The 144,179-nt window shown below is 38.6% G+C and overlaps 1 protein-coding gene across 1 annotated transcript; it reads left to right on the top strand.

The window, feature by feature from the left end:
• The first annotated feature begins 68,137 nt into the window (after positions 1 to 68,137).
• Positions 68,138 to 69,254, top strand: LOC101287868 (melanoma-associated antigen B16-like). The gene is made up of 2 exons (XM_004285511.2): positions 68,138 to 68,712; positions 68,774 to 69,254. Exons 1-2 carry the CDS (start codon positions 68,138 to 68,140, stop codon positions 69,252 to 69,254), a joined length of 1,056 nt encoding a protein of 351 aa, XP_004285559.1.
• Positions 69,255 to 144,179: the final 74,925 nt, after the last annotated feature.

Here is a 144,179-nt window from a genome sequence, read left to right on the forward strand (position 1 = left end):
TTTTGCCATTCGATTTACTTTAAAATTTTCAATTACAACAAATGTGTTCATGGTAATTCAAACAACAAAGTTGTATATATTACAAATTAATTTATCTCTCTCTTTGATTCTTTGTCATTCATGTATCAAAGATAGTATTCATAATTTACCCTATTTTCTAGTATAATTGTCCTACGATAAGCATACATGTATAATTTTTGGGGGTTTTTTAATTAAAATTATGATATTATATCCTATTTTGTAGTAATATGCAGGTTATTTTCTTTGCTTAATAATGAAATGAATAACATCCCTACCCAAAATTTCTAGGTCTAATTCATTCTTTTAAATAGTGACCACCAAAAGTTTACGATGTTTTTTGCCTCATCAAATCATCAAGAACATTTTGGAGGAGGCCCCTGTTAATTACTGTGAAATAATAACTCTTTGTTTTTGCCTCCTTGCTTATTTGGGAGATTAAGTCATTGAGGGGGCCTTATTTAATTTCCCTCTCCTGTTCATGTCCTCTGACCACTTTTTTGTTGCTGATTTATAGGTATTCTCTATATATTTTGGATTATATTTTGTGCTGTATATGTTTTGCACATACCTCTTTCCATCTGTTATATGTCTTTAACATTGTAGGCTTTTGGTCATATAGATGTTGTACATTTTGATGCAGTTGAATTTACGAAAGCTACTTTTATGGCCTTTGCTTCTTCATTCTTCTAAAAGGTTTTGATGTTAATATAGTTACATTTATGAATCTTTATGAATTGTATTTCATGTTTAATAAAGATATCCCTTCTCAATCCTAAAGTCATGAAGTGATTTCACTTTTTTATAATAGTTTTTATTTTTTTCACATTTAGTTCTTTAATCTGTATGAATTTTATGGAAAGCCAGTTGTCCTAGCGGATTGATTGAATAATCCATTCATCTCCCTTAATATATTTTCTGATACATATAAAGTTCCCAGACATACTTGGGACTCTTTCTGAACATCTTATTGTGTTTCATTGATTTATTTGTTTCTCTTTGCCAATGATACCTGTTTTGATTAATATTTGATATTTAGTAAGGTAATGTCTGCCTCCTTGTTCTCCTTCTTTAGCATTGCCTTCTCTCCTTTAGAGAGTCGTCTACTTTCCATATTAATTTTTGAGTCAATTTTATTGTTCCACAAAAGTAACCTACTGGGATTTTTATTGGAGTCATATTGAATTTATAGATTAATGTTAAGGAGAATTGGCACTTTAAAAGGTCGTGTCCTTTCTTTGTTTTCTAATCCTGCTAAATACTTCTATTTGATGTAGCTTTGTTTTTACTCTGGAATTTAGGGAAAGATGGAGTAGAGAGACAAATATTTCTCTTGAAACTAGACTTCTAAAATTATAGAACCCACTGTCCTTCAGTCACATAGTTTTTTGTCACAGGATAACGTATTCTATAAAAACACTGTGTTATTGTTTGTGGGTGTAAGTTTGACTCATGAACAACTATATTTCAATTATGTTCTATACTGCCGATTCCAAATATGATTGGCCTCAGTGAAGTCTGATAGCACATAGGCAGCTCGAAAATTCTAAAGATGTACCTATGACTTATGTCTTTCCAGACCATTTCTTAGAATCCTGCCATTTAAACAGAGAGATCTAGTACCTGAGATTTCACAATTCTTTATTTTGGGGCAAAGTACTATAGTTCCAGGATCTCCTTTTTATATGGGAAATACACTTCCAGGGTAATTAATCATTGATGCTTTTTCAAAATCATTGTATATAACAGTTAGATAGGATTGTTGCCTAGGATACCAGGCATTGAAGAAAAGAGACAAAATGGGAGAAGCCTTATTTAGGGAAGAGGAAGAGAGATTATGTTGTTTCAACTTAGAAAAGACTGTCTTGGATGGAGTAAATGTGGGATGCGGGGAGGAGGGGATGCCCCGCTTGGAGGAACAGAACTACACAGGATTCATTGTCCTGGTGAGGGGCGGGTGCGTGACTGATGTGCACAGAGTGATTTGGAAAGGAAAGATCGAATAGCGGCAAAAGCAAGCCGCACCCCTTTCCTTATCTGTATATTAACCGTTTCCTCGTCTGCTACAGGAGGTGACGCTCTGGGCAGCCAGGGGATGTCTAACACATCTGTGGCAGGCACAGTGACTGCCAAATGTGGGAGAAGTGGATGTGGGAGAAGTCACTTGCAAGCTTGGGTGGAAAGAAGGTGGAAAACATGTGCTCAGTACACTCCTTTCACTCAGAATTTTAGAAAGATACCTTTCTGCATCTATTAAAAGCTGACATGCCATTTACTTAGTATGGAACCTCTGGAAGTATTTATAATTACGAATGGGGCATTTAGGTAGATGGAGCACCAACTCCATAACATGAGTTTGAGTGTGACACTGGCCTTAACTCTTCTACTCTTGGAAACATCTGGTGGGAATTTTAATCTCCACAGATCATCAGAATTGATCTCTAACGTTGGCACAAAATCCATTTCTGACTTAGGTGAGCGTGGAGAAAATAGAGCAGTTATTTTGTCCTTTCAGTAGTGACTGAACTTGATCCCCCTGATGTGGCACTCACCGTGGCGCTTGCTGGACTCCCCCGAGGAGACTCAGTGGCTCAGAGAAGGAGGAACTCCATGCCTGGGCAGCGGTTCCTCAGGTCTGTCAGCAGGCAGTGCGACCTGCTCCCGCAACTGCATCTGCGACAGGGCATCGTGTGACATGCTGCCATTTCAGTCCCTGCCTTCCTGCTGGGGGTTAACCCTTCATAAACGTTTAATGATATTGCAGAAGCGTGTTTATATAAACTATGGTAGAGTTATTGTAAAAGACACATCCATTTAAAACTTAGTTTAAAATTATTTCTAAAAGAGACAAGTGGAGGACACAGCTCCACTAGGAAGATTTAATTTAATCTCTTCTTATGGGCAACAGTGAAGAAACTGTGTTCCCCTGGCTCACAGGTTCCTCTCAGTTTTCACTGACAGCCTAGAGCTGGGAGAGGTTAAGAGCCACGGGGAATGCTGGTAGAATGAAGAAGATGCCTGTGGTCCCACCGCCCGCGCGGGTCTCCCTCTGCTTTGTTTCTGCTCCTCTCCAGGCAGCGGCCCCGGAACACCTGTCTCTCCTCCCTTCTCAACCCCACACAGGTTCCTGACCCTTTGTTGTCATCCTCGCTTCTTAGGAAAGGAGACCAGCTGGCTGCTGCGGGTCTGACTGTAAGACCTGCACTAGGAAAGCAGGAGACACGCCAAGGATGAGGCGGGAGCGGCTGCACGGCCGCCAACCCTGGGGCGCAAGTTTCCCAGGTTCTCTGTCCTTACCGTGAATTAGCTTGTCACGTGCTGTGCCTCAGGTGCTTGGCGTGTCCTAGACATCACATCATTTGAAATTTTCGTCTTCCACGGTACTTTCACATGGTTTTAGAGACGTGAGTTAACTCAGATGAGCTGAACGTTATGCAAAGGGGAGAACAGTGTCACAAACAAGGACACTGGTTTTCCTGCCCAGGCATCACGCTGAGCACAGCTCGTGCATTAGACGATTTCACCTCACACAGTCCTGCCAGGAGGAGATTTATGACGACCATGCCCGAAGGACACGTGTACAGACTGAAGGTCACAGATGTCATGAAACTTACCCAAGGTCACACAGCTGGAGAGTTTGGGGCCAGACTCTGAATCCAAGGGGTATGACTCCAGATGCTGCTTCTAACCTCCCATGTGCAATGACCAGGTGCATTCTTCTTACAGACTGTCCCAGAACCTGTCACAGGTTTCTAATACAGGGGGAACTGAAGTAGATAGGAAGTGAATTCATCCTGTCAACAGACATTTATTTTGCTTACTCTGTTCCAGGTGCTGCTCTGGGCACAGCAGTTACAGCCACGAACAAGACAGAAGTCTTGGAGATGATATTCTTGTGGATGGATGAAAAGTGGTGAGTCCCCCAGTTCACCTGGTTTATTTGCTGGTACGTTAGTGAATTGCTTTTATAAATCAATGAGTGATGTGAATACTGCAAATTCAAGCTGTAAGAATCAGTGCTTTAATCATTAATTTTCATCGTCGTTGTGACCAGAACCGCATCTTATTCCTGTGAGTGTCCCCCTCACTGAGCATAGGACCTTGACATCTGCCTCTGGTGGCTCCTCAAAAATTGTTTGTTGAATAAGAGATTGTTATGGACATAAAAATTTATGTACATTACTTTCCATTTTTTAAAGAAAACATGGCAATTTGTTCTTGTGAGTAATGTAAACCAAGTCTGATTCTTAATAACTGGCTGTTGGTTTTTTGAGTAATTTTACAGCCAGTCTTGATTAGGAATGTGGAATTTGAAAAAAGTGCAATATTTAAACAAATGGTGGATTAACAGAAGTGTCTGAATGCTTTTCCTTAACTAAAAAATACTCTAGATTTATTTTTTTCAGTGACAAAAATAATAGCAGCCTTCATGCCCTGCTTTTCTGTTTGTTTGTTTGTTTTACCATTTGTAAGTAGGGGCTTTGTAGTCCGGAATCTCATTCTGCATGTCTCTGGAACACTTATTGACAGTTATTACTCTTCTCTTTATTGAGCACTGAACACTCCCTTCCACCACAGGGAAATAAATTTTCCATTGTTTATTTCAATTTTATATTTTAGATGTTTTAAAAGGTAATTGTACTTTTATCTGTTGTCATCGAATTTAAAAAAAGATGGAGTCAAACACTTGACAAATTGCCTGCCAGCCAGTGTCAGTGGGGGACATGATGTCAGGACACGTGCCCGAGAAAGCAGGCCTGCCTGCATTCAGATCAGTGGTGGGCAGTAAAGTAGACACAAGAACACAGCCTCCGTTTTTAGGGATGTAGACTTTTAGAGCTGGAAGAACCCCGGAGACAGGTATTCCCCTAATTCCACAGAGTAATTATCAAGATGATTAACCACTAAGGAGTGTGGTTTTCCTTGCCTTCTTATAAATATGGAGCTTGGAGTGAAGGCAGGACTAGAATCCAGACAGCCTGAAGCTTGTCGGTTGTTCTTTCAGTTGATTAATTCATTCTTTTACTTTATGCACTAAGCTGAGCTGGGTGTAAGCAGCTATGAAGTGATGAGGACGGAGCAACTAATGACCTGGGACAGTCAGGGGGGTGGGTCTGGAGAGGAGAGGGCACTGGAGCACAGTGCACAGTAGACAAGATCCTAACAACCAGACCCAGCAAGCTCTGTATTTTGTTCTGATTCCTTACCAGAAAACAAACAAACAAAAAACACAATTTATTTTTACTCAGAACTAAATGAATGTTACAGTAATCACCAGGAATCAATGTGATCAGGAGTATGCAGAAAAAAAAAAGCCTGCAGTCATAGGATCACAGCTGCAGAGTTTCTTGGAACCCTTGGAACATAATGCCCAGAAAAATAAAATATCTTTTATTAATAAAACTCAGAGAAATTTAACAAAAACATTTCTTCCTTTCAGGAAATCTTGCATTTCTGTCAAAGCACAGAACCTAAAATGATAATGGCATGAGGCTCAGATACAAGGGCCTAAAACCCACAATAGCAAATTAGAAGCCATTCCTGGCTCCTCCCAGGACTTTCTGTCATCTCTAAGGTCACGTCTACATTGAGTTCATCCCTCCAACATTCGATGCAATTCCAGTAGAATTCACCAGATGGGTTTGGGTCCTATCAGGCTACTACAGTTCTCAAAGACAATGTGTTAGCTATTGATAATCATTTAGCTTAACTAGATTCCCCCTCCTCCTTTAAGCTTATAATGTATTACACGTTATTTCAAATGCCACTGATTTACTATTTAAAAGCATATAATTGTTTCCAGCCATCTTCTGGGCAAAGAAATTTTTGTCTTTTCTAAAATTTAATATCATTAGAGAATTATAAAACTAGACCAAGGTGCCTAAATAAATACATATTTAAACTACTGTTTATACCTGGCCTCTTAGCAAACAACTGAAAATTTATTTTTAAATGCCATTTAACTAATATAAATTTATCTCTGTTTAATAACATAGGCCCTGCTGTAATTTAAACTACAGACCTCCCTTTCCTCATGTTGAAACGATTAGTAGAAAAAGAAAATCTCATAGAGAAATACACCAGAATGCAGTGATATCGGGAATCATTTAGGCCCTAACCTTCAGATCTTAACCTTCAGATCACAAGCACTGATGAAGTGGAGCCTGTGAAAGGCATGGGGGAGGCTCTGGGATGAACACGGAGAAATCACTCCCCTCTTCCAAGCCCATGTTCCCATGTCCATCCCTATGATAATCTCCTTTATGCCAAATTCCTCCTAAAAATCAGTCACTTTTTATTTGATTCCTGATTGGAGCATTTATTTTTCCTCAGCAGAATCCACGGTACAAATGAACTATTATTGTTTTAAGCCATTGAGGTTTTGAGATTGTTTTTTCCTGGAGCACAAGCTAGCCTAGATGAATCCAGTCACTTTCCAGGTGCAAAAGATGTATTAATGAAACTAGCGTTCAAGATAAGGGAGGCTGTATTGGAAATCTAATTGAGACCATGGATTTCTTGAGTTGATTCCTTCCTATTTTGTCACTTATTCATTTCCCTGTCTTAAAGTATAATAGATTTTAATTATCATACACATTAATTTGGCCAACCTTTAATAAGATGTGGAAAGATTCTGATCTTCCCTCTCTAGGTCACTGCCTTGGATACAAACAGACTGCACATCTCTGTGATGACACCCATAGTGTCATTTCTCCAACAGATTCTCAATAGTCTATGAGAACCTAATCACTGGGCTCATTCCAGGCATCCATGTCACAAAATTTCTTGACAAAACTGACAATGATCGGCAGACTTGTTTGCAGCTGGAAATAGGGGCCAGAACTAGAAGCTCCGGAGTTTAATGATTCTGCTTGATACTGGCCTTTGTGAGTAGAAAGAGGTGACAGATGCACTCACCTACTTTAAAAGGAAAGGACTCCTGCCCTACTACTTTTCCCATCTGAAATTCTTTGTCCAACTGAAAGTATACTCATCAGGAGTGGAAAGTTGTTATCTTTAAGGAAATATCAGAGCCCTTGTTCCAATTGCTTTCTGGCAACCCAGCACAGCAAGGTGCATGGGTTTGTAGGTAGGACTACCTTACCCCAAAGCCCTAAAGTGGATTCATGCTCAGCAGTCACATCTATATTTTGTTTGTCAATATCTGGTCTAAGTTGGTTTCTGATCCTGTGTGATTAGTATTAGTTGTGGATATTATCTTCTCAGTGGTTACATTATCACTTTTTCTCTAAGTTTATACTGGTATCCCCAGATAGAGCAGCTGCCTGCCCAGTAGTTTAGCTTTAGTGATTCTTTATGCTGTATAACTCCTTATGCTGTATAATGGGGTAATTGTAGTTAAGTATGTTAGAAGATGCATGGAACATAGTCTGTTCAAAAAACATGTGCTGTTTTTTCTGCCTGGGGTACTGAGGAAACATTTGTCTCAGTATGATTAAGTCATTACATTTCCCTTAAATCAATCCCTCCTTTTACATTCCCTGACTTGGTTAGTGAAGCTTTATTCCCTTCCAGTTAAAGGCTGGATTATAAACTATAGCCAAGTTTGAATTATTTTGCTCCCTTGCATACACAGCACAAAGACCCCTTCGTTGAAACTCTATAGTCTCTTTCAGGATCATTCTTCTTTCACCATTCCTATTGTCACTTTCTTCAAGTCTTCATTTATGGCAGTTAATGGATCCCTTTTCTATTTTTATATTGTCCTTGTACTGACCACATTGTATTTTAAAGGTCAGTCTCCCCTGCTGGACTGTGAGATTTTAAAGACTAATGTGCCTCAGTGTCTCTAGATCCCAGGACAGGATCTGTGAACTAATAAGTTCTCCATAAATGGCTGTTGAATGAAGAGTTTCTGAGTTCATCTGCAGCCACTAGTCTCCCCTCCTAGGCATCTTCACAAACCATGATGTTAAACTCTTAAAGTAGACCTCCATTCATAAAACTCTACTGGTCAAAAATGTTCACTGGCACTAGATTTATTAAGAAATAAGATGCAGGCTCCACAGCCTAATATTCAAAAGCCTTCTCAATCTGCATGAATTCCCAAATCTTTCCTAAATCATTGTTTGAGAAAACTTAACAACAGAGTTCAGACGCACTCCTTGCTTTATTGCTTATTTCAATGTCTCACCTGTGCTTTGCTCATGATATTTCCTCTACCTCAAATAGTTTCCCCTTTTTCTTCATCTTCATGTTCCAACTTTTTTTCTATTATTTTTTTTTTTTTTTTTTTTTGCGGTACGCGGGCCTCTCACCGCCGTGGCCTCTCCCGCCGCAGAGCACAGGCTCCGGACGCGCAGGCTCAGCGGCCACGGCCCACGCGCCCAGCCGCCTCGCGGCATGTGGGATCCTCCCGGACCAGGGCACGAACCCGAGTCCCCTGCATCGGCAGGCGGACTCTCAACCACTGCGCCACCAGGGAAGCCCTCTATTATTTTTTTAATTGAAGTATAGTTGATTTACAATGTTAGTTTCTGGTGTACATCAAAATGATTCAGTTATACATATATATTCTTTTTTCATATTCTTTTCCATTATGGTTTATTACAGGATATTGAATATAGTTCCCTGTGCTATACAGTAGGACCTTGTTGTTTATCTGTTTTATACGTTAGTAGTCTGTATCTGCTAATCCGAACTCCTAATTTATGCCTCCCTCACCCCCTTTCCCCTTTGGTAATGTTTGTTTTCTATGTCTGTGAGTCTATTTTCTGTTTTGTAAATAAGTTCATTTGTATCATATTTTAAATTCTACATATAACTGATATTATATGGTATTTCTCTTTGTCTGGCTTACTTCACTTAGTATGACAATCTCTAGGTCCATCCATGTCACTGCAGATGGCATTATTTCATTCTTTTTTATGGCTGAGTGTATTCCGTTGTGTGTACATACCACATCTTTATCCATTCATCTATCAATGGACATTTAGGTTGCTTCCATATCTTGGCTATTATGAATACTGCTGCTATGAACATTGGGGTGCATGTATCTTTTCGAATTATAAAATTTCTCTGGATATATGCCCAGGAGTGGGATTGCTGGATCATATGGTAACTCTCTTTTTAGTTTTTTAAGAGACCTCCATACTGTTTTCCATAGTGGCTGCACCAATTTACATTCGCATCAGCAGTGTAGGAGGGTTCTCTTTTCTCCACACCCTCTCCAGCATTTATTATTTGTAGACTTTCTGATGACTGTCATTCCGACCCGTGTGAGGTGATACCTCATTGTAGTTTTGATTTGCACTTCTCTAGTAATTAGCGATGTTGAGCATCTTTTCATGTGCCTATTGTCCATCTGTATGTCTTCTTTGGAGAAATGTCTATTTAGGTCTTCTGCCCATTTTTTGATTGGGTTGTTTGTTTTTTTGTTATTGAATTGTACAAGCTGTTTGTAAATTTTGGAGACTAATCCCTTGTCGGTCACATTGTTTGCAAATATTTTCTCCCATTCTGTAGGTTGCCTTTTCATTTTGTTTATGGTTCCCTTTGCTGTGAAAAAGCTTGTAAGTTTGATTAGGTCCCATTCATTTATTTTTGCTTTTATTTCTATTTCCTTGGGAGAGAGACCTAAGAAAACATTGCTATGATTTATATCAGAGAATGTTTTGCCTATGTTCTCTTCTAAGAATTTTATGGTGTCATGTCTTATATTTAAGTCTTTAAGCCATTTTGAGCTTATTTTTGTGTATTATGTGAGAGTGTGTTGTAACTTCATTGATTTATGTGCGGCTGTCCAGCTTTCCAAACACCACTTGCTAAAGAGACTGTCTTTTCTCCATTGTTTATTCTTGCCTGTTTTGTTGAAGATTAATTGACCATAGGTGTGTGGGTTTATTTCTGGGCTCTCTGTTCTGTTCCATTGATCCATATGTCTGCTTCTGTGCCAATACCACATTGTTTTATTACTGTAGCTTTGTAGTATTGTCTGAAGTCTGAGTGTTTTATGCCTCCAGCTTTGTTCTTATTTCTCAGGATTGCTTTGGCAATTCTGGGTCTTTTATGGTTCCATATAAATTTTAGGATTATTATGTTCCATCTTTATGTATTCTACAACATAGTAATTGTACTCCTCCGGTCCTCAGTCATTCAGCAGGCCTTTAGGGCATTCCTAGCATGTCCCAGACATTGTGTGTAGCAGAGGACATACAGAAATGGAAGATGCGATTGTGCCCTAAAGGAACTCAATTCTGGGGAATGGACAGATGTGCAAACTCTTAAAATGCAGTGAAATGTGTGCACATGGTACTCTGGGAGCTCAAGGGATATGTACCTACCCCAGGTGAGGGAGAACAGTGTTGGGAAATGCACCATGGGGAGGCTGTAATATCTGGGTTGAGTTTCAAAACTTAGATATAAGTTAGCTACAAAAATGCATATAGTAGGAATATTATAAATGGAAAGAGCAAGAGGTGGCAAGATTCAGGGATTCTAGTATGGGTGGCACAATTGAAGCAGTCCCCGTAATTCTCACAGTTTGCCTGCCTTGAAACCATAGAATTGTGTCTATACCTCTCATGTACATACTAATTGTTGCCCTATATTATAGTTTTAACATGATAATCTGATCTTCATTATTAGACAAGAAAATGAGAACTATGCCTGATTTGTCTTCTTATCCTTAACATATCTTAAAAAATATGTTCTATTTACATAGTACATGATTGATACACGTTTGTTGACTATATGAATAATTTTAGTTTGCACAGTCCTGAATTTTCACTTCAGTAATACTGAGCATTTGGACTCTGAGTATTTGGTTCATTACTTTGAAAGAGGGGTTAGTACTATCTTACTTGTATTGTATCTACAAGAGAAATGCTGGGAAACTATTTAAATTTAAGGAAAAATCATTAAGGCTCTGATAATCATCATGACATATTCTTCTGACGTTATGATATTATATTCAATGTTATTGGTGTATGCTAGCAAAGCAAGTGCAAATTCCCTATCTGATAATGCAACCATTGCTCGGGCCACCTGTAATATTTGTGAGGCTTGTAACAAGAGAACCAATAAAGGCCCACATGTCATAAATCTGTGTATTTAAAATTTATAAATAACACTAAAAAACTAAGTAAAATATGCTCTAGGCTCCTACCTTGATAAGGTACCTTCCTAATCACCAGGAAGTGCAGGTTCACATTCCAAACTCTCAGACACTGTGGAGGTTGGGACTTAAAGATAGAAGCACAGGAGAAAAATATCATATCCCTCAGGAGAAGCTAGTGGTCCTCTCCCCTACTCTTCCTCGCCCCTTGCATCCTCCCACACTAGGAAGCCCTGGTACTCATGTGGACAACCCCATATACAGGTTAAAACTTTCTTATGGGTGGGGGGGATGAAATAGATGAAGGAGACCGAGAGGTACAAACTACAGTTATAAAATAAATAAATCATGGGGATGTAATGTACAGCATAGGGAATATAGTCACTAATATTGTAAGAATTTTGTGTGATGACAGGTGGTAAGTAATAGTGGTAACTATTTCAAAATGTATGTAAATACTGAATCACTATGATGTGTACCTGAAACTAATATGATACTGTATGTCAATTATACTTCAATAATAAAAAAAGTTTATTCATACCTCCCCATTAACATCTGCCACTTAGTTACCCCTCGGGCCCAGGGCTGCACGCACCTGAGGCAGGTCTGCTCTCAGCATGCTGGACCCAGGAAGAAGCCCACACAGCCCTGGAAGGGGACTCAGGGCCATTAGAGAAGGGAATCCCTGGGACATGAGTACCCAGAGAGTGGGCTAGAAGTGGATTGCTAGTGGTCCAACCAGGAGCCCGGTCAGAGGCTTGGAAGGGGCCTGTGTGGTCTGGGCCTTAAAGCAGTATTTCTGCTTCCTAACATCTCCCTCAACACACTCTGTCACTCCCATGAAGATACAGTCACCATCATAGGCATTTAATAGCTTCAGATATATTTTAAGGGAAATTAATGTTTCTTCCTCCAAGAAAGATATAGTTAATGAAGAAAATATAATGAACATGTATAAAGGATCTCAGATTCTTCAAATATACAGCAGAATATTTTGTGAGTAGCTCAGGGGTACAAGTAATCAATATAGTGACTGTAATCATGTGTGAAACAGATTTTATCTTAATGGATTAACCATGAAATAATGAAACAAAAGACTCTGGATAAATTGTTAAAGAAAACAATGAGAGTATCTATGAAAAATTAAAACCAAAAAAATCTGGTTGTAGAAAAGTCATACCAGGATAGCTGATAACTAGAATCAGTCTGTCAAGAACATCTACAGTTTCCTGATGCATGTGAGAGCAAGGGGGTCTCCATCTGATAAGGTAAAATCCTTTGACAGAAAGACTTATTCTAACTTTTTTAATTTAGTTCAAAAATAACTATAAAATGGAATTTGGGAGACTTCCACTAAAATTATCAATAGAGCTGTGAGTTTGATATAAGCCTATACTAATTTCTGATGGCAGAAAACTGGTCATCTTTCTCAATGACAACTATGAAACTATGATCTAGGTTTAAAATACAAATGAATTTAATGAGAATTCTTTTTTAGGAATAATATTGCTTTGGAAAAGTTAAGATTTGATGTCTGTAGATGTCAACTGGCAACAGTGGAAAAACCACTAGATTCAGAACTTGACTCCAGTTGGAATGGCAGCAGTCAGTTATATGACTTTGAGTGAGATATTCAAACCAATTATTCAAACCAATTAACTGTTCTGAAAAAACAGTTTCCCAACATACAATAGGGACAGTGGTATCTAATATAATTGTTGTGAAGATTAAATTGGGCCACATGTGAAAGTGCTTTGTAAATGGCATTGTGTTGTTCAATTGTTATATACTAATATTAATATTATGTGCCCTAACTCTCTCACTGTGATTTCTGATATATTCATACCTAAAGAATGTATCCCCTACTAGCTGATTTACTTCTTTTCAGCTCAGTAGCAGTTAATTCCTCAAATATGAATCACTGCAGTGCTCTGATTTGGTCATTAAGATGACTAATCTGAATCAAGGTGTCATCTTGCTAGTTCTTGCTTTCATCTTAACAAGCAATTAGGATCAGTTATGTAGTCATCTATTTGATTGTTTGACAACTGAGACTTTCTGTAACTAAGTGACTATACTACCCAAAGCAATCTACAGATTCAATGCAATCCCTATCAAACTACCAATGGCATTCTTCACGGAACTAGAACAGAAAATTTCACAATTTGTATGGAAACACAGAAGACCCCGAATAGCCAAAGCAATCTTGAGAACGAAAAACGGAGCTGGAGGAATCAGGCTCCCTGACTTCAGACTGTACTACAAAGCTACAGTAATCAAGACAGTATGGTACTGGCACAAAAACAGAAATATAGATCAATGGAACAGGATAGAAAGCCCAGAGATAAACCCATATACATATGGTCACCTTATCTTTGATAAAGGAGGCAAGAATATACAATGGAGAAAAGACAGTCTCTTCAATACATGGTGCTGAGAAAACTGGACAGCTACATGTAAAAGAATGACATTAGAACACTCCCTAACACCATACACAAAAATAAACTCAAAATGGATTAAAGACCTAAATGTGAGACTGGACACTATAAAAGTCTTAGAGGAAAACAGGCAGAACGCTCTATGACATAAATCACAGCAAGATCCTTTTTGACCCACCTCCCAGAGTAATGGAGATAAAAACAAAAATAAACAAATGGGACCTAATGAAACTCAAAAGCTTTTGCATAACAAAGGAAACCATAAACAAAATGAAAAGACAACCCACAGATTGGGAGAAAATATTTGCAAATGATGTGACCAATAAGGGATTAGTCTCCAAAATTTACAAACAGCTCATGTGGCTTAATATTATCAAAACAAACAACCCAGTCAAAAAATGGGCAGAAGACCCAAATAGTCATTTCTCCAAAGAAGAAATACAGAGGGCCAAGAGGCACATGAAAAGATGTTCAACATCGCTAATTATTAGAGAAATGCAAATCAAAACTACAATGAGATATCACCTCACACCAGTCAAAATGGCTATCATCAAAAAATCCATAAACAATAAATGCTGGAGAGGGTGTGGAGAAAAGGGAACCCTCCTACACTGTTGGTGGGAATGTAAATTGGTGCAACCACTTGTGGAGAACAGTATGGAGGTTCCTTAAAAAGCTAAAAATAAAGCTACCATATGATCCTGCAATCCCACTCCTGGGCGTATATCCAGAGAAAAACATGGTCTGAAAGGATACATGCACCCCAGTGTTCATTGCAGCACTGTTTACAATAGCCAAGACATGGCAGCACCCTAAATGTCCATCAACAGAGGAGTGGATATAGGAGATGTGGTACATATATACAATGGAATATTACTCAGCCATTAAAAAGAATGAAATAATGCCATTTGCAGCAACATGGATGGACCCAGAGATTGTCATACTGATGAAGTAAGTCAGACAGAAAGGGAAATATCATATATTGCTTATATGAGGAATCTAAAAAGAAATGATACAAATGAACTTATTTACAAAACAGACTCACAGACTTAGGGAACAAACTTATAATTACCAGGGGGGAAGGATGGGGAGAAGGGATAGTTAGGGAGTTTGGGATTGACATGTACACACTGCTATATTTAAAATACATAACCAACAAGGACCTACTGTATAGCACAGGGAGTTCTGCTCAGTATTATGTAACAACCTAAATGGGAAAAGAATTTGAAAAAGAATAGATACATGTACATGTTTAACTGAATCACTTTGCTGTACACCTGAAACTACCACAACATTGTTAATCAACTATACTCCAACATAAAATAAAAAGTTAAAAAAATCGCAATTTTATTTTTGTACTTAAAAATAGTTTATTTATGTCATCAAATACCCAGATAGTGTTAAAAATTGCAACCAATTTGTACATCATAATTTTTTAATATTGTATTTAATAAAGATATAAATATACCTGTATATTATAATGATTGATATGCATTTCATGCTCATTTAATCTATATATTTCATCTTTTCCCCTACCATTCAATAATAAAATAGTTGAGTACTTACTAAGTGCTGAGTTCTGTGGAAAATGAATCCTTCTAATGTGGCTTCTGTGGCTTCTAATCATTACAAAGGCACTGCAAGTTGGGCATTGATTTCCTCATTTTCTCTTGCCCATTACTGTGTTTCAGACATAGGAGCGTCTGACTACAAATTTGTATTCTTTCCATGATACCATGAACCCTCTGATTTCACCTCACAGGCACACAAATGTACCAACACCCGCACCTTTACCGATCAATGCCGTTGCCATGCAATTTTCTCTCATACTCATACCTTTCATCATACAAAGGAGGAAGCTAATGTGTTTCTTAAGATAAACTAATTTCTGTCAAGAACTTTAATGAGAACTTTGGTATGGAGTGGTACCTACCAAGCACCATTATGGATTAATTAATAACAAGTCAGTTCAAACTCACCTCATTTCATAATTTTGACAGGGTTCATTCTTCACTAGCACAGTGGATGAGGATAAGAGCACCGAAAGGTAGTGTATGAACCTTATTAAGAGATTCTATTAAACCTTTCACAATATTCTTTGGTAGTGGTAGAGAGTCAGGGGTTATATGTTAGTAAAATTATTTAAATTCAAAGAGCCAAGACCAATTAAAACAAAAATGATTGAGAGACTAATACTGAATGTAAATACAGTGCTAAATATTCAGCCAGATTTGAGAAACTGAAATAGCGAAAGATAGGGAATGTCGATGTTTGAACAAAGAGAGTTCGGATAATAAGAGACCCAGACCAAAATATCTCATCCATTGTGGTGTGGCTGCTGCCTGTCTTCTAATTGTATTCTCTACATGTACCATTCTTAAGGACTCCTTACTGGTAATACAGTAGATTAATTGTTCATAGCTTCCTTAGCCTGATGGGGGAGCCACTTTGAGGTAGAGATTTGTTCAAAGGACAAGGGACTGCCATTTTGTATAAGAGATAAAATAATAACTTGAGATATCAACATATCATATAACAGCATAAAATATAATATGTAAGTAATAACTTATGGAGGCTGTATGGTATAGTGGTAATGGATCAGGATTGTGATTATATTACCTGGGTATATGTCCCAGCTCTGCCACTTACTAGCTGTGTAACTTTAGGAGAAGTACTTAACCTCTCTGCTGCCTTAATATGCTAATCTATGCAATACTAGTGCCTAATTCACACAGTGGTAGGGAGGCTCCAGTGAGTTAATATAGGTAAAATTGTTTAACATAATGCTAGTACACAGTAAGCACTGCTTATGCGTAGGTAGTGTTTACTATCTATGAGAAATGGAATATATGGATATTTCTGTTGGGAGATATTCTCCATGGGTCTTTGATGTTTCTCTATACATCTTGCAAGCAGAGGCACTTGTTCAGAACTATCTTTTCTAAGATGTTTTCAGAGTGAACAACCTTAGGAGATAGAGAAAATGTGTCTTGAAATAATATGTGAACCTTAAACTTTAAATTGAAGTGGAATTATTATTATTTATTTTTTAGCCATGCCACACGGCTTGCAGGATCTCAGTTTCCCGACCAGGGATCAAACCTGGGCCACGGCAGTGAAATCCCGGAATCCTAACCACTAGGCCACCAGGGAACTCCTGGAACTATTATTTTTATATGTTGATATTCTATCAGTTAGTTGAGGTATACAGGTGTATTTATCACTCTAAGAATAAAATACTGCAACAAAATTATACAAATAGTTATATAATAGCTAAGTAATAAGGAAAATTATTTGAAAGTTAATGCAAATATTCTCAATGTACATTAAGTAGACAATTTACAAAGGACATTATAACCCTTTTAAGACATCAAATATATATAACAATTTAAATATATAACAATTTATAATAATAAAACACAGTAATGGTGACTAGATTATAAAGTAATCCTTTTAGGTTTTTTTTCTTATTATACTAGCACTCATACCATAAAATCAAATTTAAGAACTGTATTTAGCACTGTTATTTCATTTCATTAGGCCATGAATCATTCAAGAGAAAAGGTCCTATTTGTGACATCTTCAAATCTTGAGAGGATGACTTAATCACAGCATGTTAACTTTACTACCACAAAATTACATTAGGATGAATAAATCTAAAGTCATATGCAATAGTATTCATGAAATTTATTAAATCCAGAAATAAAAATGAACATAGACTTAAAGAGAAGGTGTGGGGCTTCCCTGGTGGCGCAGTGGTTGGGAGTCCGCCTGCCGATGCAGGGGACGCGGGTTTGTGCCCTGGTCCGGGAGGATCCCACATGCCGTGGAGCGGCTGGGCCCGTGGGCCATGGCCGCTGGGCCTTGCACGTCCGGAGCCTGTGCTCCGCAATGGGAGGGGCCGCAGCAGAGCAATATATGAGAGATCTAATTTCTCTGCATCCTCACCATCATTTGATAGTCAATGTTTTCTATTTTAGCTGTTCTGATACGTGTGTAGTGGTATCTCATCCTGGTCTTTATTTTCATTTCTCTAACAGCTTACGAGTTGAACACCTTTTCACATGTTTGTCATCTATAAAATCTCTTCGCTGCCATGTCTCTTAATGTCTTTTGGCCATTTTTAATTGAATGTTTTAAAATGTTGACTTTTGAGAGTCCTTTTTATATTCTAGATATGAGTCCTTTTGTCAGATACATGGTTTGCAAATATTTTCTCCAAGCCTGTTGTTTTCCTTTTCCTGCTCTTACTGGGGTTCTTCACACAGCAAAAGTTGTTAATTTTGATGAAGTCCAATTTTTTGATTTCCATTATGGATTGTGACTTTGATATCATGTCTAAAAATTCTTCACCAATTATTAGGTACTGGAGATTTCCTTCTATGTTATCATCTAAATGTTTTATAATTTCACATTTTACATTTAGTCTGTGATAAATTTTGAGTTAATTTTTGAGATGAGGTGTAAGATGCAGGTCTACCTTCTTTTTTGGGGGGGCTGTGGATATCCAGTTGTTCCAGCACCATTTGTTGAAAAGACTATCCTTCCTTCTTTGAATTGCTTTTGCACCTTTGTAAAAACTCAGTTGTCTGTACTTGTTCAGATCTGTTTCTGCATTCCCTACTGTATCATTGGTCTATGTGTCTAAACATCAATACCACACAGTCTTAATTACTGTAGCTATGAAATAAGTCTTGAAACTTGGTAGATGGCTTCCTCCCATTTTATATTATTTTTTCAAAATTGTTTTAGCTATTCTAGATTCTTTGCCTTTTCATACAAATTCTAGAATTAACTCATCTATACTTACAGAATATCTTGCTGGTATTTTGATAGGAATTGTGTTAAGCTTGAATATCAATTTGGAGAGAATTGTCATTGTTACTATGTTGAGTCTTCCAATCTTCCTTGATTTCCTCCACCAAGATTTTATAGTTTTTAAGAGTATAAGTCTTGTAACATGTTTTGATATATTTACAGCTGAGTATTTAATTTTTGAATGGTTGTTAAGGTATTATATTTAAAAATTTTTTCCATATGTTCATTGCTAACATATAAAAATACAATTAATTTTTGTATGTCAACCTTTTATGCTGTGGTCTTGCCAAATCCACTTCTTAGTTCCAGGAGATTTTTTTGTAGATTTCTTAGATTTTCTATGTAGATCATCATATCATCTTCAAATAGGGACAGTTTAATTTATTCGTTTTTGATCTATTTAACTTTATTTCTTTTCCTTGCTTTATTGTACTAGCTAGAACTTCCAGTAGCATGTTGAATAGCAGTGGTGTGGGTGAAATCCTTGCCTTATTCCCAGTCTTGGCAGAAAGCATTCAGCCTTTCACAGTTAAGTGTGATTTTAGCTGTAATTTTCTAATATATGATCTTTATGAACTTAAGGAACTTTCTCTCTATTACTAGTTTTCTGAGAGTTTTTATCATAAATGGGTATTGAATTTTGTGAAATGATTTTTCTGCATCAGTTGATGATTGTATGATTTTCTTCTTAGGCCTGTTAATGTGGTATGTTACAATGATTGATTTTCAAACATCAAACCAGCCTGGCATCATTGAAATAAACCCAACTTGGTCATGTTGTATAATTATTTTTATATATTGTTGAATTTTATTTGCTAATAATTTGTTACTGATTTTTTAATCTAATATCATGAGGCATATTCATCAATGGTTTACTTTTTTGTACTGTTTTTGTCTGGCTTGGGTATCAGGGTAATACTGGCTTCATAAAATGGATTGGAAATGTCTCTTCTCTCCTATTTTCCAGAAAAGACTGTATAGAATTGGTATTATATCTTCTTAAACGTTTTGTAGAATTCTCCAGTCATGCCATCTAGGGGATTTCTTTTTCAGGAGATTTTTAATTACAAATTATATTTCCTTAATAGTTATAGAACTATTCAAGTTATTTATTTCTTATGGTGAGTTTAGCTAGTTTATACTTTTTGAGGAACTGGTTCATATCATCTAAATTGTAAATTTATAAGTATGTATAGAGTTATTTGTTTTTTTTGTTTGGTTGGTTTTTGGGTTTTTTTTTTTTGCGGTATGTGGGCCTCTCACTGTTGCAGCCTCTCCCGTTGCGGAGCACAGGCTCCGGACGCACAGGCTCAGCGGCCATGGCTCACGGGCCCAGCCGCTCCGTGGCATGTGGGATCTTCCTGGACCGGGGCACGAACCCGTGTGCCTTGCATCAGCAGGCAGACTCTCAACCACTGCACCACCAGGGAAGCCCTAGAGTTATGTGTAATATTACGTTATATCCTTTAATGTCTGCAAGGTCTGTAGTGATATCCCCTGTTACATTCCTGATATTAGTAATTTGAATTTTCTCTGTTTTTAAAAATCAATATTGGGCTTCCCTGGTGGCGCAGTGGTTGAGAATCTGCCTGCCAATGCAGGGGACACGGGTTCGAGCCCTGGTCTGGGAAGATCCCACATGCCACGGAGCAACTGGGCCCGTGAGCCACAATTACTGAGCCTGCGCGTCTGGAGCCTATGCTCCGCAACAAGAGAGGCCACGATAGTGAGAAGCCCGCGCACCGCGATGAAGAGTGGCCCCCGCTTGCCACAACTAGAGAAAGCCCTCGCACGGAAATGAAGACCCAACACAGCCATAAATAAATAAATAAAGCAAACTGTCCACAAGTAAAAATAAATAAACACTATTATAAAAAAAAAAAAAAACTTTAAAAAAAAATCAATATTGCTTAAAGTTTGGCAATTTTATTGAACATTTCAAAGATCAACTCTTTGTGTCATTGGTATTTATTATTTTTCTGTTTTCAATTTCATTGATTTCTGCTTTTATTTTTACCACTGCCTTCTTTCTGCTTGGACTGGGTTTAGTTTGCTCTTCATTTTCTATGTTCTTGAGGCAAAAGCTTAGATTATTCCATTGTATGTGTATACCACATATTCTTTATCCAGTCATCTGTCAATGAACATTTGAGTTGTTTCTGTATCTTGGCTGTTGTGAATAATGCTGCAGTGAACATGGGGATGCAGATATCTCTTTGAGATCCTGATTTCACTTCTTTTGCATGTATACTCAGAAGTGGGATTGCTGAATGATGTGCTAGTTCAATTTTTAATTTTTTAAGGAACCCTCCATAGTGTTTTTCATAGTGTCTGCATTATTCTAAATTCCTACCAATAGTGTATAAGGGTTTCAGTTTCTCCACATCCTCATCAATACTTGTTATATTTTGTGTGTTTGTTTTTTAATACCATTCTGAAAGGTGTAACATGATATCTCATTGTGGTTTTAGTTTGCATTTCCTTGATGATTAGTGATGTTGAGCACCTTTTCATATACCTGTTGGCCATGTGTATGCATTCTTTGGAGAAATATCTATTCAAGACCTTTGCTTATTTTAAAAATTGAGTTGTTGTTGTTGCTATTGAGATGTAGGATATTCTTATATATATTATATATTCTATATCCAAAATATATTTTGGATATTAACCCTTGATGATATAGATGATTTGCAAATGTATTCTCTCATTCCATAGGTTGCCTTTTTACTCTGTTGATTGTTTTGCAGTGCAGAAGCTTTTTTGATGTCATCCCACTTTTTTATATTTTTGGTTTTATTGCCTGTGCTTTTGGTGTCAACTCCAAGAAATCATTTTCAAGCCCAATGTCAATAAGCTTTACCCCTGTTTTCTTCAAGGAGTTGTATGGTTTAAGGTCATATGTTTAAGTTTTTCATCCATTTTGAGTTGGTTTTTGTGTATTGTGTAAGATAATTGATCAACTTAGTTCTTTTGCATGTGAATATCTAGCTTTTCCAACACCATTTGTTGAAGACTCATTTTCCCATTATGTGTTCTTAGCATACTTGTTGAAGGTCAACTGACTGTATATGCATGGGTTTATTTCTGGGCTCTCTATTCTGTCCCATTGGGCTATATGTCTGTTTTTATGCCAGTACCATATTGGTTTTGGTTTCAGTTTTATTGAGATATAATTGATATATAACATTGTATTAGTTTAAGGTATACAAAACAATGATTTGATATATGTGCAGGCATACCTTGATTTATTGTGTTTCACTTATTGCTCTTTGAAGATACGTTTTTTACACATTGAAGGTTTGTGGCAACTCTGTGTTGAGCAAGTCTATTGGTGCCATTTTTCTAACAGCATTTGCTCACTTTATGTCTCTGTGTCACATTTTGATAATTCTTGCAATATTTCAAAGTTTTTCATTATTACTGATTTTGTTATGGTGATTTGTGATCAGGGATCTTTGATGTTACTATTGTAATTGTTTTGGGGCACCATGCAATGCACCCATATGAAACAGTGAACTTAGTCAATAAATGTTGTATATGTTCTGATTGCTCCACAGACCAACCATTCCCCCATCTCTCTCCCTTTCCTTGGGCCTCCCTATTCCCTGAGACACAGTAGTATTGAAATTAGGCCAATTAATAACCCTATAGTGGCCTCTAAGTGTTCAAGTAAAAGGAAGAGTTGCATGTCTCTCACTTTAAATTGAAAGCTAGAAATGATTAAGCTTAGTGAGGAAGGCATGTTGAAAGCTGAGGTAGCCTGAAAGCTAAGCCTCTTGCACCAAACAGCCAAGTTGTGAATGCAAAGGAAAAAAGTTCTTTTTTTTTTTTTTGGCCGCACAGCATGTGGGATCTCAGTTCCCTGACCAGGGATCGAACCCACGCCCCCTGCAATGGAAGCACGGAGTCTTAACCACTGGACCACTGGGGAAGTCCCAGAAAAGTTCTTGAAGGAAATTAAAAGTGCTATTCCAGTGAACACATGAATGATAAAGTGAAACAGCTTTAGTGATCTAGATAGACAATCAAACCAGCCACAGCATTCCCTTCAACCAAAGTCTAATCCAGAGCAAGGCCCTAACTCTCTTCAATTCTATGAAGGCTGAGAAAGGTGAGGAGCTTCAGAAGAAAACTGTGAAACTAACAGAGGTTGGTTCATGAGGTTTAAGGAAAGAAGCCATCTCTTGCAAGGTGAAGCAGCAAGTGCTGATGTAGAAGATGCAGCAAATTAGTCAGGAGATCTAGCCAAGATGATTACTGAAGGTGGCTACATTAAACAACAGATTTTCAGTGTAGACCAAAAACAACCTTCTAGTGGAAGAAGATGCCATCTAGGACTTTCATAGCTAGAGAGGAGAAGTCAATGCCTGGCTTCAAAGCTTCAAAGGACAGACTGACTCTCTTGTTAGGGGCTAATGCAATTGGTGACTTTAAGTTGAAGCCAATGCTCATCTACCATTCCAAAACTCCTAGGTCCCTTAAGAATTATGCTAGATCTACTCTGCATGTGCTCTATAAATGAAACAAGAAAGCCTGGATGGCAGCATATCTGTTTACAACATGGTTTATTGAATATTTGAAGCCCACTCTTGAGACCTACTGCTCAGAAAAAAAGATTCTATTCAAAATATTACTGCTCATTGACAATGCACCTGGTCACTCAAGAGCTCTGGTGGAGATGTACAACGAATGAGATTCATATTTTCATGCCGCTTAACATCCATTCTGCAGCCCATGGGTCAATGAGTAATTTCGACTTTCAAGTCTTATTATTTAATAAATATATTTTGCAAGGCTATAGCTGCCATCGATAGTGATTCCTCTGACAGATCTGGGCAAAGTAAATTGAAAAGCTTTTGCAAAAGATTCACCATTTTAGATGCCATTAAGAACATTCGTAATTCACAGGAAGAGGTCAAAATATTAACATTAACAAGAGTTTGGAAGAAGTTGATTACAGCCGTCATGGATGACTTTGAGAGGCTCAAGACTTCAGTAAAGGAAGTAACTGCAGACACGGTAGAAGTAGCAAGAGAACTAGAATTAGAGATGGAGCCTAAAGATGTCACTGAATTTCTGAAATCTTGTGATAAAACTTTAACAGATGAGGAGTTGCTTCTTATGAATGAGCAAGGAAAGTGGTTTCTTTAGATGGAATCTACTCCTGGTGAAGGTGCTGTGAAGACTGTTGAAATGACAAGAAAGGATTTATAATATTACATAAACTTAGTTGATAAAGCAACAACAGGGTTTAAGAGAAATAACTCCAATTTTGAAAGAAGTTCTGCTGTAGGTAAAATGCTATCAAGCAGCATTGCATACTACAGAGAAATCATTAACAAAAGGAAGAGTCAATCAATGTGGCAAATTTCATTGTTGTCTTATTTTAAGAAATCGCCACTGCCACCCCAACCTTCAGCAACCACCACCCTGATTATTCAGCAGCCATCAACACTGAGGCAAGACTCTCCACCAGCAAAAAGATTTCAACTTGCTGAAGGCTCAGGTGATGGTTTGCATATTTCAGCAAAAATGTATTTTTTAAGGCATGCACACTGTTTTTCAGACATAATGCTATTGCACACTTAATAGACTACAGTATGTGTAAGCATAACTTTTATATGTGCTGGGAAACCAAAAAAGTCATGTGACTCACTTTATTGCAGTATTCGCTTCATTGCAGTGGTCTGGAACCAAACCTGCAATATCTCTGAAGTATGCCTGTATATATTGTGAGATGATTACCACAGTAAGTTTAGTTAACATCTTGCTGACATCACTCTTCTCATTTTAACACTTAAATCAGTAGATCAAGAAAAACGGATTCTCTTCCCTACCGTAGGAACAAATGCTGACCCTTTCCTGAATAAGAGGTAATTCCTCTTAACCTGGCTGCCTTTGAGTTGGGATATCAGTTTTTCCTCCTGCCTTTGAACTCAAACTCAAACATCAGCTCTTCCTGGGTCTTGAGCTTGCTGGCTTTCTGACTGAAACTATACCATCAGCTCTCCTGGTTCTCAGGCCTTTGAATTTGGACTGGAACTATACCACTGGCTCTCCTGGGTCCTCAGCTTACTGACTGCAGGTCTTGGGATTTGTCAGCCTATGTAATCACATGAGCCAATTCCTTATAATAAATCTCTCTGTGTATGTATGTGTATATATATGACTCCCTTCTAAAACTCTCTGTATATACTTTGAGCCAATCATTAGTTTCAGCAAAGAATATAGATATTTTTGATAAGTGACTGGAATTTTACTTTCATATTAATTTATTTGAACTCTATTTTTTAACTTAATCTTTTCAGCCTTGAAGAAGTTATTTCTAAAATTATAACCATGTGAGGTGAGTGACCTTAGGAAAAACTGGAATAAAGACAAAGGCACTGGAGCAAAAACAGTGATGGAAAACATGGTGTATAGTGGGGAGGGTCAAACTATTCCTTGTCTATTAGTCCATGTGTAATATTTAGGCCATTATTGTAATATAAATTGACAACTACCGAATAGATTGAGGTAGTGGAATAACATGTCTCAATATGAACTTCAAAATTTTCACCCTGGAAAAATTACTGGAAGAGGGGTTGAATGGAAGAAAAGTGCCGAGGGAGAGATTAATAATATGCATTCAATATTTTAATAAATAGTTTAATTTCAGAGAAAAATATAAATGATTGAATTATGCTCCTGTTGATGCTTTTTGTTATACACATCTGGGGAAATCTTAGTTTATTGATTCATACATCTATAACCTGAGGCATAATTTCCACTTAGCTCCTTGATGTGCAGACATAATGTGTGGAAGCAAATAAGACATTTCTGAAGTGCTGACCTCACAAATCCAGACCTACACAGTGATGGAAAATATCACACAGAGTGTTAATAAATGTACAAAAGATCCAAATCAAATATCACTCAGAGAAGATGAAAAGATGCATGCTTTATCCTATTATATTTACAGAGAGCATAGGGAAGGAAGTTCTCTCAAAAATTCCCTTTAGTATATTTTCCAGGGGATCTCAGATTAAGGAAGCGAATAAAACAGGAATAAAATTATAGCTTTAAGAACTCCCAGACTAAATAGCTCTTTCTGAAAAGACTAGTGGTTTCTTTTGGGTACAGTTAAGTGCGAAAGCTATAATTTCCCATTTACTTTCCTTTGTCACTGTATATGTAGGGTATTTACCCCAATTTGATGCCATTTGCTCTTTGTCAGAGGAAGTTGTCCCGCAGATTCATATTAACCACATTTCTTCTCCTAAAGCATGTTATAAAAACTATCTCTGTCACTCTTCTTTTGACATCGACCATTTCCTCATATGAACTCAGTCATCAAATGATTGAAGGCCTGTGTAATTCAGCTCTAATGGATTGTGTTTTAAACTGCTCTAGTTTAAAATACCATAGGCCACGTATCTTAAAGTGCACACATTTCATATAGAAAAGATCAAATTCCACTGTCATTATTGCTGGAATAGCTAGCTGTGTGACAGCTTTTGATTTATAGGTGGTTTTGGGGGGAGGGGGTGCTTAATTTGAGCAAAGACGCATAAGTCATAGGTGAGCTGGAGGGCCTGGATGCGAGTTATTGGAAGTTGGGTAGTTTGAACAGCAGCGTAAGTTACACACCTTTTTGTTCTTGGACCAGATCAGTCTTTATCTACTCCACATCAATTTCTGTTAATACAATTTAAAAAAAATAAACCTATTGCTTAAAGATTGCAGCTTTTCACAGAGATATGACTATACCTTGACTATAATCATAATTGGAAGTAGATTTATTTTAATGCATAGTGTATTGTCTATTTTTCCCCAAAGGGCCAGATCATCTTATTCCAGTAATAGATACCACCTGAATAAACAAGTAAAACACTCTCTACCACCATTTTATTCCTTGTCCAAAATGCTGAATATGTACATTCTATGCATTCAGCAATTTTTGCGTGTTTTGTTCACTGTGTTCCCAGTATCTTGAACAGTAACTGGCATATGGTAATAATTCACTACATAAATGCAAGAATAAATAAATGAGTTAGTGAAGTGTCTGAATACGCATGCTAGATTCTACCCCTAGATCTGATTCATTTTGCTCTAAATAAGGGTCTGAGCATGTGTTTCTCTCCCCCACCCCATCTTTCGTTCTCCTTCCCTCCCAATAGTTTATTAAACTATTTAAAATGTCTTTAAAGAGACCTATATATCAGACTGTAGGTGTTTAAAACTTTTTCTCAAGAAAACTTTTTTTAACTATGAAAAACGTATCCAGTGGACACACATCTCCCAGCTTTGTATGTTCATTAGTTGCCTACCTAACCTGAAACTTCTAAAAAAAAAATAGCATCCATATTAGTTCTGAATATAAGATGAGGGATGATGTGCAGTGTCCCTCAATACACTGAACATTTCTAATTAAGATAAATTCTACCCAGAGCTGTAATTATGAAAAAATGCTATGGTGGAAACATCCTTTTATTTCAGTAATTAGTTTGTCATGAGTATATCTTGCTTAATAGCTGGATCTAACCTGCAAACGTTTAATTTATACTTTTCTCTAATTAGTACGTCAAATAGTAAATAGTTTGTATAATCATCAGAGACTTCTCACAAAATTAATATTGAACTCCACCTTCTCTTCCTGCCTCGTCACTGAAGCCACCTTAGCCAGCAACACTGCAGGTGCCCAGGCCCTAGGACCCAGGACAGCAACCATGCACACACCCACAGCCAGTCCTGGCCCTTGAGGCCATGCACATGCACATCACCAGCCGGCTGCCTGTAGCTGTACACATGTACACAGCTGGCCCCCGATGCCATGCATGCACCCACATATAGCTCCAGTAGCCATGAACATGAAGAGTGTCAGCTCCAGTCCTCAAATCTGCAAGTGCACCTACAATCAGCCCTGGCCTCTGCTGCTGGCCTCCACTCTTGCCAACATGTGTACTTGCAGCTAGCCTCTAAAGCCAGATGCATGCATACCATTTGCTCTGGCCCCCAACACTGCCTGCCCCAGTCTCCGCTGCTGGACCTGGACGTGCCACTGAGGATTCCAGCAGCCCTTGTAGCTACCACGGACCCCATAAAGTTCTTGCTTCCAAGGACTACAGAGTTACTAACATCGTGAACCCCAGAAAACTGAGCTGATGATACACCATACACCCCCTGGACCCAGAGACATCATATGCCCCCACACACATCATCCTGGCCACTAGACCTGGTACCATAGTATGCTCCAGTGTACCCTCCACCAGGTGACAGCCTTTACTTACCAAAGCCAGTCCATAAAGCCTAGAAGAGCTGACTGCTTCTTCAAATGCAAACACACTTACACAAGGCTACAGAATTGATGAAGAATCAGGGAAACATGACATGACCAAAGAACACAATAAATTTCTATTAACCAACAGCTAAGAAATGGAGATCTATAAACTTCTGACATTAAAAATAAAAATAATTAAAATAATTGTTCTAAAAACACCTCAGTGACCTATAAAAGAAAACAGATTCAAAATTTAACAAAATCAGGAGGACAATACAAGCACAAAATGAGAAGTTCAACAAAGAGGTAGATAACATTAAAAAGAACCAAGGAAAATTTTGGAGCTGAAGAATACAATGACTGCAATAAAAAATGCAATAGAGAGTTTCAGTAGCAAACTTGATCAGGCAGAAGGAAGAATCAGTGAACTTGAAGATGTCATTTGAAATTATCCAGTCAGAGGAGAAAAAAGAGAAAAGAATGAAAAGGAATGCAGAAAGCCTACAGGAGTCATGAGACATCATCAGGAGAGCTAATATTTGCATTTTGAGAGTTCTGGAAGGAGAAGAGAGAGAGAAAGGGGCAGAAAGATTATTTAAAGAAATAATGGCTGAAAATTTCCCATATCTGAGGAGAGATATGTACATCTAGGTACATGACTCAAAGGTTCCCAATCAGATTCAATCCAAAGAAGACTTCACTGAGACAAATTATAGTCAAACTGTCAAAAATCAAAGACAGAGCTTTGAAAGCAGCAAGGGAAAGAAGTTCATCATATAGAAGGAAATCCCCACAAGGCTACAAGCAGATTTCTCAGCAGAAACTGCAAGCCAGGAAAGAGTGTGATGATGCTATATTCAAAGTGCTGAAACAGAAAGACTGCCAACCAAGAATACTTTACCTGGCAAAGTTGTTCTTCAAAATGAAGGTAAGATAAACACTTTCTCTGATGAACAAAAGCTAAAGAACTTCTTTGCCACTAGGCCTGCCTTACAAGAAATGCTGAAAGTTCTTCGAGCTGGAATGAAAGAATGCTAATTAGTAACATGAAAACATATGAAAGTATAAAACTCACTGGTAAAGGTAAATATATATTCAAATTCAAAATACTCTAATATTATATTACGTATAAGTCACTTATAATCCTAGTATAAAGGTTAAAAAACAAAAGTATTAAGAGTAAGTATAGCTACAATAATTTGCAAATGAATACACAATATAAAAAGATGTGGATTGTGACATCAAAACATAAAATGTGTGGGGAGGAGTAAAAGTGTAGAGCTTTTCTGTATGTAATCAAAGTCAAGTCGTTATCAGTTTAAAATAGACTCTTAACTATAAGAGGTTTTATGTAAACCTCATGGTAACCACAAAACAAAACCTATAGAAGACAGAGAGAAATAATTAAAGCTTACTACTAAACAAATTTATCAAACCACAAAGAAGACAGCAAGAGGAGAAGAAAGGAACAAAGGATCTACAAAACAGACAGAAAACAGTTAACAAGATGTCAATAAAACATCCTCATCTAGTAATAGTTCCTTTAAATGGAAATGGATTAAATTCTCCAATCAAAAGAGATAGAGTGGTTGAATACATTAAAAAAAAAAAACAAGACTCAACTATATTTTGCCTACAACACTCTCAACAAAGATAGATTATCCAGACATAAAACTAATAAGAGAACGCTGGACTTGAACTACGCTTTAGAACAAATGGACCTAACAGACATGTAAAAAACATGCATCCAACAGCAGCAGAATACACATTCTTCTCAAGCACACACAAAAAATTATTGAGGATAATCATATGTTAGGGTACAAAACAAGTTTTAACAAATTTAGGAAGATTTAAATCATATCAAACATCTTTTCTGATAACATTGGTATGAAACCAGAAATCAATAACAGGAAGAATATGGGAAAATCACAAATATATGGAGATTAAACAATACACTCCTGAAAAACTAATGAGTCAAAGAATAAATCAATAGAGAAATCAAATGGAAACACAATATACCAAAACTTATGGAATGCAGCAAAAGCTGTTCTAAGAGGAAAGATTATAGCAATGAATGCATGCGTTAAGAAATTAGAAAGATCTGGGCTTCCCTGGTGGCGCAGTGGTTGAGAGTCCACCTGCCGATGCAGGGGACACGGGTTCGTGCCCCGGTCCGGGAAGATCCCACATGCCGCGGAGCGGCTGGGCCCGTGAGCCATGGCCGCTGGGCCTGCGCATCCGGAGCCTGTGCTCCGCAACGGGAGAGGCCACAACAGTGAGAGGCCCGCATACCGCAAAAAAAAAAAAAAAAAAAAAAAAGAAATTAGAAAGATCTCAAATAAAAACCTAATGTTACACCTCAAGGAACTAGAAAAAGAACTAAGCCCAAGCTTAGCACAAAGGAGATACTCAATATAAGAGCAGAAATAAATGAAATAGAAACTAGAAAGACAATAGAGAAGATCAATGAAACTAAGAGTTGGTTTTTTTCAAAAGATAAGCAAAATTGACAAACTTTTAGCTAGACTAAAAGTCTAGCTAGTCTATCTGGATAAACTTTTTTTTAAGAAGACATACAAATAGCCTACAAGTACACGAAAAGGTGCTCACATCACTTATCATCCCGGAAATGCAAGTCAAAACCACAATGAGATATCACTTCACACCTGTACAAGTGCTGTTATGGATATGGAGAAAAAGGAACCATTTTTCATTGTTGGTGGGAATATAAATTTGTATAGCCACGATGGAAAACAGTATGTACGTTCCTCAAAAAACTAAATATGGAACTACCATATGATCCAGCAATCCTACTCTAGGTATATATCTGAAGGAAATGAAATTACTCTCTCGAAGAGATGTCTGCATCCCCATGTTCATTGCAGCATTATTCACAATAGCCAAGACACAGAAACAACCTAAGTTTCTGTGGATGAATAAATGGATAATGTTATACACATACTGTTAGTGCAGGCCTGTTACTTATATTCCTACGAGAGTACCTGAAAAATTTTGCTTTACTTTGCTAGAGTGAAAAATGTCCTGACCAATTGTTTGAATATCTTCTTCAAGTAGGGATTTAACAAGAAGCAAAGTACATCTTTGCCAAAAATTTCAACAAATAAATACTAGATAGGGATGTTTGTAAAGTCTGTGTTGTATGTTTGCATCTTCCCCTGCCCTACTATAGTTTCCATTTCATGCATCCATAACTCTCTATCTTCTGGGAGAAGAAAATCGATAGAAAGTAATAGGTTAGGCATATGTGTAGTGCTTAAAATCTTATAATAATTACACATATTATGCAGACAATAGGGCTATGGAAATTTTGCATAAAGTTAGGTCAGGCTTCCAAATTTTTTATGCTCTCATTTCTTAAAACTCTTTTCCTAATCAATGAGAGTATGCCTGCAGAGCCAACATTGGTTGCTCACAACTCATTAGCCAAAAAAGTATGTGTTTCCCCTACAGCTGTAGGAAATCCTTACCTTGTTTCGTGACTATTGAAGCAATGCACTCCATTGTCTGGTGAACTTGGGTATCTGTTGCAAAGTTCTTAAGCTTATTCTGGTCAATTGCTGGGGGAAAAAATGTGTTACTGAGGCATTTTGGCCTGGAACTGGAGACATAACCCCAGGCAGAAACATGTTTGAAATATTGTTTTCTTTGTTCAGAAAAAAAATTAAATGCCAGTTCTAGAAACAAACTAAACTAAACCAGAAGAAAATTAAACAATGCTGCTCAGAAAGCAACTTGCAGTGTTTTGTGCCAGTGATCATTTGATTTGGCATTGTTTTCTGATTCCAACAGGGTCAGTCCTTTTGTGCTGCAGCTATCAAAGGCCACAGAAAACCCTTTATTTTCTTGTTTTTTAAGTGTAGCCTACTGACAGCTGTGACATGGAGCAGGGATATTTAAGCCACAATTTTGCACGGAGGTTTGGTTCCCTGCTCAGTTTCTTCCTACCTTCATGCAGTGACTGGTTTACTACAGTTTCCTTTTATTATTTTAAAAATCTCATGCTTTCTTTTGTTTATTAGCAACAGATCCCAATTTATATTGTGTACCCCGCAGGCCAGCAGTGCAGTGCAAACCCGGTACAAAGGCCTGTAACTCATTCCACCTGTTACAGTGCTCATGTCCTGCATGGCCCTGTCTAGAGTCCTTTAGCAAAAACACAACTCATCTACACTGTCCACTAACACAAGTCGGCGAGCCTCTTCTCTCTGCTGCTGTATTAGCCCCAAGGGCAGGTGAATTCTAATTAAATTGAAGACTCCTTCCCAGCATAAGCCTCTGAATCCTCAAGTCAATAAACCTGGGGCATGAAATAGATATTGTTGACCAAAAATCTGACCTGGAATACGTGGCAAATATATTGATCCCAAGTACTTGAGTAAGCAATTCTCACTGGTGTGTGGCTGTAAGACAGAATAAGTGTTAATTGTGAATTGTTTGCTAAAGTTTTCTGTTGAAACAATAACATTGGAATTGGGGGGGCAGTGTCAGCTTACTATGCTATTCATTGATCTGCATAATGAATAACTATCAAATATAGGTAGTTTAAATGGCTTTTGGGTAGTTTAGTTCAATAGTTTGCTGAGTCGGCTTTCTTGAGGGATAGTACAGTGTTCTTATTTCATCTTGAAATTATTCTTCTGGCTGTTTATGTTGATTAAATCAGGTATTACCTTTCCCTATTGCTATCTCTTGCCCAATCCTAGATATACTTGAACTATTTCTCATCCCCTTGGCTCAAAGTGAACCACTGTTACATTTCAGGTGCAAATACTTCTATATGATTAGCATTTTGAATTGGACTTTGAATGGCTCTACCCTCTGCCCCTATATGAAGAGCTGCAAGGCAGTGACAAACAAATTGTCTCTGAACATCAAGAGTCCTGAACACAGAATGCAGTCTGTGCAATTCTCAGTAAATGCAGAGTTAGAAAGCCCAAACTGCTTGACCTTAGAGCACATTCTGTGGCCTTGTGGCTCCAGCTAAATAGACAGTACCTATTTCTAAAGCACAACCTAACAGTACCACCTCGAGTTACCTTTTCAGTCACTCAAGCATTGGACACTGATGTGTGGGCCAAATTCTGTTCTACTTTAGTAGGTGTCAGCACTAAAGAGACATTTGACACCCTTCCCCAGACCCCTGCAATCACAGCAGAGAATTTGGTTGTTGTCTCCATATTTAAGTAGAAAACCCATGGAGACCTACAAATCAGGGGTAGAAAAATGCATCGAGAGTGGAGCCTTCCTTCCTGCATTTTTACCTGAGTCAGGACACTGGAAGTGATTCAGGCAAAGAGCACACAGAGACAAAAACTTCAGGCAGGCTAATCCTCATTCAGAATATTCCCTGGATTTCATAGTTTCATTGTTTACTATCAGTCCAGTGCTATGGCTTAACTCAAACCTTATTCTATTTAAAAACATGAAGTTTTAACAATTATGAATCAAACTAAGAGTCATTAACTTAAAATGGACCCAAAGAGATTGATAAGTAAACTATATAAAAATGGATTTATGGCCTCAAGTTCTTATGGTTGTAGCTCTTTAGGGATTTCTCTTCAATTCAGTTAGTAGCACCAAAGCCCTTTTTTGAGTACAAGCCAGACGCCATCCTTGTCACTTCCTTACTAGTTGACAAGTTCCCTTTAACCATAATGTCTGTACCTGTGACATTTCCCAATGATTTCCCATTAAAGCTGCCTGGTGCCTGACACCTGTGTGTTTGCTTTGAGATTTAACTATTGGGTGTCTTTAGAACTGTGCTGCATTTGCTCTCAGCCTGGTTGATGGCCCACGTATAATGCAAAGCGAGGTCCCTGGCTGTCTACAAACCATGAACATAAAGGTGGAGGAGGTGACTTGAAGCAGCTAAGAAGAGAGAGATGAAGTAGCTTTCAGGAAAAGAAAAGCTGGGATCCTGCTTCCCAGAAGTCCTGTGGCAATTAATGCTGGCCCTGAGTTTCTGGAAGCCAATTTACAGCATATAATCAAGTGTGATTTCTCCCGATTACCTCAGAAGTAATTAGGGAGTACCTCCCCACCCAAGACCTCTACCTAATTATAGAAGTATTTGGTAAGGAGGTATTTCCATATGTTCAAGTCATATTACGTCACGAGGACATTAGAGCTGATGAAAACTGACATTTACTATAAAGTAAAAATGCATTGCATTGGGCTTCCCTGGTGGCGCAGTGGTTGGGAGTCCGCCTGCCGATGCAGGGGACGCGGGTTCGTGCCCCGGTCCGGGAGGATCCCGCGTGCTGAGGAGTGGCTGGGCCCGTGAGCCACGGCCGCTGGGCCTGCGCATCCGGAGCCTGTGCTCCGCAGCGGGAGAGGCCACAACAGTGAGAGGCCCGCGTACCGCAAAAAAAAAACCAAAAAACAAAAAACATTGCATTGAAACCAGGAGTCATGAGAAACCCAGAACTGCGAGTTTGGGAACTATTTTAATTGATGAGACACAGCGGCTGTGCCTCATGAAGCAAATGAGAGCATGAAGCAGGAGGAAAGTAAATATGCAGAGGTCAGACCATCACCGCGGAGGCAGAGCTGCAGACACCACGTTTGGTGCAGGTCCCCTGACTGCCGTCTCCAGCTTTTCTCTTCTGTCTTCCCTCAGGATTTATGAAGTAGGATTTAGGGGAGAAGCTTCTATCATTTGCTCTCTCTCACTCTTGCTTTTTGCTCCGTTTTACCTTTGCTGTGCCATTTCTATTTATTAGAGAATTACCACCAAGTGCTCCTAGTGACAATGATTTTTGGACAGCAGAGAGGCCCAGAGAAAGAAGCCGTTTTGCAGTTGATTCCCGGGAACATACCATCATTTCACGTAACTGTGTTTGCCTTCCAATAACTACAAAGAGTAGCTGTTACAATTACAGCAATAACTGCTGCTCACTATATGCCAAGCATTGTCCTGCGTCCTTCACATGAATTCATTCATCTGATCCTTACAGAAGTCCTCTGAAGTAGGTGCTCTTTTTATCTCCATATTAACGGTTAGGAAACAGGGCCTAAGAGTGATGGAATAACTTGTTCTAAATCAGCCAGTTTGTAAATTGAATTCAAGATTCAAACGTGGCCGACCTGACTCTAGAGTCTAAGCTCTAAGCACCTGCAGTTTTGCTGCTCTTTCCTCAGAGTTCGAGTGTTCACATTCACACACACACACACACACACACACCACAGAGGAGAGGGTTCTAAAGGGGTCATGGAGAGCTTTCAATGATACCCAAGTACATTTTTCAGTTACTCCCACCATATGTCAGAAAGAAATCCCACTTTATATCAATGGCCTAGGTTTCCTGAAATTCATTTTTCACTGTTTGACAGAAAGAAAAAAGGGTAAATAGATGGTTACTACATGTATTTGACATTTGTTCCTTTTTTCCAGCTTTATTGAGGTATAACTGATATATAACATTGTGTAAGTTTAAGGCACAAAAATGTGATGATTTGATACACATTTATATTGCAAAATAATTACCACGATAAGATTAGTTAACACATCCATCAACTCACATAATTTCCATTTTTGCTGTTATTGTGACAGCAATTAAGACCTACACTCTTATCAACCTTCAACTATGCAATACAGTATCTTTTTTTTTTTTTTTTTTTGCGTTACGCAGGTCTCTCACTGCTGCAGCCTCTCCCGTTGCCAAGCACAGGCTCCGGACGTGCAGGCTTAGTGGCCATGGCTCACGGGCCCAGCCGCTCCGCAGCACGTGGGATCTTCCTGGACCGGGGCACGAACCCGTGTGCCCTGCATCGGCAGGCCGACTCTCAACCACTGCGCCACCAGGGAAGCCCCCAGTATTATTAACTATAGTCACCATGCTGTACATTACATTCCCAGGATTTGTTCATTTTATAACTGTAAATTTGTACCCTTTGATATCACTTCCCACACACCCCAGCCACCAACCAAGCTACTCTCTGTTACTGTGAGTTTGACTTTTTAAAATTCCACGTATAAGTGGGTCATACACTATTTTTCATTCTCTGATTTATCTCACTTAGAATAATGCCTTCAGGGTTCATCCATGTTGTCATAAATGGCAGAATTTCCTTCTTTTTTATGATTGAATAATATTCCATTTTATATTTATATACATACAGCTGACCCTTGAACAGCATGGGTTTGAACTGTGCAGGTCCACTTATACTCGGAGTGTTTTCACTATATACATACTATAAGACTATACAATCCATGGTTGGTTGAATCTGCAGAAGTAGAATCGAGTATATGGAGGGCCATCTATAAACTTATACTTGGATTATCAACGGTGCGAGGGGTCAGCACCCCTAACCCTGTGTTGTTCAAGAATCACCCCCCTCTATATATACATGTATAGATAGATAGATATAGATATAGTGTATATACACACAATTTATAGTATATATCAAATTTTCTTTATCCATTTATCTGTTGGTGGACACTGATAGTTTTTATGTCTTGGCTATTGTGAATAATGCAAGAACATGGGGTTACAGATATCCTTTCAAGATAGTGATCTTACTTCTTTCAGGTATATGTCCAGAAGTGGGATTGCTGGATCATATGCTAGTGCTATCTTTAATATTTCAAAGAACCTTCATACTGTTTCCATATTTGTTATACCAACTTATATTCCTACCAACAGTGCACAAGGGTTCCCTTTTCTCCACATCTTCACCAACACTTATCTCTTGTTTTTTTTATAATAGCCATTCTAACAGGTATAAGGTGATATCTCACTGTGGTTTTGATTTGAATTTCTCTGATGATTAGCAATATTGAGCACCTTTTCATGTACCTACTGGCCATCTGAATGTTTTCTTAGGAAAAATGTCTAGTGAGCCTCTCTGCCCATTTTTTAAATCAGATTATTATTATTTTCTTTGCTATTAATTGTATAAGCTCCTTAAATATTTTGGACATTAACCCATTATTGGATATATGATTTGCACATATTTTCTCCCATTCTATAGGTTACCTTTTCATTTTGTTGATATTTTCTTTTGCTGTGCAAAAGCTTTTCAGTTTGATATAGCCCCACTTGCTAATTTTTGCTTTTGTTACTTGTGCTTTTGGTGTCAAATCCAAAAAATCATTGCCAAGTCCAATGTTAAAGAGCTTTTCCCTTATGCTTTCTTCAGGAACTTTATGTTTTAAGTTTAAGTTCTTAATTCAATTCAATTTTTGTGAGTGGTGTAAGATAGAGGTCCAATTTCATTCATTTGCATGTGAATATCTCATTTTCTCAGCACCATTTATTGAATATACTGTCTTTTCCTCAGTGAGCATTCTTGGTTCCCTTGTCAAATATTAGTTGATCATATGTACGTCAGTTTATTTCTGTGCTCTTGATTCTGGTCCATTAGTCTATGAGTCTGTTTTTATGTCAGTACCATTTTGCTTTGATTACTATAGATTTGTAATATGGTTTGAAATTGGGATGTATGATTCCTCCAGCTTTGTTATTTCTAAAGAAACCTTTGGCTATTTGGGGTCTTTTGTGGATCCACAGCAATTTGGGGATTGCTTTTTCTATTTCTGTGAAAAATGCCATTGGAATTTTGATAGGGATTGCATTGAATCTGTAGATGGCTTAGAATAGAATGGATACTAATCCAATCCATGAACCTGGGATGTATTTCCGTTTATTTGTGTCTTCTTCAACTTCTTTCATTAGTATTTTATAGTTTTCAGTATATGTGTGTGTGTGTGTGTGTGTGTGTATACACATATACATTTTTTTATCTCCTTGGTTAAATTTACTTCTAAGTATTTTATTGTTTGATGCTATTGTGAATGGGATGATTTCTTTGTTTCTTTTCAGATATTTCATTGTTAGTGTATAGAAATGCAACAGAGTTTTGTATGTTGATTTTGGATCCTGAGATAAACTATATTTGTTTATTAATTCTAACAGTTTTTTCATGGAGTCTTTAGGATTTCCTATGTGTAAGATCATGTCATCTGTAAACAGACAATTTTACTTCTTTATTTCCACTTTACATGCTTTGTATTATTATTATTTTTTTACATAATTGTTCTGGCTAGGACTTCCAGTACTATGTTGAATAGGAATGATGATAGTGGGCACACGTATCTTTTTCCTGATCTTAGAGGAAAGACTTTCAGTCTTTCACTGTTGAGTATAATTTGGCTGTAGGTTTGTCACACATGGGTGGCCTTTATTGTGTTGTGGTATGTTCCTTCTATATCCAAGTTGTTGGGGATTTTTTTTTTATCATGAAAGGATGTTATATTTTTTTCAAATGCTTTTTCTACCTGTTGAGATGATCATATGATTTTATCTTTCATTCTGTTAATGTGGTATGCCACATTTATTGCTCTGTGTGCTTTGAACCATCCAGGCATCCCAGGGATAAATCCTACATTATCATGGTGTATGATCCTTTTATATTCTGTTGAATTCAGTTTGCCAATATTTTGTTGAGAATTTTTACATCTATATTTATTAAGGATATTTGCCAGTAGTTTTCTTGTACTGCCTTTATCTGACTTTGGTATCAAGGTAAAGCTGGCCTTGTAAAATGTGTTTGGGATTGTTCCATCCTCTTTTTTTTTTCTGAAGAGTTTGAGAAGAATTGGCATTAATTCTTCTTTAAAAATTTGGTAGGATTCACTCATGAAGCCATCTGGTTCTTGGATTTTCTTTGTTGGGAGGTTGTTTACTACTGATTCAGTCTCTTTACTCATTATTGATCTGTTCATATTTTCTATTTCTTAATCATTCAGCCTTGATAGGTTGTACATTTCTACAAATGTATCCATTTCTTCTGAGTTATCAAATTTATTGGCATGTAATTGTTCATGGAAATCTTTTATGATCCTTTGTATTTCTGTGATATCAGTTGTAATGTCTACTCTTTTATTTCTAATTTTATTTATTTTGAGTCCTCTTTTTTTCTTGGTAAGTCTAGCTAAAATGTTGTCATTTTGTTTATCTTTTTAAAAACCCAAATTTTAGTTTCGTTGAAATTTTCTGTTTTTTTCTTATTTCATATTTCATTTATTTCTGTTCTTATTATTATCTCCTTCCCTCTGCTAACTTTGAGCTTACTTTGTTATTCTTTTTCTGGTTCCTTCAGGTATAAACTTAGGTTGTTAATTCAATTTGTTTTTTTTTAATGTATCTATAAGCTTATCACTATAACTTCTTTCCTAGAACTGCTTTTGCTGTAGCCTATAAGTCTAGGTGTTTTGTATTTCTGTTTTCATTTGTTTCAAAATATTTTTTTATTTCCCTTTTGATTTCTTCTTTGACCCATTGGTTGTTCAGGGGTATGTTTTTTAATTCCCACATATCTGTGAAATTTTCCAGTTTTCTTCCAGTTATTGGTTTCTAGTTTCATACCATTATGGTCAGAAAAGATACTTGGTATGATTTCAATCTTTTATTTTATTTTATTATTTTTTAAAATTTATTTATTTTTGGCTGCGTTGGGTCTTCGTTGCTGTGTGAGGGCTTTCTCTAGTTGCGGCAAGCGGGGTCTACTCTTCGCTGAGGTGAGTGGGCTTCCCATTGTGGTGGCTTCTCTTCTTGCAGAGCACGGGCTCGAGGTGCCTGTGCAGGTTTCAGTACTTGTGGCACATGGGCTCAGTAGTTGTGGCTCATGGGCTCTAGAGTGCAGGATCAGTAGTTGTGGTGCACGGGCTTAGTTGCTCCACGGCATGTGGGATCTTCCTGGACCAGGGCCCGAACCCATGTCCCGTGCATTGGCAGGCAGATTCTTAATCACTGTGCCACCAGGGAAACCCTGATTTCAGTCTTTTAAAAGATTAAATTAAATTTCTTAAGACTTGTTTTGTGGCCTAAAATATGATCTACTCTAGTGACTGTTGCAATGACTGTTCCATGTACACTTGAGAAGAATATGTATTCTGCTGCTGTTAGATGGAAGTTTCTATGTACGTCTGTTATGTCCCTTTGGTCTAAAATATAGTTCAAGTCTGATGTTTCCTTATTGTTTTTCTATCTAGATGATCTATCCTTTGTTGAAAGTGGAGTACTGAAGTACCCTATTATTTTATTGTTGTCTATTTCTCCATTCAGATCTGTTGTATTTGCTTCATATATTTAGGAGCTCCGATGTTGGGTACACATATATTTACAATTGTTATATCCTCTTCATATGTCTCCTTTATCATTAGATCATGACCTTTATCTCCTGTTGTTTTTGACTTAAATTCTGTTTCTTCTGATATAAGTATAGCTATCCTTGTTCTATTTTGGTTTCCACATGTGTGGAATATCTTTTTCCATGCCTTCACTTTTAGCTTATGTGTGTCTTAAGGCTAAAGTGAGTCTCTGTAGGCAGCATATAGTTGGGTCTTGTTTTTTTATCCATTCAGGCATTCTATGTTTTTTGATTGAAGAATTTAATCTGTTTACATATAAAATACTCATTGATAAGTAAGGATGTTCTAATGGAATTTTATTAATCTTTTTTCTGTCTGTCTCGTAGATCCTTTGTTCTTTTCATTCTCTTTTGCTGTCTTCTTTTGTGAATTGATGATTTTACATAGTGGTATGCATGCTTTGATTCTCTTTTCTTGTAGCTCTCTGAACACCTTTAAAACAATTATTTTTTGTTCTCTGTCAGGCAATTTGTGGATCTCCATTTCTCTGTGGTCAATTTACTGGAAGTTTTTGTATTCCTTTGGTGGTGTCATATTTCCCTGATTCTTTATGATCCCTGTAGGCTTACATAGGTGTCTGTGCATTTGAAGAAGCAGTGAACTCTTCTAGACTTTATAGACTGACTTCTATAAGGAAAGACCTTCCCCTGCGTGTTGGGCATGCTGGAGGATTCTGTGGCCCTGAATCCAGTGGTATGGAGCTCCAAGTGCGGGAGCCTGTGGCAGCTCCAGGCCCTGGAAGACGTGTTGTATTGTCCTTGAGGCTTCTTGGCTCCATGTTACTGACAACTGCATGATCCTTAGAGCTGCAGGAGACTTGCAGTGGCTGAAAATGCTGTTGGGGTCCTCAGTGATACCTCCAGGTCCAGTGGCTAGGGACGAGGGCAAGTGGTCCTTGTGGCTAGAGCCAGTGGTATGTATTGGCTTGGCCAAAAAGTTCGTTCGGTTTTTCTATAACATCTTACAGAAAAACCTGAATGATCTTTTTGGCCCACCCAATATATGTTAGCCACACGGGCTGGCTGCTGGTACCTGTGTAGTAGCAGGGGCCAGATGTAGACACATGAGTGGCAAGCACCAAGGGCCAATGCCAACCAAGGGCACATGAGCAGCTTCAGGGGCCCTGGCTATTGGCATGCATTCCTGTGGCTACAGAGGTTAGGCACGGGTGTGTAGCAGTGCAGGCCAGTGACAGGAGTAAGGGCCAGATATGGGCCCACAAGCAGCTATGCAGGCCTTGGCTGCTGGAGTGTACAGGTGCAGCTATAGGGGCAGCCACAGGTGCACACACAGTGGTGGTGATTGGCCACCGGGGCTTAAGCACCTGTACAGCCACAGAGGCCGGGGCTGTCTGCTGATGTGTATCTGGGGCTCTTGCAGGGCACTACGGAGGGAACAGGGGAAGAACACAGGTGGTAGGCATCTTTGAATGTGAAGATATGTGGAGAGAAAAATCTCAGTGGTGACTTCTGCAGGGGGTCTGCAGCAACTTTGCTGGCCATTGGTTTCCTCAGTGATGAAAGCTGGAGGAGTCTGCAGTACCCCCAGGGGCTTCTGAGGTCCTCTGCAGAGCAGGGAACTATGGTCCCTCCTGCTGTGTGGCTGGTGGTCCTATACTTCTTCTTCCTTGTTCCTAGCCACATCTAGATGTCTCAGCTTGTTTGTCTCTAGTTGGAGTGAAACCAAAGTGGGTTCTTCATGCAGTGCCCTGAAAGGCTGGGGAAGTTGGTTGTTCACTCCACTGTCCTTTTCCCAGTGAGAGGAACTCTCAGGCTGGGAAGTTCCATCTTGGCAATGAAAAATACCATCCTGGTGGATGGGATGATGCAGGCAAAATGAAACTACAGTTGACCCTTGAACAACACAGGTTTGAACTGCATGAGCTCACTTATACATGGATTTTTTTTTTCAATAGTAAATACTACAGTACTACATGATCCATCTGCAGTTGTTGAATCTGCAGATATGGTGGAACTGCAGATACGAGGAACCATGGATATGGAGGGCTAACTATAAACTGAAGCCTTGCTCCTTCCGGGAAGAAAGTCCTCCAGCTGGGAGCCGGGGTGAGAGGGAGCCCTGCAGCAGTCTGGAGTGGAATCTGTACCTCACTGAACTCAGAGGGTCTAGGAAAGGAGAAGACTTGGTTCAAATATTTCAATCTTACCTTTCTTATGGGAACGATTAGTGATTTTCTTGAATAGATGTTTCTTCATTTGCTGTTTGCCCTTAGAACCATTTCACCATTTGGGTATTTTTTAAATTATAGTTGTCACCAGTTTCATTGGGGAGTGAATCTGTGGAAGTGCCTCATGCTGGAAGTCAATCTTATCCCACTCTTTCGTAAACTTTTATAACACTATGTTCTTTTCCATCATTGCACTTATGACACTATTTACTGTTGTTTGAGTGGTAAACAACATTTGATGAATGTTGTTGTGGAAACAAGACAACAGTTTTAATTTTTAAGAAAGAATTGTGGTTTGGTAAAAACTGCATACAATTTAGTGATTACCACCCATTAGTTGGGTTACCTTCATACCTTGGTTTCTTAATGCATCAAAATTTCAGATTGTCTTTTATACGTGATACAACCCAAGACACTCTCCAAGAATTGCCTGTTGGTCAGAGGGGAGGAGGAACCTGTGGATAGTCAGGGAGAAGGGAGGAGAGTTGTGCTACTTTTCAGGAAAGGGTAAGATAGATCATTGAATCTTATAGTCAATCTTACAGGTGGTCCTTGGCTATAAAAGCCATTGTGGGAGTGTGCTTTCAGCTCTTGGGGAGAATCTTGTGGAAAATAAGACTGTGTACTCATGATATAAAATTAGGTATGATTTACAAGGAATTGCATTGCAACACGGGAGTGGGGGAGGTGCTCAGAAGCCAGTGTCTGGGTGGCCACAACACACCAAATTTTTAATGTATCCAATTATAGTAAATTACTGTAAAACCGAAGAGCCCATCTGTCCTGTACATTTGGGCTGCTGTAACATAACATCACAGACTGGGTGGCTTATAAGCAACAGACATTTATTTCTCAGAGTTCTGGTGGCTGGGAAGTCTAGGATCATGGTGCTGGCAGATTTGGTGTTTGGTGAGGGCATCCTGCTTCAGAGATGGTGCCTTTTCACTATGTCCTCATGTGGTGCAAGGGGCAAGGGATCTCCCCGGGCCTCTTTTATAAGGCCACTGATCCCATCCGTGAGGGCTCTGCCCTCGTGACCTAATCACCTCCTAAAGGCCCTACCTCCTAATACCATCACCTTGGGCTGAGGAATATTCAGACCATAGCACCATCCAAGAATTGCCTTGTGGTCAGCAGTGAAGTGCAGGAATCAGGTCCTCAGGTAGCACAGGGAATCCCTCAGGGAGACCCAGTAGGGCAGTGATACATCAGCAGGTCGAAGCTGGTAGCGTACTGAACAGAGTGACAGCATCTGCTCAGTACAACCCTGAGTATCTTGGTTTCCATTGAGGCGTGCTTTTTTTCCATAGCTCCTGGCAGAAAGCACAGTCTTTCAGAGAAGGGGCTATTTTCTTCAGCAGTGTTTGTTAAGAAGCCTGGCTGTGCCTCTCCTGGACAGCCCCTGTGGCCACTTCTCAGGGATGCTGTGGCTTAGGGATTCTGAGACAGAGGAATTGTTAACATTCAAATAATCATGGATTCCAAGACGGGACTAAACTAATGCGAGCCAGTTAACAAAGTACCCCAGGAGATAGGGATGGGGGCTCATGGTCTCAGAAATTGAAGGGGGTTCCTGAGGGATGTTATTAGAGATATTTAACAACTATGGCACAAGTACTGACCAATCAGTAGAGCTGGAGAAGGTACTTATGGCCCCGGCCTTGTGAGGCACTGACTCAGCTTTCACTGGATCTCGGGCCAGGCGCAAGGGTGGCCGGGACAACAGAGGACGGAGAACACGTAGGCCACCCAGAACAGTCTCGGTTTATTAACCAGTATGGGCCAGGACAAGGCGCACTAGCCGTACTGCATCGGGAGTTCCCCAGGCTGCCGCAAAACTCCAGCTCATCAGCAACTCACGCAGCGTCTCTGAGTATATTAACAGAAAACATTTTCTGCTCTCAGGCTGGGTGAGCAGACTGCTGGCTTCGCTGTGAGGGCGAAAGGCTCCCAGCAGGAAGAGATTTTAAGAAGCAAAAGGGTCCCCCTGGGGAGACTTTAAGAAGCAAAAGGGTCTCCTCTGGGTGATGAAGTAGACAAAAGTAGCTCCTCAGAGTGAAAAGGTGCTCTCTCTAGGGGAATGAACTGGAAGAGCTCCCATCCCGCTGCATGAACAACGCTTCCCCCTGTGAGGAGAGGACTCAGAAAGCAGTGCCCCCTCTGGCAGATTCAGCCAGGGGATGGGGGTGCATCTGGAGAGGAGAATCCAGGCTAGATTTCAGCACCCGCACCCACCCCCATGACTGAGCACTCTGTGCAGTGCACGAACTGCACAACTGTTCCAGGTGGCCCTGCCGAACCCGGCTGACAGTCCTTATGGTTAACCCACTCCATCCCCCAAACTTATTCTCCTTTCCTCCTTGAGCGCCACCCCCAGGTAAATATGTTTAAAAGTTTAGAGTTTCCAGGCTTCCCTGGTGGCGCAGTGGTTGAGAGTCCGCCTGCCGATGCAGGGGACACGGGTTCGTGCCCCGGTCCGGGAAGATCCCACATGCCGCGGAGCGGCTGGGCCCGTGAGCCATGGCCGCTGAGCCTGCGCGTCCGGAGCCTGTGCTCCGCAGCGGGAGAGGCCACAACAGTGAGAGGCCTGTGTACCACACAAAAAAAAAAAAAAAAAGTTTAGAGTTTCCAGTTGCCCCAATTGATTTGGCTTGTCTTTTTTCAAATTATTTTAACTTTGGCACATTTAATGTAGCACAGCCGTGTGGTGAGAGAGACAGCTGGCCAAAGAGAGGGCTCCATGGTGAACACCGTGCTTCTTCCCAATGTCAGGTCCACAACCTTGAACTCAAGGCAGCCCCTCCATTCCCAGAGCAGAAGAAGCAGCCAGGAATGGTGAACCTTTCTGCATGTCATTCTGCTAATGTCCTGCAGCTCAGCCTGCAGGGATCGCCTCCAGGTGTAAGAGGATAATTCAGTGTTCACAGCCCGTTGATTTCCTGGCCACAGCTGCAGAAATGTCAATAAGGTGCCGACCGTAGCAGGGGTTGCTGTGTGATCCATTCTCTTTTCTGCTGAAACTCAGTTTGTCAGGGCTGCCAGATAGTCCAGGACGATGTTTTGTCACTATGGCCTGGGCTGGGTTTGGGTCATCGACTTGGTTCCCACATTAGTTACCTAATGTTCTAGAGTGTAACCACTGTGCATATTTATATCAGGGTCTGTATCTTGGACAATTACAATGTTTGGAGATTTCAGGCCTCTGCTTTCAGAGTGTTCAATGATATATATTACAAGATACATGACAGGCTCTGAGCAGGACGGCAGGAGAACTGGTTTTCCAGGAACTACCTCAGTGGTGTCTGTCAGGTCCCATCACACGCTGGGAAGCAGATCGTCCATTGCGGATGAAATGCTTTATGACACTGTGACTGCAAATCACATCACACCATCTCGAAGGCATACGTGCAGTTCCCCAGGGGGCCCCGTAGAGCAGTGCTACAGCCCTTACTGACTCGGGAGGGGACTGCACTGCCTGCATCAGTGTCATCCCGGCTCCCCCCCAGGAGTCCAGGGGCAGGACCCGGGCCAGTCAGAGCGGGTAGGTAGGCGCCTCCCAGGGACTCCAACGAGTGCATGGGGCGGGGCTCCTGCTGGCTGCCTGTTTCCATATCCAGCCCAGTCTCCCCGTTGTACTAATGTTGAGGGGCTCCTATTTGCCTCAGAAGTGTCCCCTGTTAGACCCCAGCAGCCATGCTTCAGGGCTCCTCCTCTTTGCGCTGTCACACCCCCTCCCAAGTTACACATGGCCCCGGGGGTCCGCGCTGCTCCTATTCGCCTCGTTCACACCTTCAGTGGTTGCGCAGCTTCTACCTCCCGGGACAGGTCCACCATGGCCCTGAGGGGTCGCCCTCATCCTCTGGGACCTGGTCGCACCGGGTCTGGACCCATCACTGCTGTGAGTCTGGCTGTGCTCATCCTCGGCCCGGTCTCCCCTCTGGCCAAGCACAGTGACTGGGGGAGGCTCTTCCGCTTCGCTCTGCTCGCACTCCCTGTTCACTCACACAGGTGCACTGAGGACGAGCGGCTGCCCCTCCTGGCAACTCTCCTTTCCCTTTGCGTCAGATTAATCTCTAACCTGTTCACAGCCCGACCAGTTACGGAGTGCGGCGACTCTCCTCCTTGCGCTTTCACACGCCCCGTCTGTGCGCTCCAAGGTGACGCCGCCGCGAGGACGGCCCTTTGCTGCTCAGCAACCGCCTGCACTTCCCCCGCTGCACCGACCATGCCTTCCTCTACCCGGTTCACATCACCCGCCCAGGGACCACGCTGCAGGCTGCTGCGCACACACGTGTTCCGCCCCGCTCGCATCCTGTGCAGCGTAACCACCGTGCTGGTGCTGCGGGGTTCCTCCTCGTGGCCCCGTTCACATAACCCCGCCACATTACATGGCTTGCCCTGTTCACGGAGCCTGTCACCTTCCGCCTCGGCACGAAGGGTGTGAGGATTCTCCTGTTTCGTCTGTTCACGTCCCCATGGAGGAAGGGAGGAACTCCCCCTCTTTGCCCTTCTCACCTCCCATGTCAGTCCCATCTGTGCACAGACAGACCAGGGATCACCCTCTTTCCCCATTCGCTTTTCTAGTCCAGTTGTCCCAGTGCACCGAGCGTGTGGGGCTCTTTCTATTTGCCTTGTTCACATCCATGCCCACGGACATCATGGTACTCATGGGTGGTATCTCATCCTCTTTTGTTGTGTTCACATCCTCTGTCCACTGATGCTATTACAGTTATGCTGCAGGGCTACTATTCTTTGCACAGATCACATCCTCTGGTTGGTTACACCAGTGATATGAGCACATGGATGGGACAGGGCTCCATCTCTTTGTCCCATCTGAATGCTCAGTGACATCACCACACTGATGGTGCAGGAGTGCATCACATCCTCTATTCACATCCCCTGTCCAGTTACCCCACTGCACTGAGGATGGGGGCTCTGCCTCTTTGACAGATTTGTATGCTCTCTCTCCTTCCCCCAGGACTGACTGTTGAGGACTCCTCTTCGTGACATCCACAAACCAACCCAGGGCCATCAGAGCACCGAGGACACAGGGATGTGCCTCGTTACCACTTTTCCATCCTCTGCCCAGTTGCTCTACTGCGCTGATGCGTGGACACGTCCTCTTTGTCCGTTAGCATCCTCTGACTGGTGGTGCCCCGGACTGATTGCTCGAGCCTCCTAATCTTGGCCCTACTCTCAAAACCAGCCCAGAGCCCTCACTGCACGGAAGGTGCTGGGTTGCACCGCGGTGACACTTAGGCCTCCTCTGCCGGGTTTCTCTGCCACAGGGATGAGGCAGGGCCCCTCCTCTCACTGCGTTCACACGCCCTGTCCACCTACACCCCTGCACTGACAGTGTGGGGCTACTCCTCCATGCGCTGTTCACATCCCTTCCCCCCACACACCAGTCCACTTTGCTTGGGAGATGCTCCTTCGCCCGTGTTTCACTTCATCCACCCGGTCCTTCAGCTGTGCTGACGATGCTGTACTCCCCCTCTTTGTCCATTCACACCGCTGCACTGATGGTGTGGGGTCCTCTTTCCCTCTCCACATTCCCAGCCTGGGAGCACCGGTTCATCGACATCGTAAGTTCCTCTTCTTCCTCCTCTTCTCCTCCTCTGCCCTGTTACACAACGGCGCTACGCATCGGGATGCGGTCTTTGCCGCACTCACATTCCGCACCCAGATACCTCACTGCACGATGGATAGGACTGCCCTTTTGGTCTTTTCTCTTCTGTCCAGTTGCTCCACTGCACAGGCATTTTGGTGCTCCTTTTCTTTGTCCCGTTCACATCCTTTGTCCCCTTACCTCCTTGCTGATGGAGTATGGCTCGTGCTATAATCTGTGATCTCATCCTCTGGCCAGTTCCACCACCGCATGAATGTGTGGGGTTCCTCCCTTCCCCGTCCACATGCCCTGGCTGCTTATACCACTGCCACGACAAGCAGGGCTCTTCATCCTTGTTCTCTTCACATCACCTACCCAGCTACACCAGTGCACTGGTGAATGAGAGTTTTGCCCACATTTTGCTCTTCTTTCCTCCCTTCATGTCCTTTGTCCAGTCACACTAGGGCACTGATGGTGCAGGGCTCCTCTTTTCATGTCATTTAATTGCCTGTCTAGTTGTACCACGTCACCACTGATGTGGGACTCCTCATGTTTGCCCTGTTCACAGTGGGAAGGTAGGGCTGGGATGGTTGAAGTTTAAAAAACTTATACTTTTATATCTGTTATAACGTAAAAAACACTGTAGTATTGGTATAATTATAATATAATCTGGGAGAAAGTTCTTCCCTGGTAGAAATCCACCTTAGTGATAAATTCCACTATTTGTCTAGCAGTGTTTCTCCATGCAAGGGCAGAAATGTTATAGAATCTACATCGGGGCAGCAGCAGATTTTTATCCTTCTTGATAAAGATCATAGGTTTTTTTTTCAATTAAAATACTTTCTTTTTTTCACAATATTTAGTTTTGTTCATATTTTACTCTCCTTCATTTCCAACTAATTTCTTTCCAAATTGTACTTTTTTATAAGAATTATTTCTTCATCTCCTCTTTGGGCATCTCAGACATACATATCACAAATTCCTTGTCAGGCTCTTCCATCAATTATTTTCACTGGAAATTGTATCATATTCTGAGTTTTTTATTTATATTTAGCATTTTATTGTATAACTTCGAATTTTGCTTTTCAGACGTATTTTTGAATGGGTTTTTTTTTGTTAGTTTGTCTTGTTTTTTTTCTTGTTTTCTATCTTGTTGTTTTCTTCCTCTTGCTCTGTGGTAGGCAGAATTTCTATGAATGGCCCTTATAGTGAGTGGGCTTTATGGTGACTCCAAAATATATATGCTCATATCCTAATTCCTGAAACCTGTGAATGTTATTTTATGTGGCAAAAGGTACGATTAAGTTAAGGATATTGAAAAGAGGAGCTTATCCTGGATTATCTGCATGAGTCCTAAATACATTCACGTGCAATCTTATTTGTAAGGAAAAGGCAGATGGATTTTGGCAATAGAGAAGGCAGTGTAAAGCTGAGGAGACAGAGAGGTACCCAGAATGCCAAGGAATCCCAATAGCCTCCAAAAGCTAGAAGAGGCACGGAATAGATTTTCTCTTTGAGCTTCCAGAGAGAGTGCCCTGCTGACACCTTGACTTTAGACTTCTGGCCTCCAGAACTGGGAGACAGTAAATTTTTATTGTTTTAAACCACTCAGCTTGTGGGGATTTGTTATAGCAGCTACAGGAAACTAATACAGCTCCAGAATTTCCGACCATATATCCTGGAACCTGTGCATGTGATGAGATAGCACTTCTGTGTTTGTGTTATGTTATTTGGCACAGTTGACCTCTAAAAGGGAGATTTTCCAGGTCGGCCTAATCTAATCACCTGAGCCCTGTCTCTAGCGGGTGGCTGAAGAGAAAGGCAAGAGAATAACTCAGAGCGATTTGAAGCATGAGAAGGATCTGACACACTATTCCTAGATGTAACAAGGGAAGGTGCCATGAGTCAAGTAATGCAGGTGGCTTCTGGAATCTGAAGATAACCCCCAGCTAACAAATAGGTATTGTTTTACACTGCTAAGTTTATGATAATTTGTTAGGCAACAGTAGAAAGTAAACATGCCCCCTCTCTGTGTAGCTTCTTGTTCTATTTAGAGATTTTACAGTTGCTTCTGCCTGGTCCACAGAGCCCTAGGGAACGCTTCCTTCTACCACCCTTTCCAGAACAAGATTGGACATGATCATCTTCGGTTTCCAGCCCCTCTGTAATCTTGGTATTGCAAACCCATCTCTCAGTCAGGTGGAAACTTCATGCAGTTCATCAGCACAGCAATAACTCCCCAATAGTGCTTTTGGTCTCCTTTTACAAGTGGAGGGAACACTCCTCAGCCTCTGAATTCAAGCATGGGATTTGAAAAATACTCCCATTCCCCAAAATACTTGTGTGATTTACCACCTAGAAACTGAATTGTTCTGCTCTTCCCTTTATGGTCCTTTTTTTTTTTTTTCCCCCTGCCCCCATGGGATTTCCTTCTAGTTGTGGGTGAGGTTTGCAAGGAGACAAAGGGTAAATAAACAGGTAAATAGATAATGATGCATATGATTAAAATAAAATAGGGCTATGTGCTGGAGCAAGCCTGGGGGCTTCTCAGAGGAGGTGACATTTGGAGCTAAGATGGAAATGTTGAAAAAAGGCCAACCAGGCAGAAGGTGAGGGGAAAAGCATACCTGGCACTCGTGGGAGAGGAGAGCACATGTGTAAAGGCCCTGAGGCGAGAACTGGTTTGATATATTTGAGTCACAGGTCTGTGTTTCAGAAGCCAACGTGGAAAATAGTGTGAGATGGGTGTGGTCTTCCTTTTATGGTCCTTGCTGATTTTTATCTTTTTGCTTTTGGCCTGACTATACCACTGTTTTCTATTTTAAGCATTATCATTTACTATCTCCTTGGAGTGGAGACATAATGTCAAAGTGTGAACTCACTGTACCATCTTGATGAGAAATCAAGGACTTTTATAAAGGATAAGAAACTCATGTATACCCTCATGGTCAGGTCCAGAGTGTATTATCTGTTTCTTGAAGAATTAAACACAGAATTTGGGCTTGAAACGGGGTCTCCCTAAGGCTATATATAATAGCATATAACATATATAAAATTTTGGGAACATGCCGACAGAGGTATGTATATATGTGTGTGTTTACACATATGTATATCATTTGAAATGACTGCAATAATAGTATGAACTCGAATGGAGTGGTCCTGATCTGTGAATAACTCATGGTATCCAAGGCAAGTACAGTAGTCCTTGTAAACGTTCTGGAAAAGGAGTGTCTTGCTGTGGGTATTGCTAGTAGGTATCCTATACAAACATCTTTAGAATGAAGAGGAACAAAATATTTTCAAGAGAGAAGTTCATTTATATTCCAGCTATTATCAGTTCATTTCCCAAGACATCTTAATAACGACATTCATCACCATGATAACAATTTCATTTAATATATGCCCTTGAGTTTTCTGTGTTGCAGCATATAATAATGATAACTAAGGGGCCCTGTTCACTAAGAAATAACAGAAACCAAAACATGGCACAAAATCAAATAGAATTGATGATAGTTTCTCCATAGAGAAATGAAGTTTAAAAGCTTTTTTGTTTGTTTAATATCATATTTAAGTTGTATTTCTATCTATTTACTATTTTTTAACATTGGTAAAAGAAGACTATGTACAGATCAGGGAGACTGAGGATCTAGGGATGACTGAATGGTCTCTTGATGGGAGGAAATTTGTAGGGAGCTCTTTGGCATCCTATTAGCTCAATGCCATGGCTGATGAAATTCATGGTTAAAACAGTAGGTAAAGCCAGGACTTCTGAGACCAGTCAGGATGCCTCTTACTGTGAGCAAAGTCTGGGCCTTGGAGGCATGGGTTCTGTACCCACTTACCTCTTATCCAAGTGCCCTGATGTAGAGCACAGCCTTCACACTGACAGGCAGCATCCCTGCCAAAAAGAAGAGGGTAAAATCAGTCACACACATATCTGGAGGAAAAGCATTTCAGATAAAAGGAACAGTCAGTGCCAAATCTCTGATGCAGGAACTCACCTGGGGTGTCTGAAGAGGACACCAAAGTAAGCAGAGAGGAGATAGTGGGAAATTGAGAAATGAGGTTATAAAGGGACCAGATTATATAGGGCCTTGTTAAACATTTTAAATGTTTGAGCTTTTACTCTCAGAGAAATGTGGAAGCATTGGCAGATTTTATGCAGAGAAGTGACATGCTCCAATGGACTTTAAGAGGATCATTCTGGCTGCTGTGTTAAGACCAGACTGTAGGGCAGCAAGAGTGGAATCAGTGGGGAAACTGGGGGAGGCTACCATAGTAATCTGGGAGAGCAACAACAGTGACTGAATGGTAATTGTGTTGGAAGTATGTTTGTGACATAAATTGTGGTGATGGTTTCACAAGTGTATATTTATTTACCCAAATTCATTAACTTGTGTACATTAAATATGCACAACTTTTGTATGTCAGTTATACCTCAATGAAGTGTTTTTTTAAAAAAGAATTAATCAGATTCTGCATATATTTTGAAAGTAGAACTACTGGATTTCCTGACAAATTGGGAATAGGTGTAAGAGAAAGAGAGGATTGGAGAATAACATCAAGGAATTTGGTCTGAGCAACTGGAAGGATAGAGTTGGCATTAACTGAGACTGGAAAGAGCAGGTGTATAGGAAAGATTAGGAGTTCAATTTCAGACATGTCATTTTAAAAATGTCTGTTATATATCCACACAGGAATCATCAAGTAGGCAGTTGAACATTGTGAGTCTGAAGTTCAGGGGAAATGCCCATACTGGAGATATGATTAGGGATTCATTATAATTAGATGGTGTTCAGAACTCCAACTTGAAATTATATCAGCAAGAGGAGGAATGAAGAAATGAGAAGAGGTGTGAGGACTGACCCTTAGGGTACTACAATGTTAAAAAGGTAAGGGAGAAGAGGAGCAAGCAGCAAGGGGGATTGAGAAGTGATGGCCTGGGAGAATGAAAACCTAAGGACTGTGATGTCCCAAAAGCAAATGCAGAAGGTATTTTCATGAGACGGAAGAGATCAGCTGTAATCAAAATATGCTGACATTTCAAATAAGATTAAGACTAACTGGGACTTTTCCTGGTGGCGCAGTGGTTGGGAATCTGCCTGCCAGTGCAGGGGACACAGGTTCGAGCCCTGGTCCAGGAGGATCCCACATGCCGCGGAGCAACTAAGCCCGTGCGCCACAACTACCGAGCCTGTGCTCTAGGGCCCGTGAGCCACAACTACTGAGCCTGTGAGCCACAACTACTGAGGCCCATGCTCCTAGAGCCTGTGTTCTGCAACAAGAGAGGCCACCGCAATGAGAAGCCTGCACACCACAGTGAAGAGTGGCCCCCACTCGCCGCAACTAGAGAAAGCCCGCACACAGCGTCAAAGACCTAACACAGCCAAAAATAAATACATAAATTTTAAAATAAATAAATAAAACTAAACTTACAAAAAAAAAAGACTAACTGTTAGCCGTTGGATATAGCAATATGGCAAGCAATAGTGACTGGTGGGGTTGTTTTGATTTGTTAGTTTGTCGATTGGTTCATTTACATAGACTAGAAAAATCATGCATGAATGACAATGAGACAGTGGGTGTTTGGGCTTAGCTGCAACTACTCATGTTTGGAAGTTGGCTGTGTTTTTAGAAAATCCTGACATTCAACAATGTACTCTGAAGGTGACAATGTATTCAGTAGTCCCATAAATGGTCTGCATTTTCTTTTCTTTCTTTTTTTTTTTTTTTTTTTTTTGCAGTACACGGGCCTCTCACTGCTGTGGCTTCTCCTGTTGCGGAGCACAGGCTCCGGACGCACAGGCCCAGTGGCCATGGCGCAAGGGCCCAGCCGCTCTGCGGCATGTGGGAGGAATCTTCCCTGACGGGGGCACGAACCCGTGTCCCCTGCATCGGCAGGCGGACTCTCAACCACTGCGCCACCAGGGAAGCCCCTGTTTGCATTTTCTATCTCATGTGTTAAATAAAATGCATGAAAGTAAACTCAGCCATGACAAATTAAGCATTATATTGGGCTGGCCAAAAAGTTCGTTCGGGTTTTTCATACCATCTTATGGAAAACCCGAACAAACTTTTTTGGCCAGCCCAATATTACTAGAAGACTGACAAAAGAGCCACTTAAGAGTATTTTAATTTAAATTTTGTTGAAGTCTTTCCTTTTTTGCCTTTATCAGTAAAAAGTTGGAAGCAACCCAAATTCATGAACAGATGAATGAATACACAGAATGTGTTGTGTGTGTATATGTATACAGTCAAGTATTATTCGGTCATAAAAAGAATGAAGTTCTGACACATGCTACAGCATGGATGAACCTTGAAAACGTTAAGCTAAGTGAAATAATCCAGACACAAAATGACAAATATTGAACGATTTTACTTACATGAAATATCCAGAATAGGCAAATTCAAAGAGACAGAAAGTAGATTAGAGGTTACAAGGGCTGGGGAGAAGGGGGAGTAGGCAGTTATTGCTTAATGGTTACAGAGTTTCTGTTTGGGGTGATGAAATAGATTTGGAAATAGATAGTTACAGCAGTGGTAGTTGCACAAGATTATGAATGTACTTAATGCCACTGAATTGTACACTTAAAATTATCTATTAAAGTCCAGGAGTGCATTAGTCTTTTCTTGAAAAAGTGGCTCAAAACACATTCTAACAGGTGATCAAGTTGAAGAATCGATCAACTTTCATACGTGAAAAACTCCACTTAGCAAATATCCCTCAAAATCACCTTCCATCAGGGTGAAAGGACCTCCCAGGATGTGAGCCAGAGATGTGAATCAGCTTCCTAAAGCTTATCCGAGGACTGCCCATGACTCTTCAGTTCATCTTCCAACTTAAAGTGCACAGTTTCATCATAGGGGTCACCTTGGCATTTGAAGTCCTTACATTCATCCTTGATGCTTTATGTAAAGTGATTCAGTGAAGGAATGTGATATATTCTGGGAACTACCTATCTTGTAGTTTTTCATATCACTATCTCGTCTTTTTCTTAAAAAGTATCCTGGGTATTGTGGATAAACAGGGTTGTTTTTTTTTAATAGCCTAGAGGAAATAACAGTAGAAGTGTCAACCCATGATAAACTCAATGTTATTAAAAGCCCACCAGAAAAAGTGATTTCCTGGTTGTATAAAAGAGTATTCTATCTCTCATAATTGATAACTTTTAACACTGAATCTATTTATGTAGAAGCACCACAAACTTCACTGTGTATCACTCTTATTGCGGATATCATTAATCATGTAATGAGACAACTTGGAGTTCAACCTGTAGAACAATTTGGCCCTGAGGCTGAGGACCAAGTCAGTCTTCCATTTGATGCAAGCAGAAAGTCTGTAGGGACCACAGAGTAAATGCCAGTTTGATTGGTTTCATGATATAATACATTTTCCCTTAAAAACCTTGCTTCATAAAGAATCAACCTTTTAAATTCAGCAATGTCCAGTCTTTTCACAATTTATTTTTTTTCAAACATGTAATTTATGGGTTTCAGTCCAAATAGTTATTCCAAAATCAGTGTGTCAGGAAAAAAAAAAAAAGCACTAGCATAAAAACAAATGCTTCATGTATTTGTTTCATCCTGAATAATATCATTGATAATAATGGGCATAACAACTTTATGAGCCATTTTGTGGCCTTACAATTGGGAAATTAAATGAAAAGCAAATGTGCATTCCTTAGGACTCAGTTTATCTGATGCATCTGATTACACTTTCAGAGTGTACTATTCACTACATAAAGTTTGAATACGATGTATGTAATTTTCATAACTGGCTATTGGAAATAATTTGCTAGAAATTAATCATATAGAAAACTAAATGTGTAATTCTTACTTGAGGGAATAGAAGTATCTAAATATTTTTAAGATACTATGGACCATGACATAGACCATGAAATATATTATTGATAAAATGAGCAATGATCATAATGAGAAGGGTTGGATTCTTGATCCCTTTTTAAAGAAACTATGAGAACTAAAGTAGCATCCTCCATAAAAGCACCTCCTGCTGGTTCCTTATGTGTTGTGGGATAAGTGTATTACTCACTTGGGCCAAGTCTAACTCCAAGTTAGGAAAAAATAAATTGAGTGAGTAGATGCATGTGAGAGTGGGCATAATCAAGTCTTTTACTTTTGCTGGTTCTAATCAGGAAAAAACCCTCAAATTATGAGATAATGCTTCTTATAATATCTACCTCTTTCCCAAATGCAAGGCTGCATCAGATAATATTGCCCTGGTGCTTCTCCATTTGCATTAGAAAATTGGAGAGGTGGAATGACACAGAGGATCTTCTTATTTCTTTTCTGAAAAGACTGCACAAACAGTGCAATTTAGAACTAGAATGTGTGTGACTGCAATTTGGCTTGTTTGTTTAAAATATTACCCTCTTACCCTATAAGCCTTCATTTGGGTTTTGAAATAACAACTGGGAAAAGACTCACAGGAAGTAGAAACGCTTAAGTAAGATAGATCTATCATCCTTTCATTTTTGGTGAAGACTTCCTTGTGTATAAAACTCAAAATGTGTCTAGGTTTTTCATGGCCACATAATATCACAACAAAGGACTCCTCAATACCATAAAAGAATAATATTTGAAGCCTTTATTGTTCTTCTTTCATTTGTTTTATTGGGTTTATTTTCTTTTTAGGTAGGGGATTGGCATCACTAAGTATATCTAGATTTTCCAGGGTAAATAAGTATTTATTATGAACTTACAGGGAAACAAATTTCACTTCTTCTAAATAGTTATTATATCTACTGGGGAATTTCCCTGAACATTGCTGTAAGAGAAGGCTTTCAGCAAGAAGACATTTGAGGAAAATATTAGGGAAAATATTCTGTACTGCTATCTCTACTATATGCAAGTTTAAAGGTTGATCATAAGTATGAGATAAAATTTTCTTCAACTTCAGTAATAAATAGTCTTCCTATTCATTATTCCAGATTATAAGTCATTATAATGCCAGATTTTAGTCCCCATACTAATAATGATGATAATAGTATTTAATATATGTCAGGCATTTTGCTAAACATTTTACATGTGTTCTACCAATTAGTACTTCCAGCCCCATTTCACATGTAAGTACCTTGGATCTTAAAAGGCTATGTACTTGGCCAAAATCACACTGGTAAGAAATGGCAGAGCAGATCCTTGCTCTTAACTATGGAGTTACATACTAGTCTGCAGGTCACTTAATTTCTGTGGGTCTCCATTTCTTCATCTGTAAAATAGACTGGACTGCCTTTTATTCTAAAATGTCACAATTCCGGGATTTTGGGAAGCCCTCCAAAATTATGCAGAACCAACAACATAGTTTGATTTACAGATGACTCTGATAAGAGAGTTGTCAGTTTGATTTACTGATAACTCTGGAATTTTGGCAGTATTTTTTGCAATACCTTTTATTCTAAGCGTCTCAGAGCCCTGTTACTTTTTTTGTTAAATTCCCATTAGAAAGTTTTGGTAAAGAATTCTGCTCTCCTGACTTTTCTTTATTTTCATTTTTTCTATCTTTAATGAATTGTCCCGGCCCGGTGAGGAAACAGGCTGCCTCAGCCAGCAGAGATTAATTAATTTATAAAGGAAGCTCAGGCTGAAGAAGTGGACTTTGCAGCTGTGTTCAGATGCCAAGCTTTCTCCTTTCAGCAGGTGCTCTACCTCCCAGTTAAGAACTTAAATTCCCCATCCTATCCACAGCTCCTACATCTGATCTAAATATTCTTAACTCTGGTGGTGTGAGGAAATGGATTCAGACCTCACTTGATTAATTACTATAAAAAGGGTTAATAAGGACCACCAAAAACAAATGTAAACTCAAAGCAATAATCAGGAATAAGTAAGGATCAGAGGTTAGGATTAAGCACAGCTGATATTTTGTAATAACCTATAAGGGAAAAGAATCTGAAAAAGAATATATATATATATAACTGAATCACTTTGCTGTACACCTGAAACTAACACAACGTTGTAAATCAACTATACTTCAATAGAAAGCAAAACAAAACAATAAAAATTTAAAAATAAATTAAAGGAAAAAAAGAATTAAGCAAGCCTGGGCAGCTAAGCTTTGTTTAAACTCCCTTGTTGCAAAACAATTTTAAGATGTTGATTATGAATAAATTGACCATTTCATACAGCATTTTCTAACATTGCTTTGCTATATGTCTCTGCTTGCACGGATCCTGTCTCACTACTTGGAGTATAAACAGTTTAAGCAAAGGCAAAAGAGATCAGCCAGTATTGTTTATTGAGCTACTATGTGTTACATACTTTGCCACTTATTCTAATTTAATTTTCCACGCAATGTTGTAAAGACAGTAGTAGTGGACCCATTTGCCAGGTGAGAAAACTATGGCTCACAGAAGTCACAGAAAAGCAGAACTTAGATTTGAATGTGGTCTTTTTACTACAAAGTCTGTTATCTTTTCCACTGGGTCATGATATCTTTTCCTATATATAACCCTTTTTGGTGTTTAGCAAGATCCTGAGCCTATAGCAAATTTGTAAATGCAACATTAACATTCAAAGTATCTTAAACATTATCTAGTCCAATACCTTCCTTTAGAAATAGGGATTCTGAAGCACGAATCTAAGTAACTTACTCAAAATGGATATTTAACAAACACTTGTAGGATGACAGGAAAACAGAAAGCAAAAACAGAATTTACTTTATCTGCACTGAGACCAGAATTCATGAAACATCGCAACTTAGGTGTAAGCCTGTTGGGGGCAACTGAGATGAAAAAAAATCCTTGCAAGTTACTGAATACAAGGATTATTTCATTTCAAGCTGTGAAATAAATGCATTTTTAAGTTTTATTCCCATTCACTTTAACCACAGGTCAGACAGCCTTCATTAAAGCAGAAATGTTACACAAATGAAATCAAATATAAGTGAAAATTTTCTGTCTACTGCTAGAGAGCAAGGACAATATTAAACACAGCAGTTTACAGGGCATTTTCAGAAATCTCTGATGCATAAAACAAAATAAGTAATAATAGTAAATAGTAATCATAAAAAATAATAGACCTCATTTAATATTTCTCTCTCATCCAAAAAATAGATAAATAAAATACCATATTATCAGTCTTTGCTTCATACTCTATGCTAAAGAAGACATATCTTCCAGGTGAGGCTGGTTTGTTTGTGTGCTTGTTTTTTGTTTTTAAGTTGCAGACACTGGAAATTTCATAGTTCAACTATAATTTTCAATCCAGCTGTTTCCACGAGTGGACAACACAGGATAAAGCCAGGCAGTTAAGGTTGCTGCCAGCGTCCGTGTGCTGTCTCCCAGAGTGGCTATTCATTAGCAAACCTCAACGCTAGACCAGCAAGGAGTGAAATCTGAGGTCTTGAAATTTCATTTTTCTCATTAAGGAAAAAAAAAAGTCTGTACTTTTTATTGGAAGGCACTTAAAGCACACTGGCACAAGTTTGTGTGAAATTTTCTCTTATTAAAATTCATAAGCAGAACTGTAGCTAGTTTGTGTAAAATATTAGTTGAGAAAAGGTAAATGTAACGAGACACCTAGGCACAGATCTATGGATTGTACAGATCTGGGAATGCTTGTGTTTTTCTACTTGAAGTAAAATGCTTCTCCTATTATTACTATTGTGAGAAGAATGCACTAAGGATGTCCCTGAATTAGCAAGAGGGCGTGACTGGAACCACAGGACTCTAGTGTAACGGACCTGCTTTGCCTCGGAGGTTTTAGCCTTCTTTTTTGGAAGTGTGCTAATAAAATAAAAACATCCTGCACTGAATCTAAAATAAATAAAGACGTATTTAGAATGGAACAGTCTTCCTGACTTCCTTTCCAACTTTCCTGTCTGTCTAAAAGAGAAATATTTTTCTTTGTCGGTGGCATACAACCATGATTAATTGCTCCTAACCAAGAAAATGGAACAGCAACTCTATGGCTCTCAGACTTTACAAAACTGGTCCTGTTCAAAAAGTCAGAGGAAGCTCAGAAAATGTCTCAGTATAACCCATGGTCCTGGCAGCAACAATTTTCCATGATAAATCTCAGTAGGAAATATGGCTTTCTGTCCTGTTTCTTTTACTACTCATGTAGCTTGTTGCCAGGACTAGCAGAATTCTCTTGTGCAGTCACCCCAGCATGGCCATGAAAATAGTGTTTCTACTTCACAATTTTGTTTGTATGAGAATGTAAAACAAGGTAACTGATGCTACCAATTCCCACCTTGACTCATATCCCACCTGTTTTTATTCCCTGTTTTCTTGACCGGAGCAAGGATGGTGGACAAAAACTGGGAACATGATGAATGTCCAGCATTAGGAATTAGATTGCCTCAACTAAATTATCACATGATATAAGCACAGGGCAGCTTGGGGCCCAGCTTAGATAAATGAGTGAGTCTTTTCCGTCTATAGTTGGTCTGTCAATATGAATTTTTAGCAGTAAAGAACCTCAGTCTTGGGACAGATGTAATTCACAGATTCCACTTGTAATGCAGCGTGTGTAATGGGGTTCAGAAGCCAAATTCTCCTGTCACATTCTCTCAGCTGCCAGTGCAGGTGGTGTTTACCCCAAATCCATTTTCCCCCAGGATCACCATAATTAATACTTAGAAAGAAACCTTGCTACTTGGCTCAGATTAACACTTCCAACTTATAGGTCTGTTTTGTGCAGGATTTATATTTCTTCCTAGTATATTCCTGGCATTTTGGATGAAGTAAAGAGTTCCCCCATGAAGAGCAAGCCTTTCTCAAATGCCAGCTCTGAGCCAGTTTTAACCTCTAATTCAGTCCACTGAGACCCCGGTCTGATTTGAGAAATTGCATGTGTGCCTCTTCTGTGAGCCCAACAGCTTCTCATTGCTGACTTCTTTGCCCTCCTGTACTTGGTGCTGCTTCCTTTATCAATTCATGGAGTTTCTCATTCAATCATTACATACCCATATTATAGGCAGGGAAATTGTTTTAACTTATTTGTTAGTGAAAATGACATAATTAGGACTTGTCTAGTGCTCTATTTTTATTGAAAGGGACTGAGCTGCTAAAATAAAGTTGTTTAAAATCTGTCTTTTTAAAAGTAAATGCAAAGCTTTCTTAAAGCGTTTTGCTTTACTGTAAGAACCTCAATCCTCCAATGATTTGTTCAGATTAAGTTAACTCTTCTTTTGTGTCTGAGTCGTCCAAGTGGGGCTTTCAAGTGTTTTCACTGTGCAAACCCTCGTAATGATATTTCACAATAAGTGGTTGTGTCTGCTGGAGTTAGGAGTGAAGAATAGGTCAGTAGGATATCTTGAGAAAGTTACGGAGAGTAAAGAATTTTCTGATTTCTCTGGCTGGGGATGGAGGTTATATTAACTTAAGGAGCAGAGCCTCTGCTCTGTATTTTCATCTTCCCAGGTTTTAAAGTAGGCTGGGCTCCCCAAAGAGAACCATGAGTTCTAATACATACAGACTTTCAAACATTTTTCTCCTTTTGGAAGCTGGAGCTGAGTCTCTGGCTTCAGATCGCCTGGTGTGAATCCTAGTTTTGCCTTTTCCTAGCTATATGCCCATGGTCAAGTTACTTAACCTCTCTTAGCCTCAGTCGCCCCATTCCTGAAACTGGGATGATTATAGTCTCTAACTCATAGGGTTGTATCGAGAATTAATGAGAAATGAGATGAGATCATCTTCATCACTGCACCATAAGCAAGTTATCAATAAACGTTTCTTGACATAGGAGGTTGTGAATTTCCCTATTAGGGTCACTGAATAAGTTTGAGAAGCACTGTCTTGGAGCCATCAATATCTAAAGAGAAACAAATGACCCATGAATTATAAGAAACAACCCATAAAAAAAGATTTGAGAGCAATCTAATAACAGGGAATTTTATAAGCTTTTCTGTGGCCTCCCAGAGTGAATGTAAGTTAAAATGTCCCTCATAATCAGCAATGAAAAATATATTCATAAGCTCTGATTTATTTTCCATGGCTTCTCCATTTAAGTTTGACCTGGTAGACCAACATTAATTATTTTAAGAAATAAAATAAGCTAATCAAATTTAATTTTTTTTCTTAATACCCTTATGGGGGAAATTAATCAAAGGTCCACAGTTCAAGTATGGAGGTTCCTTAAAAAACTACAAATAGAACTACCATATGACCCAGCAATCCCACTACTGGGCATATACCCTGAGAAAACCATAATTCAAAAAGAGTCATGTACCAAAATGTTCATTGCAGCTCTATTTACAATAGCCCGGAGATGGAAACAACCTAAGTGTCCATCATCGGATGAATGGATAAAGAAGATGTGGCACATATATACAATGGAATATTACTCAGCCATAAAAAGAAACGAAATTGAGCTATTTGTAATGAGGTGGATGGACCTAGAGTCTGTCATACAGAGTGAAGTAAGTCAGAAAGAGAAAGACAAATACCGTATGCTAACACATATATATGGAATTTAAGAAAAAAAATGTCATGAAGAACCTAGGGGTAAGACGGGAATAAAGACACAGACCTACTAGAGAATGGACTTGAGGATATGGGGAGGGGGAAGGGTAAGCTGTGACAAAGTGAGAGAGTGGCATGGACATATATACACTACCAAACGTAAAATAGATAGCTAGTGGGAAGCAGCTGCATAGCACAGAGAGATCAGCTTGGTGGTTTGTGACCACCTAGAGGGGTGGGATAGGGAGGGTGGGAGGGAGGGATACACAAGAGGGAAGAGATATGGGAACATATGTATATGTATAACTGATTTACTTTGTTATAAAGCAGAAACTAACACAGCATTGTAAAGCAATTATACTCCAATAAAGATGTTAAAAAAAAAGTATGGTACTGGCACAAAAACAGAAATATAGATCAATGGAACAGGATTGAAAGCCCAGAGATAAACCCACGCACATATGGTCACCTTATTTTTGATAAAGGAGGCAAGAATATGCAATGGAGATAAGACAGCCTCTTCAATAAGTGTTGCTGGCAAAATTGGACAGCTACATGCAAAAAAATGAAATTAGAACACTTCCAAACACCATACACAAAAATAAACTCAAAATGGATTAAAGACCTAAATGTTAGGCCAGACACTTTAAAACTCTTAGAGGAAAACATAGGCAGAACACTCTATGATATAAATCACAGTAAGATCCTTTTTGACCCACCTCCTAGAGTGATGCAAATAAAAGCAAAAATAAACAACTGTGACCTAATGAAATGTAAAAGCTCTTGCACAGCAAAGGAAACCATTAACAAGATGAAAAGACAACCCTCAGAATGGGAGAAAATAATTGCAAATGAAGCAACTGACAAAAGGATTCATCTCCAAAATTTACAAGCAGCTCATGCAGCTCAATATCAAAAAAACAAACAACCCAATCCAAAAATGGGCAGAAGACCTAAATAGACATTTCTCCAAAGAAGATATACAGATTGCCAACAAACACATGAAAGGATGCTCAAATCCCTAATCATTAGAGAAATGCAAATCAAAACTACAATGAGGTATCACCTCACACCAGTCAGAATGGCCATCATCAAAAAATCTACAAAGAATAAATGCTAGAGAGGGTGTGGAGAAAAGGGTACCCTCGTGCACTGTTGATGGGAATGTAAATTGATAACAGCCACTATGGAGAACAGTATGGAGGTTCCTTAAAAAGCTAAAAATAGAACTACCATACAACCCAGCAATCCCACTACTGGGCATATACCCTGAGAAAACCATCATTCAAAAAGAGTCATGTACTACAATGTTCATTGCAGCTCTATTTACAATAGCCAGGACATGGAAGCAACCCAAGTGTCCATCGACAGATGAATGGATAAAGAAGATGTGGCACATATAAAGAATGGAATATTACTCAGCCATAAAAAGGAAAGAAATTGGGTCATTTGTAGAGTCATGGATGGACCTAGAGACTGTCATACAGAGTGAAGTATGTCAGAAAGAGAAAAACAAATATCGTATGCTAACATATATATATGGAATCCTAAAAAAATAAAAATGGTTCTGAAGAACCTAGGTGCAGGACAGGAATAAAGATGCAGTCGTAGAGAATGGACTTGAGGACATGGGGAGTGGGAAGGGTAAGCTAGGATGAAGTGAGAGAGTGGGATGGACATATAATACACTACCAAATGTAAAATAGATAGTGGAAAGCAGCCACATAGCACAGGGAGATCAGTTCGGTTCTTTGTGACCACCTAGAGGGGTGGGATAAGGAGGGTGGGAGGGAGACGCAAGAGGGAGGAGATATGGGGATATATGTATATGTATAGCTGGTTCACTTTGTTATAAAGCAGAAACTAACACACCATTGTAAAGCAATTATACTCCAATAAAGATGTTTTAAAAAAAAAGTAACAACAGTAAAACCCAACAAGCTGAATCCCACTAAAGCTATATAAAAATAGCTTTAGTGGTTTCATTTATTCAACGGTCTTTTCCTGAATGCCCACTATGTGCCAGGCATTACCACTGCGCCACCAGGGAAGCCCAATGTGCTTCTTTTTTTTTAGTATTTGAATCTATGCCGTGTCTCATTTTAAAACAAAGGTACTGGGCTTCCCTGGTGGCGCAGTGGTTGAGAGTCCGCCTGCTGATGCAGGGGACGCACGTTCGTGCCCCGGTCCGGGAGGATCCCGCGTGCTGCGGAGCGGCTGGGCCCGTGAGCCATGGCCGCTGAGGCTGCACGTCCGGAGCCTGTGCTCTGCAGCGGCAGAGGCCACAGCAGTGAGAGACCCGCGTACCGCAAAAAAAAAAAAAAAAGTGCATTAAAATTCTAGATGTCATTAATTCCACTTAGTCCATGAATAATCTCTTCCTTCAAACACCAAACATCTAAGAAACAGAGGAATTAAATATGTTTTATGCTAATAATAACAGCACATGAGTGGATGAAACGAATTGAAATGAAGGCATAAATGGTGGATTCTGTCTTACTCTCATATTCCCGTCTCAGAAAAGGAATGTAAATAAACAAAATAAATCTAAAGGGCTTTAAAATGATTCCATATCAAGATGGATTAGGTGATGCAACCATTTTATTCAAAGACAGCACAGCAATAAAATTATAAGCTTTCAAAGAGCAAATGAAAAATCCCTCACTGGACCTTCTGTTGGAGACTTTTGGCCATTGGACCTCAGGATAGGTTATTGTGTTTTGCATATGCTTCATAATACACTACTGAGTATTTCATCACTGTGATCAATAAAGCTTTATGGACTGACCTTGCAGATCAAGAAATCGAAATGCAGAGGTAAGTCTATAAAAGACAGAAAGGTATAGTATTGCAGTACTCATCCTTTTAATTTGCTTCTCACATTTCTCCCGAGCCATGGAAAGAATGGCCTACAAATTCTCATGAGCAATACCTAACACACTAATTATTTATTTCAACAGTCTTGCCCTTCATGAATATATTTGAAGATAAATATGAATGAAAGTTTTAATTATAGAGGTAGCCATCTCTTTTACTTTTTAAATAAAAGAAAAATGGCAGATCTATATGTAATCCAGTTATAGAGTCTAGAAATATAGACACTGTAGAATGCTATCAAGGACATCTTCAATTTGCAAGTAACAATAAAATAATATCTGTTTTTCAAAATTTAGGAACACTCTGAAGATTGATATGCAGCACTCTTCAGGATGGATTATTAATTAGAGGAAAAAGCAAATAGCAAAACAATATGTACTTTATTATCACATTTATGTAATTTACCTAAATTTCATTTATGTAAAGCAAATGCACAATTATATCCATACAAAATTAATTCATAATAAGGTTATATGGTGGTGCAAGTAACAGAGAGGATTGAAAAGGCAAGACAGAATTTTGTTTTGAGTGTACTGTTTGAAATGTGTGCAGTGAGAACATAGTCATAGAGCACCACTTTAGTACTTTAACTCTCATCAGTAGCAAATCACTTGCAAAACACTTCAGCACCTCCCTATGCTCCAGGCTCCTCATCCATAAAATGACAATTTCTAAGGTTCTGCCCTGCTTATTTCAATTATTTATCCAGTGATCAGATGTCAGGGGGCAACTGGGTCCGGCCCACATTAACGTAGTGGGCCCATGCTGGTCCTTAGCACTCCTCCTCTACATGATTATATGAAGTGATACAGCATTTCCAATGGGAGTGGCAAGACCACTTAGCAATGTGTCTATACAAGGCTCTTTCCTATAGAAAGTTAAGTCTTTTAGAAAAGGTTTCCAACTGTCTGGAGAAGGGACCCAACGGGAAGGTGACTTTTGTTTTGTTTTGTTTCTGTTTCTGTTTTTTAAATTCACGGTGCTTCATCTTCACTACCCAGCATCCAGCCTGAACTTGGACTCAGGGACTCAGTCTGTATGAGGGTCACACAGGGGCAAAAGCATAGAGATTGGCAAGGCGGTGGCATCGTCTAGGAAGTAATTAATCAAAAAGACTGGAGCCAAGATATGGACCCTAAGTGAGAACTGTGGGAACCACTTACCCCAGAAGAGAGGGACCCCATAGAGCCTGCTCCTGTTGTCAACCTTGGAAGACTCCCAGCAGAGGTGGCTAGAAATGGCCTCGGGAATCTAAAGGTGGTGATAGAGGGCCTTGAGTTGAGGAGATGCAGCCTCAGGTTAACAGAGGGAGGAGCCTCAGGCCATGTAAGGCCCGGGTAAGACACTGAGTGAGAACTGAGGAATGGAGGGCACTCTAAGAGTTATGCCACCCCGTTGGCGATGGGGAGCCCCGGGATAACTATTAGACAGAGGCTCCCTCTGACTTTGTCCTCTCGCGAGTTTGACCCGGGTGAGGGTCTTGGTGTATGGGGTACAACCTCAGCTCTGCGGAGGGAGGAATCCTTGATCCTGCAGTGATTCTGGGTGAAGACACCGAGTGCGTTAAGTACCCCAGAATACAAGGAGCCCCACAGAACCTCACTCCTGCTGTCGTTCCCGCGAGAACCAGGCACCACTTCGCGTGGGGGGAGGAGGCGAGGGGGAGCGGAGCGGAAGGGACACGCCCTGACGTCCGGGAGGACGGTTGGGCGAAGGCAGATATTGAAAGCTGAGGGTTCTATTCGCGGAATGAGTAGCCCTGCGAGTGGTCAAGTGGCAAGGTGAAGACCCTGAACGAGGGAACTAACCACCCCAGAAGAGAGGGGCGGCCCGCTGAGTAAAGCCCCGTCCCTTTTGTCATCCCGGGGAGCCCCCGGAGTAACTAGAGCCTCAGGAATCTGAGGGCAGCATGGCCACTCGGGGCGTGGCCACGATTCAGCAGAGGGAGGAGGCCCTGGCACAGGGGAGTTTCAGGGTAAGGTGGGCAAGGGGAGTGAGGTGACCAGCTCCGCAGAGTAGAGGGGACGCTGCAGGTAAAAGTGCAGCCCCCCGTCTGCAGCCCTCGGCGCCGCGAGAATAACTGTCAGACTGAGTTGCCCCCTGACTTCCACCTTGGGTTTGCAGGAAAGTGAGGCCTGTTCTGAGGACTGCTGCCTCGGGTGAGCGGAGGGAGGAGTCTGAGACCCTGCCGGGAGTCAAGGTAAGATGTTGAGTGGGACTGAGGAGATTTCTTCCCCAGAATGGAGAAGGGTCCTCAGAATTCTCTTGTGAGTCCCAGGAGGAGGAGGGGCTGGCCAGGAGTGACTTCCTCTGACTTTCGGGATATGAGGATGATGATGATATTGTTCTGAGAGGTGTGGCCCCAAGTAATCAGGCCCTGCCAGAAATCAAGTTAAGATGCTGAGCAGGGACTGGGGGAATCACACCCTGGAGAACAGTGGGGGCCCCATAGAACCCTGTCCCTGTTGTCACACTGGGTAGGCCCTGGAATAGTTGTCAGACTTCGGTGCTTTCTGATTTTGGTTTTGGGAATCTGAGGGCTGTTGTCTCAAGTTAACAGAGAGAGGTGTCTCAGTCTCTGTCAAGGTCAAAAGTCCTGACCTTTAGTGAGGATTGTGGGGACCACACACATCAGAACAACAGAGCCCCAACAGCTGTGCTCCTTTGTCACTTCTGGGAGGCCCGGGCAGGTATGGCCCCATGAGCTGCCCCTCACTTCTCTCCCCTGTTTGTCTCCTCTGTGACTTCCTGGCTGAGAGGCTCTGAAAAAAGCTGTCAGTGTGAGTTACCTCCTTTCTTCTTCGTAAGTCAAGTGTCTCAAGAAGATTTAAGCCTCTTTTTGAGGTGACAATCGTTGGGTCAGTAGAGGAAGGAGTCCCAGACACTCCCTGGGATCACAGTGAGGACTCTGAACAAAGACGGAGGGGACCACCCACTGCAGAACAGAAGGGATCCCACAGAGCTTGACCCCACCTGCCCTGTTATCAGCTTTAGGAAGCCTTGGGCTAGGTTGGCTGGCTGCACCCTGAAGAGCCTTCTCGCTCCCTCCTTTGCTTCCTACAGTTCAGGACAGGAGACCTGTGAGGCTCGAGTACTGCCCTAAGGAAAAGATGGATGGAAGCCACTCTTTTCAGAGCTGCCACAGTTGAGTTAACAGATGAGGCCACTCACATCCTCCCTTTCTCCCTAGGTGGTGGTCCTCTTTTACCCAATCTCCTGCCCACATTCCTGTCTGTTGCTGCCGACCAGAGTGAACATGTCTCAGGGTCAAGAGATTCCACATTGCACGCAGGAACAGCACCATGCCCTCAGTGAACCCCAGGGCCTGGAGGCTGCACAGGTCTCCAGGGCGCTGGAGGAGACCTCTCCCTCCTCCTTCCATACTCTAATGCTTGCCTATTTGAATGAGGCTCTGGCTGCTGGGGCACCCAGTACTCCCCACACTCCTCAGAGTGCCTACTCATGTTACACTGTCATTACAACCATCTCATCAAGCAAATCAGATGAGGTCTCCAGCAGCCAAGAAAGGGAGACTAGGTCAACTTCTTCCAAGTCTCTGTCAGAAACTGAGAACTTGCCCACAGACCCTCTAGATGAGAAGGTGATTTTTTTGGTGCAGTTCCTGGGGCAAAAGTATCAAATGAGAGATCTGATCACAAAGGCAGACATGATTGATGATGTTATCAGAGAGTACAAGGATGACTTCCTTGAGATCCTCAGGAGAGCCTCTGAGTGCATAGGGCTGGTCTTTGGTATTGATGTGAAGCAAGTGGATCCCACCAGCCACAGCTATGCCCTCATCAACAAACTAAGCCTCACCTATGATCTGAGGCTCAGTGGTGACGAGGGCATGCCCAAGACCGGCCTCCTGATACCTCACCTATGATCCGAGGCTCAGTGGTGACGAGGGCATGCCCAAGACCGGCCTCCTGATAATTATCCTAGGTGTGATTTTCATGAAGGGCAATCGTGCCACTGAGGAGGAGATCTGGAAAGGGTTGAATATGATGGACTTATATTCTGGGAGGAAGCATTTTATCTTTGGGGAGCCCAGGAAGCTTATCACCAAAGATTTAGTGGAAGAACAGTACCTGGAGTACTGCCAGGTACCCAATAGCAATCCTCCACGCTATGAATTCCTGTGGGGTCCAAGAGCCCATGCTGAAGCCAGCAAAATTAAATTGCTAGAGTTTTTGACCAAGATCCATGAATATGACCCTACTTGCTTCCCATCCCAGTTTGAGGAGGCTTTGAGAGATGAAGGAGAGAGAGAGCCTGAGCTAGAGTTGCAACCAGGGCTGGCAATGCTGCCATGGCCAGGGTACTTTCCAGTGCCATATCCAGTAGCTCCTCCCAGCCCTAGTGAGGTCTGAGGCCGATTCTTCACTTTGTCATTGAAGAGAGCAGTTAACTTCCTAAGTAGTTGAGAGCTGGAGTGTGGCTGTTGGGAAACTATACTTTCTGTTTCTCTTCTATATAGTTAACATGGAGGTTTATTTTCTTTTTGGAGTGAGTTAGTTTTCAAATGTTCCTTTTAATATAACATTTCATTAGCTTCAGAATCTAAGTTTATGAATGACATTGGTCATACATTTATTGCTATTTATGGAATTTAAGAATACAAGTTTTGTTTGTTTGTAAAACAAATTGTAAAACTGACCATCTTCTTTGTGATCTGGAAGAGATAACATGACATTAGAATAGGCATTTCCTTGGCAGTGTCAAAGAACTCAGCAGTAAAATAGTTGGGATCAAGAAAAAAAAAAAACGAAAAGATGGTCAATTCTTGGCTTCCCTTATCCTGTTTAATCTGCTGTTCTGTAAAATTAGATGACATATATATGCCTTTGCTTATCTTGTTTAAGAATGTAAGAGAAATAAATCTTAATAAATTAGACCCCGTGTACAATGGCTCATTTATTCTCCAAACATTAAATCATCATGTGCTCTTTGGAAAGCACTGTGTTAATACTGGGCATGCCCAGATAAACAAGACTTACTACCCACCCATAGAATTTTAGAGTCTAGGAGCAGGAATCATGTAAAGACAATGGTGGATATCCTTTAATACCAAAAGAAAAATTAAAAAGGAATCAGGAGCTGGGGAGTCCATATGAGGGCTGTCAAATATCAATGTCCTGAGACAAGGCAGGCTGAGGCCTTGGGAAACTGCAAGTCCTCCACTGGGAGTTAATTTAATTTAATTTTTTAATTTTTATTGGAGTATAGTTGATTTGCAATGTTGTGTTAGTTTCAGATGTGCAGCAAAGTGAATCAGTTTTATATGTATATCTCCATTCTTTTTCAGATTCTTTTCCCATATAGGTCATTACAGGATATTGAGTAGAGTTCCCTGTGCTATACAGTAGGTCCTTGTTAGTTATCTATTTTATATATAGTAGTGTGTATATGTTAATTGAGCTCTATGATACACTAGATGAGGCTGGGGAAGTGGTGAGCCAGGGGTGTGTCTCAGAGTTGAGAGACTTGGAATGGAATGGAAAACTGTTCTTACCAGTTACTTTGGGATCATGGGTAAACCAGATCCCTTCTAGGATAAGAATGGAAGATATCCTGCATTATTGTCCAAATGCAGTTGAACATAGTACACAAATTAGGCATTTTATGATTATCATCTTCAAGGAGTTTGTGAGAAATAAAGGTGATACTTTCTTGAGCTGAGATACCTAGAAGCCACTGGGCTGGCACTCTTTGCCTTGGGCTGGGAGGTCCAGCGTCCACACCATTCAAGGGACATTTTAAATAGGTTATGTTCAGTAAAATTTGGCAAAATCTAAGCAAGGTCTGTATTTTTGGAGGAGGCAAACGAATGAAAATAGGGACGGACTGTTGGAAGGGCAACTGGGAGGGAAGGAAGGAGTTGGTCCTTGACACAAGTTCTAGGATCCAGTTGGGAAATACTCCCCCAAACCCAAATTAAATAATGCATCCCCTAATAAAGAAGATTTAGTAAGGCTTTCTTGGTAAGCAGCAATTTTGGCTGATTTGGTGGGCCATGTCCCAGAGCAGGGCATATTCTCTGACATCTGCTGGATAAATAAATCCCAGAGGGGAAAGTGCTAGTTCCTGGGGTTAAAATAATCATAATAATAACTGCCATCATTAAAAACCCATTGCATACCATGCACTGTACCAGGGGCTTTACATACAATACATACATTCTAAAAGTCCTACATACAAAACCCTTTCACAGATGAAGAACACAAGGCTTGGAGAGCTTGGGAATGTACCCAAGTTCGCAGGCCTAATATGTGACAGAGTTGGAACTAGACCTCTGGTTTGAATTCTTCTAGAGCCCATGCTATTCCACTCCTCTTAGCCTGAGGTCACCATTCTGTCTGTTAACACATTTCTTACTATTCCATAATGCCTCTCGGGGGATAAAAAGTACCTTGTAGCCAAAGTACTAAAAGTGGGTATAAAGAAGGGATGTGAAAATGAGAATCAAACACAATTTGGAGATTGTTTGTTGGATTCATTTACCCAGGGTGCTGTTACCTCAACACCAAGGTTCCTTGAGAGCTGCCTCTGATCAGTAGCTGGCATGTGTGTTCAGTCCGAACACTTTCCCACATTACAGTTCCCTTCCCCTGGGTCTTCCCCAGTGTGCCTTCCTGGCTAACTGTGTAACCTGATCTGCTGACCAGCTCTTCACTGCATCCTCCTCTGAACATTGCATCCTGATCCCAGTAGAGCAGACAGCCCAGAACCACCTTCCTTCTCCCTGACAGAGTATTCCAACTTCCTGCAGGCATTCTTGGCTGACATTTACTATGGGATCCCTCTGATAGCAATAGCCCCTTCTATGTAAAGTTCCCTTTGAACAGTGAAGTTTAGGTACATGGTCAATCTCCTATGGGCTTCTTGGCACAGAACATACTAGTTCCTGGGATGTAAACCTGAAGTAAGAGAAGTTTTTGAAACCATGTAACCATCTTGACGTTTGCAGTAGGATTTTTTTTTTTTTTTTTTGCAGTACGCGGGCCTCTCACTGCTGCGGCCCCTCCCATTGCGGAGCACAGGCTCCGGACGTGCAGGCCCAGCAGCCACGGCTCACGGGCCCAGCCGCTCTGTGGCATGTGGGATCTTCTCAGACCGGGGCACGAACCCGTGTCCCCTGCATCGGCAGGCGGACTCTCAACCACTGCGCCACCAGGGAAGCCCTGCAGTAGGATTTTAATGGGGTGCCATATTTGAGATTAGCCACTGAAAAGAGAGCAATGAGTGAGCATATGTTGGTGGTCAAAAACCAAGGCTTCCCCCTTAAGAGGCAAATGGGGCAAGGTCATGGAGATCACTGTGTAAGCAAACAGCCAATGTAACTGGGCTGGGAACTATCTTTATGTCTCCTGGAGACAGATATTTCTTACCTTGTATGCAGTGTACCTCCTCTACTGAGGATGGGACTTTGTAAATAGATGGGGTTAGTGAATGACGGCAGACAGTTGAGACAGACCATGAGTACCATGCATAGTAGAAACGGATATACAATTTCAAGGAGGGGGAAATTGGAGGGGGGATGCCTTAGTGGCTAGTTAGCTCAGTGACTGTAAGAGGCTAGGTATGGACATGTCTTAAAAAACAATCAGGTGGTATCTTTAAACCCAGACTGCCTTCTATGCTTCCTGAATTTTTGGCATACCAGAGGTAAGTGTCCTGGGGCTGTGTTTGCTGGCATGTGTTGTGACCAGATAGGGGACTGGGAAAGGGTCAGACGTTTGCAGAGTGTGTGGTTTGCTTATAGAGATGGCACACTTCCTTATTAAACTGACAGGAGATTATGGAGATATGTGAGGTCCAAGGAGGGAAGCATTATGTACCATCCTGTTGGCAGCATCCCCACCTCCAAGATGAGGGTGTTAGGGCTTGGAAAGGAGACACCCATGGGAATTCTCAAGTTAGGTAAGGAGTTGTAACACTTTGGGTTTCCTCCGTGGAGGCAGAGACCCAACCAGGATTATTTTGAATCAGTCAGTGTTACCTCTGGTACTCTGAGTCATTCATTCACCTGGAAAGCACTTACTGAACACATGCTGAAGGCAAACACTAAGTAAACAAAACAAAAGGAGATGGCAAGGCACTTGATTCAGGCTGTAGATGTGAGGATGGTGAGGAGGAGACAGATTTGAGTTTTAGGAGTTGGGGACTATGTGAAAGGGTGAGAGAGAGTCTGTAATGACCCTGAGTTCTGAAGGTTAGCTGACTAGGTAGAAGCTCTTCCTCTTAGCTGAGACTGAGGATAAAGGAGGAGGAAGAGTTGGTGGCAATATGAGTTGGAGGTAGAGATGAAGAAGGGTGTGGTGGATGAGGTCAGTGTGGGCCGTGTATGGTGAGGTTCTGCAGGCTGTCCAGGTGGAGACGTCCAGTGGGCAGTAGAAAACATAGGCCTGGCTATCCAGCTGCATCTGGAGAGGTCATGTGAGGCCATGGGTGGAGGTAAAATCAAGTATTGTGCATATAGTGGCCTATATTCTGTCTCACCCCCTGCAAACACTGTTGGAAACCACAATTACACAAAACTTAATAAGTCCAGGGGAGAGTTTAAAGGGAGAAAGTACTCACCCAGAAAACCATCAGTAAGAGAAAGTTTTCCTGTGTTTCCTATAGCTCTCTTTTTTAAGCATGTACTTGTGCCTTTGCCTATAAATTGCCCATGCCTGTGTATTTGTGGCTTATAGTATATAAAAAGTTATATAGCATGAATTTTCAATCTCAGATCCGCCCTCTCAGGTGTCTTCTAGGATTCTACTCTTGATAGCCTTTGTTCAAGGCTAAGCTTACACCCACAATACACAGACAGTTATCTGCTCTAACTAATGTGTCTGTTCTAGGCAGCTGGCAACTCTGCAGTAGCTCAAGTTTCTCATGACATAGAGAGCAAAGGACTGGAGGCAGTCTTAGGCCCATGTCCCTGGAAGTTGGAATTTCATGACATATCTTTTATCTAACCGGGAGACTGTGATTGTCAAAATTTTAGATATGAGCCCACTCATTGCAGCTGAAGCTTTCCCCAGAAATCCAATCCATGAACATAAGGAAGGCCGAGCAGTCTGGGTAAAGTGGGGACTGCAAGCCCACAGCCCTTTCTTACCCTGGGGACAGTGGGCCCTGACACCCACAGAACTCTTGGCTGCTGCCTGAACACTGCTGGGAAAGCTTGGTGCTAGAAGACCCTGCCTCAGGCATGGACTTCATCTAGGGTTGCCAGCCGTCCTGAACACACAGGACACATCCTCGATGTGATTTTGTCCTGCATTCTATATTGGCTTTTTCAGGAAACCCTTAATGTCCTGTATTCAGCTTTTCTCAATAAGTTACAAAAATTCAGCAGTTAGAGCTGTTTTTCAACCACAGTAATTGGCGATTAAGTCACTTAAGGCGACACTAGCTGAAAAGCATACCTCCACAAATAAAGATCTGGTCTCTCCTGCAGGTTTGGCTGAGGGAAGAGCCAAAGGGGCGCCAGGGGTGGAGGCGGGGGGGCTGTATGTAGAATTAAAGGAAATTTTCACTAAAGAAAAAGCTTTTTTTGGCCATAGTCCCAAGTTGTGAACAGGTAACCACCATTAATTACATGTAGGATCAGTAGAATCAGCTGTCAGTGACTGCCTCTCTTGCAGTACCTAAGCTTCTGAAAGACAGCAAATCAACGACAGCACCAGGCTTCTGAAAATCAGCCAATCAGTGATATCCCCAGGAGCCCCATCCTGGGTGTCAGCCAATCAGTGATACCCCCACCCACACAGTCCTGAACATCAGCCAATCAGCAACAGCCTCACATTTCCAGACAGCGTCCATTCAGCAAGTTCCTCTGTTGGGTAAGCCGCGCTTCTGGAAGTTAGCGGGGGCATAGCAGCCGTACTTTAGTGACTACAGGGTCGCCATTGAAAGTCTGTCAGTGCCTAAACACTCCCGCTTCTAAGCGTTCGGCAGTGCTTGCGTCCCCAAGCTAACCAAAACCTTGTATAGGCTAGGCTCTGGCTTTGTTCTGGAAGACTGCGCCTGGTAAGTACTGCTCCCCCTATAAGGAAACGGGAGGGGTATTTTTTTTTTTTTTTTTTTTTTGCGGTACGCGGGCCTCTCACTGTTGTGGCCTCTCCCATTGCGGAGCACGGGCTCCGGACGCGCAGGCTCAGCGGCCATGGCTCACGGGCCCAGCCGCTCCACGGCATGTGGGATCTTCCCGGACCGGGGCACAAACCTGTGTCCCCTGCATCGGCAGGTGGACTCTCAACCACTGCGCCACCAGGGAAGCCCGGGAGGGGTATTTTTGCATCAAATATCAAGTTCAGTTTATTCATAGTTCCTGAGTTCACAGCCCTTTCAACCATTCAACTCCTGTTACTAACTTGTTCGGACTTGTGAGTGACAAACACACTGACTGTGGCCCTGAGATTTTCAAATTAAGTCTTTTTTCATGTATTTTCATTTGTGTACATTTGAACCTTGAAATGCCCAAACACAAGTGTAAATGTCGTGACGAACTTTATGAACAGTGCACCTTTATTAAATGAGAAACAAGTCCTTTCAAAGATTTTTGTGCAGTATGCAGCTGTTCATTCAATATAGAAAATTGTGGAAAATCGGTTATAAACCAGTAAATATACTACAGCTGAGTATGCTAACTGTTTGATTCCCTCAACTAGTAACAGTGACATTAAAAAAAGATCATGTATTATTTTTGTTTGAGACATTCAGATTACAAAGATAAAATCACAGCAGAAATTGAAATGGCCTTCTACACTGTATATCATCATCAATCTTTCACTTAAAGTTGGAAGCAAATTTTCAAGTGTCACGATTAGATATACTACAATAATGAAAATAGCTTAATTTACATTACAGAGATTATCAAAGATTATCACCTTTTTACATCATGGCCACAGATGCATGTAATAACAATACCTTTTTCCTTCGCTTATGAAATAGTTTTCTATTGTGAAAAAAGGCTTTCGTATAAAGTTATTGTGAGTAAAGTCCTTTGCAAATGTGACTTCAGAAACAGTAGCAAATTTTTGCAGAGTTCCTTTTTTTTTTTTTTAGTTAGGAGTTAATGAATTAAAGGGGCTAAAGTTGACATAAAGCATGCATGAGTCTATGTTGGCTGTGCTGCCCATATTCTGCATAATGCAATTCAAACAGCACCTGATGTCCTTTTTATTGAAATTGAAGTAAGAATCATAAAATGATGCTTACTTCAGCATTTATATTCTTTGAATTGACTTACTAAAGGATTTTGGTGATTTTGTTAGCATTCAGAATTCTTCAGTTTGCATTCAAATATCCACTGTCTCTCTTAAACAAATGCAGGTGAAAGAATCTTCAGTTTATTTGAAGCAGTGATACTTTAATTCTGAAGAAAGGGCGCCCCCCCATTCTTGTTGACTTCTTAAATAAGCCACAGAGCAAAGTCTACTTATTTCTTGTTCATAGTTATCAATATTTATCTAGCATTAGGATTATGTGCATTGAAAGAAGATCAAGCAGTTATTAAAGTACTCCATTGATTAAAGGAACTTGTTGAATGTGTTAGAGAAAGAATTAATGAAAAATGTTTCCCTTTGTGTGACAAAGCTGTTCTTAAGAGTAACAGCATTACTTATGAACATGAAAAGAAATTCTGATTTGAAATGGGTAATTATTATGGAATTTGTCAAGACTATCATTTGGAATGGATCTCATCACTTGAAGAATTTGATTGAGTACTGTGGATGTTACTGAATAGTCTTCCAGCATAGGAACAAGAAGAGAATAACGACTGATGATTATGATCTTTTTTGTCAATGGATGACATGAAAAAAAGAAAAAAAGTTGAGATGCAACACAATCCTGAACAATGGAAAAGTGAGCTATGCTGTAAAGATGGTATTACGTGATTCGACAAAGCAAATTTGAAGAGCAGTTCTCAGAATTGTTAACTACGCTAGTACCTGTTTAGTATACCAGCTCATAATGCTAATGTTGAGCATATGTTCTCATTAATTAATTTTCAAAGGACAAAATAATGAAGTAAGTTGAAAGTGACCACTGTAAAAGCTATGAAAGCTATGCTACAATGTAAATGGAAGACACACTGAACCTGCAGGGAATTTTATAAGCAAATTTTGTAAAACAAACTCTTGAAGAGAGGTAGATCATCAGATCAGGGGAATATAACTAAAGAAAGAGGCATATAACTTAGGTGTTTGTAATTTAATTCCGATAAACAATAATGTTTTAGTATAAGTATATCCTATGAAATGTTTTTTTCTTTCAATGTGTATATGCATAGAAAATGTTACAGGTGGAGTTGTGTTTTCTCAAAATTCGTATGTTGAAATGCTAACCCCCAGTACCTCAGAATGTGATTGTATTTGGTGATAGTTTTTAAAAAGAGGTGATTAAGTTAAAATAAGATCATTAGAGTGGGCCCTAATTCAATATAACTGGTATTCTTGTAAGAAGAAGAAATTAGGACACCTATACTCAGAGGGAAGACAATTTGAAGACACAGGGAGAAGATGGCCATCTACAAGCCAAAGAGAAAGGCTTAACAAGAAACCAGCCCTTGCCACCACCTTGATCTTGGACTTCTAGGCTCTGAAATTATAAGAAAATAAATTTATGTTGTTTAAGACACCCAGTCTGTGGTACTTTGTTATGGTAGCCCTAGCAAATTACTACAGACAATTAAAATAATTCAAATTTAACTAGGTGCCCTGAGTTTCAATTCGCTAAATCTGGCAGCCCTAGGTAAGGGAGAACAAGAGGTAAAGCTGCCTCAACACTCACCCACCCTCAGGAACTGCAAGGAACACTGCCTGGATGATGAGCAAAAGATGGCTTGTAGTGCTCTCAAATGGTGAAGAACAAATGACTCTAATCTCAAGGCACTTTTCCCAACTCAGTTTCATGCTACCAGACTTCTGATGCAGAAACCTAAGGAGAAAAGTGCAAGAAGGCCAACATATAGATTGATCTCATTCATGAACATAGATGCAAAACTCCTAGATGTAATAATAGTTTATTTCATCTGCAACATATAAAAAGAATAAAACACTTGAAGCAAGCTAATTTATCATTAGAAAGTCAGGTGATGTAAATTATTGCTTTATTGTAAGAAGATTCATATAATCATTTTAATGAAAGAAAGCATTTGATCAATTTGAACATATATTCAAGATTTTAAAAAAAAAGGAAAAATCCTTTTAGCAGCCTAGTAATAGAAGGAAGTTCTTTAGCCTGCTAAAGATGATCAGTCATTGGTGAAATTTTGAGAGATTTTCATTTGAGATAATGATGTTCTGTGTGGCTATTCAACATTGTATGGCAGATCCTCACCTCCGTAATAAAGCTAAGATAGTATGAAAAAAAATATTGAAATTGTACAGGATGAAACAAAATCGTCATTATTCACAAATGAAATGATTTTGTATGTGAATAATCCAAACTTAATCTAAGGAAAAATGTATCAGAAATAAGGAAAAATGTATGAGAAATAATAAGAGTTTTCTGGATATTAATTCCTTATAACAAAATCAACTGTATTTCTACATATCAGGGAAAAAGCTGAAATATAAAATTAGAAACACCATCTGCAACAGGACTAAAACTTCCAAGTACCTTGGAACACATCCAAGACAATGTGTATATGATCTTTACAAAGAAATTTTGTATCCTTAATGAGGAAAATTTTTAAAGATTTAAATAATTGAGAAGATATGCTTTTTCATGAATTGAAAAGCAAAAAACAAAACAAAACCCAAAATGAACATTGTTATATGGTCTCCGTTTTGTATTTATTTTAATTCCTACAACATCGTATGAGATAGGTGTTATTGCCTCGAGTTTAAAGATAAAGAAACTGTGGGTCTGTAAATTTATGCAGTAAGTAGCATGGCCAGAAACTGAATATATATTTCTGTCTAAAGTCTCTGATTTTTCCACAGTACCACTGGAGTAGACACTGTTAATGCCCTACCCAGATACTCTCAGATACTTCTTACCAGCTTTGTGCATTCCTTTCCAGGCTTCTGCATGCTTTGCCACTGAGGTGTCATATATTTGACCTTCAGAGGATTACCCTTGGGCATTGGAGTCTCCTTGTTCACACAGAGTCAGGAACGTCTAGCAATTTTATATCCCTCCCATCCCCTGCAAAATTCCCAGACAATCCATGGCCTCCTTCCCAGTACAGAGAACTGGAAGTGCCTAGCAATTTCACATTCCCACATCCAATCTCCAAACAGTCCCTAGCCAACGACAGAACAGCTCCTTTGCTTCAAAGCTGAAATACCTTTGAGGTGTATTTTATGCTCCAGGACCCCCATAGAACTAGGGTGAGTCTAAGACCTCAACAAAAATTAGACACTTTCTGGGCCTCTTCTCCTTTTCTATCCTGCCTCCTTCACTCCCTGAGTAGTTTCTCCTGGGAGTAAATCCTTAAAAACACTTGGATCTGAAACCTTAGTTTATTTGGGAGAATATAATCTGCTAAACCTACATTATGAGAGAGATTTATTTCAAATTCACAGTCTAGATAGTAGCCCCCAAATTAAGTGAATATGCTTTTTACATGAGCTTTATAAAATATGAGTATAGAATTGGTTGTAATAATGTTAAATGATCATTCAGTTAGAATACTGTTCATATAATTCAGTTATCTTTGCCAAGTGGTTTTATCTACCTGGCTTTCAGTTTTCTCCTTTGATAAATGAGTTTATTGGATCAGATATTCTCTAAGGCAATGGATCTCAAAAGGAGGCAATTTCATCCCCCAGAACACATTTGGTAAAATCTGGAGACATTTGAGGTTGTCACAACTGAGGAGGAGTGCTGCTGGTACTTCTCGTGGACAGAAGCCAGGGATGCTGCTAAACAACCTGAAATGCCCTGGACAGCCCCTACAGCAACAAATCATCCAGCCCAAAATATCGCTAGTGCTGAGGTTGAGAAACCTTGATCTAAGGTCTTACTGTCTCTAAAAGTCAGTGAACTATTAATTCTATCTTAGTTTATAATATGTCAGTTCATCATTTTTGTAATCAATGCATTTTCTGTGAGAAACCAGTCAACTCAGTCAGCTTGATACTTACCAATTAGTTACTGGTCTGTTTATAAGCAATTGATGGTCAGTTAAGGTAGACTACTTCTGCATGGGCACATAGCCTTTGTAACCTAACATTCAGTGACCTACTTGCTGCTCTAGAAAATACTTTTTTAAAAATGTGGAACAAGGGATAGAGATTACCTAGTGAAAGCAAATACAATGGTAATTTCTTTACATAAAGTGGCATGGGCAAATTAAATAAAGTATGTAACATGCCATTTTATGACACAGTAATCATAGACAGTTTAATTAAAGAGCTATATGAGTGGTATGCACTTTTGACTTTTTATATTAATCTCAGTAACTAAGAGAAACTTATTTAATACTCCTGATTTGCTGTTATTAATAGAGCAGGTTTCCAATGACATTTGCCATGTTATAGTTTTCTAGAACAGTGAGCACATTAAAAGTAGCTATGGTTAGAAGTTCATTGGTTATATTTACAAAAAAAGTACCTATTCCAATTTTTTTACTTGACATATATCATGGTCATTGTGAATTGCTTGTGCCATTAAAACACCCTAAATTAAATGACATAATGCTACACTATCTACTTCTGTATTTTATCCATTTTAAAGCTTAATTGCTTTATAATGAAGCATAATGTAGAGTCAAATACGGGAGCAAATGAAGAAGAAAGTATTAAACTTCCATGATGTAATTAATTCCACATACTTTATAAAAGATCTCTTTCTATGAAATCATCGTTGTGTAAGACATAAAGAAACATGTAGAAGGACAAAGTATTTTGGATTAATAACGAAGTACATGAGATGGATGAAGAAAAATGAAATGAAAACATAAAATCTGGACTCCAAAGGTTAGAGACTTGTTCTGCTGGCTGGCTTTACTCTTGTTTCTAGGTTCAGAAAAGGAATGTAAATACAATAAAATAAGCCTAGAGGACTGTAAAATGATTCCACGGTGAGATGGATTAGGTTAAACTGCTTCACCCAAATACAGCACAGCAATGATATAACAAGCTCCCAAGGGACAAATGGAAAATCCCTCACTGGTGCTGTGTTCAATAGTGGAGCATTTAAGCCTTTGGAAATCAAAACTACGGTATCATGTTTTGTGTGTCTTTCTCAAACTGCTACTTGATATTTTATTATCATATTTCTTTATGATCAGGATTTTGTGGACTGTACCTTGAAGATCAATAATTGGAAATGCAGAGATAAGTTTATATAAAACAGAAAGATATAACATAGCAGTGCTGTGATCTGTTTCTGTTCCCCCAAAATTCATATGTTGAAATCCTAATGCCAGATGTGCTGGTATTAGGAGGCAGTGCCTTTCAGAGGTAATTAGGCCATGAAGGTGGAGCCTAATTAATTGTATTAATCTTGTAGTGCCTCACAAAAGAGACTCGACAGAGGTCTCTGACCCATTCCACCATGTAAGGATACAACCAGGAGATACATCCAGGAAGAGGGCCCTCCCCCATCCACCCATGCTGGCACCCTGATCTTGGACTTTCCAGCCTCCAGAACTATGGGAACTAAATTTCTGTTGTTTATAAGCTACCCAGTCTATGGTATTTTGTTATAGCAGTTCCAACTGACTAAGATAAGCACTATTCAAACTATCTATTTTTTTTCTCATTTTTCTCATGACCCATGGGAAAAATAGCCTACCAATTCCCATGAACAATACATAGCACATTAGTTATGTATCCACATACCTTTACAACTCAAGATAATTTTTTTGTTTTTTTTTTTGCTGTACGCGGGCCTCTCACTGCTGTGGCCTCTCCCGTTGCGGAGCACAGGCTCCAGACGCGCAGGCTCAGCGGCCATGGCTCATGGGCCCAGCCGCTCTGCGGCACGTGGGATCTTCCCGGACTGGGGCACGAACCCATGTCCCCTGCATCGGCAGGCAGACTATCAACCACTGCACCACCAGGGAAGCCCTCAAGATAATTTTTGAATGAAAGTACTTGTGAATGTTTTAATTAAATGTTTAGCTATCTATTTTAATATAAGAAAAAAGGTAGGTCTATTTATAGAGTGTATGTAAAGCCTGGAGATGTGGAAAAATATGTAGAATATAATCAAGGACATCTTCACTCTGTAAAATAATAATGCTGTCTGTGTTTCCAGACTTCATGAATACTGATATGGAACAATCTCCAAGATGTGTTATTAATCGGGGGGAAAGCAAATTGCAAAACAATATGTACTACTATATTATTACATTTATATAACAGTCAAATGCACGTTTATATCCATATGGGATGAGCTCATAATAAAATTATATGGTCGTAGGGATGAGAGAGGGAATTGAAGGGAATTCAAGAGAGAATTTTATTTTGACAGTATGTTTGAAATTTTTACAGTGTGAAAATGGTTATAGAGCACCAACCACTTCAGTATTTCAACTCTGATCAGCAACAGATCACTTTCAAGCACTTCATATCTGACCCTGATGCTTCAGTTACTGTGAGTATGAGGGTGAACTCATTTCACGTGAAGGGTCCTGGGCAAATTGTTGGAGATTTAGGTTATAATCCTCCCTCTGGTATAAACCACCTGAGTGATCTTGAGCTAATCCCCATTTCCCTAAGCTCCAGTCTCCCCATCCATAAATAATGATTTCTAAGGTCTTGTCTTGCTTTACTATTTCAGCTGATCAGAAGTCAGGTAAAAGTATGCACCAATTCAGTGGACCTATGCTGGCTGGCTCTTAAAACTCCTCACTTCATGGTTGTGTCACACTATCCTTTTGAGAAAGTGAAAATTAGCACTGCTAGTAAAAGAGTGCCTCCAGTGGGACATGGACAAAGTCAAGTAAACAGTGTTTATAGACACAAGGACCCACCACAACTGAAAATAGGACTAATGACCCCTCTTTATAAGTGATTTTTGCTTTCTTATCAGTGATGTCCCCAGGCCAGCATTACTACCCTACCTCATGAAAAAAGATTACTGAGAATCTAATTGCTAAACTGTTCCTTCTTGACAAGACCCTGTCCAAGACAGGAGTCCATGATCTCCCTTGGGAATATCAAGCACAAGTCCACACCTATAAACAGCCCCTCTTAAATCACCATTATGAGGTGCCCCAAGGTTTCATGTGGGGTATGTCCTCGTTTGCTACAGCCTACTAAATAAATCTGACTTTGACTGCAGATGTGTGCCTGGCTCTTTGACTGCTAGGATTTGACACTTCCTTTTGACCATCAAAAATATCATTCATGTAACATAAACCGCATCTTTTGTCAAAAGATACTTCTTTTACTGAAAGAACACCCTTATTTTGAAATGCTGTTGAAATAAAACATACAAACAATAGCAAGAGGGGTTAATCTATATCCTTGAAGACAGTTTTATTTATATTCTCAAATTATCATCCCGTTCCTCATACCTACATCGCTTCATTAATTACCTAGGCCTTTCTTTCACTGGTAACTTTAACATATCCACAAATTGTAGTCAGTTACATTCTGAAACATGATGGACATCCTTTAAGAGATTTGTATTAGTTATATATTGCTGTATAGCAAATTACCCCAAAATTTACTGACTTAAAGCAACAAACATTTATTATCTCACAGTGTCTGTGGGCTAAGAATTTGAGTGGCTTAGCTGGATAGTCCTGGCTGGTTCAAGGTCTGTCATGAGATCATGAATCTTTCCTGCAACCTCACAGAGACTAAATAGGTGGTTTGATGTAAATTAATTTCTGAGCAATCTATTTCCTTATTAACATGTGTGCCATTGAATAATTGTAATCCAGTCACAGACATTTTAGTATGTATTTTCCACACATACGTGTCATGTGAAGGCCTCATAATAACCCTGTGGATCCAGTTTTCAAATGAAGAAACTGAGGCTTGGAGAATTTAAGTATCTTACCCTGTATCGTATAGCTATGGGGAGATAGAATCAAGATACGAAAAAAATTTTTGTTTAACACCCAAGCAATACTTTTTGTACAAGATCAGAGCTTCTAGAGAAAATAATTTTTTAAAAATAAAGAAGGAGAGAAAGAAGTAGGAATATTTGTTAATTGGGTCCTTACTTGATAACATAAATGTTTACATACATCATCATGCTTAATCAAGTCCATTCTCTTGTTTAATCAAGTCTGTTTACAATTGCTAGTCCAGAAACCTCTCCCTTTTGGTAAATATTCCCTTCAAAATATTTTCCAAATAAGCAGTAAACTCATATCACCAGGAATGCCAAAATTCTCTCATCCATATTTGAGCACTGGGTACTTTTAAAGAGGAAGTTATTATATTTTGTCTCGATATCTTTTGCATCACTTTTCTATGTTCTATTCCTCCTGAATACTTTTCTATCTCATTTTTCTTCCTTCTGCGGAATAAAGATCAAATATGTTATTTATACCTTTCAATAAAATGACTACAGTGAGAAGAAGTTTCTGTCAAATATTTTATTTCTTCTCTGCTTTGGCATTTTGAGGCAGTTATTTCTAACTGGCTATTCAGAAGAGAGCAAGAAGGAAAGAATTCAGAGAAAGGTACATTGAGTGGGACGTAAGTCTTTCAATATTTAATGTGAAAAAGAAGATTAAACTGCACTTAATTTCAGATAGTAGTTTTCAACACTGAAAGGTATAGATATCAGAGAAAGAGGAAATATCAGAAATACAGTAAAACTGTACTAAGCAGTGTTCCTTGTGGGATCTCATATGCAGTTTGAAATATCTATCAAGTGAAGCTATGCATTTTCTTTGATCACAACATTAAACATTAAGCTAACAGTGCAGTGGAAATAATTCAAGATTTGGAGTCAGCAAGAAATGATTTCAGGTTGTAGTTTTACCATTACTGGTTATGTAACCTTGGACAACCTGTCTGTGACAGTTTGTGTATCTGTAAAATGGGAGTAATAATAGTGCCTATTTTTCCTGGTTGTGGTAAAGGTTAGAACTAACGTAGATAATTTGCCTAATACAGAGGAAAAGCTCAGGAAGTGGGGCTTTAATGAGTCTTAGTTTACATTTATTTATTTGCTTATAGAAAAAATGTGCTAATTTAGGAGAGCTAGAAAGAGAAATGTTTCTTCACCCCTTCCTAGCTACTCGGTTCTTAGATCTCCAGTACTTGGACCTCCACCTGTTCTTAGATCAATTTACCCTTGCCCAGTAAGTGCTTCTTCTGAAGCCGGAAGCTGCTTTGAGAAGCATACCTTTTAAGAAATAACTTCCTTTGTGCAAAGTTTCCAGATGTCAGGTAGGCTTACCTCACCTATGTTTCTGGTTAGTAGACTGCAGATTTTAGATTATTATTTTCTTAAATGTAAGCAAGACTTTCAAAATGAGTTCCCAATCAAAAATACTAAGGTTTTCACATTAGCTAGCTTGATAAAATGGATATGTGTGCTTGTGCTTCCAATCCTCGTCGAATCTGAAGTTGACAGACAAGAAAAATCCTTTTAAACTTTACAGATATAAACTTTTATTTGCTTAAAGCCAGAAAAATACCCCATAAGAATATGTAACTAATTCGTAATCAGTTTTTGAAATTCTTCTGTATAAACGGCTGCCAAAACTAAATGATATATTGATAGATCTTTATAGACTAATATTTAAATTACTTGCATGTGCTCTATCATGAATTGTGAGGAAATGAAGACTTATAAAAGACTGATTATTTCAAGTCAATACAGACTAGTTTGTTTTAGCAGTAGGAAAGTATAAAATCTGGCCTGTTTGAGGATACAAAATTTGAGAAACTTTAAAGGAATTTGCCCTCTCCCAGTTGTCAGTAGGAATTCACCAACCTATGGGGACTCAGCTCAGTTCCACACAGGCTTATGTTTTAAATTCCTTGTTTATTTGGTATAGAAAGAACCTTTTTACAAAGAGTGAATTTTGGTTTTCCCCAAATCCCACCTCTGTGGATTTCCCCTGCAGTTTTGGAGCTTAAAAAGTACATTATAGTCATCCACCTCTCTTTCTTCCTATAAACCAGTGTTCACAGTACACTGTACCAGGGAGTTCACCCTGAAACATTCACACTCCTAAACCTTCATTACCCAGGATTCAAACTAGGCTGAACACTGTCATACTCCTGACAGCTCTGCACAGTGTTGCTGTGAACATGCTCCTCATATTCTCTTGCATTTTCTGTGGTTATAATGTGTCCTCTGTATATTTCTGTGGGGATAGCACAATTTAAGCTAATCGTTGAATCAGGAATTTGAATCTTCACCTGAGTCTTGCACCCAAGAGCAGGGGGTAATGTTGGAATTACCTATAGCAAATCAATTATGAAAAATAAAATGGAGAAATGGAAATATAAATGAGATCTAAATAAAAAGTAATATAAATTGATGAGCTGGACTTCATTAAAATTAACAACTTCTGCTCTGTGAAAGAAGATATCAAGAGAATTAGAAGAGAAGCCGCAGACTAGGAGAAAATATTTGCAAAAGATACATCTGATTAAAGACTGTTATCCAAAATTACAAAGAACTCTTAGAACTCAACAATAAGAAAACAAACAACCTGATTAAAAAATGGACCAAAGACCTTAACAGATACCTCACCAAAGATATACAGGTGGCAAATAAGCATATGAAAAGATGTTCCATATCATATGTCATCAGGGAAATGCAAATTAAAACAACAGTGAGATACCACTGCATGCCTGTTAGAATGGCCGAAATCCAGAACCCTGACAACAGCAATTGCTGGTGAGGATGTTCTGCACAATGTACCCTCCTCAAAATTTTATTGTAAACCTAAAACTGCTCTAAAAAATAAAGTATTTTAAAAAGTAATATAAAAGAATTGAAGTTCTTGCTAGACATTAATGTTTGTTACATTTGTTGGAATGGAATTTTCTGAAGGTCTTATTCATAAATGTACTATCCATATCCCAATACTGTGGCTGGCATAAAATAGGGACTGAAGTGAATTGAAATTCTTTATCCAAAATGAATTCCTTTTCTAGAAAGGAAAAACTGACCAAATTCATGGAAATCTATGTTCAAATCTAACTTCTAATTTGGTACCAGAGCTGGTCAGATGTTTAGACTGAGTTTCTTGCCAAAAACTACCAAAACTGCCAGATGAAATATTAAAAGTACCTTCTTGAAAACATTGCCTACCTGATAAAACAGAAAGAATGATCTGGCCAAACTTAAGTGAAGGCTGGAACCAGATAATTAGCCTGAGCATAGAAGCCAGTTTTGCCCTAAGGGTATTTGCTGAATTTGACTTTAAATTTTCACAATCTTGGTTTAGGATAGAAAGGGCAAAATGCAGGCCTCCCAGAGGCTGGAGACAAGTAGGAATCTTCCCCTTGTAAAGCTGATACCACAAGGGCAGGGTAACCGAAAACTAAGGTTAAAGCTGCCTACTCTGTATACACCCTCAGGAACTGCAAGGAATACCACTGCCTGGATGATGAGCAAAAGATGCCTTCATTCGAACTGCTCTGAAATGTTCAAGAACAAATGACTCTAATCTCATACGTACTTTTCCAAAGGACAGGACAAGGGAATACTTCCCAATTCAGTTTCATGTTACCAGATCCCTGATACAGAAACCTGAGGAGAAAAGTACAAGAAGGCCAACCTCACTCATGAACATAGGTGCAAAAATCCTAGACACAATAATAATATAAGTGGAATCTTCAATGTATAAAAAGATGAATGTACTGGAGCAAGTTAATTTACCATTGAAAGTCAATTAATGTAAGTTATTGCAGTATTGTAAGATGGAAAATTCATATAATTAATGAAAGAAGGCACTCTATAAAATTTAACATACATGCAGAATTAAAAAAAGGAAAAAATATTGTACACTTATAGTTTTGTTCAGGGCTAGATATCATGTTAAGTGTTTTTTCCATAATAAAAATTTTAAAAAGGGAAAAAAAAACTTGTTAACAGCCTAGGAGTAGAACAGAGATTCTTCAGTCTGCTAAAGAGTGACACTTTGAAAGATTTCCATTTGAGATAAGGATGCTCTACACAGTTTTTCAACATTGTATGGCTGGTCCTCACTTCCACAGTAAAGCCTTAAGGTAAGTAATTTAAGAAAACCCATAAATGGAGAGACATACATTTTCCTGAATTGAAAAACTCAATATTGTCAATATATTAATTCTACTCAAGTTGTTTTATAGAGTCAGTGGAATCCCAGTCAAAATCTTGAAAGTACTTTTATGAAATATGAAAAGATAGAAAGTTGATTTTAAAATTTATATAGAAGAGGAAAGTGGTAAGGAAAGTCAGGACTCTCCTAGAGAAGAATAAGGTGCAGAAATTTTCTGACTAGATATTGTGGCTTATTATAAAGCTGCGGTAATCAGGAATGTGTGGAATTGGTGCTTGGATAGAAAATAGACCAAATAGAATAGAAAGAGAACACAGAAACAGACCAACTCATATATGGGCACTCCATATATGAAAAAAAGGACAAGGAATATTTGCTGATCAGCAGGGAAGAATAGACTACTGAAGAATGTTTCTGGCTTAATTTGGAATCCATGGATAAAAAATAAAAAGTAGAAACAAGACAGGGATATCCTTTCTCACTACTATTCAACATTGTTCCGTAAATCATAGCTCATTCAATAAGGCAAGAAAAAGAAGTAAAAGTATACAGTTTGGAAAGAAAGAAATAAGAATATGTCTATTTGCAGACGACATAATTGTCTATATAGAAAACATGAAAGGGTCTTGAAAACAAAACAACTCCTGGAACTGTAAGCAAATTTAGCAAGGTTGCAGAAACAACATCAATGTACAGTAGTCAACTGCTTTTCTGTATACCACCAATAAATAATTTGAATTTTAAATTAAGAAATCTGTACTTTTTAAAACAGCACCAAAAAAACGAAGTGCTTGGGTATAAATCTAACAAAATATGTGCAGGGTCTATATGTGAAAACTGCAAAACACTGAAGAAAGAAACCAAAGAAGATACAAATAATTAGACAATCTGTGTTCATGGATTGGAAAACTTGATACAGTTAAAATGTCAGCTCTTCCTAATGTGATCTAAAGATTTAATGCAATTTCAATGAAAGTCTCAGTAAGCTTCTTTTATTAAAAGATATCTATAAACTGATTCTGAAATTTACACAAAAGGCAAAATTACTAGAATAGCCAAAACAATTCTGAAAAGGAAGAACAAAGCTAGAGAACTCACATTGCCCAGTTTTATGATCTACTATAGGGCCACAGTAATCAAGGCAGTGTGGTATTGGCAAAAGCATAGACATAAAAATCATTTCCAGGTAAGTTTAGTTAATACATAAACTAAATATGTTATACAATGGAATATTACTCAGCCATAAAAAGAAACAAAATTGAGTTATTTGTAGTGAGGTGGATGGACTTAGAGTCTGTCATACAGAGTGAAGTAAGTCAGAAAGAAAAAAACAAATACCGTATGCCAACACATATATATGGAATCTAAAAAAAAAAAAAATGGTCACGAAGAACCTAGGGCCAAGACAGGAATAAAGATGCAGACCTACTAGTGAATGGACTTGAGGACTCAGGGAGGGGGAAGGGTAAGCTGTGACAAAGTGAGAGAGTGGCATGGATATATATATACTACCAAATGTAGAATAGATAGCTAGTGGGAAGCAGCTGCATAGCACAGGGAGATCAGCTCGGTGCTTTGTGACCACCTAGAGGGGTGGGATAGGGAGGGTGGGAGGGAGGGAGACACAGGAGGGAAGAGATATGGGGACATATGTATATGTATAACTGATTCACTTTGTTATAAAGCAGAAACTAACACCATTGTAAAGCAATTATACTACAATAAAGATGTTAAAATAAATAAATAAATATGTATTAGTTTTTGATTTCTGCATAACAGGTTACCACAAACTTAGCAGCTTAAAATGACATCCATTTATTAGCTCACTTTCTGTAGTTCAGAAGTCCAGACACAGCATGGCTGGGTTCTCTGCTCAGAGTCACACACATACATCAGGCTAAAATCAAGATGTCAGTCAGGCTATGTTCTTATCTGGAGCTCCGTCATCTTCTAAGCTTATGAGGTTGTGGTGGAATTCAGTTTCTTGCAGTTTAGGCCTGGGTCCCTGTTTCCTTGCTGGCTCTCAGCAGATGGCAATTCTCAGCTCCTAAAGGCTGCCTACATTACTTGCTGTGTGTACCCTCCATCTTCAGAGCCAGCAATAGGTAAGCTCCTTTGTATCACATCCCTCTCACTTTTTGAATCTCTTACAAGGAAGAGTGCCATCCTGAGGCAGGAGATAGATGGGCTCCAGGCTAGACATTTACAACTGGCCTCCTATTTCCTATTTACATTTCTTGGGGCGAGAAAAAGATGGGCTTCAGGCTGGACACTTACAACTAGCCTCCTGTTTGCATTTCCTGAGACGGGATAGGTGGGCTCCAGGTTAGATATTTACAACAAGCCTCCTGTTTGCTCTCCGAAATGGAAGTAATAACAGAAACAGGGTAAATAGCCAGGCTTTGTCTCCTGTGGACACCTTAAGATAACAGTCATGGCAGGGACAGAGAGGGGCTAGACCGTGTTTGAGTAAAGGATCAAGAGGTCATATATTTCCCATCCCTGGGGCAAGGGAGACACTGCACATGCGCAGAAAGGCTCCTTGGGGGTCAAAAGTCCGGGGACAACGCCAGACCATAATGAGTCTTGCTTCTCCCAGATGTCTTTGCGTTGAGATCCATCTTGGCTGTAACGTGCATGCACACATAGGGGGAGGGTCCTAAAACAAATTAGCCAGGGGGGACAAAACAGGATGATTGGCCAGAAGGTAAACAAAGCCTCAGAAGAACTGGCCTATATAAATGACCTGACCGCCTCTTTACTGCACTCCTCATTAGGGAGGACGCCCACACCCTTTCTCTACGGGTGTGCATCTCTGCCTTGCTTCTGTCTTAAACTGTTTCTCTGTGTGCTCTCCCACTTGTTGTGCTGTGTCTCTAATAATAAACTTTGTACCTGTTTTTACAGTTTTTGCCTCCATGAGAAATGCATTTTTCACTGGGGGCAAGAGCCAGGGGGTCTGGTGGCTAGGATTCCTGGTTTTTATTCAAGCTACCCAGGTTCAGTTCCTGGGTAGGGAATTAAGATCTTGCTTCAAGCAACCGCTCACTGCTGCCTCTCCGAGATAATCCCTTTTAAGGGTTCAACCGATTAAGTCAGACCGGTAGGTATGAACTGACTTGTGTCATCCCAAAATTCATATGGTGAAGCCCTAACTCTCAGTGTGACTGTATTTGAGAATAGGGCCTTTAAGGAGATAACTAAGGTTAAATGATTTATAAGGGTGGAGTCTTAATCCAATATGCCTGATGTCCTTATAAAAGGAAGAGATGCTGGAAAAGCATGTGCTCAGAGGAAAGGGCCATGTGAGAACACAGCTAGAAGGCAACCATCTGCAAGCCAGGAAGGGAGGCCCCAACAGAAACCAACCCTGGTGGCACACTGATCTTAGGTTTCCAGCCTCCAGAACTGTGAGAAAATAAATTTCTGTTGTTTAACCCACCAAGTCAGTGGTATTCTGTTATGGCAGCCTGAGCAGACTAATATATCTGCTAAGAATAATCTCCTTTTCTTTACTAAATTGTGCCATATAAGATAAACTAATCATAGAGTTGATATCTCATTGTATTCACAAGTCTCTCCCACATAAGATGTGTGGATTATACAAGGGTGTGGATCATTAGGCATTGTTTTTTAGTCTGTCTATTACAGCAGCTTCATTTGTTATAGCAAAAAAAAAATATGGAAGCAACTCAAATGTCCATCAATAGGAGGATGAATAAACAAAGTATGGTACATCCATACAACAAGTTACTACTCAGCAATAAAATGGAGGAACTGTTGATGCACACAACAGCTTGGATAAGTGCTGAGTGAAAGAAGCCAGTCTCAAAGGTTATATATTGTATAATTATATATACATACAATATGTAATTATATATGTATATATAATATGCATATATATGATATATAATCACATATAACTGTATATATATATATATATATATATGTGACATGGCATTCAGAAAAAGACAAAACTATAAGGATGAAGAATAGACCAACGATTGTCAGGGGTTTGGGTGGGAAACTATTTAACTACAGATAGGCTGTTTGAAAAAGTTTTCTGGGGGCATGGGACTGTTTTCAACCCTGATTATGATGGTAGTTATGCAAATCTAAACGTGTTAAAACTCATAGACCTGTACAACAAAAAGTCAATTTTACTGCATGATAATTTAAAAATAAGAAAAATAATTTACTTCTAAGGATATCTTATAAATTCCATGAAGTGACAAAATGACACATTTTGTAACTTTTAAATTTATTGATAATAAAAAGTAAAACTTTATAGCCACAATCTTGACACTTGAATTATTAAAATTCAGAAAATATTTAGAGATGTAGAGCCACTGGATTAATAATTTAAATTTTTTTTAAACCAAAATGCTAAATTTTCAGATGAATTCCTCAGGAGATTGTGGCCATTCCAAGCTACATTAAAATGTGGTCAACTTTACCACTCCAGAAAAGGGTGTCGACTTGTATCACATGTTACCTAATCACACCTGGAACTCCTTGTTGCAATGTGTTAATCCACCAAAGCAGTCATACTATTGTCTATTACTCTGTGTTTCACCATCACATCTTTACTCCACGCAGAGATACATTTTATTTCAATGCCTATGTCAAATTGATAACTGGAAGTGATATGTCACTCTAAAATGAGGAAAGCTGTCCACAAGCAGTTGCTCGAGAAGCTAAAAATACATTTTCACAGCTGACGTGTTAATGGGGAAGTTAACTCTGCCAGCAACATGAAATGAGAAACTCAAGGCATTTTGAGCATTTGAGAGGCAGCTGATCTCCATTTCACTGGTATTTACCCTTGCTGCGCTGAGACCTCTGGCTGGGGACCAGCCTGCTACCTCTACTGTGACTGTAAGGCTCCCAGTCCATCTCTGTACTGAGGGCAGAGGACTGGAGGAACCAGCAGGGCTTTCAAGATACATCTTTCCTCCTACCTACCACAGAGAGAGAAAACAGCACTTTTCTGTGAGGGGAAAACCTGCTACTCTATATATGAATGAGCTAGATGTTGTCAGTAAAGCCTTCGGAAAGAAGGAAGCCTAAAAATAATAACCAAATCACTTGGAAGATTTCCCAAGATATTAAAGCAGCATCCTCAGTTTCAAGGCCACCGTCTCCACCGATTTCTCCTGAAGTTCACTAGGTCAGGGAGCTCTAGTGCCCGGAGGAGCCGGTCAGGGAGGAGGAATGTGGGGGGAGAGTGAGGAAATGGCTACAGGACTCGAAGATACGAAGATACACGGGATAAGAGGCTCAGCCTTGCCTTCGAGTTACTACGGCTCTTTCTTCTTGGTCCTGAGTTATCCTTTTTGTCTATTTTCATTGATTGAATAATGGCATCCTTGCAAAAATTCACTCCACCCATTGCTCTGTGATCACAGAAGGGCAGATGTATCGTAACTAGATCTTCATTCCTCTCAGGTGGAGCACACCACCGCTTTCAGAGTAAATGAAGAGGATATATTGAATTCAGAGCGAGAGTCTCCTATAAATGAGCACACCATAGTCTGGAGCATTGCCTAAGTGTAGATTGAGTGTAAATGGCCTTCGGTGGAGTATGTAAATAATTCATTAGGCAGGAAATGAGAATCGGCCATTTTGCTATTAGAAACATAGTGAGATTCTTTTTTTCTTTATAAGAAAGCTTTTCATGACCGATGAGAATCAATCATCTGATCAAATGCCTTTTCGGCCTTTTGAAACAGCAGAGTGCTAATGCATTTTCCCTTCTTCCTCTTCATAAATGTGAATTCTTATTACACACAATCTATTGTTGGTAAAGAGAAACTATCAGTCTGGCTTCAGAGTGAGCAGGACACTCTCGGAGGTTCATTAGAAGTATAGCAGATTATTATATATATTATATACACTAATTATATATATGGTAGATCATAGATAGTATATACGGTATGGCATATATAGTATATACTCTGACCTTATGTGCAACAACTTAACCCCTTCTCTCAATATTTTTAAAAAGAATTTTAAAGTCCAATACTTCAAGAGTAGGATTCTAATTCATTACAATGAAGGATTTTTTTTCAGAGTATCTGAACTGGCAAATCTGTACTTGAGCAGTATCAACCTTCTGAACTCTTTCTCTAATTTCTCCAACCAAAAAACAGAAGTTTCCCTAAAATTCCCTGAGGTTAATTAGCATATAGGCATACACACACACACACCCCTACACACCTGTATTTGCTGTGTTGTATTAACACTTTTCGAATTTAAATCATTCCCAGAAGGGAAGGTTCAGTTACTTAATGATCAGTTATTATTCCTTTAACCTTGATTGGGAGGAAAAGGGGAGAAAGTAAGACAGAGACAGAGGAATTAGGGAAAGTTGGTTCGAAAAAAAGAAATTTGAGAGAGGGGCAGCAGGAAAGAATTTCCCTCTTTGGCCTACAGCGTTTACCACAAGTGTTGCTGATAAAGTCTTAGATGAGAGATTTCTGGGGATTTGGGGCTGGGAAAGTCCTGAGGTGTGAGCACTTAACTCAGGTGTCTGTGATTCACAGGAACCTCCTAGAATTATATTACAAGAAAAATGTAATGGTGTCTGTCTTGGATTTTGTGATTTTTACCATTTTCTTTGTGTTGTTCTATACATTCCACAATGTAGAAATTTTTCAAATATTAAATACTGTTAAAATGATCATTCACACAATTTTAGGTGTTATCATAGATTCAACTCTGGCTCCAAGCAGGGCTCACCATTTAATGAGTTACTCCTCAGAATTGTTAGCACCTTAAAAAATAGCACATTGATTTTTCATGATTATATAAACAATATTATTAGGGAACTTAGATAAGCTAGAGGAGTAAAAACAAATTTAAAGGATGTACCTATAACTTTATTGTTCCAATATCCACAGTTAACCAAAGTTAATACTTTATATATTTTCATATTTTTATTATAGAACTAATGATGATAGTAATAATAATGGTTAAGTGTTTTCTTTGTGCCAGACCAGTCTTAAGTATTAAATGTATTAACTAATTTACTGTTTACCCAACCCCACTTGTATGTATATCATTACCTCCATTTTACAAGTGGGGAATCAGAAGCCTTGCACAACTGGGTAACTTGGCTAACTAAGGTCCTGTAGTTAGAGATACAGCCAGGATTTGGGCCCAGGGGGCGTGGCTTCAGAGTCTTTTTAACCACTCTAAGCTGCCTTAAATGCGTGCGTGCGTGTGTGTGTAAGTGTGTGTATATCTTGGGTGACTCATGAATTTAACCAATATACAACTTAAGGCTTGTAGCCAAAAGCTGCTTGAAAACCAGTCAAAAGGGTAAGTTGGGTAATCTTCCCTTGTCACCATATGGACATTTTGACAGATTCTATGACTTATTTGCATCTTCTCACCAAGAAAACCTCTCAATAGAAAGCCCCAACACTTACCATCTGATGGGTTAAAAATGTTCTCCTGTCTATACATCCCTAACCAAACCTGGATTTTATGTACCCATCTAAAAAGAGAAATTTGTATTTCAATTTTGTATTTCTTTCATTGTATTTAATTTTGAGCATCTTGCCATGTGATTGCATTTTTTGTGTGTGACTAATGTGACTGAGGAACTGAATTTTTAATTTTATTTATATTTTTTCCAGCTTTATTGAGATATGATTGACGTATAACATTGTATAAGTTTAAGGTGTACAGTGTGTTGACTTGATACAATTATATATTGTAAAATGATTATACAGCATAGCATTAGCTTACTCCATCACATCACATAATTGCCATTTCTTTTTTTGTGATGAGAACATGTAAAATCTACTCTCTTAGCAACCTTCAATCGTATAATACAGTATTATTAACTATAATCACCATGGTGTACATTAGATCCCCAGAACTTACTCATCTTATAACTGGAAGTTTGTGCTCTTTGACCAACATCTGTCCATTTCCTCCACCCCTCAGCAACTGGTAACCACCATTCTAGTCTCTATTTCTATTAATTGGGTTATTTTATCATATAGTATTTACCTTTCTCTGTCTGACTTACCTCACTTAGCATACTGTCCTCAAGGTCTCTCCATGCTAGATACCGTACACCTTAAACCATATACAAAAGTCAACTCAAAATGGTTTGAAGACTTGAACTTAAGACCTGAAACCATAAAACCATAAAAAAACATAAAAAACCATAAAACCATAAAACCATAAAAAACCATAAAACCAAAAAAACCCATAAAACCCAAAAAAATAAACATAGGAGATAAAAACATAGGAGATAAAAAAAAAACATAGGAGATAAACCAAAAAAACCATAAAAAACCATAAAACCATAAAACCATAAAAAACCATAAAACCAAAAAAAACCATAAAACCCAAAAAAATAAACATAGGAGAAAAGCTCCTTGACACTGGTCTTGGCAGTGATTTTTTGGATCGTCAAAAGGCAACAAAAGCAAAAATAAGTGAGACTACATCAAACTAAAAACCTCCTCAGCAAAGAGAAACAACAACAAAATCAAAATTCCATTCCTATGAAATGGGAGAAAATATTTGCAAATTATATATCTGATAAGGGGTTGGTTAATATCCAGCACATATACTTGTACCACCTGATAGCCAAAAATTAAACAATCTAATAAAAAAAATGAGCAGAGGTACAGAATAGACATTTTTCCATAGAAGATGTACAAATGGCTAAGAGCTACATGAAAAGGTGCTCTACATCATTAATCATCATGGAAATACAAATCAAAATCAGAATGAGATATCACCTCACATTTGTTGAAATGACTATCTTCAAAAAGACAGGAGTTAACAAGTATTGGTGAGGATGTGGAAAAAGGGAACCCTAGTGCACTATTGATGAGAATGTATATCAGGCAGCCACTATGGAAAATATTATGGAGGTTCCTCAAAAAATTAAAAATAGAACTAACTATATGATCCAGCAATCTCTCTTCTGGGTACATATCCAAAGGAAATGAAACTAAGATCTCAAAGAGAGATATCTCAACTCCCAAGTTCATTACAGCATTTTTCATAAGAAAAGCATTTTTCCAAGATACGGGGAAAAAACCCTAAGTTTCTATCAACAATGAATGGATAAAGAAGACATGATTTTATTTATATATATATAATTTATATATTTCATTTATATATTTTTTTATTGGAGTATAATTGCTTTACAATGTTGTGTTAGTTTCTGCTGTACAGTGAAGTGAATCAGCTATATGTATACATATATCCCCTCCCTCTTGGACCTCCCCCGCCATCTCACCCATCTAGGTCATCACAGAGCACCAAGCTGAGCTCCCTGTGCTATACAGCGGGTTCCCACTAGCTGTCTATTTTACACATGGTAGTGTATTTATGTCAAACCTAATTTCCCAATTCAGCCCACCCTCCCCTTCCCCGCCGTGTCCACACGTCCATTCTCTACGTCTGCCTTTCTATTCCTGCCCTGCAAATAGATTCATCTGTACCATTTTTCTAGATTCCATATATATGTGTTAGCATACAGTATTTGTTTTTCTCTTTCTGACTTAACTTCACTCCGTATGACAGACTCTAGGTCCATCCACATCAGATAAAGAAGATGTGGTACATATATATAATGGAATATTACTCACCCATAGACAGAAATGAAATTGGGCCATTGGAATTTTTATAAGGATTGCATTGAATCTGTAGATGGCTTTGGATATTATGGGCATTTTAACAATACTAATTCTTCCAATCCATGAGTGTGAAGTATCTTTCCATTTATTTGTGCCTTCTTCAATTTCTTTCATCAATGCCTTATGGTTTTCAGTACAGATCTTTCACCTCTTCAGTTAAATTTATTCCTAAGTATTTTATTCTTTTTGATACTATTGTAAATGGATTTGTTGACTTAATTTCTCTTTCTGATAGATCACTGTTAGCTTACAGAAACACAGCTGATTTATTTCCTTCCCGTCACCAGATCCTTCCTTATGTCACCAGGGTTTTGGCAATAGCTGTGTCCCTCTAAGGCCATGCCTCATTTCTGATAGCCGCTAGTATGCATGACTAGTTCTTACCAGACTCTCCTAACACCCTTTCTTCTCTGTGCCACCTCAGGCATAAGAAGTAATTCCTCTCAGCTGACATTAGTCTTTGGGGACTTCATAATTGCTTGTTTGTTCTTTAAACCTGCCCAAACCTATGAAAATTGTCCATTCATTATGTTAAATTTGACCATTTGATGGAGGCTCTTCTCTACTTCTGGAAGCCTGATACTCTCATTTATCCAAATGTTCTTATAAAGAAATGTACAGTATAAGATATGCAAATAGAGTTATCATTAGTAGAATGTAGGCTTTAAAATATTCACTAATAACTGTCACAGAGAGAATACAGTAAATGCATTTAGTAAGAATTTTTTTCAAGGGGAGTAGACCCAGAATCTTCTATCTATACATTCCCTACCCTCTATCTTCAAGGGATCACCTACAGCCAGACATTCTAAATTCTGAAGCCCTGAGATCAGCTTTACATTTAATTTCTTTTCACCCACATGAACAGCCAGTTGCCAAGTCTAGCCGTATTTTCTGTGGCAGTGCTAGATTTCATGCAAAGCTCCTTGTCCAAGTCTTTACTCTGGCTTTCTCTAAACCACGACATAATTTAAAATTATTTTCCATTTGCCATTTTAGATATTTTGCATTGTCACTCACAGAAATTCAGGAGCACCCCAGGGTTGGATATAAACTTGTAACCTTCAACATTTCTGCCTACAAAGTGTCAATAACATATTTGTCCTTATCTCTCTTTATCTTTTTACCCTGAAAATTCTGTTTTTGTTAATCCCTTGAAATGAGGTCCCCCTTTTAAACCTAACAACCTTTGAATAAATCATTCCAAATTTTTGGGTACAATCCTCAATTCTTTTTTTTTTTTTTTTTTTTGGCTGCATTGGGTCTTCGTTGCTGAGTGCAGGCTTTCTCTAGTTGCGGCAGGCGGGGGCCATTCTTCATTGTGGTGCACGGCCTTCTCATTGCGGTGGCTCCTCTTGTTGCAGAGCAGGGGTTCTAGGTGCACGGGCTTCAGTAGTTGTGGCACGTGGGCTCAGTAGTTGTGGCTCATGGGCTCTAGAGCGCAGGCTCAGTAGTTGTGATGCACGGGGCTTAGTTGCTCTGCGGCATGTGGGATCTTCCCAGACCAGGGCTCGAACCCGTGTCCCCTGCATTGGCAGGAGGATTCTTAGCTACTGCACCACCAGGGAACTCCCCAATCCTCAATTCTTGACCAGAAATCATCTTCATCAATTCCTATATAGCATACATTTCTATAGAATCATAGACTCTAGAATACTTTGGAAAAATTAATGGTAGTTTAGTCTAACCATTAACTTTTTACTGTTTTCCCATTTAGCTTTCTTCCGTCAGTGTCAATTTTACCAACCAGAAGAATTGTTTCTCTAGGTACAGCTTGCTGACCAGGGCTACCTGTGAAGGACACTGCCTTTAAGGATAGGAATAAGAGGAGGAAGTAGCCAAGACCTGCTGCATGCTAAACGGGGTGTCACTATTTATAGTTTTCATTCCAGAGTGCTGTACCCCCCAAAATGATCCAAAATTGGGGAATCAGGAGAATAGTGTAGAAGTCTGGGCATAAAATTCAAGAATGTATCTTTAAGCAGTTAAGCACAGGCAGGAAAAAAGAAGCAGCAAAAAGGGAAACTCTGATAAGAGAGGGATGAACACTCCCTATTAAGTTGAGGAGCACACAGTGAATAGAATGATTATTGGTCAATATTCATTGGTAACCCAAAAGAGTACTAGCAGCTTAATCACAGTGCGAATTCTCATTAATTTTTGGTGACTTACAAAAAAGCACCCTTAAGGGAACTTTTCATTCTTCCTATTTTCCGCTTGCATTTCACAGTTTGTCTTTGGGCATATCAAGGTTGGGAATCCCCAAATGTTTCTCTTTGGAAAGAATTTGAGTGGCTCTGGACAGATGGAAAATGGACCATCTGGTGTTATCACTGCATGCGTTGTTAAGTCTAGATAACATAAGGGTGATTGGCCAGCTGCCCAGATAACACCACCAATTCTCTGGATTTACTGATTTTTTTTTCCCAAGAACTACTCTTCATCATGGGAATTTATTTTCAAGCAGAGCATTGTTCTGATTTGCTCAGAAGAAGAAAAACAAATTTAAAAGAATGAAAGAGGAAGATTTTAAAATGCAGTATTTATTTTTTACTGCATGTCTCTGACTAACCTTTTAGTTTCCTAGAATTGTTAAAGTCAGCAACAGTGGGACCTTAACAGGATCAAACCTTATAGAATGATCCAAATACTATACACTACACTTGAGTGAATGTGGTATGTCTTTTTTTTTTTTTTTCTATTTGGTATATATTTTTCCAAACAAGGAGATTTCCTTTTGCAAGGCTGTCATAGTGGAATTCTCACTAGATGCTGTAACATACCAGAAACATTTTTTTCCTTTACTCTTTTTTTTTTTAAATTTATTTATTTTATTCATTTATTTTTGGCTGCGTTGGGTCTTTGTTGCTGCACGCAGGCTTTCTCTAGTTGTGGTGACTGGAGGCTACTCTTCCTTGCAGCGTGTGGGCTTCTCATTGCGGTGTCTTCTCTTGTGGAGCACAGGCTCTAGAGCGCAGGCTCCGTAGTTGAGGCGCACGGGCTTAGTTGCTCCGCGGCATGTAGGATCGTCCCGGACTAGGGCTCGAACCAGTGTCTCCTGCATTGGCAGGCAGATTCTTAACCACTGCACCACCAGGGAAGCCCTTCCTTTACTTTCTTACCTGCTGAGTCCTCAAGAGGTATAAAAAATAAATAGCTATAACTACAGCAAAAAAGAAGTCTAATGATTCCAGAAAGGGTATCACTAATTGGACTACTGTTGTCAAGTCACCTTTAAAGAAATGTTTGCACAGTGACCTACAGGCACTTTGTGCCTTGAAAGAAACAGGTCTTCTGACCCTAATACATTGCTGAACCTGACGTTTAAGAGATGACCTAAGTAGGATCCCAAATAAAAGACTCACCCAAGGACTTGTGGACAGAGACCATAACTTTCTTGTCCATTAACTTTTCTGAATACTTAATATAGAGCTTGATATAGAGTAATAATTCCAAGAACAAAAGAACAAACTATTTTCCTATCTGACCCCACCTCTCTCCCAGCTTTATTTTTTCTTTTACTTCTCTTGTTTAAGAAACTTTTTTTTCATTTTATCATCATTTCTTTATCTTACTGTTTCTCCTGATATATATGGTCCCAAATTTCCTAGGTTTGACACCAACTTTTCTCTAGGTATGCTTCATCTGCCCATTTATGTTTGATGCATTTTTAGCACCCATAGGTAGCATATCCCTGGGCATGACAAGGTCCCAAACATATCCTTTCTTCACATGTTCCTTGTAGCTTACTCCCCCCAACAATCAAAAATTCATGTGCCAGGAACCACCTTATCTAGATTCATGGTTCCTAAAGAAGATTTAGTTCTTGTGATATAATTGATTGAAGAAGATAAGGCTTATTTTCTGAAAATTGTCTTTTTTATGACATAACTTCTCAACTGAGGCTGGACAAATATGATTGAGGCCAACTTTGATATCCAGTGCCATTTACTGGAATTGACTCCTAGAGCAGAACATGAAATGAGAAGTCAGCAACTCTTAATGGCCAACAATTTATGTCAGGGCATCTCCTATAGACTAAATGTTTGTGTCCATCCCATCCACGATTCATATATTAAATCCTAAAGCCCAGTGTGATGGTATTTGGAGGTGGGGGCTTTGGGAAGTGAGTAGGTCATGAGGGCCGAGCCCTCATGAACGGGGTTAGTACCCTTATAAAAGAGAACCCAGAAATCTCCTTTGCCCTTTAGGACATACGAGGCTACAGTGAGAAGACTGCTGTCTATGAACCGGGAAGTGGGCTCCCACCAGACACTGAATCTGCCAGCATCTTGATCTTGGACTTCCTAGCCTTCAGAACAGTGAGAAATAAATTTCTGTTATTTATAAGCCACCCAATCTATGATATTTGTTATTGTAGCCTTAGAAGACTAAGACAGCGTCCTTAATAATTTTTCTAATATTTCAGCCTAAATCATGTGTGTGTTAGGGGTGTGTGGTTTATGTTGATATGATGAGTTGCAGCAATCACAAACCAAACTATTTCCTTTTGACAGTTTCCTTAATCTCAACAGAGGTAGGTAAATTCAAATGCTTTTCCAAAAATGGTTGTATCTAGTGATGTTTTGCAAATAACGTAAAGGAGGGGTTGTAATAACAGATGCTTGATATAGAACTACCTGTTACCTGAGTCATTTTGAGAAGGGGAAATCTTATTCCCTTAAGATTGAATTGCACATTCAGGCTTCTTAGTCATATATGTACGGGTAGCTTAGTGTGGGCTTCACTCTTTTCTAATTTTTTCATTATCTACTAATCCCAGAAGATCAGTAGCAGTTTTACATCCATTTCTTTTTCCATACAGAAGGCTTCAGTATATACTGTGTGTAATATAGCTAAGAAAATGACAGCTGTCCTCTTTCAAGTGAATGAGCTTTCCCCATAATTTTTTTCATTTTTAGAAAGGTTATTCATGTCTTTGATCTTGAACAGTTTGAATCCATACAGTGTTTTCTCCACTTTTTGCATTCTGTACACACATAAGATTCCAAGCAATTCATTTTGTAATGTAATCAGATGAAGGTGGGTCACAAATGCCTTCAAATTGTCAACATGCTCAGTAGCTGATTCCACTCATTGGAAGCAGTACTTTCAAAATTGTGAACAAAACCAAAGTCATAATTACTCTAGCAAAATATTCTGATTTCCATGCATTAAACAAGTATTTCTTGAATGCTTGTTCTACACAGGAGCCTATGCTAAGTGATAATCCCTTTATTATGTCTGTGTGTGTGATGACAGATTAATTATTGGCTTTTTATTTCCTACGAAAGAGTGCCAAGAGAGATTTGTCATCATTATTAGCTACAAAAGCATAGGTAGTGAGGTAGTTGTGGAACCTATTGTTCCTGTTAAAATTGCAAGTGAGTCTCTGTCCTTTTGCATTTATATTCATCATATAGATAATACTTGTTTTGAGCAGTAGGCAGTTTACTTTATTATCCTCTGTCATTTTCTGACTGAACTCCATACCTTTAAGTAAACATCAGTGATAAAAAATGGTGGACTATGTTGATAATGTAGTGTGGGGGGGTGAGCCGAGGTTTCTCTGCCTCTCTTAGACACATTGGATTTAGAGATCAGAGTGAAGCAATCTGGGCAGGATGCCCTTCATTAATAGTTAATACAAGAAAACTTATAACATCCCCAGATCAGGGAAAGGGGAAAAACTCTCTTAATATAAGAAGATGCTGTTTAGTTAGAAATCAGGTCAAAGTCAAAGTAGATAAGGAAGAGGAATTTCTTTTGTGACCCAGGTGGGAATATTTGAAAATTTGTCTCCTGCAAGTTGAGATATGAATAATTTCAGGCATATTTTAAAGAAAAAGAAATAGAGTGGAAGCCTTTCACTCTTTCAAACCCCATTCTTGGGACCAGAGGAAACCCCACACCACTAACCCTCTGGGCAAAACCAGCAGTAACTGGGCAGTTCAAACGCCATTCACGTTCATTGTAACCGAAGTGCCACATTTGCAAGTCTTAAGGGGCCAAATTGATTTCCTTAGGCTGAGATGATAGCCTGGAAGATTGGGGCAATTGAAAGCAGAGAAAGCCAATTGCTGAATGAGAGAAGATGAGGGAAAGGAGTTGGAATGAGCAAGTTAGGAGCATTGAGAAAGATCATGTATCTTCTTGAGGAGGCCTCTGGAGTGTCCCGACAGGGCCCTCCATTCCCATCCTCCACCCACGGCTCACGGCTCACAGCTCACAGCTCACAGCTCACAGCTCACAGTGACCCAGGCAGCATGGTGTGTCTCTGTGTGCAGTACAGCAGTGGTGCTAGACCCTTCCCCATCCACACCCCATCCCAAACTATTTGGTTTTGGAACAATTGTCTGATCCAGTTGTGACCCTCTTATGGCCTCATTAGAGTCAGTATATATTTTGATTCTGGGAAAAGCAGGCCAGACAGTACTGGAAATAGGCAGTAAGGGTCTCTCTACCCTTCTAAGCCATCTTCCTCTGTAGTCAGCTGAGCACCCAGATGGTGAATTCCAGGAAGTAGACCAAGCACTTCTTGCTATCCCAAACCATTTATTTTAAATGACGAGCCTACTCATTGTTCAAGCTGACAATCAATTCCAGTTTTATACCAATAAATAGTCTAAAGAGGTGACCATCTGTCACCAACATCCTTCCCGTGGTGCATATTAGCACATACAGTAAAAGTCCACAGAGGCAGGCGTCATTAGCAGTATGCTAGTGGAGTTGGGAGAAAAAATCAATGCGGCTCACTCACTGCCAGCATTGGGAGTATTTGATATTTAATATTCGCAGGAGTGCAATGCTGAAATGCCATTTTCTATTGATTTGGATTCCATGGAAAGGTAGCAGGGAAGCACAGCTGTCCTTTAAGAGCCCTCATAAACCCTTCAATGTGGTTTTCATGCCATTGTGGTATTTAGTGTTGTAACCGGTCTTAGTCATTTTATATTCCCAGATTCTGATGGGGGCAACGTATGCCAGTTGTTACTGGAATAGAAAATAAGAGTTTAGCTCTATTCTTCAAGAACCTGTGCACTTCTGTAAAATCTTTATTTCCCAAATCCATACACTTCTGAAATCAGAATAACTCTGGCTGAGACACTGAATTCTCCCAGGTGCTCACTTTGCCAGTCATTTCCTATTGCTCTTAGCTCTTCCTCTCCCTTTTTTCTTTACTTCTTACTCCTTTAAGTTAGTGTTAGGAAGTAGAGAAAGGGAAAGGGAAGGTATAACAGTATAGTTCTTACTAACAGCTCTCTTGAACAGTCACCATATTAAAGTCTGTTTAGTACATAAAACACTGATAAATTAGAAATTAAACAGTGCCGCAAGCCTCTAGAATTTATATATTAAAAGTACTCAAATCCTTACACTAGTTATTTTTAAGGAGTTCAACTTTTATTTTGGACCTACTTCTCATGACATGATTCAGAGTCTTAATAGATTATTGTATTAATTCATTTTGGGGAACCATCTTCTCATAAAAAATTGTATAAAACCGAGTCCATTCTCAAAATGAAAATGATGACAAAGCTATATTTGTGGAAACATTTACTCTTTGACTTGTAAAAGGCTAAAGATGTTAAAATTGGGTTAGAACTTCAAAGTGTAAATGATCTTTGATCGGTGCAGGTGAAATTTAAGTCAAAACACAGAAGATGTTTCTCAAGTCCGTGTTTCTGGGCCCATAGAAGTTCTTGGAAGTTATGAAAGGTGGATTGATTCAATTACTTATTCAGAATTACTCATTGAATGCCTGCTGTTTTCTAAAAATTGACCTGGGCATGAGGATTCAATATGTTTCCTGGACATTTCAAATAGAGAGAGGAAGAGAAATGTTTTAACAAGTACACTCAGTTGGGACTGCAATGGCTATGTGTATGAGGATGCTATGGGACCATAGAAAAGGCTATGCCAAAGCTTTTGTGGGATACTCAACAATATCTTCTTTGGGAAAATTAGATTTGAATTGATTTTTGAAATGTAAAGAAGTTCATAGAAAGGAAAGGGATGAAGGAATTACAGGGAGAGGATAAAGCATATGCAACTACAAACAATGGAAGGAGCTTGACAAGGACTTGAGTCTCAGAGTGAAACTTGGGTATTGCAGGTCCAAGGGGCAGCCAGCACCTCAGGAATTAGGCTCAGGAGTCTGAACTTCGTTCATTTGGGAAATCACTGCAGGTTAAGGCATGGTCAGTTCTTCCATTTTTAAAGATAAATCTGACAGCCGCAGAGAGCTGGAGTAACCCAAAGGGGGACAGACAGTTTAGGAGGCCAAGGCTACAGTCAAAGTGAAGACCTGAACAAGGCAGTGGCCCTTGGTGTAATGAGGACGTGACAGACCTAACAAATTTAGTAGACTGAGCACCTGCCTTGGAGCCAAGTTGCTGGGTTCTGATTCTGACTCTGCTGCTGACTGACCAGTTTTGAGTAAGTAATTCTCCCTCTCTGGGCCTCAGATCTGTCCTCTGTAAAATAAGGAACTTCTTTCAGCACAGGTGATCTCCATGGTCCCATCAAACTTGCAAACACCTAGGTTTCTGTGACCAGGCTGCAGAATAATGACCCATCGTGACTTGGGGGCACATACCCACTCAGAGTGGCAGAAGAAGGAGGGTTAAAAGCATGTCAGGGAGTTGTAGATCTCATCACTGGTTCTCCTTGAATTGCAGCAATCAGGGCTTCTGATACATGCAAGACTGCCAAGGCTCACTTCTCCTCAGCTTTGCCCTGCTCCATTCACCCCAGCGTCAAACAGTGGGCCAGTGCATCTTAATTCATTCCTTTTCCATGAAGTCCTTTCCTGGCTACTCCATCTTTATTCATCTTTGTCCACTGGACTCCAACAAACTTCAGAATGCTCACATTGTAGCAAACATTTGTCATTTTTTGACTTCCCAGCACCCAGTTATCCTCTTTAGTTTGGAGGAACTGTCCCTAACTGGAATCTTTGTGAAGGACAGGACCCAAACTCCTACTGAAAAGACCAAATAAGGAGAATCTCCTTTTTTCTGCAACTTAACTGGTTAGAGAATGTGAATTTTGAGAGTGCCACAAATGTGAAGGAAAGGAACAATTAGGTGTATAGCTATGGAAGCATCTGGCACAAGGGGCTGAGTTCAGCAGCAGTGAAAAAAGCTTGTATCATTTTATTCTTATACAAACCTCCCAGTGCTTTCATTTTCTGAGCTTGGTTCTCCAGACATCCTGTCAGTTCTGTAAGCTGACAGATATCTTTGCCATACATTCATTTTCTGCTTAAGTAAGCCAAAGTCAGTTTCAGTTTGCAACACAAAACCCTGACAGATACATATCAGTTTTTAAGTATGCAATCAGCCCTCTGTATCCATGGGTTCCACATCTGCAGATTCAACCAATTGCAGGTGGAAAATATTTGGAAAAAAAAATCCAGAAAGTTCCAGAAGGCAAAACTTGAATTTGCTATACCCTGGCAACTATTTACATAGTATTTACATTGTATTTACAACTATTTACATAGCACTTACATTATATTAGGTTTTATAAGTAGTCTACAGATGATTTAAAGTGTATGGGAGGATGTGTGTAGGTTGTATGCAAATACTACACCATTTTATATAAGGGACTTGAACATCCACAGATTTTGGTATCTGCAGGGGTCCTGGAACCAATTCCCCATGGATACCAAGGGATGGCTGTACTCTTTTCAGGTTCTTTGGGTCTTGAATAGCTATGTAATAAGGAATATAAGGGATAGAGACTATATGTTATATTTAACATATATATTCATCATAATGCCCAGAACAGTATAGAATATACAGGGATTTATTAATTCATATTTGTCAGTATATAGATTTATTAATTAATTTTGTCAATTATTGATGTATGGAGTGAGGAATTTCCATTTGCATATATCTGCAAAAACAACAATTGCAGATTAGATTTCACTTCTTTTAAATATTAGTCTTATTTGGTCTTATGACTCATGAAAGAAAAAATGAAAACCATTATTTTATTTCTGTAATTAATGGACTGAATTATTAATGATAGTTATAGCACATCCTCCTCTAAAAACGAAGCAGCATTTTTATTTTTAACTAAATTTGATTACAGTGCTTTGTTTTTGTCTAGAAATGGGTATTTTATAAGCCACAAGTTAAAATGCAACTGCTATACAGGATGGTTTCCAATTTTCCTATGACCTCAATATAGAAAAGCATTGTCAGGGAGACAATGAGGCCTAAAAATAGTTTCAAATATCTGAATGCACTCAGGGTAGCCTTTAAATGCTAGCTGTGGCTAAATTTCTCATCCTGATGTAAATTCCCCAGGTGGAAAAATCTCCCTTTATGTAAAAGGTTACTTCCTTATTTTTGTTACCTTTGAATTATTCAGAATGTTTCAAAATAATCTATGCCAGTAAGTTGTATCCATATGTTAACATAACCCTTGTTCTGTCAAACAATCAAATGGATTTTCTGTACTTGATAAATCTCCTTTCAAATAAACAGAAAAAAATGAGTACAAAAATACCTATCTTGGCCCAACTCGGGACATTTCTGAAGGGTTTTTCCCGGTGCCCAAGCTCCCAGTGGGAATGGTTGGGGTCTCCAAGACAGCACTGAAGCTTGACTTTTCCCTCTACCTAATGCCTCTTCGTTCCCCTTCCTTCCCCAGCTGTTGATCCCCAGGGGACTCCTTACTAAACATCCTGTTTGCCAAACTCCATGTTAGATTCTGCAGCCTGGGTGAGGAACCTCGTCCACTACCCTTGTCCAAAATCAATGAGAGAGTAAATGGCAGAGCTAGAATTTTAAATTCATATCTGTTGATAACAAAGTCCATTTGGAAAATCTTTATACCAAATTACGACCAATTTGAGATAATGCTTCAACCAAAATTATTCAAGCTAATTCCCTGGTCCGAGAACTACCCGAAAGGCTTGTTTCTAGGAAACAGTCCAATAGATGTCTGAAGTTGATGCTTAACGATTGGCTGGGATGATGAAAAGACTGCTATTCAGTCAGTTATAGGTCTGACAAGGCTTTCCCAGATCTCAGAAGAAGTGTCTTGAATCATCCATGGAGCAGCATAATGGATAGTTGTGCAATTGGCAGGCTCTTCTAAACAATGGATTCCCTTTTCAACCTAGCAGGCTCCCTTATCCATCAATGGCTGCTCCTTTAAGTCCCACTCTCCTCTCCCATGCTTCACCCTTTTGACACCCCTGATCCTAAACGATGCTTTATTTTACTTCCTAGCGTTTAACATTTATTTATTCATTTTGTTAATTTTCCTTCTCCCCAACTGGACTGTTTGTGCTATTCCCTGCTGTGTTCCCAGCACCTAGAGTAATGCCTGATGTGTATTAGACCCTAACTAACATTTGTTGAATAAGTGATTGAATGAATGGTCACATCTTCTTTGCAAGAAGTACCACAGGCAGATTTGTTTCCCCCTATAAATTCCAAAGTATTTAGTGTAGAACTTAATTATAAGATCTGCCTCTTTATAACATAATCACATGTTTACTTAAATATCTCCCCATGAACTCATCTCCAATCTTTTCAATAGAGCTTTAAACTTCCAATCAAGTGTTCAAATGCATCAAATATCCTATCAGTTTCACCATTTTCTTGGATTTGTCTCTCCTTAAACATTCCATCCTTCTTCTCCAATCTGGACTAATTATTCTCTTGGCTTGCTTACAGCTGTCTTTCTGGAATTTCCCTTCAGCATCAGCCTCAGAGTTTCATTCACCACTCAACTGTGTTGTACCCCTATTTCCTACATTCCATTTCTTCCTCTTTCATCATTTACTTTCTAACTTTTGGTGCGACAGATCCTCCAGTAATTTTCCTTATCTATTAGAGAGTGACCATTGACATTCTAAAATACCTTTATTCTATCCTCATATTTGTTAATACGATTGGGTACAATATTTTAGGTTGGAAACAATTTGTCCTTAAAAATGTTAGGTGTTTCTTCATTATCCTCTCCTTAGTTCCAGTGTTGCCAGTGAGGTATCCAATGCCATTCTGATCCGTGATCTTTGTTCTCATACCCCCACCCCGTTATATTTTAAGATTTTTCTCTTTATTATTGGTGTTTTATAATTGTGTGTGTGTTTGTTTCCTTTTAATTTTCTGGTCACTGAGTGGGCCCCTTCAATTCAAGCAACTGATGTCCTTTACTTCTGGAAAGTTTTCTGGATCAATTTTCTTTTATAATTCCCTGACATCTTTTTTTTTTTCCTCCATTTCTTTCTTTCCTCAACTCTTGTTATTCAGATTTAGTCATCCCAGATTTATCCCCTAATTTAAAAATTTTTCTTCATCCTATTTTGCAACTCTTTTTCTTCTATTGTGTGAAATACTTCCTTGATAATATCTTCTAAACTTTTTTATTGACACTTTTATTCCATTTCTTGGTCTCTCAACTTTTTTTTTAATTTGATGGCATTTATTACTTCTTCAATAGATTTAATATTTCCTTATTTTTCTAAAAATATTATTATTATTTTCTTTTCCCTGAATTGTTTTTAATAATTGTTTTTAATAAATTTCTTCTTTATCTCTCCTTCCCTCCTTCTTTCCTCCCTCCATCTCTGCCCCCCCCCACTTTTCTTGTTAGAGGTTTTCCCAAGTGTCAGAATCCTTGTTTGTCCATTTATATTTAGGAGTGTGATAAAAGTATGCTGATTGCATATATTTTATGCATGGATGGGCCTTAAAAAATATCAGTCTTGGGCTTCCCTGGTGGCGCAGTGGTTGAGAGTCTGCCTGCCAATGCAGGGGACATGGGTTCGTGCCCCGGTCCGGGAGGATCCCACATGCCGTGGAGCGGCTAGGCCCGTGAGCCATGGCCACTGAGTCTGCGCATCCAGAGCCTGTGCTCCACAATGGGAGAGGCCACAGCAGTGAGAGGCCCGCGTACCGCAAAAAAAAAAAAAAAAAAAATATATATATATATATCAGTCTTCACAAATTAGTGGATTAGGATTCCAGTCATTTCATCAGGGGCTCTACGAATGGCAGTATTTGTAGGCCTTTGCTCCTGGGCTAGTTAGGACCTATTTTATAGTTTCTCAGAGTAAATGCAGAAGGGAGCTTGTGGGGAGTGGTGGGTTCTCACCATTCTATTAACAGGTCTCACTTAATTCCCATGTTTTCACTATAACATCTCACTCCTGTTGTCAGTTGTGCCTGGTATCCTGAAATGCGTATCCTCTCTGGCTTAACTCTGGAGAGAATAAATCTCTAGAACTAGAGTGCAGGGGTGGAGTAGTATCCACACTCTGTTGGCTAGGGCATTGGATTTGACAGTGCTGAATTAGAGCTGATTTCTGTGTTCCTGAAAAACAGTAAAGGATAAGGGAATCCTCCCTACCATTTTGTCATGGACAAGGGTTTACTGCAAAGAACCACCCTTCTCCATACGACTTAGGTAAGACGCAAGAATGCTCCCCTTGTTTACCTATGACAAGGCCAGGCACACACTCTCCAAATTCTCAAATTCGCATTCTTTGTCTCATAAATGATTAGCAGAACTGCTTATTCCTCCCCTTTGTCAATCACAACAAAATGCTTGTTGACCAAGCTGTTGGTTGGTCCCTGGACTTTGACCCACCCTCAGTCTGAGCTAGATACAGCCCCTCCTTAACAACATCTCCTGAGAATAGGCTGGACTCAGAATAAAGCATTCCCTGATCTGTTTGACTGCCACTTTTTCTTCCCTCTTCCCCATTCCCAATTTGTTTACTCCTCTCTATAGAAGAAAAGCTCCTTTTGCCAAGTTCTCAAGGTGCTTACAGACTTTATGGTCAGAACATTCTATTTGCAACAATCTCTTTGCAATAGTCCTTTTGAACAAAGTGTTTCCTTACCAAGTCTGGATTTATTTGGATTTGTTTTCTATTTGACAGGTATAAGGTAAAATTGTCCCTTTTACAAACATACAACCGATTATTTTATTTTTTCTAATTAATTTTTTATTGGAGTATAGTTGATTTACAATGTTGTGTTAGTTTCTGCTGTACAGCAAAGTGAGTCAGTTATACATATACACATATCCACTCTTTTTTAGATTCTCGTCCCATATAGGTCATTACAGAGTATTGAATAGTGTTCCCTGTGTTATACAGTAGGTCCTTGTTGGTTATCTATTTTATATATAGTAGTGTGTATATGTCAATCCCAATCTCCCAATTTATCCCTCCCCCCCTTTCCCCCTTGGTAACCATAAGTTTATTTTCTAAATCTGTGACTCAATTTATATTTTGTAAATAAGGTTCATTTGTCCCATTTTTTTAGATTCCACATATAAGCGATATCATATGATATTTGTCTTTCTCTGCCTGACTTACTTCACTTAGTATGACAATCTCTAGGTCCATCCATGTTGCTGTAAATGACACAATTTTGTTCCTTTTTATGGCTGAGTAATATTCCATTGTATATATGTACCACATCTTCTTTATCCATTCCTCTGTGGATGGACATTTAGGTTGCTTCCATGTCCTGGCTATTGTAAATAGTGCTGCCCAATTATATCATTTTAAATATACCTGGTGAGCGATGCTTTCAAAGACTTGTCTCCTTTTATTGAAGCTTTCCAGAGTTCTGTTGTTCCAATCATTCTGTTTCATGTTAGCTTCTCTCTTGCAGGTTTAGCATTTAGTTTTCTCTTGTATATTTAGTCCATTACTTCCACGTGTAGAAGTATATGACATATTCATGATTGCTCATTATTCTAATTAATAATAGTTTTACTGTATTTAGTGAAATTCCTTCATTGTGAAGTTTATATATCTCACAGACATAGAAGGCAGAATGTCATGTTCCAAACCTCCCTTTCAGCTAGGAACATGCATGTGACCAGGAGCGCTATGGGTGAATTTGATGCAAAGGTGAGCAGTGTGAGAAAACAGGACCAGTATGGAGCTTCCATTCTATCTGGCTTTCGTGGCAGAAGAGGCATCTAGTTTTCAGAAAAGGGATGACTTGCTATCACAGAAATGGCACTGGTGCTGGAAAGTGGCTGTAACGTCAAGTTCTTAGTCATTATTGCTGGTGGTGTTTGCTCTCATAGCTGCAGCAGCACTTTCCCGAATAAGACAATCCTGTTTCTCAGTTTAGAGCGCTAGCCCCTACACTTTCTCTCAGCCTTACAAGAGCTACCCAATATTCTCTAAGTTAATCAAAGTGAATTCTTTGTGCAGAGGTCATTATTTCTGTTACATCCTCTTTATCATGCCTTGTTTTGACCAAGCATAAGGTAAACATTTTTGTGAAGAATAACAGTGAATAATGGTAAATCTGTTTACTGTTAGAGACGTGCTTTCTTTGCTTAAGCAAACAAAACACAGGCTTGATGTGCAGCTTGTGATCTAGCAACCATTTTGTCCCCCTGTTTTAAAAGGGAGAGGACAGAAGAATAGCAGGCTGTCACTTGGCATGGATAGCAGTGCTACTTCATCAGTTCATTTCAGATCTATGTCAACTCTCATTCACTAAGTTAGTCCACAGGGACCTTAATTATCTTAAAATTTTTATGGGACATTCAATTAATATGCTATATTAATAATTCATGCTTATAAGGCCTAATAAGAAGGATATAGTAGGTACCATAGATGCTTTTTGGAAACACTTGTAACTTTGGTTTTCAAGGTAAGTGACTAGGAGAGTATGATATATCACTTTATGGTCAAACATATTCACCATGTCTCCTTGTACTTTGTTTTCTCTCCCACTGGAAAAATACACTTATCTGTACTGTGGAATTAAGCTTGGCCATATGATTTGTAAGTAGAAGTGAACTGGGTCACTTCTGAGAAGAGTTTTTGGCCAGAATGTACTGTACTATTCATATCTTTTTTATCTGCTGAAAGACTAGAAGTATCTTAGCCAGGGCTCCTGGAATAAAGTCACATCAGACCCATAATAGATATGTAAACTGAGTGAAAAATAAATCTTTGTTATAGTAAACCACTGAGATTTTTCTGTTGAAAGTTGCTCTAGCAAAATTTAGCCTAAGCTGACTTATAAAAACTATTTTGTAACTTTGCTTTTATGATCAAGCAATTAGTTTTCATATGTTAACAGTCTTTAGGTCTTTAAAGTGACAAATCCATATAAAACTACAATATAGATAAAAGAATCTTTTGTTAAATTTGTATTTGTGTTGAGTTTTCTAGATAACCGTACTCAGTTGTGCTATAGGAAAATACTAGTAAGGGTTCTTTTGGTCTAGACATCTTTCTTCAGCCTGGTTTAATGAGCACATTTATGATTCTTTTCTTCTTTTTTTTTGGTTTTTTTTTGTGCGGTACGCGGGCCTCTCACTGTTGTGGCCTCTCCCATTGCGGAGCACAGGCTCCGGACGTGCAGGCTCAGCGGCCATGGCTCATGAGACCAGCCGCTCCACGGCATGTGGGATCCTCCCGGACCGGGGCACGAACCCGTGTCCCCTGCACCGGCAGGTGGACTCTCAACCACTGCGCCACCAGGGAAGCCCCTGATTCTTATCTTTTTGATAGTAAATTTATGGATCTTCTTGAGTACACAAGGGCTCACATAACCAGTCCAATATAGACAGTATCCAAAGCAAACATGGAACTACCTTACCCTAATAACTTTAAAATATGGAAAATAAGATAATTTTCTGAGAATTTAAGCATAAAACCAGTGAATGAAAAATTATTTGAAGATATAAAAAAAAACTTAAGGAGAGAGGAATGTCTCCACTTTGGTAAGACTTTAAATCTATCTGAGTAAATGTGCATCTGAAAAATGGTGTTTATGAGAATGGAGTTTATCCAGCTGATAAAGTATAGGAAAAGGAGAATGATTTTTAAAAAGCCATTAGCACTACCCATCCAAATATTTTGTAGGGAGAAGATGGTTCTATTGCCAAACATACTCCTACTTCAGACACAGAAGTTGTTAGCAAACTAAACTTGACATTATTATTTACTTGTATTTTTCGATTTCCTGCCAACAAGCAGACTGCTGATTATAAGTTTGCTTCCTGCATACAGAGAGAGGATGCCCTAGTCGTTTCAATTGCAAGTGCATGTGCATGTGAAAATTACTTCTGATTGTGAAGCCAGAAATTGGTATTCTGGTGTACACATCAGTTTCTACAAAAATGATGTGGTGGATAATCTCCAGTTGCTCCTCCAGACATACTCCTTTCATTTTTAGCCTTTTTCTTTGTTCTAGAAGACTGATTTTGTGGACTGCATTACCTGAAACCCTTGCTATTTGTCTTTTGCTTGCATATTTGACCAATGTGTGGTACCAGGAGGAGATCAAAAAGCAAGAGGAAGAGTGGGAACTCTGGAATGATAGAGGAAGGAAGACCAAAAAGCTGTAAAAACAAAAAGAACACTGGCCAAAATTGTCAAAATCAACCTTTTCAGAACCTTGACAATTAAAGTCCTACTGTAACCAGAGGAGCGTTTACTCAGGAGAAACAGTTGAATCTAGGAAAGAAAGGCGAATTTTGTGGTGATGGAAGTTTCGCTATCTTCCTCCCCCTCTCCACACCTCCAAGGTAATATTGACAACAGGCAGCTTCAGCACCTTCATAGCTGTGAAAAACAGTAGCCTAGAAGACACTTGAATAAGTAGAAAAGGTTTGCAGCTCCTCATAAAGCCCCCTCCCTAGAGAATTGCCACTATTTTATCCCTCTGGCAGCTCCCTGGGAAAAGCCCATTTACAAGGCTTCATGTAATTTGATCCATCTCAGAACACATTCAGTGGGAAAAGCCCAAACTAAGGGCATATGTCCAAAAACAAACAAACAAAAGAAATCAGTGGCAATGGATTAACACCACAGCTGCCTAAGAAGGCACTACCATTTGGGACAAGAGGCTGACCAAAAAACTTAAAAGGAAGATCTGGGTAAGGAGATACCCACAGTGGGCTTTGAAAAGCTCTGACATAATTGTGAGTATCTAGAGACCACATGCATGTGCAGGGCTGTGCACGTGCCCAGGAAAACCCTGAGAAGGTCCTATAATCTCTCAATCAAGACAACTTTGTTGAGCCAGATTCAATAAGCATATTTATGGTTTTCATCTCTTTAAAATAGCAGATTTTTGGATCCCCTTGAGTAACCAAGGTAAACTTCCCAAGGATGTATTAATGGATGTTTATACTATTCTCTAACCACTATATGTGTTTATGGCAAACAACCTTTATTTTTCTCACCGCATTTTTTTGTGAGGGCCATCCTCACCAGGACAAGGTATTATGGAAAGAATAGTGTGGTGGTTTGTGGAAAAAAGTCATCTGGGCTGAGTTGACTTTTACAGGAGCAGCAGGAGCAAAGCATCAGAAGAAGGAGCCTGACACCCAAAGGAAAGGCAAAGGTCAAGGAGGGCCTAAGTGTGCTCTAAGTGCTCCTAAGAAGATATTGGATTCCAACTACTTCTAGCTAGGGATTCCTAATGGTAAAAGCTAAGGAGGAAAAAAATGACTGTCTTGAAGAAAAAGAGAAAATGGGGAAAAGGCTTTTTTACTCTTCTTTAAGAATGACGAGAAAAATAGTTTTTTCTGACAGGATAGAGCCCGGCTATGGAAAATTTTATTTACTCTTGGGGCCAGTCTTTTGAACAGATGATTTTTCTTCATTTTCATGTCATAGGGGAGAGAAAACTAGAATTCTTAAGGTAGAAAAAGTAAGATAGCAGCAGGGAAAATCCTAGTCAAGCTGGGCTTCCAGAAATTTGAAATGAATATACTGATTTCATTCATTGTTTATCAGTATGGCTTGTGGCTCTAAGGTTGAGAACCACTGTTCCAGTGAGGCCTTGTTACTAATGACCAAGTGTCTATATCACTAGTGAGTGCTGAGTGAAAAGGCAACAACTGAGAATCTCCACTCCAATCACCTCTAACAGAATAAAATAAGATAAATAGCCTGACTGTGGAAGAATTACAGAGACACTGACAGCAGCTCAGAGAAACATGTCAGAGATATTTGAACACGAAATGAATTTCAAAACTGGAGGGAATAATAGTAATAGCAAACACTGAACATTTTTATTATTACCAGGAACTGTTCTACGTGTAAATGTCATGTAGGTATTAGCTCACTAAATTCCTACGACAATCCTACAAGATAGATACAACTCCATTTTATAAAGAAGCTATCTGAGGTAATGAGAACCTAAGTGACTTTTCCAGTTAGTATGGGAGTCTGTTCCCAGGACCCATACTCCCAACCTTAGATCCTAATTACATAGAAGGTTTTACATTTAATAAAATGGTTATAAATCCTTAGTTTCATAAATATCTGAGTGTAATCTGCAAGTTAGATTAAGTGATAGTTGAAAATAATTAAAATATTTTAAAAAGTTTTGTAACTTACTATAAAAATATTCCCCATAAGACATACCTCTGTTACTAAGTAGTATTATGTAATTATGTTCACATGTATAATAAGGTTTGGAAAAGTCTTTGACAAATATAGACCATGGGTGTCTTGTACTATGCAAACAAGTCTGCCTTAGTATAGGATTATCTATTTGGATAAATGGTATCAGAGAGAAGAACATTACCCTAAAGTCCTCTAAGTGTTCCAAGTTCAGTTATAAGCAAATGACAAGTGTCTCATACATAGATATAGCAGAGCCAGGAATAATGGTACACAAAGCTGATGACCATGGCAAGGATTAATCAAAATAATTTTCTTTTTTTTTAAAAAATAAATTTATTTATTTATTTTTGGCTGTGTTGGGTCTTCGTTGCTGTGGGTGGGCTTTCTCTCTAGTTGCGGCGAGCGGGGGCTACTCTTTGTTGCGGTGCGCGGGCTTCTCATTTTCGTGGCTTCTCTTCTTGTGGAGCACGGCCTCTAGGCGCACAGGCTTCAGTAGTTGTGGCATGTGGGCTAGTAGTTGTGGCTTGCGGGCTCTAGAGCTCAGGCTCAGTAGTTGTAGAGCACGGGCTTAGTTGCTCCGCGGCATGTGGGATCTTCCCTGGCCAGGGCACGAACCTGTGTCCCTTGCATTGGCAGGCAGATTCTTAACCACTGCGCCACCAGGGAAGCCCAAAATAATTTTCTTGAAGCAGAAATATATAAAGGTGAACAAATTAAAACACTCAATTCTAGTGTACCACCAAAGTAAATCTATTAACATTAAGTGTATTTCCTTCCTATGTCTGCAGAGGTTTTTGTTTTACATAAGTATGCGTATATAGCATATACACAATTTTGTATCCTGATTTTATTCTTTACTTAGCATCATAACAGAAATCTTTTCCGTATTTTAAACATTCTTTAGAAATATCATTTAAATGACTTTATAATATTTAATCAACCAAGGTGTACCTGATTTTATTACCAATACTATTTTTAACTTTTTAGGTTTTTCAGTTTTTTGCTATTACAAATCAGATTTCACCTAACTTCATGCACGTACATTTTTAATATTTAATTATATTTTATATAGAAAAATTTCTAAAAATATAGTTATTAAATGAAGTATAATAATATTTTTATGATACTTGGTATATATCGTCAGAGTGCTTTCCAAATGGATTATCCTACATTGCATTACCATCCTCAGTCTACTAAAACTACTATATCAAGTAAAACATATGCCATCCCTTATTTATGGAAGTGTCATTTGTGTTACACTCATATATATAAGATGTCCTAATTTTAATATTTGTTAATTTGACTTATGAAAGCTGTTGTTTTTCTCCCTTTTTCTTTCTCTCCCTTTCTCACTCACTCACTGGAAAATCTGGATATTTCAGTAATATTAACACATACTTAGGGGTCAAATGAGCTTGAATTGCTGTCTTTATTTTGCCACTAAGAAGCCATGTGACCTTAGGCAAATTATTTATCCCTGCTGAGCCTCAGATTCTTCCTATACAAAACAGGGTTAATAATATATATCTTACAGAGTTGTAATAAGAAATATAGCAAGGTTTGAATAAATTTGAGTAATAGATACAGTAATAGTAATAGTTGCAGCAGTATTTAGAAAAAAATCAATATCAACAAATAAAATGGAATCATTTGGGCAAATATCTTTGGATATTTAGAACCACATAACGGTGATATTCAAAATATGTAACAGCTGATATGTCCTCAACTCTGACCAATTAAAATGAATGCCTGCACCACTAAAAAAAAGTTAAAAAATAAAAGGAGTGTAACAGATATGCTAAGGAAGGAAAGAAAATGGAATCATATAAAATGCTCAGTTAAAATCATGAAAGCAGAAAAAGAGTCTAAGACAAAAATAGGAACAAAGAACAAGGTTAACAAATAGAAAGCAGCAACAAATACGGTAAATATTAATCCAGCTATATCAATAATCACATTAAACTTCAGTAGTCTAAATATACCAATTAAAAGATTAACAGAGAGGATCAAAAATAAGACCAACTAGATGTTGTCTAAAAGAAACCCACTTTAAATATAAAGTCACATATAAATTAAAAGTAAATGGATAGAAAAAAGTACACCATGCTAATACTAACCAAAAGAAAGCAGAAGTCGCTATGTTAATTTCAGACTGAGTAGACTCCAAGGCAAGGAGAGTCATCAGGGATAAAGAAGAACATTACATGATAGTAAAAGAGTCAATTCTCCAAGGAGACAACAATCTTTAACGTGTATGTGCCTAACAACAGTGCATCAAACTATGTGAGTCAAAAACAAATAGAATTGCAAAGAGAAATAGATGAATCCACTATCAGAGATTTCAGTACCTCTCAGAAATGGACAGATCCACAGTATGGTGACAGATGGAAGCTGAACTTTTGGTGGAGAGCACACTGTAGTGTATACAGAAGCCAAAATATAATATTGAATACATGAAACTTATGTTATAAACCAATAACAAATTTTAAATAAATAGGACAGATTCAGCAGGCAGAAAATCAGTAAGGACATAGCTAAACTCAAAACCACAATCAATCCACTGGGTATAATTACATCTATAGACTGCTTCATCCAACAGCAACAGAATAGTATACATTCTTCTCAAGCTCACATGGACTTGGTGAATACCAACGTAGACCACTTTCTGGATCATAAAACACACCTTAAAAGCTTAAAAGGATAGAAAGCATACAATGTCTGTTCTCAGACCACAATAAAATTAAACTCGAAATAAATAACAGAAAGATATTTGGAAAATCCCAAAATATGTGGAGAGTAAACAACGTACTTGTAAATAACACATGGGTCAAAGAAGAAATATGAAGAGAAATTTTAAAATATTTTGAACAAAATGAAAATGAAAGCACAACTTACCAAAATTTGTAGGATACAGTGAAAGCAGTGCTTAGAGGGAAGTATAGCATTGAATGTATATTAAAAAGGAAGAAAAGTCTAAAATCAATAATCTAAGCATCTACCTCAGGTTTCTGACTACTGTATGAATGCTAGAGTGCTTTCCTTGTGGATCTACCACTCCTGAGCTCAATACTTTCAATAGATAGTCACATTTTGTTTAATGATTTTTATTTTATATTTTAAAAGAAAATTTCTTCTTTTTATTACAGCTGCAAATTCTACATGATAGAAGAAAATGGAATTTAGAGATTCCTTTTTTTTTCAGGCTAAGTTACTTTATTTTTTTAAAGTATAGTTGCTGTACAATATTATATAAGTTACAGGTGTACAATATAGTGTTTCCCAATTTTTAAAGATTATACTCCATTCATAGTTATTATAAAATGTTGGCTATATTTCCCATGTTGTACAATATATACTTGTAGCTTATTTTATACCTAATAGTTTGTACCTCTTACTCCCCTATCTCTATATTGCCTTTCCTCTCTTCCCTCTCCTTGCTGTTAACCACTCGTTTTTTCTCTATCTCTGTGAGTTTGCTTCTTTTTGTTATATTCACCAGTTTGTTGTAATTTTTAGATTCCACATATAAGTGATATCACACAGTATTTGTCTTTATCTCTCTGACTTACTTCATTTAGCATAATGCCCTCTAAGTCCATTCATTTTGCTGCAAATGGCAAAATTTTGTTCTTTCTTATGGCTGAATAGTATTCCATTGTATGTATATACCACTTCTTCTTTATTCATTCATCTGTTGATGGACACTTAGGTTGCTTTCATACCTTGGCTATTGTAAATAATGCTGCTATGAACATTGGGGTGCATGTATCTTTTAGAATTAGTGTTTTCTTTTGGATATATACTGAGGAGTAGAATTGCAGGGTCATATGGTAGGTCTATTTTTAGTTTTTTGAGAAACCTCCAAACTGTTTTCCACAGCGGCTGCACCAATTTACATTCTCACCAACAGGGTACTAGGGTTCCCTTTTCTTCATATCCTCACCAACATTCCTTATTTGTGTTCTTTGTGATGATAGCCATTCTGAGAGGTGTGAGGTGATATCTCATTGTGTTTTTTTTTTAAGATTTTTTTTGATGTGGACCATTTTTTTTTAAAGTCTTTATTGAATTTGTTACAATATTGCTTCTGTTTTATGCTTTGGTTTTTTGGCCATGAGGCATGTGAGATCTTAGCTCCCAACCAGGGATTGAACCCGCACCCCCTGCATTGGAAGGTGAAGTCTAAACCACTGGACCTCCAGAGAAGTCCCTCGTTGTGGTTTTGATTTGCATTTCCTGGATGATTAGTGATGTTGAACATCTTTTCATGTGCCTGTTGGTAATCTGCACGTCCTCCTTGGAAAAATGTCTTTTCAGTTCTTCTGTCCATTTTTAAATCACATTGTTTGTTTTTAGGATGTTGAGTTGTATGAGCTGTTTATGTATGTTGGGTATTAATACCTTATTGATCATATCATTTGCAAATATTTTCTCCCATTCAGTAGGTTGTCTTTTTGTTTTATTGATGGTTTCCTTTGCTGTGGAAAAGCTTTTAAGTTTAATTAGGTCCCATTTGTTTACTTTTGCTTTTATTTCCTTTACTTAAGGAGGTGCATCCAAAAAATATTGCTGCGATTTGTGTTAGAGTATTCTGCCCATGTTTTTCACTGGAATTTTACAGTATCTGGTCTTACACTTAGGTCTTTAATCCATTGTGAGTTTACTTTTGTATATGGTGTAAGAGAGTGTCCTAACGATTTTTAAAAATAGAACTTCTGTAATGACACTTTCTTTTAGAAAATTTAGCTATCTTTAAAAGGAACGAAGATTAAGTTTTAGAGGATAAAATTATCATTCTTCATGATGTCATCATAGAGATATTGAAAGTTATGATATAGAATTTTAAATTTTAGCTTCATGTTTGAAAGTGATCTTAAAGTTTAAACCTCCAAAAAGACCTCAGGTAATTAAATATTCATCAAAATCAGATATGAGTTATGAATATAAGAAGTTTTCAAATTATATTGTCTCATCATCCTCAAAGAAACTAAGTGTAAAAGAATAATTCTTGGCTCTCTGTTTCACTTTGTAAGCATTGCTATTATGTCATGTATGCGTTATTCTGTATATATAGTATGGTTACTTATACTTTAGGTAATCCGTTTGTCAGAAGATAAAAACTAAGATGCTTTGTGCTCATAATTTCTCTTTTTATTAAATTAAAACAATTGTTCATTGATATAAAGTTTTGAGTAAAAACGTTAGTGAATATTTTAGCCACATTTGATTTGAAGCAGCATATTTCATATATGCCTTCCTATTTTTTCTATAAGTTAGTGAATGTGTGGTCTTAGAACACTTTAAATAATTCCTGATTATAAGTCCAGAAAGCAGTTGTTTCAATTAAACACAGCGATTTAGCAATTTTGTCAAGAACTTGATATCTACAACTATAGTTCAACTATGGGAGCTTGCTATTTTCCAATTAGATAGAGAATAGTGGGACCAAATTTTGAAGTGAAAAATGATTTCATCAGCATAGTTCAAGAAGTTTTGTTAGTGCTAAAGGATCTTGGTAAGAAAGAGCTTATTAATCTTTTCACAGAATTTTGTCACCCAAGAGAGGTAAAAGACAACAAGGTCAATATCAAGGTCAATGAATGCTATTGTCAGAATAAAAATCAAGCAAGATTTAAAAAAAAGAAACAAAAAAACTTTGTTAAAACCAAAGTCAGCACAGCATCTGGGAGTTTTACTAGAATTCTATAGCCAGTGAACATAAGGAATATTCCTGGATTATCATCATTAGGAAGGATCAAAGTGTTCTAAGAGCACATCCTAAAAAGACTGGATCTCGGTATAAGGGAGAAGGAAACAACAGGTTTAATTTCTGCCCTCAAACAAGCCAGCTATAGACAGGAAAGCCATGCACCATGGGGTTGGCCTGGGAGTCTCAGTTTTCACATCTGCCCAGTTCAGTCTCCCTCAGTATAGGAAATGATTGTGGTAGTACAGGTGCCAGAGATGGGATCCTGACACTAATTCACAGATCTGTATCTGGTTTTCCAGCAGTAGGATGCTTATATCTTGAAGTTGATCAACATTGGTGCTGTTTAGAGAGCCAGAAAAAATAACCAAAACTACATTATTTCTTTCAAATGGCCTTTTCTCGTGTCTAGGAAGGTAGCATAGAGGTAAGCAGTGAGGTATTTTTGTGACATTCTGGTGCCTGAAGCAAAAGTCACCGTTTAAAATGATAGTTCTGGTAAGCAGAATTATTCAAAATTGATCACTGAGAGTTGGAGGGAGAAAGTAAGAACACGTGAGTGAGCAGAGACATAATTGTCTTAAGAGGGGAACTTTTCCTCAGTGGTAGAATTGTCAGCTTTGAAATAAGTTCTCTGATACAGTTTTTACAGGTAACTGAGAGTAATAAAAAGATATCAAATCTGGAAATACTTGTGGTCTTGAGCAATTCCTTTATTATTTCTGGGTCTCAGTTTCCTCAGATGGAAAAACCCAATAGTCTTTAAAATGTATCAAGCATTAACATTCTGAGACTCCTTTTTCTTACTGCTCTCCCTGCTTTCCTGTTTTGTGCTCAAACTCACTTTTGTATTCTTTCCATTCCATACTGAATACATCTCCCTGCTGTTTCTTGTCATCTCTGCCAAGAAGGAGACATCCCTAGAGACTGTTAGTCAGACATACTACACAATTATCATCAATACCAGACAACCGGTCTTCATCAGGGAAGAGAGATCACTGAACAAGCTTGAAAACAACAGTCATTGGACTGAAATGAAGGAACACGAAGTACGTATCATGAAGGCAAAAAACACTGCATCACTTTTGTTTTTCTTTATTTTCCTCATCCAGGAAACTTCCAGGGATGTTTTGCCCAAACTAGATAGGAATTGTGGATCATAACACCTTCTTGATTCCTCCTCTTCCTCACTTCCTAGCTTGGGAGATCCTAATTAATTCCCAACAAATCGATTAGCTGGCTACACAGTGTGCCAGCCACCTCCACTCTGTGCTGCTTCTAGTGCTTTCTGCTTGTGGTGCTTACATACGTTGTAAAATATGTGTGTGTATGGAGACACAGACATATGTACATTTTTTTTTTTCTGTTTCAGTTTTAAGGAGAAGTCAAACCTTTTCCTGCCTGTGCTAAAAAAATGTCAAATGATGGATGATTTTGACATTTGATGATATTTAAAGATAGGAATTACCTATACTGGAGAGATCTAAATATAGCCAATTGTAAATTTAGTGTGGATATTTTTATCCTTCTTCTATAAAAGAAAAAATCCTCAGTGTGCTCTGTTGTCATTGAAATGAGATCTAAACCCCAACAGTGGTCATTTTAGGGGGTTACCAGATCAGTCATTCCATTTAATGCCACATATTCACTGCAGATTATAGAAAGATGAAGAGAGAAAACAATGTAGCCAGTTGTTTGGTGGAAAGGGATTTAAATTTGCAAAGGGCAGCCAGTGAGTCAAACATCAGAAAAAGGGGGAGATGATAAAACATGAATTTATTGACCAGAAGATTGCCACCATACCCTACTGTTAGGCACAAAAATAGAAGATGGTGCTATGAATTGTTAGTTCCATGCCCTAAAAGCCTGGCAGTGCTTTTAAGGAATATTCGGCAGGCTATAGTGATATTCTGAAAATGACAGTTTCTCCAAGAGGCAAGAGTAACATAAATAGGCATTTATTAGGGCAACTTAGTGTACTGGGTAACCCAGTAGAGCACATGTTCAGGATCTCAGTGGTGCTAGATCTACAGTACCCTAACTACTTTCATCCTATCCAGTACACACTCTGTCGAACATGAGGTATCAGGGCTCATTTGTCTTGTTGAAGGGCCTTTAATGAAATGGAACTTAAACATGAAATAAGGGAAAATTAAGGAAAATATTGCTTAACTCCATGGACTTGTCTGCTACTTGTATCTGTATAGAAAAATATATATTTTCAAATTACTGCTTTCGGACACCTTGTAGCGCTTTACCTTTTTAAAGTTGTTTGTGACAAAAGTTAGAGCTACGTTCCCCAGACTCCACCACTACCAATATAACTACTATTTTTAATGGAAAAAAAAAAAACTGTATTTGTGGTGGCACAGTCTAGGCAGTTAATGTTATTTTTTGTCACACACACACACACAAATCTGAGGGATTTAACATAATAATGGTTTAATTCTCATGCATACAAAGCCTGGTCAGGTGGCTCTCCTCCACAGGTGATGGACGTCCCCAAACTCCTTTCATGCTGAGTAACCACATCCTGAACAAATGATTTCATGATTGCCATTATAACCTCCAATCAGCAGAAGGAGTGGGTGTGAAGAGTGAACATGAGTCACACCCATTTTTAAATGCCTTCATTCAAAAGTAGCATACTACTGCCACCTTCTTTCCCTTGGCAGGAACTAGTCATATGGTCCCATACAGATTCAAGGAGGCTGGGGAGTTTAGTTTAGCAAGTAGAATATAGTTCCAGTTGCCTCAGCAGGAGTGGGTTTGGTGAGTATCTAGTCAGTTTCTACAAGAGTCTACCCTTCTGGTGATCATGTGTATCTTTCCCTCTATCCCTAGAAAACATATTCCACTTTTCCAGGGAGAAACCTCAAGGTTCCACCAGTTGCTCTATCCAGTTCAAAGTTTAGGATCTCTGGGTGATGCAGAGTCCTATACATGCAACACTGATGAGAATCCTTGTCTTATGACAACTCATGAGCTCAAAAGAGAAGTAGACTGCTCTCCACACCACATCTTCAAAAAATGTTGAAACAGGGACACAATCACAATAAAAAACATTCCTAATTATAAAGGAACAAATGGAAACATACAGCAGCGCTTTGTGCATTCAATTATAAAATTCCAATGAATAGACATCGTGAAAGCCCACATCCTCATCTGCGGGAAGAACTTCATAGTCCACTGTTCCTCCTAGCCCCTGGATTTACTTCTCTGAGATTCTTCTCCATCCATGATTCTTCTTGGTGACATCAAAATTAAGCTTTGGAGAGTATGCCTTCCTAGAGTGTGGTGCAACTGTTGTAGTTTCCTTCCTCTGCCATGATTATTTTAAGATTCTCTGGAAAGGTGCTTTTCTTTTGCAAATGAAAATTTTGGTTGATTTGGTGTTAGAATTCCCTCAAAAACCTGGTAGGTTTCTGATCTGTATTTTTCCAGTCAGTTCCATGTGCTAGTGACCTCTTTCACAATTCTTTCCTAGTCATTGTTTTCATATCTGCTTTACTTCTGTGCTCATTCACCCCTTGTATCTTTCTCTCAATGTAATGGAAGATACCTTGAGACTATCATGTTTGAGTGGCGTAGGGCATACCATTAATCTGACCTTTGGTTATAAAGTAGAGTCACTCTGTTCAAATGAGAAATCTCATTAGATCTTTGTTGATCAAAGCCCTTTTTACTCTCATATACATTTGGAATCCAGAAGCTTTTGTTTTTTTCCAAAACTCTAAGACTATCAATTGGGGGGCATTCTATACTACTTCATTTATATTTAAAATAGACATTATTTCCAGAGCTCAGCCCTATCACTTTTTTTTAAGCCAAATAAACCTACTAACAAACAATCTGCACTATTAAAGTTTTGCTTTTCACCTTCTTTCCCTCAAGCTATAAGCTCAGTGGTCTCTGGTCTGCCTCCTATTTTTTCAATCACCAATTTTACTGACTGTTTCTTAATATACAGCGTGCCATCTTTCTAGTCTCTGACGTTAGGTTCCTTGCCACCTCATTCCTACTCTCAACATCCAAAGTTTAGTTTTGTTACAGAAACACTCCACTTCAGGCTTCTAATTTCTGCATTATTCATATTAGATTGGGCTTAAATATCAGTGGAAAATTGTTCCTCACTCATATCAGAATTCAATAAGGTAAGCAATGGAAAGCTCCACTCTATTAAGTAACTCAGAGACTTAGGATTCTTCCATGTAGGGAGTTCACCTTTGCTTTGATCCTTCTTTAGAGATGAGATGGACCCTCACTCAGAATTTGGTTTAGAAGTCAAGACTGTTGAAAACACACACACACACACACACGCACACACACACACACACACACAAACACAAACACCCCCTCGAAGGATTTTCACTCACATATTGAGGCTTTATTGGGAAAGCTGGAAAGGCTCCTAAAGCAGGTTCAAAAGGACTGAGCAGAGAGTGGTGACTGACACAGGATTTTTAGGCAGTTAGAAAGTTAGTCTGGGTGAACATTTCCTCATGTGGGCTGAGCCAGTCATAGTTTGAATTTACCACTTGAATTAAAGGAGGGAGAACCCAGGTTTTCTTATCAGCTTGCCCCCAGTGTGGGTCAGAAGGAAAAACAGGAGGGGTGGAGCTTGAAAGCATTTAGCAGTCACACATGAAAAATTGAGTCAGACTCTTTATTACAGCTCTTCTCTACATGTGAACTCCAAGGTTGCTGTGAAAGGGGAAAAGACAAGAGATTCTTATATTAAATATGGTACATAAATTACGGTACAGGTCTAGAACTCATGTTCATAACTTCAACCTCAAGTCTGCTGACCATGACTAGTCATATATCCCACCCCTCTCTTCCAGCTTCCCCCAGATAAAAGGGGTAACATGTAATCATCTCATGGGCCCAGGGGAAATTTGAGGTGGCTTCACGTACTTTGGTACAACCCCAATATGCTTAGTTGTGTGATTTAATTATGTAGTATATGAAATGGACTATGTAACCAGGGGTGTTATACTCAGAGGGTTTCATTGAACTTGTATGACTGAGAACTATGCAATTTCATGGATACAAAGCAAATAAAATCCCTTCATAACTCTCAATTCTATTAATGTTAAACCTTTAGCATATGCTACTGGGGCAGGGGAAAAGGGTATGAAGGTGAGGATGTAATCATATTTAGCACTTTAAAATCCCTAAATATACTTTCCTACACAATAAGTATCTAAGTTGGGTTTTCTATGTGAGAGATTAATCATGAAGAATAATAAGCAAAATTGCATCTTCTAAACGAGAAAATATTAAAACATGTTAAAAACATGGTAGATCTTCTCTTCTTGGCCTAACATGATTTTCTCAGAGCCTAGTACATTATTAATCGTAAAATAATATTTGTTAAATGAATGAATGAATGGTTAGGAGGATGTGTGGGGTGGATGTTATTGGCAAATATCTACCCAGTATAAAATGTTACTTTTATTTTCCTTCTGTTGGAGCATAGACGTACACTCTTGATGAGCTAGAGTTAGTAAGAAGGAAAAAACACAGCATTTGGTATCAAAACGACCTAAAGTCATGACAGTGCTTCTAAACTACTTCACTGTGTGATATTGAACAAGGTAGTGAACAGATATGTACCTCATTTTTCTCACGCATAACAGTTGAATTGGGGTGTTATATGAATTAAATAATGAAGTGGTATAAAATGTCTGGAATATAATACATGATAATGTGTATCAGTTTTTTATAATTACTTTTACCACAATCTTGTTTTATATCTTATTTTAAAATCAGATTGTTTGCTTTTTTGCTGTAGTGTTTTATGAGTTCTTTATATATTTTGGATATTAACCCCTTATCTGATACAGAGTTTGCGAATATTTTCTTCCATTCCATAGGCTGTCTTTCCATTTTGTTGATTGTTTCCTTTCCTGTACAGAAGCTTTTTATTTAGATGTAGTCCCACTTATTTATTTTTACTTTTGTTATTTGTGCTTTGGGTGTCTTATGCAAAATATCTTTGCCAAGACTAATGTCAAGGAGCTGTTTCCCTACGTTTTCTTCTAGGAGTTTTATGGTTTCAGGTCTTATTTTTAATTAATTCATTTTTTTAACATCTTTATTGGGGTATAATTGCTTTACAATGGTGTGTTAGTTTCTGCTTTATAACAAAGTGAATCAGTTATACATATACATATGTTCCCATCTCCCTCCCTCCCACCCTCCCTATCCCACCCCTCCAGGCGGTCACAAAGCACCGAGCTGATCTCCCTGTGCTATGCGGCTGCTTCCCACTAGCTATCTACCTTACGACCTACTAGAGAACGGACTTGAGGATATGGGGAGGGGGAAGGGTAAGCTGTGACAAAGCGAGAGAGAGGCATGGACATAATTAATTCATTTTGATCCAATTTCATTCTTCTGCATGTGGTTATCCAGTTTTCCCAACACCATTTACTGAAGAGACTATTCTTTCCTCACTGAGCATTCTTGACTCCCTTGTCAAATATTAGTTGCCCATATATGTGAGGGTTTATTTCTGGGCTCTTGATTCTGTTCCATTGGTCTATGTGTATACTTTTATGCCAGTACCATATTGTTATGGTTACTATAGCTTTGTAGTATAGTTTGAAATCAGGAAGTATGATGCCTTCATCTTTGTTTTTCCTTCTCAGAATTGTTTTGGCTATTAGGGGTTTTGTGGCTCCATAAAAATTCTAAGGTAGTTTTTTCTGTTTCTGTGAATAATGCCATTGAAATTTTGATAGGGATTACATTGAATCTGTAGATAACTTTGGGAAATATGGACGTTTTAACAGTATTAATTTTTTCAACCCATGACCATGGGTTAGCTTTCCATTTATTTGTGTCTTCTTCAGTTTCTTTCATTAATGTCTTATAGTTTTCTGTGTACAGATCTTTCACCTCTTTGGTCAAATTTATTCCAAAGTATTTTTTGATGCTATTGTAAATGTAATTGTTTTCTTTATTTCTGAATGGACAGTTTTCCAAGGATGTGCAAATGGCCAACAGGTACATAAAACGATGCTTTACATCACTAATCATCAAGAAAATGCAAATCAAAACCACAATGAGATCATCTCATACTAGTTAGAACAGCTATCACCAAAAAGACATGAAATAACAAGCATTGGCAGGGGTGTAGAGAAAAGACAGCACTTGTGCTCTGGTGGTGGGAATGTGAATTGGTACAGACACTATAGAAAACAGTATAGTGATTCCTCAAAAAATTACAAATAGAACTACCATATGATCCAACAATCCCACTTCTCGATATATATATATATATCCATCCAAAGGAAATGAAATCACTATCTTGAAGAGATCTCTTTATTTCCATGTTCATTGCAGCATTATTCATAATAGCCAAGGTATGGAAACAACCTAAGTGTCTGTCAATAAATGGATTAAGGAGATGTGATACACACCCACACATACACACACACACACACACACACACACACGGGAGTATTATTCAGCCATGAGAAAGAAGGAATTCTGCCATTTGTGACAACATAGATGAACCTTGAGTTCCTTATGCAAGGGGAAATTAGTCAGAGGGTGACAAATACTGTATGGCCAGTTATATGTGGAGTCTGAGAAAGCCTAACTCATAGAAACAGAACAGAATGGTGGTTACCAGGATCTTGGGGGTGGGAGAAATGAGGAGATGTTAGTCAAAGCGTAAAAGCTTCCAGTTATAAGATGAATAAGTTCTGGGGATCTAATTTACCCCATGTTGTTATTATAGTTAACAACATTGTATTACACACTTGATAGTTGCTAAGAGAGTAGATATAAATGTTCTCATGACAAAAATAAATGGTAATTATGTGACATGATTGAGGTTTTAGCTAACTGAACGATGATAATGATTTTGCGATATATAAGTATCAACATGTTGTACATCTTAAATTTACACAATGTTATATGTCAAATATATCTCAATAAAGTAGGACAAACCTTTTTTTCTGTCCTAGGCATGATTGTCACTCCCCTTTGCCACACACACACACACACACACACACACACACACACACACACACACACACAGAGGAAACCAGTACAGACACTGGGTAGAAGGCTTAAAATACATAAGACCACCCTGATTATGAGTCTTTGAAACTAACAAAAAATTTTTAACAAATCATTCCATAGGATGACTTAGAATTATTTATAAGAAATTTCTTCTCCATATTAATTTGTTCAAATCACTTTCTATAATTTTCTGGGTGAAATTAATCTTCCCTCTCTGGGCTCATAAATTCTCCCTACTCTTCCAAATCCTTTATATCTCTTCTGGAGACGGGTACTTTTTGACTCTTTTACTTTTCTGTTAAATACCTTTTAAATTTATGGATCCCTCCCCAATCCAGCCTTTCTTCTGCTTTGAAACAGGACTTTTTACTGCAGTAGCCAAGAGTTTGGGGTTTGGGCTTCCCTGGCAGCGCAGTGGTTGAGAATCCACCTGCCAATGCAGGGGATACAGGTTCAAGCCCTGGTCTGGGAAGATCCCACATGTCGCAGAGCAAATAAGCCCGTGTGTCACAACTACTGAGCCTGTGCTCTAGAGCCCGCGAGCCACAACTACTGAAAGCCCACGCGCCAAGAGCCCGTGCTCCGCAACAAGAGAAGACACCACAATGAGAAGACCGTGTACCACAATGAAGAGTAGCCCCCACTTACCGCAACTAGAGAAAGCCCATACATAGCAACGAAGACCCAATGTAGGCAAAAATAAATAAATAAAATTTATTAAAAAAAAAAAAGAGTTTTGGGTTCTCTGCAAGTTGTCATTTGAGAAAAATGGAATATCCATTGTTTAGTTACTAAAGGCCTTTATGATTGAGTTAACTGTCATTAATTGTGGTTTCATGCATTTCTGTTTGTGGTTTTTCCAAAGGCCTTCAGGAGTTGGCAAAACTAGGGAAAGATACCCCAACAGTAGAGATAAAATGTGCATGAAATAAACAAAGATCATAGAAAAGTAACATAGAGAGAAAACATTACTGCAAATTAGAACAAAACAAGAGTATGTTCAGGCAAAAAGGAGTCATTCTGTTCTTTTATTTATGAAATTGGAATAATTTCAGTAAAAATGAAAAAAGAAGAAAAGAATTTCTTTGAGTGCATGCATTAGGGAAACAAATAATGCATTTCAGCATTGAGAGGACTTCAGGATTTTGTTCACAAGTCAGGGGAGATCAGAAGGCTCAGGATCTCTCTGTTGAAGGCTATTTTTCTATCATTTTTTGGCCTGTTCTATTTTGTTATTTACCTATGATGTGCCCTTGATATGCAACTGAGTTTTAGCTTCTGTGTATATATCTAAGAATTATAGAAAGGTAAACAACTCCCAATTAAAATTTTACACAATATTCTCTATAACAAAGTGAAATTTAAATATACTTGAGATCAATTGTGTGGGGAACCGATGTGGAAATTTTATTGCCAAAGGAATGCTCCCAAGTGAAAGACGAGACAAATATTTCTTTAGACCCTAATTTCATGTTCATTGTATTTTGTTTCTCAGTCTCTTCTTCTTAATGATTTCTTTATTATTCCCAAACTTTCCATTAAAAAAAAAATCAACTTTGTCATTTTGCCCTTTATTGCTCCTCTCCTTTTCTTCTTTCCATTATCTTCTTTTTTCCCTTGATATTGATCTTGTATTTGAGCTAGAAATATCCCCATTACTTACAGATTTCTCAGGAAAGTGTCTAGATTTTGTGGCACATAAAGCTTATATAATTTGGGATGAGGGGACTCTTTAAGAAAAATTCTGTAAATTTATCATAACCAGACAGAGCTCTGGAAGGGACCTGTGCAAGTGAAGGGCCCTGAAGTTTGAGTCATCGTAAATCTTCCCATTATTATTAATCTGTTCCAGACTATTCTTCCTTTCCATTGATTTATCATTATAAATTTACTGGAGGACAAAATGTAACAGGGCTTTGGCTATTGTTATTCAGTACCCTATTTTCACCAACTATGAGGCAGCCAGTTGTGTAAAGAGCATCTGTGGACTTGGTAGATACTCTCAGAGATGAAATTCTTATCAATGTACATCTGTCTCTGAACAAAATTGGTACTAGATGAGATTCTGAGCCAGGGAGGCCATTGTTTAGCAATGCAATTTTCACTTTGAAAGAGAAGAAGCTGAAGATAGGCATGGATAGAGAGTTGACATACAGGAAACCAGTTTTGTATTTCTATGGTGAAAAATAATATAAAATTTAAAAGAAAATTTAGAAGCAGTTGTCAATAGTGAGTTAAAAGATATATCAACTTATTTATAATAATTAGTCCATCTTTAACACTCCTATGCTTACTGCTGGGGAAGCAGTATGAAGTAATGGAAAAACTGCAGGCTTTGAAATTAAATCGACCTCAATGAAAACCTTGAGTCTGATACTTAATAGCTGTGAGATTCTAACAACTCTAAGGCTCTCTTGCATCGAATATGAAGAGGAGAATTACCAGGATGTTGTTGTTGATAAAACATTAGTATAAGGGACTTCCCTGATGGTCTAGTAGTAAAGAATCCTCCTTCCAATGCAGGGGATGTGGGGGTCCAATCCCTGGTCTGGGAACTAAGATCCCACATGCTGTGGGGCAACTAAGCCCATGTGCTGCAACTACTGAGCTCGTGTGCCTCAACTAGAGAACCCGTGTGCTGCAAACTACAGAGCCCATGTGCCCTGGAGCCCGAGCGTCACAACTAGAGAGAGAGAAAAAAAAAACCCTGCATGCCACAATGAAGAGCCCATGCACCGCAGTGAAAAAAAAGATCCCACATGCCTCAATGAAGATCCCGCGTGCCACAACTAAAACCCGATGCAGCTAAAAAATAAATTAAAAAAAAAGAAAGGAAAACATTAGTATATCTATGTGTACTCTGATGCTTTTGCAAATATCTTCCTATAAAAGGGTTTTATCTTCAAGGAATTCATGGAAAAGACTGACAAGTACAGGTTTCTGGTAACTGACTATACTGCTGAACTGAATGAATAAGCATTTTCAGAACTCTAATGGAATACTGATGAACTCATAAAAGTGCTAACAAAAGATCAAGATGAAAAAAAATTAATTACATGGGACTGAGTGAACTGATGAGGATAATTATAATTTTTGTGACTTTCTGTTTGAATAAAAAAAAAAGAAAGAAAAACAGTATATCTATGTGTGTACATAGAAATACTAGATAAATCATAGTCATCATTTTCATTATTAAATACATCTAATAGGTGTACAATATGTACATATAATGGATACAATTGGCATGTAAATAGGAATTAGAGACTAAATGTGTATAAAGATTCATATTCATATTAAAGATAGAACAATATGCATATTATTAAATGCTTTTAACTGTAATCTTTTATCCCTAAGTATTTTTCCAAAAGGATTTTGCATTTATTATAACTTTGGTAATAATTGTAAGTAGTCATGGATTAACAGATATATCTTTCTTTCACTTCTTGCACTCCACACCTTGAACTAGAGAACCACACTCCATCACTTTTCCCTCCAAAAGTTGCATATTAACACCTGTTAATTATCCCTATTTGAGATTTAGATTTACAAAAAAAAAACATTATCAAAGTAACAGTTTTTTCCATCTCCTTAAGTATTTTTCTGTTGAAAGTCATGAGCCAGCTGGAGCAGAAACTTAGTTGGGCTAGATGACATCAAAAGGAAATTTATTGGAAATCTTATTGAAAAGCTAGTCTGGAAGAAAGGACTGTTAGTATAGTACCTCAGTCACAAGACATGCAGAAATAAGAGAGATCTATAGAGAATTGTTCCTCAAACAAGCCAAAATCATGATCTTGCCCTGAAACTGTTCCCAAAATTTACTTTATTCTACTACAAATAAATAAATTATGTAATATTAATTGTTTAAGTTGTGTAATTTGCATGCAGAACATTCAACCTTTTAAAACTATACAGTTTGATGAGCTTTGATAAATATATACACCCATTTAAACCACCGTCCCAATTAAGATAATGAACATTTTTTTCATTCCAGAAATTCCCCCGCCTTAGTATTTTAAGAAATCTCTCAATCCAGACAGAGGCAAACTCTGTTGTCATCATCACTTATTTTTCATATCTAGAAATTCACGTGAAAGGAAGCATATAGTATATACTCTTTTGTGTCTGATTTATTTTCATCAACATTGTGTTTTGGAGACTCCTGTACATTGTTGTGAACATCAGAGGTTCAAATCTTATACCTTTTTAGTAGTGCATTTGAATAAATATGGTACAATATTGATAAACACGTGGATTGTTTCCAAATTCTGCTAAAGTGATTACAACTGTTATGAATGTCCTGTCACATGTATTCTTGTTGCTATATGTTTTTATTTCTCTTGGTTCTCTAAGAATACAATTGCCCAGTTATTACACTTCCAAACTGATATTAAAATTTTTGTTTTGTTTTGTAACTAAGAAACTTTCAGTTATTTTCAAAGGAAAGGCAAACCAGTGGGTCAACGATGTCTCTCACACAGTTACTGAGAGTTTAAAATGGGATAAGTGATATGGAGGTAAACTGGGAAACCTCTAACCAAATTACATATTTTTTTCCATATTATTTTATACTTGTGAATGTACAATTTTAGATTCCTAAAATGTGATTAGCTTGAAGGGAAAAATGTTTATGAAGAAATTGGGATACTTATCTTACCTTAAATCAAGCCTTGCTCTAAATATTTACTAATTAAAATTATGTAATATTGGTACAGATATATAGACCTAAAGAATAAAGGTCACAAAACTGACCTGTATGGGTCAGTTGATTTATGACAAAGATTACTCTGTATTCATGGGAACAAATATGTCTGTTCAAGAAATGGTGTTGAGATAATAAGAAATTCATGAGACAAAAGTAAATGCAATCCCTGTCTCATACCATACACACAAAAAGTCAATTCCAGGTGTACTAAAGACTGAAATGCAAAAAGAACAGTTTAAAATATTTGGAAGATAAATTTGAAAATGTAATTTAGGACACCACAGTATATAAGACATAAAAAGTATGAATCATAGTGGAAGGACTAATAAATATAACTAGTTTACCTTAAGAAGTTCTGCTCATCATCCAGAAATGAAAATACAATTCAGAAACTGAGTTTGGATAGTTGCAAAGTATATAACCAACAAAACATTAGTATCTAGATTATATATTTTTAAAATCTTAAGAATCAATGAAAACAAAAACTATTCATTAGAAAAAAATAGTCAAAAGTCAAGAACAGTTATAGATAGAAATATCCTATTTACATATGAAGGTATACTTAATTTCATGAATAATAAAGACATCAAAATTAAAGCCCTAATTCAGGACTATTTTAGATTCATCAAATACTCAAAATTGGAGAAATATGATAACAAGTGTTGACAAGAATGAAGACCAATGGGAATGCTTATAAAGTGCTGCTGAGAATGCATGTTAGTTGCCATTTGGTTCTGCTGAGAGTGTCAGAAAACCTAAACTATCAGTGACTTAACCTAATTAGTGCTTTATTTCTCTCTCACATTAACATTAGAAGTCCATCACTAATATAGAGTTCTATTATCATCTGGGACTCCAGCTATTTCTATTTTTATTTAATTTTGTTCCCATCATCCTCAAGGGATAGTTATTTCCTAATGATCTAAGATTCCTCCCCCTCCAGCCATCTTTTCTTCATTACATCCAGAAGAAAATAAGAATGGGAAGGAGAGGACTGCTTTTTTCTCTTTTGAAATTGCATACCACCTCGGCTTGCATTTTATTTATTGGTCTGAACTCAGCCAATAGCTGAAAGTGAAACTGGGAAATAGATGCTGGATATGCTTATAAGTCTCTCCTACAGGCAGGTAAATTTTATTGTCCTTTTAGAGAACAGTTTTATACGACCTGACAAATGGAAGAAGCATAAACCTTACAAACCAAAAATTACAATTCTAAGTGTATACGCCAAAGACACACATGTTTACAAAGAGACATGGACAAGAATGTTCAAAGCAGCATTTCTAGGAAAAGAAAAAGAAAAAATAGCCAACATATCCATAAGTGTTCATTAATTGAAGGATGGATAACTAGTTGCATATTTAGTGGAATACTGTGAAGGGCACAGGAAATTTAGAGGCATAATATTGAGCAAAAATAAATGGTATAGAAGAATGCAATCTTCCAGTGGTTATTCCACAATTGCTATACTATGCACAGTGTATCTGTAGTTGTAATATGATACCTCTCAATTGGGTTCACATAGACCTCAGGATTTGGCTAAAAACTGCTATTTGGTTTCAGCTTTGGTCCTGGAATTTGGAAGGCCGAAGTGCTAAACGTGTCTATCTACTTCATTGTTGTCTCTGGCATTCTTGAATTGTATTTGATCATGTGATTACCTACTTACTTCATTCTCATCAGTGTAATAATCAGTAATACACACAAGGCATATCATACAGATTTATTTTTAACATTTAAATAGTAATTACTTTCAATGATAGGTTCTCATAATAAGTATAACTTGAAGCAAAAATCTTATGTTTTATGTTTTGAAATTTTGTCATTCAGTGATGTATACGTTTATATACACTTTTGCAAGAGTAAATTTAATGATATGAATGACACACAAAAACAGTTGTTAAGAATTTTCAAATAGTTAAAAAGCAGATAGATTACCAATATGAACATTTGCTAGAAAACTTTATGGAGGACACTACATGCAATTTGAGCTAATAAATTGTATTTAAATTTAAATATCAATTCCAGTTGTAATAGTAGAGACTATTGTGTTATTTTGCATACTTGCTTTCATAAAGAAATAAGCTTTATGAACATCTTTAGTTTTATTTATTTAATTCCAATCAGGCCATGGGTCGTTCATGTAAAAGTACCATTTCAAAACTCTTCGTATCTTATGAAGATGAAGAAAAAGCAGAATGTTAAACTTGCCACCCCATTTTTTTCCTAAGAAAAACTCCAAAATTATGTACTATACATAATAAAGAATAAAAAGAGGGTTAAAAAGAAGAAAGTGTGACATATTCCTCTAGAAATGCTAGTTGAATATGAATATGTTAGCATCACAGATTAAGCAATAGAGTGATTACTGGAGCAGCCCTGAAGTTTGCTATGCTTAAAAATGACTACCAAATTTTAATTATAATTTTATAATAAGTAGTAGTTTTAAAACAACACTTCCAATTTATTCTTATATCCCAGAGGTTCATTTTATGGTGTTGGCCAAATCTTGTTTTTAACTTTTGCTCATTTAGTGAAACTGTGTACTCGTGCCTTCTATTTTATCATTAAGGCCCACTGCCTTAAAGGGCAATTAGAAATGAAAGCATTTTCTTTTATCTTTTATATCTGCCTCACCTGGTTCTAAGTTCTTAAAGTAAATCTTTCTATATCAGCTTAATCTGTCCTTATTCCTTTATTTTTCTTTTATTTTTCTACTGCTCATATGCAGATAGTAAGTCTGAAGTATAGATGTCAAACTATCCTGGATCTTCCTTGATTTCTTGAATAAATTTGATTCTCTAAGACAGTATTGGAGGAACAGATATTTTTGTCCTCTAAACTTTTGGTACTTCAATTTCATTCAGGTGTTTCTTTACGTTAACAACAAAAAGTAGCATGTTGTCCATATTTTAAATATCTATTTCTTTCTAGTTTTTCATTAACAAAATCTGCCCTCCTTTTCTATGTGAAAAGACAGTCTGGGTCTACAAGCACTAAAACCTTGGACCAAATGTATTAATCACGGTTCCAGTTGAGAGGACGTGGTAATGTCTTAGACTTGAGCATATGGAAATGCCACTTAACTCCAAAAGATTGGACTATCCAGTTTTTTTTCCCCTTAGCCCTCAATATAGTTCAAAATAATATTAAGAGGAACTGAACTTGAGGCCTCTGAACTAGCATTACTTATTTATGCCTGACACAAAATATACACACTGTTCGCCTCTCTCCAGTGTGATTCTTTCTGCTATTGCAAGTTTAAAAATTCAATATTTCCTTCTTTCTCATGCCTGAGTATTATATATGTGTGTGTGTGTGTGTGTGTGTGTGTGTGTGTGTGTGTGTATCACATCTTCTTTATCCATTCATCAGTTGACAGACACTTAGGTTATCTCCATATCTTGGCTATTGTAAATAATACTGCAATAAACATGGGAGTATAGATATCTTTTTGACATCCTGTTTTCATTTTCTTTGGATAGATACCCAGAAGTGGGATTATGATATCACTTATAAGTAGAACCTTAAAAAGCTGAACTTGTAGAAACAGAAAGTAGAATGGTAGTTACCAGGGGCTGGGGGGTGGGGTGGGATGGGAGAAATTGGTAGATGTTGGTCTAACACATTTTCAGTTAAAGGATGAATAAGTTCTGGGATCTAATGCACAGCATTGTGGTTATATTTAACAAGACGGTATTATATATGTGAAATTTTCTAAGAGACTAGATCTTAAATGTTCTCACCACAAAAAAGAAAGGATAATCATGTGACGGGATGGATGTGTTAGCTAACATTATGGTGGTAATCATATTGCAGTGTATGTGTATCTAATTAACACGTAGTGCACCTTAAATTTACACAATGTTATGTCAATTATATCTCAAAAAAATCAACATGTATATTTGCCTGAGAAAACAGCAAAAGTTTTATTTTTTTCCCATTTTACCCAACGCACAAATACTTGGAAAGCTCAAACACTTGAAAGCTCAGTGTGTTTTGATATAGGCCTTTAGGAATAAAAGTCCTTCTCCTTTGTTCATTTAATCCTTGTGTCAGCAGACCCTGCTTGGTTAAAAGCTAAGTCAGTGTGGGTCAGGAAAAGGGCAGCCAGAATTCCCTATTTTTTATGCTTACTGGGGCCTGTCCTGCCTGATCCAGTTTAAAACCTACTGCAAAATAAACTGCTGCAACCCACTAAGGTCAAAGCCTCACATGACATACATGCATTGAAACCTGATGCCTCTCACCCAGGCTGTACCAGAAGCCTGATTTTTTTTCTCCCCCAAATATCAGGTCAAGATTTCTAGTCAAAGACCCAAGATGTTGAGATACTAGGTGGCTGATGAATAGCATTCTTGTTCCCTGCACCCAAATTAGAAACTAGTTAAGAGACAGGCAAAAAAATCAAAAGGAGATTAATCAAAGTATAGTTTTATTACTGATAAGGTTGAATTGGTGACATCTACAGAGGGATTCCTAAAACTCTTTCTAATTTAGATGAACTTAACCTTAAAGGGTCATAAAGAAGCTCAGATATGGTAGAGCCAAGCATACACACAATCCTGATGGAATTGAAATTGTAAAACTCCTAGAAGAAAATATAGGAGGAAAGCTCCTTGACATTGGTCATGGAATGGTTTTGGGGATCTGACACCAAAAGCACAGGCAACAAATACAACAATAAACAAGAGGGACTGTGTCATAACTAAAAAATTTCTGCTCAGCAAAGGATGCAATAAACAAAATAAAAAGGCAGCCTACAGATTGGGAGAGAATATTTGCAAATCATGTATCTGACAAGGGGTTGATATCTAAAATGTATAAGGAACACTTACAACTCAACAGCAAAAAAAAAAAAAAGAAAAAAACCCCAATAACCCAATTAAAACATGGGCAAAGGACCTGAATAAACATTTTTCCAAAAAACATACAAATGACCAACAAGTATATTAAAAGGTGCTCAGCTTCATTAATCATCAGGGAAATGCAAATCAAAACCACAATGAGATATCAACTTATATCTTTAGGATAATTATCACTAAAAAGGATAAGAGATAACAAGTGTTAGTGAGGATATGGAGAAAAGGGAACCCTTGTGCACTGGTGGTGGGAATATAAATTGGTGCAGTCACTATGGAGAACAGTATGGTGGTTCCTAAAAAAACTAAAATAGAACTATATGATCCAGCAATCCCACTTCTGAGTATATATCCAAAGGAAATAAAATCACTATCTTGAAGAGATATCTACATTCCCATGGTCCTTGTGGCATTATTCACAATAGCCAAGATATGGGAACAGCTTAAATGTCCATCAACAGATGAATGGATAAAGAAAATGTGTTGTATGTATACAACAGAATATTATTCAGCCATAAAAAAGAAGGAAATCCTGCCATTTGTGACAACATGGATAAACCTGGGGGACATTATGCAAAGTGAAATAAGCCAGACAGAGAAAGATGACAAATACTGTATGATATCACTTATACGTGGAATCTTTTTTTTTTAAAAAGCTGAACTCATAACAACAGAGAGTAGAGTGGTGATTACCAGAGACTGAGGCTGGGGCTTGAGGGGAAAAGAGGAGATGAAAAGAAAAATAGAAAGTACAATGGTGGTTGCCAGGGACTGGGAGGAGGGGTTATGGGAAGTTACTGTTTAATGGGTACAGGGTTTCAATTTTGCAAGATTACAAGACTTTTGGAGATGGATGGTGGTGATGTTAATGCTTTATTTCTGAAATTCTCTCCCCCTCCATTTCATCTGATTTGCTCCCATGTTAGGACATTAATAAAGTGGACTTTACACACTCATTTCTGTGGCACTGTCTGATTGGCTTGCTCCGTCCACTAATAAGTAAAATGCCACCCATTCCATCCCCAAAAGAATCAGTTAATTTGTTTCATCTCCATTGGCACAGACTGTGCCATTCACCCCAATCAGCCATTCTACAGTCAGCATCACTGATCACAGGAGGACTGGACCAAAGAAGGTGAAACAGAACAGGAGAGGAAAAAATCTCTCAAAGCATCATGCATTTCTCATCAGTGAAGAGTTGGTATTATCAGTCACAGGACAGAGCTCCCTTTCATCAACTCCCAGTGTAAATTGTGTCAGTCAGTCCAAAGTATCTCAATAGTATTCCAGAAAAATGCTTCTAGAGGTAAAAATTTACAATTCTATTTTGAAGTTTCTTTCATATTTATATCAAAACTCGGACACTAAATTGACAGAAATGATTCAGACTTGGAGGTTGAGGTTACAGTAATTTACACAGTAGGAAAACCAAGAATCATTTTGTGAAGTTTCTGGTTCGACAGTAGCAGTGTTGGAATTCCTTTCCCATCTCCCCACAAAGAGGGCAGATAGGATTTCAGGTCGTCTCCAGTCCCACAGAGCGAGTCATGCAAAACATCATCTGAAGTGTCCAGGGAAAGTACCTGCTGGGTCATTTTCCCTCTCTGAACCACCTACAGATTTAAAAAAATTTTTTAATTGAATGAAAAGTTCTTTAACTCTTATACTGCTTTACAGTTTTCAAAAGTTTCACATACATGATTTCATATAATCCCATAATAACCCTTTCTTCCCTCCTACCCCTATATTGTCCCTCCCCCCCTTCCTTCTCCCCACTGGTAACTACTAGTTTGTTCTCTATAAGTCTGCTTCTTTTTTTGTTTTATTCACTAGTTTGTTGTGTTTTCTAGATTTCACATATAAGTGATATCACACAGTATTTGTCTTTATCACTCTAACTTATTTCACTTAGCATAACACCCTCCAAGTCCATCATGTTGCTGCAAATGGTAAAATTTCATTCTTTTTTATGGATGAATAGTATTCCATTGTATATATATATACCACTTTTTCTTTATTCATCTTTTGATGGGCACTTGGGTTGCTTCCATATCTTAGCTATTGTAAATAGTGATGCTATCTATGAATATTGGGGTGTATGTATCTTTTCGAATTAGTGTTTTTGTTTCTTTTGGATATATACCCAGGAGTGGAATTGCTGGGTCATATGGTAGTTCTATTTTTAGTTTTTTGAGAAACCTCCACACTGTTTTCCACAGTGGCTGCACCAGTTTACATTCTCAGCAACAGTGTACTAGGGTTCCCTTCTCTCCATATCCTCGCCAACATTCCTTATTTGTGTTCTTTGTGTTGATAGCCATTCTGAGAGGTGTGAGGTGATACCTCATTGTGGTTTTGATTTGCATTTCCTTGATGATTAGTAATGTTGAGCATCTTGTGTCTGTGGGCCATCTGCGTGTCCTCTCTGGAAAAATTGCTATTCAGTTCTTCTGCCCATTCTTTAATTGAGTTGTTTGTTTTTTGAAGTTGAGTTGTATAAGCTGTTTATGTATGTTGGATATTAAACCCTTATCAGTCATATAATTTGCAAATATCTTTTCCCATTCAGTAGGTTGTGTTCATTTTTGTCAATGGTTTCCTTTGCTGTGCAGAAGCTTTTTTTTTTTTAATATTTATTTATTTATTTCGTTGCCCCGGGTCTTAGTTGTGGCAGGCGGGCTCCTTAGTTGTGGCTCGCCAGCTCCTTAGTTGCAGCATGCAGGCTCCTTAGTTGCGGCTTGTGAAACTCTTAGTTGCAGCATGTATGTGGGATCTAGTTCCCTGACCAGGGATTGAACCCAGGCCCCCTGGATTGGGAGCATGGAGTCTTATCCACTGGCCACCAGGGAAGTCCCCTGTGCAAAAGCTTTTAAGGCATATATGGCAAACCCACAGCTCACATCATGCTGGAATGCTGAAAGCATTTCCTCTAAGATCAGGAACATGACATGGATGTCCAGTCTTGCCACGTTTATTCAACATAGTTTTGGAAGTCCTAGCCACAGTAATCAGAGAATAAAAAGAAATAAAAGGAATCCAGATTGGAAAAGAAGAAGTAATACTGTCACTATTTGCAGGTGACATCATACTATACATAGAAAATCCTAAAGATGCCACTAGAAAACTAGAGCTCATCAATGAATTTGGTAAAGTTGCAGGATACAAAATTAATGTACAAAGATCTGTTGCATTTCTGTACACTAGCAATGAACTATCAGAAAGAGAAATTAAGGAAACAGTCCCATTAACTATCACATCAAAAACAAAAACAAAATGTAGGAATAAACCTACCAAAGTAGGCAAAAGACCTGTATTTGAAAAATTATGAGCTGATGAAAGAAACTGAAGGTGACACAAACAGATGGAAAGATATACCATGTTCTTGGATTGGAAGAATTAATAGGGTTAAGATGACCATACTACCCAAGGCAATCTACAGATTCAGTGCAATCCCTATCAAAATATCCATGGCATTTTTCATAGAACTAGAACAAATAATTTTAAAATTTGTATGGAGACACAGAAGACCCCGAATAGCCAAAACAATATTGAGAAAGAAGAATGGAGCTGCAGGGAGCATGCTCCCTGACTTCAGACTATACTAGAAAGCTACAGTAATCAAAACAGTATGGTACTTGCACAAAAACAGATACATAGATCAGTGGAACAGGATAGAGAGCCCAGAAATAAATGCATATACTCATGGTCAATTAATCTATGACAAAGGAGGCAAGAATATACAATGGAGAAAAAACAGTGTCTTCAATAAGTGGTGCTGGAAAAACTGGA

Source organism: Orcinus orca, chromosome X (genome assembly GCF_937001465.1).
Source record: "Orcinus orca chromosome X, mOrcOrc1.1, whole genome shotgun sequence".
Taxonomy (NCBI): Eukaryota; Metazoa; Chordata; class Mammalia; order Artiodactyla; family Delphinidae; genus Orcinus; species Orcinus orca.

Coding starts and splice junctions, on each gene's coding strand:
- LOC101287868 (XM_004285511.2), top strand. CDS start 68,138: ATGTCTCAGGGTCAAGAGATTCCACATTGCACGCAGGAACAGCACCAT. Junction 68,713..68,773: donor AGCCTCACCTATGATCTGAG/GCTCAGTGGTGA, acceptor CTATGATCCGAG/GCTCAGTGGTGACGAGGGCA.